At 54.7% G+C, this 121,896-nt stretch overlaps 5 protein-coding genes, 3 long non-coding RNA genes and 1 other non-coding gene across 13 annotated transcripts; 5 read left to right on the forward strand and 4 right to left on the reverse strand.

Annotated features, from left to right (window-relative positions):
* Positions 1 to 4,230: 4,230 nt before the first annotated feature.
* ST6GALNAC1 (ST6 N-acetylgalactosaminide alpha-2,6-sialyltransferase 1) lies at positions 4,231 to 15,492 on the forward strand. The gene is made up of 9 exons (XM_064675749.1): positions 4,231 to 4,898; positions 9,039 to 9,675; positions 10,478 to 10,646; positions 10,825 to 10,996; positions 11,376 to 11,514; positions 11,907 to 12,010; positions 12,570 to 12,659; positions 13,864 to 13,963; positions 14,330 to 15,492. Exons 1-9 carry the CDS (start codon positions 4,777 to 4,779, stop codon positions 14,498 to 14,500), a joined length of 1,704 nt encoding a protein of 567 aa, XP_064531819.1. The 5' UTR covers positions 4,231 to 4,776; the 3' UTR covers positions 14,501 to 15,492.
* A 7,479-nt stretch (positions 15,493 to 22,971) lies between these two features.
* Positions 22,972 to 33,711, forward strand: ST6GALNAC2 (ST6 N-acetylgalactosaminide alpha-2,6-sialyltransferase 2). The gene is made up of 10 exons (XM_064675765.1): positions 22,972 to 23,526; positions 28,890 to 28,970; positions 29,083 to 29,140; positions 29,756 to 29,930; positions 30,686 to 30,851; positions 30,937 to 31,075; positions 31,242 to 31,345; positions 31,499 to 31,582; positions 32,178 to 32,277; positions 32,477 to 33,711. Exons 1-10 carry the CDS (start codon positions 23,402 to 23,404, stop codon positions 32,642 to 32,644), a joined length of 1,200 nt encoding a protein of 399 aa, XP_064531835.1. The 5' UTR covers positions 22,972 to 23,401; the 3' UTR covers positions 32,645 to 33,711.
* A 1,167-nt stretch (positions 33,712 to 34,878) lies between these two features.
* On the reverse strand, positions 34,879 to 38,177 carry LOC135424493 (uncharacterized). 4 transcript variants are annotated; one of them, XR_010435250.1, is made up of 5 exons: positions 38,113 to 38,177; positions 37,433 to 37,521; positions 36,295 to 36,381; positions 35,136 to 35,256; positions 34,879 to 34,962 (listed from the first exon to the last, which is right to left on the reverse strand). It is a non-coding gene; the product is annotated as an uncharacterized LOC135424493 (long non-coding RNA). The 4 variants fall into 4 exon arrangements; XR_010435252.1 differs by having other exon boundaries at positions 38,120 to 38,138; XR_010435251.1 differs by lacking the exon at positions 38,113 to 38,177 and adding an exon at positions 37,765 to 37,783.
* On the reverse strand, positions 37,589 to 37,665 carry LOC135424834 (small nucleolar RNA R38). The gene has a single exon (XR_010435379.1). It is a non-coding gene; the product is annotated as a small nucleolar RNA R38 (small nucleolar RNA).
* Positions 38,178 to 39,432: 1,255 nt separating the features above from the next.
* LOC135424495 (uncharacterized) lies at positions 39,433 to 55,012 on the forward strand. The gene is made up of 3 exons (XR_010435255.1): positions 39,433 to 39,483; positions 43,734 to 43,871; positions 52,827 to 55,012. It is a non-coding gene; the product is annotated as an uncharacterized LOC135424495 (long non-coding RNA).
* A 231-nt stretch (positions 55,013 to 55,243) lies between these two features.
* LOC135424494 (uncharacterized) lies at positions 55,244 to 62,477 on the reverse strand. Its single transcript, XR_010435254.1, has 4 exons — positions 61,702 to 62,477; positions 56,144 to 56,227; positions 55,875 to 56,024; positions 55,244 to 55,351 (listed from the first exon to the last, which is right to left on the reverse strand). It is a non-coding gene; the product is annotated as an uncharacterized LOC135424494 (long non-coding RNA).
* A 6,975-nt stretch (positions 62,478 to 69,452) lies between these two features.
* CYGB (cytoglobin) lies at positions 69,453 to 88,989 on the forward strand. 2 transcript variants are annotated; one of them, XM_064675767.1, is made up of 4 exons: positions 69,453 to 70,011; positions 79,739 to 79,970; positions 80,513 to 80,641; positions 88,558 to 88,989. In XM_064675767.1, the coding sequence occupies exons 1-4, from the start codon at positions 69,869 to 69,871 to the stop codon at positions 88,618 to 88,620; spliced, it is 567 nt and encodes a 188-aa protein (XP_064531837.1). In that variant the 5' UTR covers positions 69,453 to 69,868; the 3' UTR covers positions 88,621 to 88,989. The 2 variants fall into 2 exon arrangements, with proteins under 2 accessions (XP_064531837.1, XP_064531838.1); XM_064675768.1 differs by lacking the exon at positions 88,558 to 88,989 and having other exon boundaries at positions 69,458 to 70,011; positions 80,513 to 85,448.
* Positions 88,990 to 94,423: 5,434 nt separating this feature from the next.
* On the forward strand, positions 94,424 to 113,790 carry RHBDF2 (rhomboid 5 homolog 2). The gene is made up of 19 exons (XM_064675769.1): positions 94,424 to 94,523; positions 103,835 to 103,952; positions 105,171 to 105,320; positions 105,427 to 105,533; positions 105,826 to 106,018; positions 106,092 to 106,304; positions 106,865 to 106,993; positions 107,338 to 107,471; positions 107,686 to 107,898; positions 108,059 to 108,170; positions 108,503 to 108,577; positions 108,940 to 109,101; positions 109,256 to 109,356; positions 109,810 to 109,873; positions 109,999 to 110,093; positions 110,323 to 110,398; positions 110,864 to 110,964; positions 111,190 to 111,343; positions 111,983 to 113,790. Exons 3-19 carry the CDS (start codon positions 105,195 to 105,197, stop codon positions 112,400 to 112,402), a joined length of 2,475 nt encoding a protein of 824 aa, XP_064531839.1. The 5' UTR covers positions 94,424 to 94,523; positions 103,835 to 103,952; positions 105,171 to 105,194; the 3' UTR covers positions 112,403 to 113,790.
* A 965-nt stretch (positions 113,791 to 114,755) lies between these two features.
* Positions 114,756 to 116,691, reverse strand: AANAT (aralkylamine N-acetyltransferase). Its single transcript, XM_064676439.1, has 3 exons — positions 116,430 to 116,691; positions 115,554 to 115,708; positions 114,756 to 115,193 (listed from the first exon to the last, which is right to left on the reverse strand). Exons 1-3 carry the CDS (start codon positions 116,584 to 116,586, stop codon positions 114,888 to 114,890), a joined length of 618 nt encoding a protein of 205 aa, XP_064532509.1. The 5' UTR covers positions 116,587 to 116,691; the 3' UTR covers positions 114,756 to 114,887.
* Between the last annotated feature and the right edge of the window lie 5,205 nt (positions 116,692 to 121,896).

Consider the following 121,896-nt stretch of genomic DNA (forward strand, 5'->3'; position numbering starts at 1 on the left):
GTAACTCCAGCTGACGTTTCCAGCCATTGTTGCTGGGAGCGTATTTTTCTGTGGCTTTTTAAATTCTCTCGAACGAGGTGGCTCATTAGTCTTCTCAGTGTTGTGTGTGTGAGGAAGGGATGCTGAAACCAGAGCATTTCAGGGTTGCAGCTTAAGCAGGGTGAGGTGAATGGCAAAGAGCTCAAGAAGCAGAAAGGCTGTGAGGTGACAGACTTGGTCTGCTCCACTCTGCACAGAGAGGTTAATTATCACCCAGAGCTGTGGCCATGGGGAACAGCTCAAAAGCTGAGTCCTCACTGTGTTTACAGAAAGAACTAAAACAAGTTCCAGCAACCAGAGGCTGTAATATGGTCAAATTAAGAGCACTTACACTCCATCTCCCAGTGATTGCTCCAGGCAAGGACATTCCATGGTGTGTAGGAGCTGGCTGGAGGAGCCTGCCCATGGTCCCATTACTGTGTGGGAGAGGGAGAAATATTCTAAGTTGGACCCATGTCATCTGCTGTCACAACACAGATTCAAAGCAGTTTTTTTACAAGGGCATTAGCTGGGTGGGGCTGGATGCCAAGCCCACAAATCAGCACTAATGAAAACCCAACAAGTTTTGCTTTGCTGTGTGGACACTGAGGAGCTGCTTTCAAGTGTTCCACCATCAAATCCATTGTCTCTTTCCCTCCTGGGGCATTTTAGCCCTTGGAGAACACAGGCAAGTTGGCTCTCTAAGCCATTCCCCTGCTCCTGGCACAGTTTTCTGGGGCTTTGCTCTGTGACAAAACTGTGGGTATTCTTGAAAGTGCCACAGTGGAAGATATGGGGGCTTTGCCTCGACAAATGCTGTTGTCTCTGGGTGCTTGTTCAGTGTTTTTGAGGGAAAGTTTGGTGCAGAAGGGAAGGGACTAGCTGGAAAATGACAAGTGAATGTGGAATTATGGGAAGCTTGGGATTTTTTGGGCTATGGGTTTTATTTGGTGAAAGCAAGACAAATAGTTGTGCAGAGTTTGCTCTTGTAATTTCTTCCTCCCCAGATTCCCAGCCTGAAAGCTTTGGCTTCTGGAGATGACTGCTGAACAGGGAGAGGAGAACAAGAAACTAAGCTTGCCAAGCTAAGCCTTTGCTAGCCCACAGGCATGACCATTGAGCAGTCACATGCTGAAGGCAATGTCATTCTTTTTCTCTCCCACTTACAACTCACTCAGTTCTTCTATCAAGTAATACTGTGAACAGGTCCAAACACCCCCAGCTTCTTTAGTAGCTCTTTATTCCACTGGCTTCCAGTCAAGTACTGGTTATGGTACTGTGTAGCCATCACTGAAAGACAAGTTTACCCTGCAGCAAAGGCTGGATCAATTTGTAGAACAGCTCTGTTCTTAAAATACATCTCGTGATGTTCTGTTCCATAACCCAGAGACATGGGAAAATGGAAAGCACACAGGGCACAGGCAAGTCAACAAGATTTGACACACAGCCCTCTGGAAAACATGCCCACAGATAAATTTATGGCACAGTTCAAATGGCAGCTGACACCCACAACACACACAGTTTAAGATCTAATAGCAATGAAGTTTGTTTATGAACAAAAAAAAAAAATATCCAAACCAGGCAAATCTGCCTTTTATATGTCCAGGATGTAACAAGGATGTAGTTAAGTGGATGTGCAATTAAATGGACTGTTGGAGATAAAAAAGGGCTGACAGATAACCACCTTCACTTGCTGATCCCAGGTGCAGTTTGCTTTAAAACAAAGTCATCTTGTTTTTACAGCATTGAAGAATAGAAGAGCTTCTGTTGTGCTCACTGATGTTGGTAACTGGGCAACTGAACATGGAGCAGCAGTGCTGGGTTTAGAGTCTCTACACCACAAGAGAAGTAGCATCTCCTGGGATTGCAGGTAGGAATGCCAGAGAAATGTGTTTGGAAAAGGAGGCTGGCATAGCCTGTGGCCCTTGAGAGGACAGTCCCTGTGTTAGGTGCAGTCTTTGCTTATTATCTTCCTGTCTGTGGGCTGGGAGCCCTGTGTACCCCAAGCATCTTACTTCTTATAGAGCTTTATAAGGGACCAGCTTTGCTCTTGGCCTCACTTTTCACCAGGTCACTCTGGAGAGTTCCAATATAACCCCATTTCCCAACCTGACCTCATGTTTGAGCTAACCAGCCTGGCTGCCTCACCTGTGACAGATTTCAACAGTGGAGGTGGAGGATGATGAAATGATACTCCAAGGAAGTAGAAGTCAGTACTCTGAGAGGGGTTTTTAGGTTTTCTTTTCTTACAACAAGAAGGTGGAAAGCTGTGTGTTTTGCATAGCAAGCCTGCTTTTGGCTAATGTGCTTGCCAGAGATTTGGATATTCCCCCAAGCACAAGCTTTCCTGAACACAGAGTGCTACAGGCATGTTCTCCACAATCACCAGAGCAGTTCCTTAAAAGCAAAGAAATCCATCTGTTTCTGGTTGTAGGAGTCTTGCTATCCCTTGTGGCTCTTGGTTTTGCAGTAATGGTACATGAAGAAGGTTGAAGGGAAGTGTTTGCTGCCTCCAGAATTTCTCTTTGAGATCCTATTAACAGAAAAAGTTTTGTAGTTGCACACAAGCAGCTTCTTCCATGCCAAATACCTGAAGGTGCATAGGACTTGAGAGAGGAAGGCTAAAATGAAGCCAGTGCTGTTTGTGCTGCATATGAGTGCAGGACTGATGCTTATTCCTGTAAGAATGTCCTATTGGAGATTTTGTGGGTACAGAATTGCTACTTGCCTGCTGCACCTTGCAGCCCACCTCTGTAGAAAGTGCCTGGAGCTCATGAGCAGTGCCCAGGAATATGGCAATACCTTGGCTGAGCCCTTTCTCTGTGCCTGTAGTTGTTCAACACATCTCTCCTTCAATCCTGGGCTCAGTTTGAGCAACAGTGAAATGCTTTGTTGTAGATGGAGCCAGGGCTGTGCCTTGAGCTAACAACCTCCCTTGTATTTCTTCAAAAGCTTTTCAAACCAATGTTATTGTTTCATTTTTTCTCTCCTAGGCCCTCTGATAACCAATCCTTTGCACATAAATCCAGAGAGAGTAACTTGTCGGCAAGTATGGACAATAAAGGAAGTCAGCTACTGCTGAGCTTTGTACAGGGAGTCCTTGCAGCTCTTTGCTGTGCTGTGTGGAGGGGTACAAGGTAGCTGTGAAACCTATTGACTGGCTTTCCTGTGACATAAAACAGGCCCCTTCTGTTCTCTGTGTATTCAGTATCATGCTTCTGAGATTTTGTTGATACCATCAACAAAAGCTTTTTTTATATCCGAGCTTGACTTTTTTATAAGAGCTGTGCAAAAGCAGCCTATGCATAAGGAGCACTAAGGCCACCTCCCTGTGAACAGTCAGGGCTAATATTTAACAATTTAGAAATTAAAAATAGCCCTTTGCTGTAAAACTACCTGATAAAGATAAGCATTTATCTGACTGTGGCATTCATCTCTGTAGATCTTTCCCTCTGCTGCTGGGGTGATGTACTCTGGACTGCCCAAATTGATTCCACACACACCAGGGATTTTCATAACACAAACTTCTCTGTTCTGCATTTGCAACGACTCTGATTTATTTCAAAGCAATCACAAGGTAAAATGGATGGGTACCTATCCATCAGCTTTTGGGGGGAAGGGATTGCTTCTGGATTGGAGCTGCAAGCAATTACTGCATGAAGAATATATGTTTATGGTTATATCTAAAATCTTGGGCAAGCTTCTTTGATTGTAACGATGGCTACTTCCATAATTCACACATGTTCCCAGTGGTGCTTCTCCCAGATCAGAGATGAAGGGTTTCCTTCTTACCAGACCAATCTCATTAAGGAAAACAGAGGAAACTTCCACTGTTTGCAGTAAAAGGTCTTTTCCCACTATTTGTTAAAAGATTTGGGAAGGGCTCTACCCACATTTGTTACAAGCACGCTGGTGGCTAAAAAGGCCAATATGAGATAGACACGTCTGGTTGCAAAAAGCAGAGCAGAAAGACTCCTTAGGTGGTAAATTCTGCAAGACACGATTCTTTCTGCATTGTCTTTTCTCCTCAAGGGTGATCCTGCTGCGTTCTCAAAAGCATCAGCAGTGTTATAGATGGTGTGTCTCCAGACCTCCCGATTGGAGGCCAGAGTAGACCAGTTATGATGATCAATATGGCCAAGGCTGAGATGTTGTTTCAGGGAGTCCTTCTATCTTCTCTTTGGGGCTCCTCTCTCGCAGCAGCCAGTGGCAAGTTCACCATAAAGCAGGATCTTAGGGAGGGAGTGGTTGGTCCTTCATCCTGGAGACGTGCCCTGCCCATCACAGCTGTGTTCTCTGCAACATAGCCTCAATATTTGTGATTGCTGCTTGTTCTAGAACAGATGTATTAGTCACATAATCTGATCAGTAGATGTTTAGGATTGTTGATGGAAACGTTCTAGGAGACACAGGTGGTGATGGTAGATGACCCATGATTCAGATCCACGTAAAAGACTAGACAGCACAGTGGCTCTGTAAACACTGATCTTTGTACTTTTCTTCACGTGTTTATTTCACCAAACCCTTTTATGGTTTTATGGTGATACACAGGAATAGTAAAAAGCTGATATCTGGCCTGAGAAATTGGATCTATGTGCAACGTGTGTGGGAATCTCGTGAGACAGGGTGTGCACGCTCCTGTAGGCAAATCCAGGGAGAAGACCAGCCCAGTCATTGAACACACCTTGATAAAGCAGTGCCTGGCAGGCACCTTTGGGCAGTGGCAGCAGAGCCTCTGACGCTCCCGGGCATCTCACCATGCGGTTTTCCAGGATAAGGATACTTAAAATTGCCAAACCCGTGATTTGCCTCATTGTTGTAACATACTTTTGCATATTCATTGCTAGTTTCATCTCCTTGGAGAAGACAAGGATTTTCAGGTAGGAGACCTGCTTCCTCCTGATGTCCACTGTCTGGGCAGAGTACTTGTGCTCGCTTACTTTCTCTGCCTCTCTCTTTTTCACCCTAAAACTTGCCCTGCTGATCTGAGTTAGGTGACCACTTTACTTTAGCAGACCACGTTCAGGCAGAGCACGGTGTTGGAAGATCCACAGATCAAAAACCTACTTCTGCTGGCTCCCTAGTTTCTCAGGTTTGCTTGTGTAGCTGTTTAAAGCACCCTTTGCTTTACTAATACTACCTGCTTTCACACTTTGGCACTGCACAGTATTTGCTTTTGCAGTGGCTCCCCGAATGACTTTATTCAGCCCTAATCTAGATTGTATTGCTGGACAGGGAATTGGGTTGGATGCCTTCCAATTTCTAGCGAGTCCAGCAGCTGATTCCTAACACAAATATGCTGCATACTGGGAGACCAGTGTCATGCAGATGTGATCCATATATATATATATTTTAAATAAATAGTCAAGCAAATCCTACAAGAAGGGATGTGGAGGGAATTGCAGTGTAGACTGCAGTGAAGTGTCTGCAGCATCATTGGCAGGAAGCACTGTTCCTTGGATTAGCCCTGCAGACACTTGAGCCTTTCCTAGAAGGAGCATGGCTCATGGATGTTTTGGTTTAGGTTGGACTTGATGATCTCAGAGGTCTTTTCCAATCTAGTTGATTCTGTGATTCTGTGGTGCAGTGTGCTGTGTACAGGAAGCACCACTCCCCAGCCTCCCCACCACCCTCATCTGGTCCCAGCTCTCCCAGTGAGCTCATCTGGCTCAGCTTGATGGAGTTTGTTTTCAGCTGGATGTCCCAGGGCTGATGCTGGGGGGGCAGGCAGGAAGAGTGAAGCTGGGAACATCTGCATCTCTTCTGGAGGTGACTTGAGCTTAGCTCAGCTCTAGCAACTTGAGACCACACCTTGAGGGCAGCTATCAATTTGTAGAGGTTGGAATCTGCACCAGGGAGGCAGTGGGGGCAAAAAGGAGAGAAGGAGGAGGCGTAGAGAAGTGAAGTGAGTTGTCCTCAATCCCAGAGCCCATCAGTGGCAGAGCTGGGACAAGAACTGGTTCTCCATGCCCAGCTGCTTGAAGCTGTTTAATTCTGCCATAGTTTCAGGTAATGGAAATGCCTGAAAAGAATTTACTTCATTTTTGCAACTGAAATAAAACACAAGGTATGAGCTGCCTGTGGTTATCTGTGTGGTAGTTCTATTTCTGTACCTTTATATGTAACATAAAATACACAAAGCAACATTTTCGTGGCTTTATCCTCTATTTGTCCTTGGGCTTTGTAAAAGGAGGAAATGACAGTAAGTGTCATTGAGCTTCTGCAGTTGTTTGCCAGCTGGACTCTAGAGCCTGAAATTGGATGAACTGCTTTGACAATTTGTCTGAATTTAAAATGCTGGGCAGGAGAGCAGAGTCCTGTGTAGGCACGAGTGTCTGGCCATGTGGGCAAATGTAATAGAGCTGGGGTGGAATCGGCCTTGTGAGACAGCACATGGGGAAATGGAGTGGGGAGTGGTTTGTCATACTGCCCTGTTTCATTTGTCATACCACCCTGTTTTACTTGTTTTCTGCCCTTTAATTTCAAAGTTTTAAACGTCATCTTAAAAATACAACAGACATTCATCAAGGGATTTAAGATCTGCCTGAGCTACCTTACCCAATATCTCTTTACTTAGAGTGTACATATAAAATCTTTCCTCTTACTGGGCGGTAAACAGCAACACAAGTTTACATGTGAAGTGTGAGGATAGAAAGCTGTAGTGGGTTTCTGTGGCTGGGTTTTAGTAGCAGTGGGGCTACAGGGGTGGCTTCTGTTAAAAGCTGCTGGAAGCTTCCCCTGTCTGGTGGAGCCAATGCCAGCCTGCTCCAGGGTGGGCTTCCTGCTGCTGGGCAAGGCCGAGCCAATTAGGAATGATAGTAACGCCTCTGGGATAACGTATTTAAGAACAGAAGGTCGCAGCACAGAAAAAATTCCAGCCAGGGAAGAGCCAAGTGAAAACATGTGAATAACAATGTAGACACCAAGGTCAGTGCAGGAGGGGCAGGAGGTGCTCCAGGCAGCTCCTGCAGCCCGTGGTGCAGACCAGGGTGGGGCAGCTGTGCCCCTGCAGCCCATGGAGGAGCATCGGGGTGCAGAGACCCCCCTGCAGCCCATGGAGGAGCCCATGCTGGAGCAGGCCAAGGCAGGAAGGATGCTGTGACCCCATGGCAGGCCCAGGATGGAGCAGGGTCCTGGCAGGGACCTGCAGCCCATGGAGAGGGAAGCCCACGCTGGAGCAGGTTTTTCCCAGGTAGGACTCGTGGCCCCTGTGGGGGACCCACGTTGGTACAACTCATTCATGAAGCACTGCACCCCATGGAGGAGTGACCCACGGGACAGCAGTTTGGGAAGAACTGCTGCCTGAGGGATGGACTCACACTGGAGAGGTCCATCAGGGACTGTTCTCCCGTGGGAGGGACCCCACGGGAGCAGGGGCAGGACTCCAACTCCTCTCCCTGAGCAGCAGCAGGAACAACAACTCACCATGAGCCCCATTTCTGTCCCTCTGCACCGCTGGGGGGGAGGAGGGAGAACATGGAAGGAAGGAGGGGTAGGGAGAAGGTGTTTTTAAGATTATTTTACTTCCCACTCTTTTGCTCTAACCCTGTTAGTAATAAATCCAATTAATATCCCCGTTTTGAGTCTGTGTTGCCCGTGATGGTGATCAGTAAGTGCCTCTCCCAGCTCTTATCTCAACTCGTGAATCCTTTGCTTTTTTTCCTCTCCTCTATCTGATTGCAGAGGGAAGTGAGAGAACAGCTGTAGTGAGTACCTGTGAGAGAACAGCTGTAGTGAGTACCTGTCATCCAGCCAGGGTCAACCCACTACAAAAGCACATTCTACACTCTTGATTGTAACTGGCTAATGATTATGAGAGAAGTGGAGCTGACAGGCCATGTTTTACAAACTCTCTCTTTTCTCATTGCAAAGGTTCCTGTATTTATCTGATACAAAACAACTGTTAAAAGCCTCCTTACCTAATAATTTCCTGAACACTATCAGAGTGTTGTGGCATCCGTCAAATTCCAGCAGCAACTGAACTGTTATCTACAGCCTGTTATCTGAAGAAGTGCTTTTTTCCCATTTATTACCTTAGAAGCAAAGACTGAACATGAGTGTGAAATCAGACTGCCACAACCACGATGGGTTATCCTAAAAGGCTTTGCTGTACATAAAAGCTCAGCTGCAGGAATTTTTCACTTTCCTTTTTCCTGTTCCAGCCTCCAGCCATGTGCAGATAAGAAGGAATGTTTGGGACAAAACCCCACCACTTCTGCCCTGGTTTTTCTGCTGGGTTTCAGCCCAGTCTTGTTGCAGGTGGCTCTTCTGCTGTTGGCAGATGTGTCCTCCTGTGATAACCTTGTACCTGCCTGTGCCTCTGAACCAGGCAACAGGGCAGCTGCAATATTAGAGGCAAGTGCTAAAAATGTAGAGATTTTACATTTTAATGGTTCAGGGTGTCTGCCCTAAGACACGTGTACCTGGTGAGTGCTGTGTGATGCCATTGCATTAGCTGACTGAGGAGGAGGAGAGGAAGAAGTGCCTTGTGGCAGAGAATGCCCAAATGCTCAAGAAATGATGTAGGGTAAAGGAGGGAGTTTCACTTCTTCTTAGACTTCCCTTCCTGAGTTCTGGAAGATCTTCCTGCTCTGTTGCTGAAGCACAGAGCTCTGCTGGCAGAGGAAAGAGCCAGATGGCTGCCTTCATGGTGTGTGCCATGTCCTGAGCTCAGGATCTCCAAAACAACAGTGCTCTGGGGACTTTGCCAGGGGTCCTGCCCAGTGCAGGGCAAAGCTTTGCTGTACTGGTTGCTAGTGACTGCCAGTGTGAATGTTTCATGAGCCAAGTGCTGAGAAGAGGAGTCTGTACCTCTGGGATTTGCTTAGTGGGGAGATAAGCAGAATTCAGGCCAGAATGGTGTAGGAAGTTGAATAACACTTTGGCAAAGATCAAAATGAAATTGCTCTAAAGCACAGAGAGAGGCTCAGAGTCAAGAGCACTAAAAATGGGCTGGAGGGTGTTCGGTGTTAAGTGGAAAGTGTGTGTGATGTGTCTGCTTTTTCCTTGATTGCATTCAGGAAATTGAACATTTTTCAACGTGCCCCAGACACGCAACAAGTGGACAACCAAAAGCAACAGGGTTTAAACTGTTCTGATAATGGGAACTCCAGGAGGTTTTTAGAGGTGACTTTGGGGAGAGACATCACAAAGCTCAAAAAAGATGTGGTGGAGAAGACACCAAGGTGGAAAGGAAAGGAGGAGGAGAAGAAAATGATGGAACCGCTTACTGGGGTTAAGGAAGCCAAGGAGAACATGGTTGTGAAACCACCACCTCAGTTGGAGGGAATCAAGAAGACAACAGTAAAAACAGTCCCTGTGGTGCAGGGAAACAAGGAGAAAATGACAGTGAGACCAGCTCCAGGGATGGAAGAAACCAAGGAAAAGATGACAGTGAAACCCCTTCCCAGGGCACAGGAAGCCAAAGAGAAGGCAACAGTGAAACCATCCTCTGGGGTGAAGGGAGCTCATGAAAACAACACATCCAAAGACCAATCAAAACCCAAAGAGCCTCCTGCATCAGTGAAAACTGTAAGACCTGTTCCTCAGGCTGCTGCAGTGACAAAAAAGACAAAACTGAGCGCTGCTAACTACACATCTGAGCCACACTGGGATTTTGAGGACAAGTACCTGCTGGATAACTCCTCTCCAGCATCGGTAGGTGTGATGGCGTGTATGTTCACCAAGAAGGCCTCCCCACTGACCTCTTTGTCTGCTGTCCCCTGGGCATGTGTGCCCGTTGCAGCTGAGGATGATTTTTGAGCTGGTAGGTCAGCTCACTGCAGATGCTGGTGGGACCCAGACAGGAACACCTCCTATATGACTCAGCCTGGCCAGTCCTCTGCTGTGCTTTAGTATGGGAACTTACTGCAATTCATGTGTTTCCATAGGGTCATTTGGAGGTCAGCCTGTACTGGATTCCCTGTCCAGCAGTGCATTTCACAGTGATTAAATTATGACATTGAACTTGGTACCTTTAAAGGGAGTGGTAATGGTGATCTAATCCCCCATGTTCCAAGGTGCTTCCTGAGGACCTTGTGAGGTGGGTTGCCAATGGACACTGCTTATTATAGCATATTATTACTGCTTTTATAGCCTTATTTGCTAAGTTCAGGTTAGACCTATTACAGATATTAATTTGCATCAGTTAATGAGGCCCAAAGCCAGTAAAACATTTAAGCATCACAGGCCTCTTATTCTGAGGAGGAAAGTCTTGGAGACTTGGAGTCATTCTGGCTCCGTGGTAGGCGACTTCCTGCCAGGTAGTTATGGATGTAGTGCTGAAATTGTGCTTCATGTTCACGGTGATGGGGATGCTGAGTGGAGTGACTGATGTACCACTGGAGTTTCTGTGTTTCTCTCTGACCCTGTCACACACAGGCACACAAGCACTGGCACTCAGTCAGGTTGATCAGCTCTCTGCTCATCAGTCCTTGTTGTTTTCTTCTTGTTTTTCAAGACCTGCTCTGAATCAGTGAGGGCCAGAGCTGCCAAGTCTGACTGGCTGCGGGATCTCTTCCTGCCCAACATCACGATCTTCACAGACAAGAGACACTTCAGTGACAGTGAATGGAACCGCCTGGAGCATTTTATACCCCCATATGGCTTCATGGACCTGAATTATTCACGTGAGTCCCTCAGGGCTTGTCAGTATGGGACCATCAGACTCCCAACAGGAACATGGTGCTGGAGCTTTACAGCATCTCCCTGTTAAAGGCTAGGTGGACCTCCTGGTGGAAACTGTGGTGATTTCACTGTGTCCATCCCAAAGGCTCTTGATAACTCTCCACCATGTTTGCTTCACAGTGGTGAAGGAGGTCATGTCCCTGCTGCCCCCGAATCCCCACCAGCAGCTGCTCCTGGCCAACCGTAACAGCAGCATTCCAACATGCATCAGCTGTGCTGTCGTGGGGAATGGAGGAATACTGAATAACTCTGGGATGGGCCAGGAGATTGACTCCCATGACTATGTCTTCCGGTAAGGCAGGCTTCCTCCTCAGAAGATGCACAGCTACCCTAACCTAACAGCTACTTTCTGGGCTAGCAGGCAGTTGTGGCTGCATCACTTCACCTCTTCTACTATTGCACTGATTCCCAAGTGCCAAAATGACTCATGGCGGGAGGAGACAAGAAGTCAAAAAGTAATGGCGAAGTTCCTGAACACCCACAGCCTGTGTTCACAACTGAGCCACAAAGAGCCATCTGCAGAGCAGGGGCTCTCCTGCCCATCAGGGTGCCGCTCAGAACAGGCCTAGTCCTCCCTTCCTCCAGACTAACACTACCTTTTCCTGTTAGGAACATGGACGTGAGGGTTTGCAGCGGTCACCTAACTCTGCTCCTCTCATTTCTTTGCTCAGGGTGAGCGGGGCTGTAATCAAAGGTTACGAAAAAGATGTGGGAACAAAAACCTCCTTTTATGGATTCACAGCCTACTCCCTGGTTTCCTCTCTTCAGATCTTGGGACACAGAGGGTTCAGCAACATCCCACGGGAGAAAGTAAGTCAGGTCCATGCTGTATGAATGCACAGCTTTGATGGGATGCTGTTTGTCTGTGGCCTTCAGTTCTGTTCTTGCCATGTGTGAGGAGCGAAGGGGCTGAGCCAGCACTTCAGCATTTCCCTCAGTGAGGGAACCTGCACTGCCTTGGCTGGGAGTATTTGCAGTGGCAAGCTGTGTCAGTCCCACCCCAGCCTTTTGGCATGTAGAAGTAGCTGCACATCAGAGGTTATCTCCATTCTGCTTCTGTGGGCTAGTTGAAAGCTGCAGACTGAAGATGTGTGCCCAAGAAACTCAGTGAGCCTAGATGTCTGCTTGCATTTTGTTTTTAAAGATGTCTGCTTTAATTTTGTTTTAAAGTGCTGTTCGTTAATGCTCATTTGTTTTCTTAGCATGTCAAATACATTCACTTCCTGGAGGGTGCTAGAGACTATGAGTGGCTGAAGGCTCTTCTGTTCAACAAGGACATCAGAAAAGGATTCCTGAACCTCGGCGGGTAAAACAAACTAGCCCCCTCTACAGCCTGCAGTGAGGAGCTCTCTGTTTTGCCCTTTTCCTCTACACAGTGCTCAGCCCTGAGGAGGGGCAGGCCAGGGTAAAGCCAGGCTAAAGCCTCCCTCCCCTGGCATATCTGTTTGGAGAAATATCTCATTTCCTCCACAGCTCTGAGCACTGCTGTAACCAATACACCTCCTTCCCAGAGGTAGCTGATTTCAGTGGTGTGTGGCCAGAGCTTGGAGAAAGTTTTGTGGCCCTCTGGGATGAGCACATGCTGCTGTCTGGTTTGATGTTTGTACATGGTGTCCTGCTCATGGATGAAAGCTTGGTTTCACCAATTCTTGCCTATACAAACATGTGCTTTTTGGTATTCCTGTCTCCTGTTGTTGCCTCTCCTCCCTAATCTCTTCCTCTGCAACGCACACAGGCTATGGAGGCTTTGTCATAATCTGGGAAATGTTGCAGAATAATTTCACAATGCTTGTGGTTCTTTTCTTACCACCAAGTGCTGATCCTTTGTAGGATCTCATCCTGAGTCTCCCCATTCCTGTCTTTAGGGAGAAGCCCCGGCAGAAATTTGACAACGATTTCACAATGGACAGATACCTGGTGGTTCACCCTGATTTCCTCAGATACATGAAAAACAGGTGAGCTGGGGGTTATGTGCTCTAATGGGCTTGTTTTTTCTGGCTGGCACCATCTCTGTCTGTCTCTGGGCTCTCCTCCCAGCTCTCTGCTCCCTTGTAACTGCAGTTCAGCCACACCAGCAGCCTGGGGGTAAACTTCAGCAGTGTGCACTCAGCTGAAATTCTCTGTGGTGCTGCAGTGGGATGTTAGTGGTGGGTAGTCATCCAGAATTTGTGAGCTGGAGACAGTTTGGCTTTCTGCAGCCAAAAGAGATCCTGGGCAAATGGCAACTTTAAATGTGGGAAGAGTGTTGTTGAAGTGCCAGAATAGCTGATCTAGTTCAGGACCAACCTTTCATATTCCCCATTGCCAAGCACCTTGGAGAAAGGCTCTGTAACAAACCTTCTCTCCAGAGATTCCTTCTAGACTCCTGAGGTTGTTTGTCCCCTCAAACACCATAATAGGCCCTTCTTCAGAACCCCAATTGCCTGGTCTGGCTGCTCTTCTGTGCCTCTCCAATCCTGTCCACAAGCCTGCTGTCACTGAGATCCGCCCATCGTGGGCCGCACGTGACTGAGATGTAGGAACAGGAGCTCCTGTCGTGCCTGCTTTGGCTGCCTTTACCCTTCAGTCTCCTTGAGAGCTGCATTCTGCCTTCCCTGAGAGCCAGATGGCCAGCACTCCCTGCTTGTTCTGACGTCTCCCCTCTGACTTGGGTCCTTTCCAAGGCCATGAGGACTCAATGCTATTTTTTCCTGGTGTGGACTCCTGCTTTCCAAACAACTCCTGTCATAACACAGGTTATGCAGCTCCTGGCAGGTTTTGTGACCCTCCTCTGCACCTTCCCTATGTCTCGTTTTACTCTTAGGTGTGGATGGGGAGCAGGATATACCACAGAGCTTCAAAGCCACTTCAGCACTGCAAGGCAAAGGACAGACCTAAGAGTAGTGGGCTTTAACCTACTAGATCCTTTAATCCATCCCCTCTTTATCCCCACTGCCTCAATCCCCATTACCACTGCCCACAGCTGGGGCAGAGCTGTGCTTAGGTTGCAGTGCAGGTGATGGAGTTCTGGGCATACCCATGGCTTCTCTGAAAGGCCTCATACGGCCACAACCTGCTGCAAGGAAGGAAGATGTGACAGAGACTACAGAGGGAAAGGTGTGCCCTGCTTGAACCACCACACCCAGCAACCGCTCTGTGCTTTCTTTTCTCCTGCTGCAGGTTTTTAAAATCTAAAAATCTGGAAAAGCCCTACTGGAGGCTGTACAGACCCACAACAGGGGCCTTCCTGCTGCTGACTGCCCTCCACCTCTGTGACCGGGTAAGGGCCCTGTGATTCTTGCACCCAGCACTGTCTGGCAGGGGAGAGCAGGGGTGGCTACAACCCTGCCTGCTGTCTGCCTTGAGAGTATGTGGGCTGTTGTTAGCTGTGGAGGAGAGGATTGAAGACGAGAAACAGCCCTAAAATAGCTCACATAGAGGTTGTGAGGCCTGCTGTGACCTAGAGCATGTGAGCTCCCAGGGAGGCAGTGAGAGGAGCCAGCAGGAGCCAGTGCTCATAATCTGGTCCTTCTGGGCTCCCATGCGGGGTCACCAGAGGAGCCCCAGCTGGCATCTCTGTCCTGTGCTCCTTCCCTGTTTGGGAACTGTGTCCTGTATTTCACTGGGAGCTCTCCATCTTTCCCAGGTGAGTGCCTATGGCTACATCACAGAGGGGCACGAGAAGTACTCGGATCACTACTACGACAAGGAATGGAAGCGGCTGATTTTCTACATTAACCACGACTTCAGACTGGAGAAGGAGGTGTGGAAAAAGCTTCACGATGAGAATATCATAAAGCTTTACCAGAGATCCTGATTGTGAGGCAAGGGCCATTGCTTGGGAAATCTCAACACCTCACTGTGAACAGAAGAGGACCACCAGAGCCAAGGTTAGTTCTGGGCTGCCAGGCACATTTCATCCCCACAAAGACATTTCCCTCCTTCAGTGCCTCTGTTCTTTCACAACACTTCCACAAATGTGTGAATGCTGCAGACCCAGTGAAGAACAAGAAAATGCAGAGTGCCAACAAAATCCTTGTGGCTGTGCTGCAAGATTCCTGCTGGTTTTTGTAGGCACAGGTAGTGGGAGAACAGAATCCAGGATGGATCTGGACAGCATATGTGTCCTTTATTTAATCCAAGTTTTCTCTCTTTGCAAGGAGGTGTTCCTCAGGCTGGAGCTCCTTCTGTTCTGGTGGATCCTCTCCATTAGTGATGCCCACTGTGGAGTTGGGTATTGTCTAAATAAGCTCCCTCAGGAGCCAGTGGATGGAGATGCACACACAGGCCCTGTCTCAGGTTGACTTTAATTCTGGAGGTGCTGCTCTCACTCAGCTCCCTGCAGATAAAAAGAATGGACTGGACACTTCCAGGTGACTAACTCAAGAGAGAATGAGTCTCACTTCTGCTTCCCAGTGTGGCCTTGTGACACTTCCAAAGGAGCACTGCCATCAGCTCAGGGGCAGGTAACTGCTCTCCATGGTGCAGCAGACATGCAGTACCTGGTGCCTCTTGCTCCAGGGATCCCATGGCTGCACAAAATGTGAATTTTTTGGCATGGTCCTGGTGTGCCAAGTCCTTGCTTAGCTGGACTTTGTCATGCTTGGCTCCCAGCTGTGCCCAGAGCACTGTGTCTGTCCTGCCAGGGGAGGTGGGAGCTCTCCAAGCCTGGGGATGGATGCTACCCTTCCTTGCTGCTGGCTGGAGTGCCTGTCCCCCACGGTGCTGTGTGCAGGACACATGCAGCATGTTGGCCTTCTCAAAGGGGTTTTGTACATAAAATAAATGGCACTACTTTGGCCAAGCTGATCTCTCACTGTAGCCCTGTGGGTTGTGGTTATTTAGTTCATCCAGAGCTGATGCTTTAAAGGCTGAGACATAGCAGATAATGAAGGCAGGGAAAGGCAGGGCTGAAGGTTATTGAGATCACCTCCATCTCTAGAAGCTCTGCAGTTTGTGTGGACACACCTGAGCATCCCCCACTTGTTCACCTGGCTGTTGCAGGACAGGGATCAGCGCTGGCCAAACACCTCTCTGAGGAAGGTTTGTCCTCTCCAAGTGTATCAGATGCTCAAGGCAAATGTGTGAAGGGCTGGATGTTCCCCCCTGTGACACTATGCAGACAAAAAGCCACTTCCAGTGTCCAGGGCATCTCCCTGGAGTTAACCAGCTGCACACTGGCTGGTCTCTGGACCTGCTCTGTCTGTGAGTGTTTTCCCATTTCTGCAGCATTTCAGATGGGGAAGCAGCGTCTCCAGGGACTCCCTGGAGCCCAAGGGAAGCATTTCAGCTGGGATTGTCAGCAGGGTTTGTCAGGCTTGATTTCCTTTGTCCCTTTTTCCTTGTGCTGCCGAGAGGCCAGGCAGTTGATCATGTCTCATTGAGCTTGTTTGCAAAGGACAGCCCCCCCCCATTTTGAATCTAAATGCAGAATTCAGCTTCTCTGGGAGAGGATGTAGCCTGCGTTGAGCTGCTCTGCCCATACACACTCACAGTGTCCGTGGGAGCAGGGAGCTATCCAAAATGCACTGTGCCTCTGTTGGGAATGATGTAGCCCTGTGTGAACACCAGGCCCATGGGGAGCCACAGGAGCAGACCACAAATCCTTCCTGAGCAGCAAAGGGGAAGCCTAATGGATGCTGGTCACCCTGCAGAGCTGACCAAGGAGGAACCCCTACACCAGGAGCTCTGGACCCTCATGGAGGCTGTGCACCTCTCGTGTCCCCTGTCCCCAGGCCCTGCAGGCTCTCCCTGCCGAGGCTCTGGGTGGGCAGTGAGACACTTTTGTTCCTTGCCTGTCCCTCAGGCCCTACCACATTGCTGCGGGTTGCTTAGTGACCGGCTCCACACGGGTATTCTTCCTGCCTGAATAGGGCTTTTCTCTTCCCAACAAGTTGGAAGAAGTTTCTCTTAGACCCTTCCCTTCCCCCTCCTCCTCTTTTGTTTCCCTCTCCTGTGGGAAGCAGGATGGGGCTGAGTCCCACTGAACAAGGATCCCCCCGTGGGTGAGGAGGCTTTGGGGATGGGCTGGCAGCCCCCAGCCCACACTTTTCCCCAGTGCTGAGGCTTCCCAGAGTCAAGGGAAGGAAACTTCCCAGGAGGCTTTCCCCACCAGCAGAATCTGTTCCCTCCAGGCCTTCCTCTCAACACAGTCATCACAGTTTGATGTTATCAGGGATAACTTTGGCTGGGGAAGGGCCTTTGCTGTGCTCTGGAGTTTCCCAGCAAGCTCAAAGTCACATCATCTCTGATCCCAGGAAAGCTGCTCTGACCTGGTGGTCCCCTTCACCTCCTTGCTCTGCCTCTGTCCCCCCTGGCAACAAGACCTCCTGTCCCACTGTGGGCTGGTTGAGGTGTGGCACACACCAGGACACGTGCCCTGCAGCACAAGTCCAGCTGTGCCTCACCAGGGCCACCTGATCTTGTGGCATCAGATCCAGAGCAGCCACAGGAAGCTGAGGGGGCTCAGAGGTGGCATTTCCCAGCCAGCTTCTGTCCAGGCACAAACTAATGGAGCAAAACCTGTGGAGGGCAGATACAGCTGGAGCACCCTTGGCAAGAGCCAGGATCTGGGGCTTGGGCGAGATCCCAGCTGGGTGAGTGTCCCAGGGGAAAATCAGGACTGTGCCGGAGTAGCCCCAGCCTGCTCCGTGCAGCTCAACAGAGCCAGTGCCAGGGCGCAGGGCCACCCCAAATGTCCCCACCCTTGTGGCTGGCAGGGCAGCAGGATTGTCCCTATGCCACCAGGTGGCAGCTGCTGTTCAGGGACCTGCCGGCACGGTGCCGAGGCTGGCACATCCAGGTTTGGCACCGTGTCCCAGTGCCACGCACGGCCCTGCAGCTGCCCACGCTGCACCACGCCAGTGTCCCCCACTGTCCTCTGCTTTGTAACACTCGCCTGCCCGCGGGATTTGTGGCCCGGGGGCTCCCTGGGGTATGTAGGGTCACATGGAGCAGAGATTTGGTACCTGTGAGTGCCACTCACAAAATGTGTAAAGGTGTGGCCTCGGCTCCTGCAACACGACACGGAGCTGAAGGCAGCGCGGGCAGAGGGACAGACGGCGGGATTGGGTCTGACATCCCCCGGGGTGCTCAGACACAGCGACTCCTCACCCAGTGCCAGCGACCAGCAGGGGATTCCCCGCTGACAGCCAGGAGCTCCGGGGGCTGCAGGATTTAAACAGAGACGTTTGATTTGGGTAATGGATACACAACTGTGTCTCAGCATGTCCAGAAGCTGCTCTTGTGTCAGCCCTGCTTTTTTCAGAAGCTATTGGTGAGTACCGTGAGTTGTTATTAGAGCCGTGCCTGACTCCTCCTGGCGTTCCCCAGGAGTTAACAGCCTCTAAATATTCCCTGCCAGGTTGCAGGAACCAAAGCCACTTGTCACCCAGGAGCTCTCACACTGTCACCTTCCTGGCAGGGAAGGAATCTTTTCCTTCCTTTCCACCTCTTCCTTCTTCCAGTGTGACTGCTCACCTGTCTAGCAGGAGCAGGCACCACCACGTCCTGCTGCGTGTTCACAGACACAAACCTTGGGGTTTGAGGTACCTGCCAGTGCTGGCAGCCAGGACCAAACCCAAGCAGGTGCTAGAGGGAGCCACTGTGTGTGCCACACACAGCTCCAAGGCAACCTTGTGCCATGATCCAGACTATCACTCCTGTCTCTCTTCTTCCCAGGCAAGCAACTGAGGCACAGAGCACCCAGAGCATCCCGGCATGAAGCAGATGTTCCCTCCAGATTCATTGCTCTGGAGCTGCTGTGGCTGATTGGATGCTGTGGGAGTGTAGCAGAGGCATGTGCCTGCTCCAGGTCAGCACAAAAGGCCTTGTGCTGGTGTCTTATCAGATGCTATTTATGTTCCCCAACTGCAGAGAGGTTTGGGGCAGGCCTTGGGTGTGCAGGGGTGGGGGGTTCACCCTCCTCACCTCCCGCTGTGTGGACCTTCTCCCTTTCTTGGGGATGTGGTAGCAGGTAAATCCAGTTGGACCAGAAAAACTATTGATAATAGGGGAGGGAGAACAAGATAAAGGAGCAGCCCATGGCTTTGTTGTGCAAAAAGCACCAGCTGACCTGCCAGTCAGCCCTCCAGGTGCTGGGGCAGGGCCCTGCAGGTAAACAGCTCCCGGGGGGTGCAGCAGCCCCTGCTTCCCATGCCAAGGGGCTGTGGTAGTCCAGGCTCCTCTACCAGACTGAGCTTGGGTGCTGCAGGGCTTTCCCAGCTTGGGCTGACCCAGCCCTTGGGGTGGTAAATCCTGGAAAAACACTCCTGGGGACATCCCAACGCCCCCTCCATTCCTCCCATGGCAGCCATTCAGTGTCAGATGGGACCACACAGGTGGGTGGATAAGGGGCTGGTGCCCATCCACACTCAGATATGGTGTCCCCTCTCCCCAGCTGTGTGCTCTGGGTTGGAGCCTGGCCTGTCCCCATGGCCACATGGCTTTAGGAAGCCCTCAGGGACTGATTGCCCTGCTAAGAACAGGGCAGGATCAGACGACATCTTCTCTGCCTGGCCCAGAGCTGGCAAGAAGGGGGAAGGCAGCAGTTTGCATTGTCACCCTAATTTTCCAGCTCTGCACCCCTCCAGGGCATAGCCCAGAGCCTCACAGGTCGCCTCATGCCAGCAGAGAGGGGATGGCCTTTGAACTGTGTGTTTGGCTTATCTCGGCCCCGGTCAGCGGTCCAGGGCTGGCCAAGGGCTCTGCCATGCACAGACACTGTGATAAGAGCTGGGCTGGGCCCAGCAGCACCAAGAGGAGCCAACGTGAGCCAACCTAAGCCAAGTCCTGCCACCACTCGCCAGGTCCTGACCTGGCACCTCAGCCCAGGGCTCATCCCCACAAGGGGAGGAGCAGGAGGGGACTAAAGGTTGTGTTTCCCTGATGGGCCACATCCTGCCACACTGGCACAAAGATCAGCATCTGAGATCATCGAGTTCAACCTGTGACCCAACAATACCATGTCAACTAGTCTTTCCTGAAACACCCCCAGGGACGGTGCCTCCACCACCTCGCTGGGCAGCCCATTCCAATGTCTGATCAGCCTTTATGTGAAGAAATTCCTCCTCATGTCCAACCTAAACCTCCCCTGGCACAGCTTGAGGTTATGTCCTCTCATCCTGCTGCTTGTTGCCTGGGAGCAGAGCCTGACCCCCACCTGGCTACAACCTATTTTCAGGGAATTGTAGCGAGTGATAAGAACCCCCCTGAGCCTCCTCTTCTCCAGGCTAAACAACCCCAGCTCCCTCAGCTGCCCCTCACAAGACTTGTGCTCCAGCCCCTTCTCCAGCTTTGTTGCCCTTCTCTGAACAAGGGCACCCCAGCTCAGTTCAGCTGCATAGCTGCACCCCCAGCCCCTTTCCCCACCCACAGCGTGGGGTTGTGCACAGGGCAGAAGGGCAGAGCCTGTTGCTTGGAGCTGCAGGTGCCGTGGGGTGATGCTGAGCACAACCCTGAGCATCTCTGGTCCCACAGCCCAGCGCTGCCACCGCCCTGCCCTCAACCCCACGTCCAGGCATCCTCCCTGTGGTCACTTCCCCGCTCGTCTCCTGACTTTGGTTGCAGTAGCACCAACAAATCCAAGCAAGGAGAGTGTCAGGGAGCATCCACAGTGTCTTCTCAGTGCTGTGTGTGACCCTGTGTGCTCCAGGCAGGGAGCCTGGCGAGGGGAGGTCTGGCCGAGGTGCTCCCGCTGCCCTCCCCGCCCCGCCGGGAAGGGGCCGTGCGTCAGCCTCCCGGGACATCTGCTGATGAATTTTTCATGATGTGATGGCCGTGCCTCCTCAGGCAGCCATATGGCCCCACGTTCTCCGGCAGGGCTGACACAGCAACCTGCTCCCGGCGTCCAGACTTTGAATTTTCAGGGACGTGTTTTATGAGCAGATTTTTGGCACCTTCTTAAGTGCACCTCTGACCCGCGCTAAACAAATTTGGATATGCAAATCCTCCAGGAGATTTTTGGAGATCTCTTTCTCCCAGCTGGACAGTTCACCGTGGCAAAGACCACAAGACTTTTCTCCACCAAGCTGTGGCCGACAGCCAGCTGGTGCAAAATGTGTTTATTCTCCTCTCACACTCTCAAGCCATGTGGAGGGATTGGGTTCTGTTTCCAAGAAGTAATCACTGGAATAAAAAACCCAGGCTAAAAATGATACTTGCTGGTTTTCATTGTGATTTCTTTTATGTTCTTTTCCTAATCTTTATTTGGCAACTATCATCCTAAAAGGTTTTTTCACACTTATTTAACTTCTAAATTAAGCACCACTTAATTTTGGGGCATAGTCCAAAATGCATTGTAGCACAAAACAAGTAGAGCAGATGAAGAACTGTGCATCTCATTTTCACCCCGCTGAAAATAAAACCAACAGTAGAAACCCATATATCATGGAAACAGAGGGATGGGAGCGATGTGAAGAAACCAGTTCCTGCAGCCCTTGAAGCTGCCACTCCACCAGCATTTTACATGAATGGGCCATAAATGTTTCCGAACGGCAAATTCCTGACTTTCCGCAGGTCACTTCCTCTGGGCCATTGGTCATCCATCTCCAGCCAGGAATTGCTATGTCCCCTGTGACTTATGAGAGCAGTTGGTAATAATTAGCTGGAGTTAATGAAGGGCCAGAGTCAAGAGCATGTGAGCCACAGCTCCGGCTCGCAGGGAGCGAATCCAGTGGGTGAGAGTGAACAAGGCAGACCCTGAGTCACACCAGGTGAGGACAGATTCCAGGTGGGGTGACCTCTGAGCAGGATCCCAGACTCCTGACCCCACTCTGCTGGCCCTGAGTCCTCTAGATGATGCCAGTACTCCCGAGGGCTGGGAGCAACCTTTAGTGATAGAGGCAAAACGCATCCAATCCTTCCACTGGTGCACCCCATGTCTCTGAGCTGCCCTTTGCTACCAGGGCACGTGTAAACCCCTCTTCCCACCCATCTTTTTGGAGTTTTAGCTCCAGCTGAGCTTCAGGCTCGATTTCATCCCTGTGTGTCCAAGTGGTGATGGTCTGTTCTGTCCTTCCAGCTTCCTGCCTGCTCTCTCCTTCCCCAAGACACCCTGTGCCCAGCCAACCTTCCTGCCATGGCTCCCCCAGTCCCTGCATGACAGCAGGGATGGATCCCTGCAAGTTTTCCTTAAAGTAGCCTGGCCACCATCCCCTCGTGGTGTCCCAGGTCCAGTGCCCACTCTCCCAGTGCCACCACTGCCAGCCATGGGCACAGACCTGCTCCCTGCATTGCCACTGATGCATGCTGGGCACTTCATGGATGTCAGCACGGTGCATTCCCATACAGCCAAAATTCCCAGAGGACCAGGGCTGGCAATGGGGAGACCTGCAATAATGGAAGCAAGTGGAGACTGAAACAAGCTCTTATTAAAATTATTCTTGTGTTTATTCTTCCTTTGAACAAGCAGCATCATTGGAAACGTGTCTGGGCAGGCAGGAATGGGAGTGGGGGGTGGTTGGATCTGGGGGGATAAAGGGGTGTTGGGGAAAATGCAGCCGTGAGTACACCAGCCTGGGGGTGTGCAGTGGGACTCGGGAGCAGGGACGGGGTTTAGTCCTGGGTTTTGGGGCTGAATAATGAAAACAGGTATTTGTGGAGAGGCTGGAGGTGTGTGACGACCTGGAGCAACATGTGGGTGCTCAGGGAGCCGCGGACACAATGGGACTCCCCATCCTGCTGTTCCCCGAGTCTGGTCACTTCCTAAAAACCCAACCCCCCCCCAAATCCCTGCAGTTCAATGGAAAACGCTTGTTTTCCTGCTGAGTCCCTTCCCCCCGCTGCAACAAACATTTGGTATGCATATCCTTGAGTTCTCAGGGCTGGTTCTTTCAGAGTTTAACTATAAAAACCATCGAAATATTCTTTCAAAAAAGAAACTGAAGCACATCCTTTCCGTAAACGCCAAAATAATTAATGCAAATTTCCTCCCAATCCCTCCAAACACGTTTCGCCTTTCCCTCAGCCCAAACTCTTTGTCGAACTTGCCACAGAGCTCCGAACGGTTTTGTTTGCTGCAAACACACAGTGTGGGTGAGCGATGCGTTCAGCCCGAGCGGGTCCGGGGGCAGCACCCCAGAACTGTTCCCCCTTCTCCCCTTTCCCCCCACATTTTCTCCCTCGTGGCGGATTAACCAGCGAGCGGCCGGGCGCGTCCCAGGGTGGGAGCCCGGATTGACTTCAGAGCTTGGAGCTTCTGATAAGCATAAAATAACCCGCGGACTCGCTCGGGGGTGGCACCGTGGGGTGTGGGTGCTGCCGCTTGGGAAGCAGCCGGCGGTGAACGCACGTGTTTTCAGTCGCACAGGAAAGTTACAGAAAGGAGAACCGTGTTTGGGAGCTGTGGGTGGGTGGCATGAAAAAGAGGCAAAAAAAAAAAAAAAATCGCATTTCCCTGCTGGTCTGGGTGAATGTTTAATCCCCCAGCGCGGAGAAAAAGCAGCTCAAAAGTGCTTTTTTTCTCAGCAAGTCTGAACCAGTCAGCCTGGTGCCTCCTCCCTCCGGCTCACACCCTTCCTCCCACCGCTCCGGAGGAATATCCCAGCCTGCTCCGAGGTGCAGCTGGGCACCCAGGGCAGGACGGAGCCAGGACCTAGCGGTGTCCGCGCCCACCGGGCTGGGAGGGGAGGGGAGAGGAGAGGGGCTGGGAAGTTTTGTGCCCGGGACGGCTCCCACGCTGCCGCTCGCCTGCGCGACTCCAGCGGTCGAAGTGCTCGGGATGGGGTCCCCACACTGGAAAAGGCTCTGCCTTTTGCTCCTGGCAGGTTTAACATCCTCTCTGCTCCTCTACACTCACTACTACACTACGGTGGAGTCGCCCACCAGCCAGAGGATCATAGCCAGGTACGGGGGGACGGGGAACGGGGGGGGGGGTGGTGGGAGGCAGGGATGTGTAAATCCAGCAAGAGGTGCCATGCACTGGGATGGGGAATTGGGGTGCCAGTGTGGGCCCCTTAGGGCGGGTTCTTCCAGCTGTGCCCCCCGGTCGTTGGGTGTTTGGGAAAATGTGCTCGCGGCAGGCTCTGCCCCGCTCCGAGGAATCCTGAGCACCGGCTCCTGCCCACGGCCGCCAGCCGAGCCCAGGGGTGCCCAGAGCGGGACCCCGGGGCCGTGGGGGTCTGCAGGGGTCCCCACGTGGGTGCAGCCCATCACAGTGGGGTCCAGGGGCGGCTGAGGGTCCTGCGCACCCCGGGCAGGATCAAACCCCCTTCAGCTGCCCACCAAACCCAGGTGCAGGGCTGGGAGCTGGACCCGGTGATCCCTGTGGGTCCCTCCCAACTCAGCATATTCTGTGGTTCTGTGATTCTGTGAAACCCGCTGCGAGCCCCGCGTGTCCCCGCTGGGCTCATGGAAGATCCGAGCTGATTGTCCTGGGGGAGGTTTGGCCCCCATGGAGCTGCACTGACACCCCCCCCCCATAGCAGGGGGAGGGCACGGCTGCCCCCCAACCCTTTCGGATCCCCCGGGCTGCCCCCCTGGATCCCCGGACTGCGCCTCACGGCTCGCAAACTCTCAGGGTTGCAGCGTTTCCCAAACTCCAGCAATTTGCAATCCCTCTTCGTCTGCGTTCCCTGCGTCCTCCAACCTCCCCGAGCCCCTTCCTGAGCCTCCGCGGTGCCAAGGGATGGAGTGCTGGGGTTCCCCAGGGAGCCCCGGGGAGCGTGGGTGAGTGGGCCGGGGGTGAGGGAGCCTGCACAGCGCTTGGGCTGCGGGACCAGCCGCCCTCTGCCCTGCAGCACCGGGTGATGTGCCAGGAGAGCGCTGTGGGTGTCCCTCACCTCCTCCTGGGTGCTCTTGGGTGCCCTCGGTGTGACAGAGCCCAGCTGCCTGGGTGCTGCCCGGGAATGGGGGTTGCTGTGAGGACTGGAGCTGGTCCTGCACAAGGTGAGCTGAGGGCAGACAGATTTGCTCTGGGAGTTGCTGGGGATGGAGCTGGATGGGCTGCCCTGGGGTCCAGATGCTGCCTCTTCCCCAGCTGGTAGCTGGGGGCTCTCTTTGCCTGATCCCATCTTGCCCAAGGCAGAGATTCCCTCCCCTGCTGGGCTTGTGGAGCAGGAGTATCCCCAGCAGTTTGGGCAGAGGTTGGCTGTGTCCACCCTTGGCTGTGCAGTGTCAGCTGGAACCACACAGTGCTGGGGGCACGTCACAGCCGGGGTGCAGAGCAGCTCCCCACAAAGAGCTTGATGTCCATGAGAGGGGAAACTGAGGCCCATGAGGGCAGCAGAACGTGCCCAGACACCACTCTGGAGCCAGGAATGGAAACCAAGCTGTGCCTTGGCACAGGATCCATGGCTCAACCCCGAACCAGGATGTGGAGGAAAGCCATGAGATGGAAGACAGGAGTGGGTTCTCCCCGCCACATGTCAGGCTGCCACTTCCTAACCCTGCCTGGACCTGCTCCAGGTCACCTCCCCAGCAAAGCCAGCCTGGGCTCCAGCCCCGTGACTGATGGGACCAAGGGTCAGCTCATCCAGCCCCAGAGAGGAGCCCAGGGTGAGGTAACACAGAGCTGACCTGCTCTCTAAATCTCTCCTGGACTCTCCTCTTGGCTTCAATCCAACCTCTAAAGCTAAACCCAAATGAGTGGGTCCTGTTGGCTCCGATTCCCTGTGTTTATAAACATGATGCCCTATGACTGCTGCTCGTCCAGGCTGAACTGTGCACTGGAGGAATCAGCTCTGCCAACGGATGTGGGGCCGAGGCCGGAGGTGGAACCGGGATGGCCAGCGTTCCACAGGCTGAGGTGCCACCACAGAGCACTCACTTCCCGCTCTGCCTGTCAGCACAGGAGGGTCAGGGTGCTCACGTGTGGGTGCAGGTGACCACGTTTTGTGGGGAGGTTTGTGTGAGCAGTGCCCCCATGCAGATGGACAGGAGGACGAAGAGGGGTAGAGGGAAGCTGATCCCCTGATGGGTGGTGGTTGCTGCCAGCACCAGATCACCCCAGGACCAGATACCCACAGCAGTGCCAAGTCCCCTTCCAGCTCAGCACAGAGCTGTCGTCCCCCCAGAGCCAGCCACGCAAGGATGAAGGGAGCTGAATCCCTGGAGCCCCCAGGATTTGGCTGGGCACAGCCCTATCCCACTCCCAATCCCTGCCTGTCCATCTCTCCCAAACCTCACTGGTGAGCTGCCAGCTCTGCCTGTGGCTTTATTGTTAGGGCTAACAGGAAGAGCACTGAGCTCTGCCCAGCCTTTCCGTGCTGCTCCAGCTCTACACCAGGGAAAGATGCTTCCTGGAGCTCAGCCCTTCCCAGCAGGATGGAGCAAATGCCTCCAAGAGCAGGTTCTTGCTGTTACTTTGGCTCCCTCAGATGTGGGGCCCTGGGAGTGTTTTCTGAAGATAAGGCCAGTGTGTGTGTGCTCACAACACTCGCACACAGTGTTATCTTCCGGAATTGAAGGATGGCCTTGGACCAAAAATGTCACGTTTGTGAATAGCCAGATGGCGAGGGAGTGCACCCAGCCTGGCTGGCTCTGCTGCCACTGCCAGTGCTGGGGCAGCCAGAGCCACTCCTTCCCAGAGCCCCATTGTGCATCTGTTGGTCCTGGGGAGCGTTGTCATCTTCTGAGTCAACCAAGCATCACGAGGTGCTTCACCACATCCTGGCGCGTGACGTCAAAGCGCTTGGCTCCCCTTCATGCCACTGATCTGCTTTCTGGTGGGGGGCCAGCTGCCCCACGCCCTTCCTGGCAGGGTTTGGGCAGTGGCTTTGCTGGGGAGCTGGCTCCAGCACCCACAGCTGGGATTTGAGTGCAGGGAGGTGCTGGCACTGGTTTATCAGTTCAGCGCAAGTCCTGCAAGAAATGAGGAGCAAGTGCCACCCACTGTTTCTGGCCATGGGTGGAGGTGGGTCCCAGCTTCCATGGAACATCATCATAAGCCAACCTGCCAGGCTGGCTGTGCCCACCTGGGTACACGTGGACTGAGCCCCTCAGAGCTCCCACAGCATCCTTGGAACCTCAGAAAGTAGCACAGCACCCTCCCACTGCCAGTGTCCAGGGCTTTGCCTTGTCCTGCAGGCACTGGGGTGAGCCACAGAGGGGTCTGTCTGTACCAAGAAACAAGAGTGGGAGAACTTGGAGGGCTGGGGAGGGTCTGGGTGGGCAGAGATGTGCAGCTGAGCCTTGTGAGTATGATAGGAAGGGATAGGGAGGTGGTGGGGTTGGGAGAGGCTGTTTGGCTGCAGCTCAAGCCTGGATGTGTGAGTGAGGGTAACAACTTTGGGATTTGCTGGGGAGCTGCACTTCTGCAGCCAGGAAATGGCTGTGTGGTCAACCCAGGGGCTTTGCATGCAGGGAGTTCAGTGCAAACCTGTTCTGGGTTTGGAGCAGAGAGGTTTTTGTTGGTCTGTTGGTTGGGTGGTGGTAGTGTTGATAAGCTCCAGCTGGTGAGGCACCTGGGCTGGGGATTGTCTGCATCATGAGATGGAGGCAGCAAGCAGGGTTGGGGTGAGCTCCCTGGATCCCAGGGCACTTTGCCTTGGCTGAGCTGACTCTGCATCCATGGATCTCCTGGTAGCTCCTGTGAGACACTTGTGTGGGTGAGCTTTGCTGTGATGGGTGTGCTGTTGGTACCTGGAATGAAAGAGCAGCCTTCAGTGTAGCCACCAGGTCTGGTACAGTTTTTGACCTTGCTGTGCACAGACCCTGTGCTCCCCTTTGCAAGCCAAGGGAACAGGCAACAGGCTGGGGTTAGTTGGATCCTTGTAGGGATACCCCAGAAAGGCTCTGCAGAAAGCTGCAGCTCCAGCATCTCCCTGGGATGGCTCAGTCTCACCTTGATGGACCCCTCTTGGGGATTTTCCTTCCCTCCTCTCTGTCAGCTCAGGTGATCCCAGGATGAGCCTCAGGAATGAGCTGGTTGTCTGCAAGGAGAGGTGGGGGTCACACTCTGCTGACCCCTGGGCTGTAGCATTGTGTTTGGAGTGGTGGGGGCTTTACAGGGCTCTGCTCCTGCTGGGGACCTGCTTTTCCATGGGACACCAAGGCAAGATGCCCTGGCTTGATCTAAAAAGCTGCCCTGCCCTGCTGGCAGGGCTCAGCCTCCAGCACAGGGACACACCTTCCCCGTCAGCATCCCCTGCCTGGAGCTGGCCATGCTGGGATGGTGCAAGGAAGGAGCTTGGACTAAAGCCTGCTGGGCACTGCCTCCCCATCCACACCTGGGGAGACGCTCCAGCCCCCAGTGCCAGACCCCCATGTCATGCTGTACCCCCAGGGTGGCTCAGAGCAGGGTTTGGGTGGCAAACAGGTCTGGATCCGCTCCTGGGCAGGGCTGTGGGCACTGTTGGTGTTGACAGGGGCCGTGGCAGGGACAGAAACCCAATGCCTGCCCTGCCCAGCAGTGTCGCGCCGGCGGGGGCCGGGGGGGAGGCAGAGCTCCGCTCCCCACCTGCCTCTACCTGTCCCCAGGCTCCCAGGCAGAGATCCCGTAACAAGGGGCCCTTGTCTCCTCCACAATACCTCCCTTCTGGGCTGAGCACCTGCTGGCTGGGCTGGCGGCAGCGCCGGGGGGCTCTGAAGGGCCTTTCTGTGCGGGGATGAATGGGAGCCTGTTCCCCTCCGGTGGGCTCCCACCTCCTGCTTGCCAGGCTGCCCCCAGCCCCAGTTCCCCCTGGGGGCTGGGTCAGCTCTTCCTGGCCCCTTGGGGCTCAGAGTATCCCGGATTGCTCGGGGTGGGCTGTTCTTGCCTTTGTCTCCCAGTGCTAAATGAAGGATGAGGGCGTGCTCCAGCTGCCCCCATGGCAGATGAGGTCCCATATACCCCAAGAGCCTGCAGACCCTGGCTGCTGATTGCTTCTCCAAGTGTAACAACTAAAAGTGTCCTGCTGGCCTGTCCAGCTTTCCCCAGCCTTGTCTAACTTGGACTCGGGAATGGTGAGACGGTGGGAAGAGACAGGGTGGTCTCAGCAGGATTCCCCCAAGGCTGCAGGCTGGGCTGGGTGTGATTTTTGGTGTGTGGGGCTCCTGGAGGTGGGACCCACGAGGAGACAGCAGCTGCTTTTTGCAAAAGCCCCGTATTTTGCACGTCCGTGGTTCTCCCCTTGCAGAGGGACACACAGACAGGGATGGGTGGGCACAGGCAGTGGTGGAGGGGAGACAAGTGGAGGGGACGTGGTCCTGCCCTATGGCTGTCACAGGTGTGGGGGTGTTGGGGTGCTCAGTGTCACCTCCTCAGCTGAGCCCTCACTGTCTCGTCCCAGCCTGCTGCAGCCGGAGCCGCTGGTCCTGGCCCCGTCGGGGACCCCACACCGCAGATGGGCCCTTGGAGGCAGCTCGGAGAGGTAAGGAGGGAAAGGTGTCCAGCAATCCTGGCATGAGCTGGGAGCCCCATGCCCACTGTGGGGTGCCCAAGTGATGGATTTTTAACTCTGCCATATATTTCCCCCACTCCAGTGGGAATTCCTTCAAGCCTTCTGCAGAGCTGGAGGAGCCCAAGCCCAGCAGGCAGCAGGTAATCATTAGCACTGCACAGTTATGTCTGTGGTGCCCCTCTGTGCTGGGTTTTGTTGGTAGAAGGGCTGTGTGGGGAAGCTGAAGGATGAGCAGCATCCTCTGGAAGGGGTTTGCAGGGGAGCAACCTTTTCCATCCACACAAATGGGTCTCCCCAGGCCTCCCTACTGCCATTCCCTAATGTGAAAGTTGGAGCCAGCATCACCCACTCCCTCCAATCCTGTGACTCCCGGTCCACCAGACCAGGCTGGAGACTCATGAGGATGGACCCAGGCTCTGGGGGGGACCATTCTTGGGCGCTGGGACTGTTCTCATACAGCAGAGCCCTTCAATGGGGTACCCACACCTGAAGGTGCTGAATCTTTCACACTCTCAACTGACCCTGTAACCTCTGCTGCCCCCAGCCCCACTGAGCTGGGTGCCACAGGGTGTTTTGCAGCAGCAAACCAAGGCAGGGGGCAGTGCCCTGCCTGGGTGACCCAGCAGAACCTGTGATGGACAAGGAGCGGTTCTGTCCCTGGGTTTGTCCTCTCCTTGGTGCCTGCTGAGGGGTGGAGGTGTCGCAGGGAAGGCAGACCCAGGCTGGAGGCTGAGCTGCATCCTCCTCTCTCCCAGCCCAGCACCTGCCTGCACTCAGCGATGGCCAGAGCCAAGGCAGACCCCAAGTTTGGGGAGATCTTCCGCTTCGACACCCCTGTGCTGATGTGGGACCAGCACTTCACCCTGGCGACCTGGAACAGGCTGAGGACACGACATGTCCCCTACGGCTGGCAAGGCTTGTCCCTTGCAGGTACAGACCCAGCTGGGATGGGGGCCGCAGCTGATGGGGTGATTTGGGGATGTGGGGCAGCTCAAGGGGCTCGGGGACCCAGCAGAAGGGACTGGTGACATGAGACAGGCAGAGAAGGCAGCAGAGGAGCCAGGGACCTTGATCTCTCCCCACCCCACCTCCTGGGGCACGAGGTGGAGGGCATGGCTTTGCAAAGGCCTCTTGCTGCATCTTGTGACATTTTCCCTGAATAAAAGCTCCAGTGTGTGCATGATTATTAACTGGGGCCAGAGGAGCTTGGACAACCCGCTCCATTGTTGTGGATGGAGATTGTTTCCCTTCCCACCCCAAACCCACGCTCTGCTCTCCCTGTCAGCCGCCGGCTTCAATCCCTGGGCTGGGAAGTGCTGGGGACAGCAGAGGGGGGTGAACTGGTGGCCATTGCAAAGAGATATTGTGAGGAGGGGATATGGCCAGCACAGGCAGCAGCATCAGCAAGGCTGGGGCTGGAGATGTCTGGATGTGACCCTGTGCCTTGCACGGCCTTGAGTGCTGCTGTTTGGAGCAGGGTTAGAACCATGGTGGGGGGAGCTGAGAGTGGGTGACACAAAACCTGGGAGAGCAGGGACTGCCCGGGGTCCCCATATCCCACCTTTAGGCCCCTCTCCTGCACAGGGATGGTGTGAGTTTAGTGTGCTGCTCCTGCATGTGCTCTGTGCTCACGTGGGCTGACACACCTTTTCCTCACTGACCGCTCCCATCCTGCTCCGTTCCAGTGGTGGGCAGCACCCTCCGGCTCCTCAACGCCTCCGCCAACAGGCACCTCTTCGACAGGGCCGCCCTCCCCGGGGGCTGTGTCCGCTGTGCCGTGGTGGGAAACGGTGGAATCCTCAACGGCTCGCGGCAGGGCCAGGCCATCGACGCACACGACCTGGTCTTCAGGTGCGCGCGGGTCCCGGGCACGATTGGGGCTGTGGGTGCTGGGGAGGGCCCAGCCCTGGACACGTGTCCTGCGCTTTTCCCGCAGGATCAACGGTGCCGTGATCAAAGGCTTCGAGGAGGATGTGGGCACCAAGGTCTCCTTCTACGGCTTCACGGTGAACACCATGAAGAACTCCCTCATCGCCTACGAGGAGTACGGCTTCACCCGGATCCCCCAGGCCAAGGTGACACCCTGAGGGCTTGTTGGGCACGTGGTCCCCAATTGTCCCTTGAGGCTGGGCTTGCCCGCCAAACCTTCTCCCTGTCTCGGGAGCCCTCAGTCCTTGCCAGCCTGCATGGGCACTGCCCTGTTAAGCCCCCCCAAGAGCCACATCTGTGCCCCCACTGCAGGACCTGAAGTACATCTTCATCCCCTCGGATGTGCGGGACTACGTCATGCTGAGATCGGCCATCCAGGGCAGCCCAGTGCCCGAGGGCTCGGACAAGGGGGATGAGTGAGTAGCCCCCCAAAAAACCCCCCAGCACCTTCAGTGATGCAGGCATGACTTGCCTGCCCTCACCCCAACATCTGTCCCTGCTGGGACAAACCCCAAGTAGCTCCAGGACTCCTGTGACACAGTTTTGCCCTTCTCCTTGCCCTGCTGCAGGCCACAGAAGTATTTTGGACCGGAGGCATCTGCAGAGAAGTTCAAGTTGCTGCATCCTGATTTCCTGCAGTACCTGACAGCAAGGTGAGGATGGTGAGGATGATGAGGATGGTGGCTGCTGTTCAGCTCTGCTCCAGGCTGGACTCAGACCGCTTGCCTCTGCTCTCTCCAGTATGGACCAGTGGCTGCTCAGCATCAAAGTGCGTTCCCAGTCCTCCCCAGACAATGGAACCACCTCTGCCCTGCTGTTTGCAGACAAGGCTGAGGCACCTCTCCCCTGCCGCTCCTGCTCACTGCAGCACAGTTGACATCCCCTCCTACACCTCTCTGTGCTCACCTCGCTCCCATCCCCCAAAATAAATTACATTTTGTCCCAGTCTAACAGGAGCAGAGGTAGGGTCCAACGGGAGTGTCTTTTCCTGCCTCTCATGAAAGCAGGCATCTGGGTTAGGGTGATTCCAAACAGCAGAGAGGTGCCTTTTACCAACCTGCAGCAAATGAACTCAGCCTTAGTAGCAGTCACCAGAGAATCCACCCCAGTCCTGTGTTTCACTCGGTGCTCCTGCCTTACCAGGGCCTGGCATCACCCAGTGCGTGGTGGGGGCTGGATGGGTGCAGGTCTGGGGGCTGTGGTGCCATGCCAGCTGTGACCCCCCACCCCTGCCATGTCCACTGCCAGGTTCCTGCGATCAGAGATCCTGAACACCCAGTACAGCTCCCTCTACATGCCCAGCACGGGTGCCCTCATGCTCCTCACCGCGCTCCACACCTGCGACCAGGTAAGAGGCCACGGGATCACCTTCCTGCTGGAGACAAGGGGATTCCCCCTGCTTTGGCTGCTGTGGGGCTTCTGGTGGGGACCAGCCTGTCCTGGTGGCTGTCCTACATGCCCCCTGGAAGGTGGTGGTGGGGGGCAGTGGTGAATAGACCACCTGAAGTAGAGCCCTGACCCCATCCTTTGTCTGTCCCTCCCCACAGGTCAGTGCCTACGGGTTCATCACTGCCAACTACGAGCAGTTTTCAGATCATTATTACGAGGTGGAGAAGAAACCTCTGGTGTTTTATGCCAACCATGACATGATGCTGGAGGCAGCGCTGTGGAGGAGCCTGCACCGGGCCGGGATCATCACCCTCTACCAGCGGTGAGGCCAGGAGGTTGCCCACAGGGGCAAGTCCGAGGACTCCTGTGGCTCTTCTCTTTCCCAAGGGCCACCTTCTCTCTCCCGAGGGCTCTCCCCAGCTGGTCGGCCAGCCCGTGGAGCAGACCTGCCACACTGCAGCTGGCAGTGGTGTGAGGGTAAGGGGGAAGCTGAAGCTGGTAGAGAAATGTTGCCTTTCCTCAGGGATCTCCTGAAATGTTTCAAGGCTCAGTGTGATTGAACATGGCCTTTGGGGCATCAAGAAGCACCACAGCACATGGCTGTGACCTGCCAGCCCCATGAACGTGGCTGCGGGGCAGCAGTGGCCCCTGTGGAGACCAGGAGGGGCAGGATGATGCTGGAGTTGCTGGAAAACACCTCGCCATCGTGCTCCAGCTCAAATGCTCATCACCGTGGTGGCACAATGGGCAGGATGAATCTGTGGACTAGAGACCAGATCGTCCAGCTGATAAGAAGGTGGTGTGTTTGGAGAGCACCTCTCCCAGACTGCAGAAAGGCCCAGCTGCAGCCAGCTCTGTTGGTGTGTGCTGCCTTCTAGAAGGATCTGTTTGTCTCCGTGATCAGTGGCACAGACAGGGGTGTGGCTGCCCTCTCCTGTGACAGACACACAGCGTGCCCCGTCACTGACCCCTTCTCTAGGTCTGGTGTTTTCAGACAAGGAAGGGTTTTAAAAGCCATCAGCTAAGAGTAGGGTCACAGCAGCTCAGCTCAGCTGGGACACCAGGAATGTGTCCAGCCCCTGAGCAGCCCGGAGGTGACACTGGGCTGAAGCCACATGTGTGGCACTGAGTTTGTTGGGCCTTTCTTGCACAGGGACCCAGGGTTGTGGTGCCCTTTGAGAGGCAGTCCCATGCCAGGTGAGTCACAAGTGATCATCACTCTTTTTAATTTCCTCCCTAAAGCCCCAGGGAGGTGAAGGTCCTGAACCAGCTCTGCTCAGGGAGACCCACGGGGGACACTCCTCCAGCTGGAGGGTGGATACAGAGCAGTGTAACCCAAGACACTTCCCCACTTTGTGTAATCACATAAATGTTGAATGGTTGTTTTCTTTAATGCCTGTTTCTGTTGTTTCGATGAAGTGGGTGGGGGTGAGACCCCCCTCCCTCCCTCCTGCAGCAGAGCAGTAGCAGGTAGTAGAGTGAACCCTTGACTGGGGAACAGCCCCAGAGGCTGATGGGGATGGGGGCAGGTTTAATCATGAAGACCTGGGCTGGCAGGGAGGCCCTGGTAGCTCAGAGCATGGCCCTTTTCCACTTGGAATGCTATTTGCTGTATGAGGTTGCCATACAGAGATGGCAAAAGATACCCTGGCCATGAGCCAGGGAACCTCCAAACCCCCTCAAGCTCCCAAGCAGGCTGTTTCCAGCTGGTTCAGCTACAGAAGGTTAGGCTCCAAGCCTGCTTCAGATGTAATCTCTAGCTTGGGGCCCACCTTGTGTTCCCACGTCTCAAATTAACCTTTGTTCCCATCAGAGCCACCTCACGCTGGTACCACTGGCAGCCTGTTAGGCCTGTTTTGTGTTCACAAGCACTCAGCAAAAACCTCTTTCATGACAAGAATGAGCCTGATCCTCACATCACCTGCCCAGGACGCTCCAAAACCTCCTCAAACCAGCTCTGGCCAAACCTCAGGTGACATCAGCAGCACCTTGAGACACAGGGCAGGAAGAGCAGGGTTTAGAGGGAAGTGCTGTCCCAGGGCAGCATCCTGCCTGGAATCATCCAGCTCATGGGCAGAGCTGTTTGTGCACATCAGAACCACACCATGCATCTTCCTCTCCCTTCTCAAAAAAGGGAGGTTTCCCAGCCCAGGGTGAAGCCTAACACTGGAGTTTTAAGGACTTACCATCAGATGAACCTAATGACTCTACTACTGCCTCTCACCCCCTTATCTCTGAGCTCCCAAGCAGACCACAAGAACCGTTTCTGTCAGCAGACCTGGCTTAGCCATAAGTAGTTTTGTCCCCAGGAATTGCTTTTCTTCAACTTTCAGCATGTGCACACAATGAAGTCTTTGGGTATCAGGTTTGCTAGGAAGGGTAAGCTCACAACTGCTTGAATTTCAGGAAATGTTTCAATCTGAAATCCTTTCTATCTGCACGAAACCATTTATGTCCAAGTAGAATCACAGAATCGCTAAGGTTGGAAAAGACCTCTTAAGAGCATTGGGTCCAACCTTCACAAAAATAACTAAACAAAAACCAACTTCAACTCACAAGGTTTCCCATAATTTAAATTTATTTTATTCTGGAACAGAAGAAGCCAGGGAATCACTTTTTCATCCAGCCACCTGTAGGTCAGATCCTAGCAGAAAAAAAAAAAAAAAAGACAGTGTCAGAACAAAGCAACTATCAGCTGTGAAGTTCCTGATTTGCACTATTTAATCTAGAGTACACATCTCAGGAGAGAACAACTTGCTCCCACCCAAGCCAATGGCAGCAGCACCCAAATCCTCTTTGGCTTTAGTGGTAACTTACCTATGGTGTGGTTGCAGCAACCCCTGAGCAGCGAGGAGGAGCCTGTGGTTACACAAGTCACTTATCAGTGGCCATCTGTGACACTCAGTCCAAAACAATCTTTATTCTGTTGCTTCTAGAGCTGGAAGACACCACAGAGCAAGGCTGTAAATGTTTCCTTAAAGAAGTCTGCTCTGAAACAATTCCTGGCCCTCTAATCTCAAAGCACTGAGTAGCTTTTACTCTTCCCATTTATCATCAGGCTGCCTCTTCACCTTTTCTCCCCTTACTCCTTGGAAACCAAAAGCCCCATGTGCTTTTCCCAGGGGCTGATCCTGCTTGGAACACAGCTGTATTGCCAGAGCACCCAGTGTGACTGGTGGTTTGTGGGGCCATTCCTTCCCTCCCATTTTACACATCAACCTTGATTTCTTAAGACATTCCCTGTCATCAACTTTGCCGGCTCAGCCCGTCGGAAATTGTTATTGACCTTCTGCAGCAAAGGAATTCTGTTAAATAAAGCGTAAAACCATTTAGCAGAATGCAGCTGTCAGCTGCCTGGAGACAAAGTGCTGTTACAGCCTGTGTATTCAATGACTGTACATCAAGCAAAGATAAAAAATGCATCTATTATTTGCCCTTCAACCTGTCACTGTTTGCTTAAAAGGAACTTAAAAGCTCTTTGCAGCTCTAAACTGTGCTATGACAACAGCAGCTCATGCTCAGCTCCAGAGCCATGCCTGGGCTGCGGGGAGCTGGGTCTGGGACAGCACCTGTGCTGGTGCCACTTGTCACAGGGTGGGAGGACAGGGCACAGTGCCCCACCAGTGCCACTTGTGTTTGTGGAGTCTTTGCAAGGAGACCCCACCAAGGGAAGCACATGAGCCTCAGTGGAGTTTTTTCCTCACAGCAGTGTCAGACAGGGATAACAGCACATCACAGGCTCAGTTTCTCTCCTTGCCCTTGGCTACACGACCCCTTCAAGTCCCACAGAGCCACGCACAGCACAGACACCCAGGTGCCACTGTGCTGATGGCCAGTGCTCTTCCTGGTACTGCTCCTGGTAAAGCCTCCAAAGATTAGGTACTCTGATCAGCACATGAGTCATGCTACCTACACTTCTGGCATATAATTAATGAATTTAAAACAAGCAACACACAATACTGAAAAATTCTCTTACCAGCTTAAGCCCAGCTTAGCAGCTGCCCTCTTGCCAAAGCTGTGTTTGGGCAACAGCAGCCCCAGGACTCTGCAGGACCATTTCCTCCTAAATACAAGTTACAGTGAGAACTGTCAACAAAAGTACTTTAAATAAAGTTTGTCCTCCGCTCATTTCCTTTCCACCCCTTCCAAAAAAAAAACCAGCCCTGGGTCACTGAGCGAGAATTAGAGACAGAAATTCTCCACTCAGAGACAGCAATTTTTGCCTCACAAACTCAGCACAGCAGAATCCTGTCCCTCAGACACAGAGGAGCATGATTGCCAGTGGGCTGTCTCACTCTCAGACAAGAAACTTTGGGAGGTGGATGTTATTTAAATCCCTGCTTAGGAAAAGAAAACCACCAGCTCTCAGACATTGGTAGTTTGGACCCTTTTAAGCTGTTTCAAGCTGACATCCTCCTCCTCATCCTCCTCCACAAACATCTTAATCCAACCCCCTCCTTGCACACAAGAATAATCCATCCATCCAGCGTGTAATCTGTCTGTGAGTTTACCCTGAGAAATGCATTCATCAGACCTAAGACAGACACATCCCCTCAGGGGAAGGATTCTTCAGATCGTGTCCTTTCTAGGATGACCCTTTGGGGCACGTCCCCACCCCCAGCAACCTGATGCAAGCCTGAAACTCTCCCAGGGCACCTCCAGGAAGGCAAACAGAGCAATTATTCTTTCACTGCTGTCTATTTCTGTGACAGACACAGTTATGAGATGAGCTGTGTCAAGTGTCTCCATAATGGGCTGACATCCAATCCCTCCTACCTCTAATCCCTTCTGCTCTGGCTCATCTTTGATCATGATGACAAGCAGGTGCTCTGCTGGGCACCAACACCAGTAAAATTCCCATTCATTCCGTGCTGCCTTTCAGCTTATGCTCCATGGCAGCAAAGGGCAGCACACTCGAGTGGCAGCTGCAACAAAGCTACAGCCTTGATTGGCTTAATTACATTAATCAAGCCACTGGACTTTGATATCCCCTCCCAGGAGCCCCAGAGACACAAGGATATCATCTGACACTGAAAAATGAGTCTTATTTCCGTAGTCCAGCAAAAGGAGTAGAAAATTAAGACTATGGCAAGAGAAATGCTGATGTTTCTCACCACTGTGCAGCTGTGCTGTCAGTCCAGTAGATAAATCAGGTCCCCAGCCAGATGAGTGTTTTAATCCTTTCCTGACATCGTGCCAGGCTCTGAAAGAGAGGAACAGGACAGTTAGTTCATGTAGCAAACCATTCCTTTACCTTTGCGTCTTTAACGCCGAGCCTCAGAGTGATACTTCCACAGAGGAAAAGATCAGTTTCAGACAGGGATAACCTTTATCATCACTAGCTCAGCTCCCAGAACAGACAAACCTCGGGCCTGTTCTTGCCCTCGTGGCTCCTCAGCCGGGGCAGCACCGACCCCCGCGGGCAGGCGTGGCTGCCCTGACCCACCGCTCCGGGGAGCTCGGACACACCCCCGGCGGCAGCGTTCAGGCTGAGCTACACCCGCTGGATATAAAATACTCTCCCACAGGCGCTGTGGGGAAGAGCCGGCACAAGTGGAGCCGAACCCCGCGAGTTGAGGATCCCGCAGCGCGCCCGGCCTTGCTCCCTCCATCCACCACGCCCGGGGGGGGGGCACCATTACGCGCCCCCCCCGCAGCCATCGAGGCCTCGCAGCAGCCCTACAAGGGGTCCCGGCGGTGCACGGGAGTCCCCCGCACAGCCTCCCGCCGTCCCCGCGCCCTTCGGGGCCGCCGTGCCCGCGGATGGCGCCGGATGGCGACCGATCCCGCTCACCACACACAGCTGTGCCGCCATGCTGTTCCCGTGCGCCGCGGGGAGGGCGGGGTCGCGCGCGGGGGCTCATGGGAGGTGTAGTCCAGCCCCCCTCTCGGGGCGCGAGGGCTGATGGGAAATGTAGTCCCGCTCCCCCGATATCCATTTTTTAGTTATTTATTAATTCTTCACGTCCCCGGCACGCTAAGGAGATGTGCGTGATTGTGCTTAGCGTGCTAAATGCTTCAAAAGGCTGAACAAGCATTAGCTGGTGGAGGAAGGGGCTAATTAGCCAGAGATTGGGGATTAGTCAGAGATTAGTTAGTAAATGTATGTGCCGTGCTTTGAATAAGCGACGCTTCCAGGATGTGCTGTGATTGTCCTTCTCTGTGAAAACCTGTCATGAAATCCACAGGATCCTGTCTGGCTTACATATGAAACTATAAATGAAATTATAACTTCCATATGAAACTATATATGATCCTATTTACATTATATATGAACAATAACACAGTGTGAACAGAACCAAGGGGAGGAAAAATAAGAACTGCCAATATCACTTTCTTGCCACAGAGGTACATCCACCCCTGTGGAGAAAAGCTCCAGTGATTGGGAATGGAAAGCAGTCAAACTGGAGTCTGAAAGCAGCAAAATCTGAGTACAGGTGACAAGCCCAGAGTCACCTCTGAAATGTCTGAGAGCTGAGGGGTCGTCTCTCTGCTCCTGGATCCCCTCTGACAGCAGGGAGATCACTTAATCAGAGAGTGGTTTGGGTTAGAAGGGACCTCAAAGATCCATTGCCCCTGCCACGGGCAGGGACACCTTCCACTAGCCCAGGTTGCTCCAATCTTCATCCGACCTGGCCTTGGACACTTCCAGGAATGGGGCAGCCACAGCTTCTCTGGACAACCTGTGGCAGGACCTCCCCACCCTCACAGAGATGGTTCCATGCTGCTGCCTGCTCTGGGAGCCCCTTCTCCAGGCAAGGCAAACGAGTTCCCAGGAAAAGACAGCGTGACTTCAAGTTTATTTTTAGTGCCTGGATCCTCCTGGCCTTGCTCCTATTTTAGCACCTGATTTTTTTTTTTTTTAATTTATTCCAGAGCACAGATTTAACCCAACTCACAAGTCCTTTACTCTCCAGAATGGCCCATTTTGTTTCTTCAATCTCTCTTAAAAAGCCAACGGGCTGCAAAAGGAACTTTTTTTTTTTTAAGTGGTCCAAGCAAGAAGGCTGTAAACAGATACCAAGGTGGTGCTAAAAATAAGCTGCTTCCAAATTAAGCAGCTGACTGTGAGGTGTTCCCCAGCCCTCTGTGCCCTCTGATAGCTGCAGAAAGCCTCACAGGCTGCCCTGGTCGGATGGGCAGGACCTGGGGGAAGCAGCTTTTGGTGAGTCCTATGCTCTGGCTTGAGGACAAAAGAGATTCCGTGCCTTCCTGCCCCACAGGAGCCTGTGGCACGAGTGTTTGGCCTGGTAGGAAGGCAGATGATGATACAGAACAGCAATAATTAGCACAGCCCTTGTTGCAGCGGCCTTTGCTCTGTGAAGACGGGGCTGGCAATCTGCCTGGCTGCTTTTAGCTTCCCAAATAAGCAAATATGACCCATCACAAATAGAATTAGCCATTTAAGTCCCCAAGGCACGTAAGTTTTTAAAAACAAAACAACTAAAATCCCCCCTTGTGCAGAGTTCAGATCCCGGGAGAGAAGACGTAGACTTGGATGCGCTGAGGGATTTGCCACCGTCTTGATTTTCGGGTGAAAGCTCCTCAGCCCACAGTCTGTGTGTGCCTATAAATGGATAAGCTCTGCCAGGTACCAAGTAACTAATGGACTCAACAATTAAAAGCTCAGGAGAACGGCATGAGCTAAGTGTGGAGTTGATTGGCTGCAATTACTCATGGCTGTAGTGCACGGATAATGTTTCCAAGGATATGTTGGAGTCGGAACAAAGACTCTGGATGAAGAGAGACCGTCATTGCCTTGCCCATGCCAATGCTCTTCTAATTCTCTACAGCTTCGTCTGTGTGGGAATTAATCACGTTTTCTCAGCTTTTCCCTTTAGAGGGCGATCATGTCCCACAGATCTCCGGCACGGAACCTTCACCAGCGGGAGCTGCAGGACAAGGCAGAGCCTCCCCGAGGTCAGCGGGCCATGGTGGTTCTTCTGAGGGTCTGTGAACCTTCCTAGAGATGTGAAGGAAGTTAGTCTGGTCTGGACAGTTCTGTTTGAACATATTCTCCTTCCTCAGGCAGCTGCAATGCTGCTCCCAAGGGCAATTTGGACATAATTTAGATAGATTTCCTGTGGCCAATCTCCATCAGTTATGGTATTTTGTTATTCCAGTCTTTGAAAGGTTGAGCAAGCAAGGAAAGCTGTGAAAAGGGCATGGAGATCTACATGTGAGCTTTTGGGGGCTGCTCTCAACTTCCTCACAGAGGATGAGAGGGGCATTGCTTCCTCCAGCAAATCATGAGAGACATTAAGCCCCATCTCTCTGATTTCTCGAGGTGCTTCAGTATCTGTCCTTCAAAGCTACAGCATTGCCCTCTCTAAAGAAGTCTGGGCTTTGCTCTGAGGTGTTTGGTTACCCCTAGAGCAGATAATAGGAGAATGGGCAGAATATGTGATAGGGGAAGGAAGGATGGAAAGAAAAATGGAAATCAATGACAGAACTGCTCCAACTTCAACTGGGCTTTGATCCCATGCTCGAATTGAAGGACAAGATCTTCTTTCAGTTTTCCACCCATTTCCCTTCTTAGTTGCCTGTAAATCCCTCAAGGGTTTAGAAACTCTTCATGCTTACTGACACCAGTTTGATTTCCTCTTGATCTCCCCCTCTGCCTGTCCAGGTCCCACCCATCTGTGCTTTCAGGGGTGCCCTGCTGTGATTATCTTTGACACATGGCTGGGGGGAAGCAGACAGGGTATTTGAACCCATTACAAAGCCAGTTTCCCCATTACCAACTCCATCTGGCTGGTGCAGGGGGTAGCTGCATTGATGTTTGTCTCTGTTAGAAATGGTGGGTGCACAGCAGTGCACAAAGAACAGTCCCTTGGGCTAAGGCTGGAGATTCCTTGCTGGTATTTCAGGTACCAGACTTCTGAGAGAAAAGATCTGCACTGTTAAGAAAAGGCAGCCACGAGGTCTCAGATCCTGGTGTCTGCTGCTTCAAATCAGTCCCAAGAAATGGCAGACAGGCTCTTTGGAGCCTCAGCAGCAGACAAGCAACATCTTCCCACATAGGACAAGGCACACTGCAAACAAAACATCCTTCCCTGCTCCCAGCAGCAAAGCTCTTAAGCCTTCATTTAATGTTAAATACACGTTTAAACCTAAACCCATTCCTCCTCAGCATGTCTTGCATGCTTATGTAGAAATTTAGCAGACTCAGGAATGCTCTGCTGTAACTGGGGCCTATCTGAAAGCCTGTGCACTGAATAATAAAGAGCTTTTTCCTTACAGAATATCTGTGCAACGAAGGGATGGCTTTTCTGGGAGCATGGTAGGATCTACAGGCAGGGCTAAGACATGGATTCTGCAGGCAGAGAACAGAAAAGATTGCCCTTTCTCCTAATAATGCAAAAGAAATGGCAGCTTCAGCCACTCAACTCTTGCTCCTGCTTCTGCCCCTTTTTCTCAACTGAATTTTGGGTACAGTGCAACAAAAAGCAGTCCTAGGGTACTGTCTTCAACTGCAACACAGGAAGCAGCTTGAGGAGACCATGGAATGGAGTCAAGTTGATCAATGACTTGACACCTTCAGGTCTGTGTCCCAGCTGGGCAAAGTGACCATCTTTGTGTGAGTGAGCCAGAATGCATTCCCAGCTCCATTCCTTGAAGGAGCCCATCGGAACAGAGAGCCCACCACAAAATGTTCCAGTGGCAGGGAGTGCACAGATAAATCCTGGGGCCAGACAGATGCACTGGTGCAATAGTAGCAGCAGGAATCCAGTTTCTTCATGGATGAGCATGTTTAATTAAAATATATACCCTCAGAGCATACCTGGAGATAGAAGGTGTGTACAGCTACAAAAATGCCCTCAGAGCTAGAAGGAAAACCTTAACACTGTAAAGTTAGTGAGACAGGAGAAAGATTTCCTTTTAGGCCATGTTAGATGAGGCAAGGAAAGGAGAGATGTCCTTGCTTTGGGCAAAGAGATGGATCCTCTCTATTTTCTGTGTCAGCCTGAGAGATTACAGCACGGTAAGCAGAAAGGGAGTGAGCTGGTATAAAAATATCTGGGCAATATTAATGAGAGACTTCTCAGGTCCTCTTTTATCACAAACAGTGTTTCTGTTTGCTTGGATTACTTGGCCACCCAGCACTTGGTTCAGCCAACCCAGCCTGCACTGTCCTGTAAGCAATATTTCATCTATCAGGCTCAGATACAAGAAATATGCTGGGCACGCACGGAGCAAACAAGCATATTCTTGCAAGTAATTAGCATAAACTGCACTGAGGTCAAGCGGTTGTGTCGGGAGCACAATGCAAATCAACATTTCCTCCTCCTGCAGATGGAAAATGGAGAATTGCAAATGCCATATCTCCGGCTCACCCCTTGCTTCCCATCGTTTATTCCAGAGGAAGGAGATAATTGTTTCGAGGTGCTTTTGAGAACAGCATCTCTGCTGCTTTCGTTGCTTAATGGGAAAGAACATGTTTAAATGATGGAAGGTCACGTTATTTCAGGACCTTTCAGGGCATTTTTCTTGCCCTTGTGGAGGGAAAGCAGGCCAAGTGCCTAATTTGACCAAATCTGAAGTGGTAAACTAAGGCCTCACAAAGTGACAGAGGGCAGCTGGTTAAAGGCCACTGGTTATTCCTTCTGCTATCTCTAAAATGGTTTGTTGAGGACAGTCTCCCAGTGACATCTGCTTGAAGGAGCCCTGCTGCAGGGCATCAGATCAAGGGTCACCAAGACTAATGTAATTTTTTCCAAGAGATGTCCAAAATGAATGCCTAGGGAATGAAGGAGCAGCACTATTACATATGGTACATCTCCCAGAAACTTCCCTGCCACCAACCATTTGAGGGGTGTGACACTTGAGAGCCAGAGGTCATTTCACTCACTCTGCTAATGGGTTTTCTCTGGAATGGAGATTTCAGTAACTTTCTTTTCCATGAACTTGCCCAGTCCCCTTTTGAACCTGTAACAGCCATTCCCTCCTGTGGAGAAGAGAGGGACCAGCTTCCTTTCTTTCGTTTGTTCTGTGTCTGGCTCCTGCTTGTTTTGCTTGGTGGCCCCAAGTTCTTGTACAGGAAGAGACCATAAATGGAGAATTCCTCCCCACTCTCTCACTGTGCAGGCAGAACTTATGGTTCTACTTATCCTCCCCTTCTCTTCGGGCTCACAGGTGTGATGTCTTCAGAACAGATCAAAGAGTGAGCATAGTGTTGTTTTAAACCACTGTTTTCCTCTAGAATGTGATCTATCCACTTGCAGATGGCTTTTATGGTCTCTAAAGCCTCCCGTGGATTACCCTGTGCTTGACTGTATAAACATTTTCTCTATCCCACATCCTGCTTCCACAGCATGGCTCGTACTCACTTCTCTGTCCTTTCCCTCAGTCCAAACATCCTGCAGAAAGCCTCCAGCTTTCCCTGACAGCCTTCCTCACTCCCTTTCCCCACAGGTTGCAAATAAAACTCAATCAAGCCCAACGCAATCCCCCCAGATTCCTGGAGACCTGCCTGCAGGGGAGAGACTCACGTGCCTTTCCCTTCTGATCGAACTACCAACACACGTCCTGCTGCGCTGCTGCTGCAGAAAGGTCGGTCTGTCTCCAGCCATCTCTCCCCTGCACGTCTCGAGTGCTCTCCTCTCTTCCCTCAGCTGTCATCTCCTCGCTGCTGAGGGAGGTGGGCGGGAGAACACGCACCGCGGGAGATGGCTAATCCTCCGTAGCGCTTGTGCTCAGGGATGGGAGAACTCAGCTGCTCTGGCATCCTCCTCCAGCTCCCCTCCCTCCCGGTGCCAGGGGGAGAAACCCCCGCCGTGGCTGCCCGGCACACGCGTGTGTGCACCAGCGAGCGAGCTCTGCGACCTGGGGAGTGCTGCTGGGGGCTTGGGGGGCTGTGTGCTGGGAGCTGGACGTGCACCCCTTTATGTACCAAACCAGGGGTTCCGCTTGCCCCACACACTGCAGAGGGGAGGGAACTGCTCCCCGAGACAGCAGGTCTCAGGGTAACCCCCACCCCCAGCAGCTGGAGGGGGGGCACGACTGAGGATGAAGTGGGCAGGCAAGGTGAGGCAGGGGGAACCAGGACAGCGTGGGTGGTACTGCAACAAACAGCACCTGGTTTACCACGAAGTTGCATGTGAAGCGCTGCTGACTTGGAGCAGCTGGCAAAAAAACTGGAAGCAAACCCCCCTCCTCCCCAGTCATTATTTAAACAGTATAAAGGTCTCTGTAAATGTTTAAAACAACGTGGTTGGGAGGGGAAGGAGGAAAGACAAACAAGTTTGCTGTTTCAGCTTTGCAGAAACAGATCTTGTTTTTTGGCAGGGTTTTATTCATCCAGAGGATCTAGCTCCTAGCATGCTTTGGGAGGCTCCAGATTCATAATCACTTCCCAAACATCTTCCTCCAAGAGGCTGCACTTTGGCACAGGCACCACCCTTGGTGTCTGTGTTTGGCCAGTGCCCTGTGCTGTAGCATCCCAGTTCGTGGCCAGGGCACCTATGCCAGGAGTCAGTGGCTCTGAGTGCTCGCTCCCAAAGATGTTTTTCTTTCCCAGACCTAAGTCTCATGATAGTCAAAGCTCAGCAGGAGCCAGGGAGCTCAAAGGAGCAAGATTCTGTGGGCTGGCTGACTGCTGGGGTACCTTTCCTACACGTGAGCAAGGCAGGAATCAGGAGCCCCTCTCTTCCCTGAGCACCTCTCCCGGTTCTCAGCTTGCTGCCTTTCCTTCCTCATCTGTCTCAGTACAACTGCCAGCACCTGCTGCATTACCAGAGCAGAAACCCTATGTAATTCCTGTTCAAATACACAGCTGGCAGCATGACTTCAACTAATTCAGCTTTTTGCTGTTGAAGAGCTGGAGCTGTATCCTGGTTTGGCTCCAGGCTGAGAGGGAATTGATCTGAAGCCCTGGGCATTGCAGGCTGCTGGAGACCGGTGGCTGCTCTCCAGCCTCCATCCAGATCTGATGCTCCGTGTCCAAGATCCCAAACCGTGGAGCATCAGTCCTGGAGGAGAACCAGCAATTATTTGGGCTCTCATGGGTGAGGGGGGGCATCCTGCTCAGCATAAGGGAGACTTTGGGCTGGGAAAATGAGGGATCATCCACGAGGAACACATGAGAACCAGGTCCCTGGGGACCAGAGGATTGTACTCCCCACCAACTTGCCAGGGGTCTCACCCATTCCCCAGTTCCCAGTCAGGGCTAATTTCTGCCCAGTCCTGCCTGCTCTGCTCCTGCCCAACCAGGGAAGGGTTAGCTCTTGAGCAGGGCTACTCCTGTTGCCTGGGGCTCTGTGTAGTTTAGAGGGGGGGAGGGGGAAAACTCTGATACTATTTTCAACCAAAGCCTGAAGAGTGATGTGAGGGACCAGCTGCCTGTGTGCTGTCCTGCCTCTCTGGAGTCCTGTTCTACTCAAATCAATAACTGCCCACAGATAGCACCAGCAAAAGCTGTCGCTGGGGTCTCCTCTGCTTTTCTAACTTCAGCCAGATCCTATGCAGAACCTACACTGAGATAAAAGAGACTGACACAGTGTGAAACCTTCCTCCTCTTCAGCAGATGGTGTTTGTGACAATGGACTTTGCTTGTGTGGTTATAGCAGAACGGCCTGGGCTGGCCGAGAAACAGAAAGAGAAGCTGCAGGCTGGGCTTGCTGGGACCGGCTTGCTGTGTAAACCCGGCCTGAAAGACTGCATCACAAAGGAGCTCTTGTTTTTTCAAGGATCAGGCTTTTCTGCCATCTCCAACTTCCCAGCTAAAGCACTGTCATGACTTGCCTGCAGTCAGTAGCTCCAGCCCCTCTGCAGCATTCCTGGCACTCTCCCGGGACCTGCGGTGAGCGAGGAGGTGATGCGTGTCACAATGTGAACTTCATGTTACCTTCACAGAAAACCTAAATGCATCTTAACTGGGGTTAACCTGGTGTCACTGCCTTAGGCTTTAGCACATTGGTGCTGCATCTGTCCTAGCTGTGAACTCTACATGCTTCATGCCTGAAAACCCTCACGGTTGGAGGAACAGTGCCCTGACTTGAGTGAACCACTGAGATGGTGTGAGTTATGGCTGGTACTGCTGCTGACTGAGCCTGTTCCTGCATATCCTGCTAAAGTGATCATGAGGAAGGTGAAGCTGAACCTCCATCAGGCCCATTGCTGTCAGACCGAGACTGCTGAGCACGAACTGCAGTGGATGTTTTCAAGATAAACCTCAATCTCAATCAGGGTGAACAAGAAAAAGCATATTGCCTTGATATTGTCTGGAGGCTGCCTTCTGCACCATGACTGAGGGTGGAATCTGGTTACCATCAAGAACCAGGTGTCAGCTGGCATAAGCCCTCCAAGAAACTGGGTTACCAATATTTCTGACCTGATTCTATCACATTCAAGACGTGAGTGAATACAGAGCAAGTGTTGCTCCTTCCAGCAGGAGAGGCCAAGAAGCCATGTGCTCTGATGCTGTTTGCATGTCTCAGCTAGTCCCAAGCCTCCAGAAACTCTTTTCCCAGTTCCATTTTGGCTGTCTGAGCATCTCCCTGTTCCCGAGCAGCCTGCCATGCAAACCCTACCAAACCACAGCAATCTGTGAAGAAGCTGATGAGTGTGGCAGGGAGACTATTGCAGGCTCAGTCCCACATTTGGTTAATACCCAGAGGAGATGTTTACCTTCACGAGGAGAGGGGCTACGTACATCTGTCAGCTCTGCTATTCAAGCATGCAGCAATCCCATGGACACACACACCACCTGAAATCCGAGAGCCAGCTCAGCCCTGTGTACATATCTCCTCACCAGCCTGACTCTGATAGGACCAGGCTTTCTCACAGCGCTTGGAAACAAACCTCACTTAGCCCTGACAAGCCTCAGAAGCTCTTTCACAGCAAGCCATGTGTGAACTTAATGTGTTCCGTACCAGCACCATCTACCTGCCTCTACCCTCCTCAGTTACAATAGGCACAACAGGCCTGGGCAGGTAGGAGGACACTGGGCACAGCTGGACTTGGACGCTGGAGGGTTCAGCCAGAGTCCACTCTTCCCCACAGCACTGCCTTCAGCTAAAGATCAGATCTCTCTTTACCTCTTCTTTCACTCAAAGCTCTCAAAGCAGTGCCGTATGGATGCAATCATGATGTTCATTAGTCTCTGTCTGAGCCCTCTTATGTTGCAAAATCCCTGGAGGGGACAGGCTGGAGTGGGATGGGGTTTGCTGCAGCTGAGCTCTGGTGGTTTTCCCCCTGGGGTTTCAAGAAGTTTTGTTCCACCCATGAGAAGTGCCAGGCATCAGGGGAAGATTTGTTTTTTGGCAGCTGTTTCCGTTTTGCTCTAGAAAACTGATGCTGTGCTAGGAATGCACTCTGACTAAAACTCCTCTGGGCTGCTCAGGTCAAATAGCAAATTGCAGCAATAGGGGAAATGGGGGACAGGAGAACACTTCTGATCCGTAGAGCAAACAGAAGGGCCGAGCCCTTTCATTTCCCTTTCATCCTTCCCTGAGCCAAAAGCAGGAGGTGAGCAGTTTGAGGGAGAGGCAGAAGCTGGGGGTTGGCAGGCTGCTTCCTCCCACCTCTGGCAGCCACAGAGCACAGACATGCACACTTGGCTCTGCCTGTGCCTGCTCTGGAGAGCTCTGACACTGTCAGTCTAGTTGCTTTTGAGGTGGTGTCTGATCCCTTTGGAGAACAGACCTCTCTCTTTCCGCTTGTTTTGCACAAGGCTCAGGAAAGCTTTCGGGATCAGAGGATTAAACAAGGGGTGTGACGAGCAGTGACAGTTTGGGAAAAACACAAGCAGCAAAAGGTTTTGATACTGTCAGAGAACATGACAGGCAGGTTCACAGCCCCTGCAGGCCTTGGCTTCCTGTTTTCTTGTGCCAAACGGGGAAAACAGTCCTGCGCGGTGACAGAGTCGCAGGTGGTGACCTTGTGGCAGGCAGGGCAGAGCTGGAGATGTTGAGAGCAAAGCAGAAAGCCCAGGCAGGGGCTGGGAGGGGGGGAGATGCTCTGCAGGGACTAGGGAAGCTGGGCACAGCTTTCTTTGGGAGGATGCTGTGAAGCATCTGGAAACTCATCTCTGATGTGCTCAGCTCTGTCCACTGCACCCTGGATGCTGAAGTTGCTCTCAGGGCATCTCTTCCTCCTGCTCAGGGACTGCCAGGGCTGATAAGGAACCTCTGGGGCTGGAGGGTGGGGGTGAGAGATGCAGGAACCCAAAACTTGTCTCCTTGCCCTCCACTGGCTGAAGGTGCCAGGATTGAGGATGGGGCCATCCCTGCCCAGCGGGGTGTCCCCTGGGTGAGCACAGAGTGGGCACAGCCCCAATGCTCCAGCCCCTCGATGCTGCTGCAAAATGGGTCACCCCATCAAAACAGACCTTGCCTTGTTCCCAGACTAAAAGAAGGGGCTGTGTGATAAAAAGCTGCAGCTGGTCTATCTAATCTCCCACCAGTGTCTGCATTAACTGTCAAGACAGTGATTTCCTTGATGCTGAGCAATTTTTTTCTGTGCACGCATCCAGCTAATCAATTAAGTTTCTCAGCAGCTTCCTCCAGCATTCAGGCTTGGAGGGTGGAAGGAATTTGTTATTCTAGGCACTGTTGGAGAGGCATGAACTGTACTAAAAGCAAATTGGTTGCGCTTTCCAAGCACTGACACTCTTCACTCACAGTTTGTCTTGCTGATTCTCCTCCCCCTCCCTCCTCCCTGCTCTCCTGAGCACCCCTGGTCAAACCAGCTCACACAGAGCTGGCCTAAGGCACATCTGCTCAGCACCACACTGTGCCCAGCTGTGCTGGAGCTGGGTGTTTGGGACACTCTGTGTCCCCTGTGTCCCATGCAGAGGCATGGATGTTTTCCTTGGGACAGGGTCTTCCTTCAGCAGGTCAGTTTGGCTGTGCAAGGGCTGAATGCTGCTGGATTATCTCACCTGCTTTCCCAGCTGCAGCTGGTACAAGCTGGCGAGGCTGGGTACCACACCACTGTCATGGGGATGTGCCTCTGCTGAAAAACTATTCTCTCTTGATGCCTTTATTCCTTTTCCCATCTTGTTTTCCTCCTTCTTTGTTGTTCCTTGCCCTGCCTAGGTGTGGTCCTCCCCATATGGGAGGCAGACACTCTGGGATGCATTCACATCCGCCCCAGTAACCCTGGGCTTTGCAGAGCTGAGCACTGGGCTGAGAAAGGGAAGTGGAAGGATCCAGCAGGGTGGGTGGAGGCACTAAGAAATATGGGGAGTTTGGGGTGATCCTGGGAAGATTTATGGATGGTTGGAAAGAATCGTGTCTCCTGCCAGATCGGATACACCCTGGCTCTCTTCTGGTGGGAATGGGGATGTTTTTTGTGAGTATTTAGCAATGCAATGGCTGAAATATGGGAGTGGCAGGGTTGCCAGAGTCAGGAAGGCCGTAGAGGTTTTTTAGGAGGTCAGGCAGTTGTGTAAGACTCCTCACTCCCCACACTTTGGCCTGTCAGGATATGTGCACACATCCTCCCGGGCCAAGGAAAATTTGGCCCCAGCAGGACTGCTGTTGGCTGGGTGGCTGGTGGGTAGGGATGACCACAGCTTGAGTCCAGCTTGGCCTGGAGGTGAGCAATGTCTTTTCCATCAAGTGCTGCCTGGCAGCCTCAGGGGTGCCTGCTCAAAGCCTTCCCTGCGGGTTTGTTGCTCAATGTGTCATCCTGCTTGGAAGTCTCAACACAGAAGATGAGGAGAAACTGAGTGAAGAAAATGAGCCATGCCTTCAGAGGGTAATCTTTATCAGCAAGAGGATTTCAGCCACCTCTGGTTGTGTTCTCTACAGCAAAATAACCTGCTGCTAATAGTATTCCTCTTTTTAAGCTAAATCCCACAGATGTTCTGCTCGGGAAGTGATTTGGTGAACCAGGAAAGAGAACCCAGGATGCCTGCTGCCAGTCTTCTTTCCAAGCCATTACACAACACTGTTCTGGGGTTAAAAAACCAGAAACATCTGGGAATAATCAAAGCTATTTATGCTCTGGGAAAGCATGGCTGGAGAAAGTTTGAAGGAAGCAACTTGAAAGCTCAGCATTGTTAAAAGCAGTCTGGAAGCCCTGAAAATTAAAACTAGGGTAACATCTACAAAGAGTGAGGAAGTATCAAGAGAAGGATCTAATATCCTCTGTGGAGCAGAGAGAGATGGAATGAATTGTAATGCTTGAGCCTTTACTAAGCTACAGGGCATTAAAAATTGCTTTGGAACAAACAAATCTGCCATTCCTGCGGTTTCTGCTGGCAGGAGAGCAGAGGGAAAGACCAGGGGTCTGGCTTAAAAGCAGCCTGGGGATTGGAAGTGTGATTTAGAGGCAGATAACTACAATCCTCCAAATGCCTGGTACTGGTGATGCAGAGCCCACAGTAAGCAGTACCTGCCAGGGCTGGCTCAGGGGGGATGCAGGCTGTGCAGGGGAGGTGTGGGGCTCAATGCCATCCCTGTCAGGGTGTCACCAGCCAGAGTACAGCTGGGGCAGGGAGGAATGTAACCTGCAGGCTCTGCTTTCCAAGTGTCAGGATGTGTGCTTGGGCTGGCCAATGGCACTGCCATGGGAAGGGGAACAAGACAGGCCCTGGTTCCTGGGGGATGTTCCTCCTGGAGGGTGACAGTGCCTTGCTGCCCATCACTGTGGGGAATGTGCTCAGATCTCCTCTGGCGTGGGAGTTCAAATGATCCTGGGATCATCCTCTGAGCCTGGTGGATAACCCAGGGCTGGCAGCTGGAAACACTGTTCGTGGGGTGTCCAGCTGGCAGCAGGGACTGTGGTGCTCCTTGTGCTTGCTGAGCTACCTGCAGCACTGACCCTGCTCCTTCCTCAGCAACCTGGGGGCAGCTTCCCTGGAATTACTTAGGGAGCCAGCCTTCATTGATGAAAATCCTGTCTTTTAGCATCACTGGGAGGCAAGTCTGCTGCTGGAAAATCTCATTTGTGCTGATTTGTAGAAGCTTTAATCGTAGAGGGCCTCTCTCAGTGCTTTCCATTCCCTCTTGTACCACTTTACATCTTCCCCTACTCCTGCCTCTGGCTAGGTCTGGAATAAAAGCTCCTATCATCTCCAAGAGATGGAAAAGTAGCCTGGGTGTGGGGAGGGTGAGCACACTGGAGGAAGGACAATGGGACAAGCAACCACCACAGGAGCCATGGAAATGGTTAAAGATTTGGGGAATCCAGATCTGCTGCATCTTCTGTGACAATCTGGCCTCCCCAGCATCCTTGTAAATGAGAAGCCGCATAAGCCTCACACTCTATTATTGCTACAGAGCATTAGAGTCTCTCATTTAGGATAAACATTCTCATCTCCAGCAGAGCATGAATAACATTAAATGAGATAGTTAAAATGTTTCAGGCCAATTATAGCCCCGGTGTAACTTCGGCAGAGTTACACCAGGGATTAATTTGATCCGGAGAGCTCTGCCTCCTGTTCCGAACTGGGATTCCAGCACGGGTAATTACATCCTGCCTCTCTGCACTTCCTCTGGAGTTTTAATTGGGTTGAATGGACTCAAATTCTGCTTTTTTCTTCAGAAAGCCACCAAATTTCCAAACTGCTACACGAGCTGAGGGAGCTCTGCCCCTGCCTCTCTGCCGTGCTAGTGAGGGTCAGGTCTGCTCGGGGATGCTGACAGCCCAGCACGGGTGCACAGCAGCCTGCACCTCTCTGTGCCTTCTGCTGCTAAACCCACCACCCCGGTCTCCTGTTGGGGGTCCAGCCCTCACCTCCCAGCCTGGATTCCAGACCAGGCTCCTTGTGCACTGAGACAGGCAGCTGGACTGTCTCCCTCTTCCACTTCCCAGCCTTCTCAGTAAATCAGTGTTAATGAGGGACATTTGACCCTCTCTTTCCCTGAACAGCCTTATGAAGCATTTTTGTTCCATGAGATAGTTAAGAAACTTGAAGCAATTTCCTCTCCTTGCTTCTACTCTAGTTTTTTGGTGGATTTTTTTTTTTCTTTCTTTGAGAAAAGGAAAAGTTGTAGGCCACACACAGCTTTTAGGATGCCTCAGAAGTGGGAGCAGAGGAGAGACAGCAGGGTCTGATGTGAAGGGGATGGAGCAGCCAGGCCAGTCACAATGAGGTGACCCCAGCCCTGGTCTACTTGGTCTGTCAGAGAGGCCACGTGTGCAACTGAGACAGGAGGGCCAGAGCTGGAAAAGTGCACTGGCTGGCTGTGATTAGGAATTTAATTGTGAAGGAATCGAATTCCGAATTATCTCACTGAGTTGGAGCAATACACAGCCATGCATCCTCCATAGCCAACTGTATGCAGGGGCGAGGGCAGAGGGAAGGGTGCTGGGAACGGTCTCCCTCGCAGATTTCCAGGACTTTCTGCTGCTGTGTGGTCCATTTCCCTTCTCACAGGGCAATGACGAAAACAGACAGTCAGATAAACCCCGGGGAGCTGGGCCCAGCCCCCCAGCCTCGCCCCCTCCTCCAAGGCTGTGTGGGACTGTGGGTCCCGCTCCACCTCCACCCCTTCAGCTGGGGGTAGCCCACTCGCCTTTCATTTCCCTTTTTGTTTTTCCTACACTGTATTTTAGTGGGGACAGAGATGGAAAGAAGAGCAGAGATGTCACAATCCTTCCTTCCTCCTCAAACAAACGGCATCTCCTCAGTGGGATAACAACAATGTGACCACAGTGGTGTGACCGTGTCCATCAGCCTCCTGACCTGCAGGAGACCTTCAGCATCCTTTGGAGAAGTGCTGGTGACACCCTGCCTGCCCCGTGGAGGCTGCCACGACCCCTTCTGTGTTTCCTGTAAAGTGGAGAGTGGTTTTGGCCGGCAGAGAGAACACGACGAACGAGGTTAAGCAAATTCCCACTCCCACCCATCCGGGGCCTTCCGGGACCATCCCAAATCTCCATGCAGAGCACAAACACCTCGTCATGGCCAGCAAGCCTTGCGCAGCCGCTGGCTACAGGCAGGCTCGCCCGCTCTGAGCTCAGCTGCTGGCTGCGGCTGACCGAGTAAATAAAGAACATTTCTCACGAAATCCACCCTCTTGGAGGTCCCCAGGCGGAGAGCTGGCCTTTCCATGGCTCAGGAAACCTTTATCCCCCAGATCTACAGCAGCCCCGTGCTGCAGTTGATTTAGCAAGCGATGTTTGCACACCCAGGTTTGCAGTGCACTGACCCTGTTCCCGGCAGCACCGTGACATTTGCAGGCACCGTTTCCATCTGGCCCCCTTGTACTTTCTGGGAGTTTTTGTGTGCTTGTCCAAATGGGGGGAAAGGTCAGAGTTATTGATGGAAGGTCCAGACTAAAATCTGGACTTCCCTAAGCCCAGGATGACTGTGCCTGGGCTAACCCTGCAGATTAGGGCTCCAGTGGCCTCCCCTCAGTGAGGCTCTGCTCCTAATCTTTGGGGCTCTCATAGCTCTAGCACATACCCATATTTTTGGGGGCTCTTCTGCATCCTGTTTCTGACCTTGCAGATCCTCCTTGTTGCTCCTCTCTACCCACCCAGAGCTGAACAGCCTCCACCCTGATGCCTCCTCTGCAGCTAAGGCCTTGACCTTTATTTTCCCTTAAATCAATACCTAAAAGCCATGCTGCAGCAATACCAGCATGTCAGGGGAATCCAGGTGATTTGTATCATCTGAAGAGCTGATTCTGCTTTTGAGGCTCAATCCTGGCAAGCTTTTGTCTTTTCAGCTCCCAATCTCTTCTGCGCTGCCTTCAGCACAGTATTGTATTCATCCCCTGACCTCCCTCCCTGGCATTATTGACTCTGTATCTTGGTTTTAATCTTCTATAAAATGAAGGCAGCTCCAGGTAAAAGAAGTTCTATTCTTCCTGATCATAATATTTCTTTTGCCAAAAAGAAGAAAAAAAATTATTTAACGTGAGTTGAAGTTGAAAAGGCTTAATTAAAAGACTTAACAGAGAAAAAAACTACAGGGAAAACTCTACAGACTTTTGTGAAATTCTCACTGTGGAGAATCAAGCTTCTGGGAGCTCTTGTTGATATCTATAGCCTTACCTCCATGGCAGGGAGGTGACCCTACAGCCCCAGGATGGGGAGAGGGTGCTGCCATCAGCCAGGAGCATCCTGGAGAGGAGCTGCATCCAAGGCTTCTTCCCCACCATCACTGCTCAGCCACTCTCCTTCCTCCAATGCTGTGTCCTGCTGTGGCTGTCTGCAGTGGTTGGCTCTCAGAAGGAGCAAACAGCCTGTTTTGGGTGCAAACAGGGTGTATTTACCAGTGAAAATTCATGCCAGCCCTGTTGGTGAGGCTGGCACAATTGTGCCCACAGAAAGGATTCAGTTTGTAACTACTCCACTCATAAAAAAACCCAACAACCAAGACCTATCTCCTTCTGTCTAATATCTACTGGCAAAAGCTTCGGGAACTGCTTTTGCAGTTAGTTGAAGCTGATGTTTGCGAGCCCACCATTCCCAATGACTGATCAGATAGACTTTTCCCATCAGAGCATTTATTTTTCCAACAGGACACCGAGTCCTGAAACAAATGAAGGCTTGCACAAGAAATCCTCTGCCTCAGTTTGGCAGCAAACAGAAAACAAGAATATTTTTCTTTATTCTAATACCAAATTTTTGTGGCTAAATAGAGCCAAAAATATATCTCACCCCCACCCTCCCCCCACTTCTCCCAGACACGAGACATCTCCGAACGCCGAAAGCAACTTTTCCCTGCCACAAATGGACCAGATAAACCCAGCAGGAGACTGGTGCTTAGGAGAAACAGATGTGCCTCTAATGCTGTCATCTACAGCAAGCTGTGTCTGCAAACTGATCTTTTATTAATGTTTTTATAGCGATGGGAAAGCTGCGGGGCAGGGCCCCCGATCACCCCGTGCCCACAGGCTACTCTACGGCTGGGGCTGCTGGACACAACCCAAGCCAGGGCTCAGCCTTAGACAGGCAAAGTTCCCTCCTGCACCAGTGTTTAAGCCAGAGCCTGGCTCTCCCTGAGCCATGGGAGGGCAGCTGGGTGATGTGGGTTCATCAGTGTTCAGTGTCCTGGGTTGGTCTGCGGAGGGTTTCGGTGTGTGCCAAGGCTGGAATGGGCTGGGTGCTGCCTGCAGGGCATGGAGGAGCTGCAGGAGGAGAAGGAATCATCATTAGTTGTATGCTCAGAGCTGGGACAGACAAGGCTAGAAGACTGGGGGGATCTGCCAAAGGAGAGGCAGGGCAAGATGAGTCCCTGAGCTGCTCCGGGCATTCAGCACCCCCGGGGGGATTAGGAATGAGCCCTGGCCTCAATTTGCCCCCAGAACCCCACACATGTGCCCCCTCACCCTCAACACCAAAGGTTCCCTTCCCAGGGCCAAGGCCTGTGAGTTGCTCTACCTTTTCTGGGAGCCACAGATGGACACCCCAGAGCCAGCCCTCACTCTCTGGGGTCAATGAACAGGACACAAAGCCACATCAGTCACAAATTCAACACAGAACTACAGAATTGTTTGGTTTGGAAGAGCATCCACAGCTTCTCTGGGAAACCTGCACTCCATCCCAGATGGATTACCACTGGCTCTGCTGCCTTTTCTGTCCCTACAAGATGCTCCTGGCATCCAGACAGTGGGTGGGAGGCCACAGAGAAAGAACTGGATGTGCCCTCACCTGGGAACTGAGCTCCTATTGAAAGTAATTGGAAAAATGGGGTTTTTCCTTCCAATCTGGCAGCTCCAGGCTCTACTTTCCTTTCCCTAGAGCAAGACACTTTTCTTGAGACTTCACAGGCTCACCAGTAGGCAGGAAGACCTAGAAATCCTGGGTGAAACAAGAGAAAAACATCATTAAAATGTGACCAGGCTTTTTACCCCAAGCTAGCACTTCCTTTCCATAGTTTCCCCAAATCTGCATCATCCCAGGTAACTGCTACATCCCACCTGGCTTTTACTCCCAAGTGGTGTCACGTGGTGTTTGAGTCAGAGTTGGCCTCAGTCCTGGTCTCTTCCTCTCCCTCGGAGTGCCTGGGGACAGAGGACATGGGATGAGCTGTGGGCAGCAGTGCCAATTGCAGCCCCTTTCGAAAGGAAAGTGGTAAGTCTGTAACAGCAAACCCCCCCTTTCCCCATGTCCCCACAGCTCTCCAAAGCAGTGTGCAGCAGCAGGGTAAATGTCCCTTGCAGGGGGACCAGGCTCCTCAGCTCAAGTCCCACAAGGAATTTCTGCAGCACAGTTTAGCCTGGAATGTGCTAATTTTCTCCAACAATGCTTTTTTTCTTTTCTTTTTTTCTTTTCTTTTTTTTTCTTTTTTTTTTTTTTTTTTTGCTAGGAAATAAATAAATCATGAAAGTTCTCCATCATTCTCTCCAACCAGCTGTCCCTGTATCACGGCCCATCCTTCCCCTGGGCTTTGGAACTGGGTCAGTGAGCAACATCCAGCAGTGGTTGCTTCCCACTGAAATTCATAGAAAGCAGATATGGCCCCTGGTGCTTTGGAGTGACTTTGCCTTTCCAGCACGAATCTCAGCCAGCCCAGAGTGGGGTGGCTGGAGGAGAAGATGATGCCCAAGCAAACCCTCAAAGGGACCAGGGGCTCTGCCAGCAGTGCTTCCCTGCATCCCACTGCCATGTTGGGGGTCATAGCTTTGCATCTTCACTACCTGGTGGGGACTGGATGTCTTTGAACTTCCATCCCCTGCCAAACTTGGCTGAAATAAGCCAGCAGGCTTGAAAGCTATCTGGGGGAGCAGACACACGTGTGTGCATGGACACACACAGAGAGCAATCACACAGCACTTACTGCTGGGGAAACCAGGTAAAAGGGGGAGCAGCTTTGTCCTGTAATTTTGGCCTTGCTCTGCCTGGTTACATCCCATGGTAAAAGGGAATTTGTGCTCTATGGGTTGGGGACCAGGTCTTGGGACAGAGCATGTCTCATCGTAGGTAATGTGACTGAAACAAGTCCAGGGACCTCCTTGGGCTGCCAAAGGAGCCCTGCAGAGCCCAGAGAGGTGGGTAAAACCCATCCCCACCTCCAGATACCCAGCTGGCTTTTCCACTTGTGAAGCACAGCTCCTTTGCAGTGCTAGAATTTGGGGTCACTTTCAATACCTCACTCCAAAATCAGAGGAAAAACCAGAGATGCTCTCTGAGTCACTGGCATGTTGTTACCAAGGACACTAAGGTTCCTGATTTTGAAGAAGAGATTAATTACATTCTACAAATAGACATTTTATCTGCACTGAAGAGCAGCAAGAACGAGTTCTTTTAGCGTAGCTCATTATGTATCAGCAGGTAGTATTGTGACAGATGTAGGAATCCAGTCGCATTGTCACTTGGGTTTAATCATCAGAAAGCTTGTCTTCCCCGGGTCAGCTCCTAGTGAGGATTTGTAATATTTACATAGCACTTGGGGCTGGCTTCTTTATTGCTGGAGTCTGTATTCACTCGTCAGTCTCTCATTATGCATATGCCAGTATTAATTGCATTTAGAAATGAGATTCTAAAGGAGAAGTGAGAGCTATTTAGACCTCCATTCAGCTTGAAAGACAGCAGCCTTCTGTGTGACAGCTCTCGAGATGTTCTTGCGCTCAGCTCTCTCCCCAGCTGAAAAGCAGGTGTTGGAGAGAGTTGGTGTCGGAGCCACTGTATCAGCACTGCCTTTTGTGCATGCCCAGACATTTATATAACCGACAGGATAATGACTCCGCAGAAGTGGCACAGAATTGACCCTTCTGGTACTGGATTGAACACAGCAAGGGAGGGAGCAGATCTGCTCCACTGCTGTGCAGACGTGAGGGGGGAAAGCGATGCTGAGCCTTGTCTCCCACGGAAAGAGGAGGGGTGTGTTTTCTTGCCGGTGGGTTTGGGGGTTATTTGTCGGCTCGGCTGTGCCTGCAGCACTTCGGAGCGGTGTTTGTGGCCTTGCTAATGTATTTAAAGTCTCACAGAAATTCAGCTGACACTTGTCTGTGCCCGCCTGCTGCGCGCCGATTGCTCCAGCCTGGAGATGCAGAGCCGCGTGCCACCGCTGCCGGCTGCCAGCCGTGCCTGGGCGGTGGAAACGAGGAGGTCACGTCCTGCTTTCCAGAGGGAAATAAGCTGGAAGGTTAATCTAGATGATGCCAAACTGCTGGCTCTGTTTTCTCCAGCCTGGGGTGCAGAGGATCTGTTCTTGCCTTGCAGCACCGTGTGTGGGGTGTGACAAAGGTGTTCTCATGGGGGGAGAGATCGCCACAGGCACTTAATGCTTCCTCTCTCCATGGCCCTGACTCCCAGTCCTAGGAAAATAACCCCTCTGGGGCGTGGGGAATTCATGTCCAGCCTGTTGGGATGGGCTAAGAAAACAGCAGCAAGGCAAATACATGTTTCACTTCTCCAAAGAGCCTCCTTTGCTTTGCCATAGTCCAGCACTGCCCCACCAAGCCTGATCCATCTCCAAGAGCTCTCCGTGGAGCACATCTCCCCTCACAGATGTGACCCTTCCCAGTAGGCTCCTGTGGGTGCTCCTGTGCTCCTTTGAGTGTCCTGTACTCCCTCGGGTGCTTAGTGCCCTGCATCCTCCAGCCTGGATTGGTACCAAACCCCAACCCTGGGTTCCATGCCAGCATCATTTCTACCTCCCCAAAACCAGGAGCAGCTCCAGCCAGGAAGGGACAGGAGGGGAGGAACATGAGAAAGGCAAACAGAACAGACATCCATAACCAGCCCTGGCCCCTGGCCAGGACCTCCTCATTAAATATCACATACAACAAAGGATAAATCACTGCTCGTTGAGGTAATCCAAGCACCAGAGCCCAAGGAGTCCCTCTTGACCTTCCTGTCCCTTGATGGGATGTTAGTCCAGGGTAGTGTTCCAGTTTGCTTTTCAACTCCAGCGAGGTGGGGGATAACAGAACCCATGGCTGGGATGGTAGGAGGAAACTCTTCAAACCTCTCCACTGGAGATGATGGCAGCCAGCTCCAGGGGCCAACCTTAACCCCACAGACCCCTGGCCGAGCCCCCCAGCCCTGTGAGTGTGGGCCAAGGACAACCTGCACCATCCCTGGCAGCCCCAAGGTATATAAATAGAAGACAGGGACGTGAAGGAGGTCAAGTGAGCAGAGGATTTCACATAATCTGATCTTGCCTGTGTTGTTCATTTGTGTCCTTTGCCCAGGACGCACGCCCTGCTTCGCGCACGGGGACGTCAGAGACAGAGGGTTGATCCTGCACCGAGCCAGGTTTATCCCATGGAACATGTGGGCTCCTGACTTTTTCTTCATTGTGTGCTGTTTTGTCAGGGATGTCTTTAATTCAGCTGTCATCCACAGCAGTGCACACATGGAAAATGCTGGTCTTCGTTACTGTGTGGGGTCCTGGTGCCCGACCAGACTGAGCCTGGTCCTCTAGCTCACCAAAACTCAGTTGGATCAAAACTGTACTGGGGCTCTGGTGCCACAGGTCTGTTCCCGGTCCTGAGAATGCTGCCTGCCCTCCATCATCTCCATCTGAAGCCTTGGTCCACTCTGCCTTGGTCTCCTGTACCACTTCTCCCCAGTCCCTGGGGGACTTTTCTCTTGCTTTTGCTACTTCTCTTTTCCAGGATATGAAAAGCTGGAGACAGAATTTTTCCTGGTATAGACTGGAATGGCTCTGACTGATGCCAGCACAGAGCAAGGCAAGTAGATGAATGTCCAAAATAGAGCAAGTAGAAAATCTCTTAATAGGCACTGGTAGTTAATGGTGAGAGCAATTAATCACCGAAAGAACTAATCCAGAGGCATGTGGCTTCTCTGTGGGCTGTGTTGCTGTCTCGCTGGCCATGCATTGATGATGATGATGGTGGTCATGGTGAAACCAGATGGGTGCTAGGACTGACCAGGCTGCAGGGCCCCAGTTTAGACGTGGTGGAGGGAGCGATGATCCTGCCATGAGCAGGAAGGGCAGCACCAGTGTCCCTCCCAACCTCAGCTTTTTCAGCTCCAGGCTCCTTCCTGGCTCCTCCTGCACGGATTTGTGCTTTCCCACTGCTTGCTGCTTACAAGCTGCCCTCTCACACTGCTCCCATGGGCAGGGCTTGTGCTGCAGTTGGATCTGCCTTCCAGGACCAGGGCACTGCACTGTCCGCACACTGTGCCTTCATGCCATCGCTCCAGGTGACCTGTCCCCCCAGCTATGTACCTGCCCCATGTGTGGGCAGCGCTGCCCAATTGTCCTGCAGCTTCCAAAGGGAGGGACCTGCAGGCTGCCAGCCTTGCCAACCACCCTAATACCCCCTGCCCAGAGACAGCCCCCACCTCTGCTCAGGCACTTAATGAATGTTGAATTCCTCCGGGGCTGTGCTGCAGGTAGCACGGGGAGGGCTGGGGGCATGCAGGACAGGAGATGCCTTCCCTGCTTTGAGTCTTGTTTCTCCCTGCCCTGACTTAATTGGCTCATTAAGTGCCAATTTGACCTCCACACTTTCAGATGTCTCCAGTCTCCAGCGGTAAATAGATTTGTGCGTCTCCAGCGGAAACCTCCCCGGGCTGAGCCTGGTGTTGGAGCAGGCGGCTGCACAGCAAGCGAGGGCGATGCTCGGCCTCGCCGAGAGCACGGCCCTGCTGCCACCGAGCTGAAGCCAAGCGAGAGCTGAACGGGAACAAAACTCCCTCCCAAAAGGCACGGGGGAGCTGCAGGTAGTGGAAGCCGCAGCCGCCGGCACCGTGCCCGTGGCGCAGCGGGGAGGCACCGAGCAGGAGGTGACCCTGCCCTCCTGTCGCAGCTTTGTCATTGCCTCGGTGTGGGACTGCAGCAAGTCCCTTCCCATCTGCTCCCTGCCATTGCCTCAGAGCCAGGAGGAGTGTGAGCGTGTGTGTGAACACGGAGCACAGCGCAACAGGGCCATGGCTGCAGGGTGGTGGCTGCTGACTCTGCCGAGAGCCAACGTTCAGCCGATGCTCTCAAGCATCTTATGTACCCAGACACTCATCCAACCTCCTGGCACCCCGAGGATGGAGCAGGATCTCCCTGGGGCTGTTTTACACCAGCTGAGTGCTGCTGAGTGTCACTGGTAGCCTGGTGATGTCCCCACAGCTGAGATTACTGCTCAATCTCCTCCCAGGCTGAGGCATGAGCACACACAGGCATCCAGGCTGCTTGCCAGGATGGATGGCAGGGACTGGACTGCTCCATTTGGGAAATGCACCTTGATCGGTGAATGTAAAAGCATCCCAGGAGTTCAGCCCTGGCCCTTTGCACCAGAAAGGCAGGAGGACCAATCTTGCATTTCCTCCTTGCTCTCACTGGTGCATTGGAGAGGAGGTGACAGCACATCACAGAGGGCTCCCCTCTGCCCAGCTCGAGGGAATGTCTCCTGGTGTCACCCAGAGAACTGAAACCAGAAGGAACCCAAATACTTCCAAGAATAGATCATTGGCTGAGTTTAGACACCCTCCACCCCAAGGCCACCCCTCACCCTCCTGTCCCCAACCCCAGGGCCCCGAGGGGACAGGAAAGGGATGGGAGAGGACTTACGGTTCGACTTTGTTGCAGAAGCGGCGCCGCAGCAAGAGGAGCAGTGGACCGAGGACCAGGATTGTGGTGCACATGGCGCTTCCTCCATCACCACGCAGTGCCAACAGCCCCTCACATCCCTCCCGGAGCCACCGCTCAGCCCAGGGCTGCCACCCGTGCCTGGATGGCCTGTCACCCCTGGCTCATGGGCACCTTTCCCCAGCAGCCACCTGAAAGCTCTCAGGGAAGGTTTTAGGAGGATTTAAGGCAGGATCAGATGTAATTAAGAGGCAGCAAATGAGGACGCTCTCCCCTGACCTCGGACGGGAGGGACCCCAGCAGTTGGTCTGTGACCCACTGAGCACTTAATTGGTTTTGGCATGTGCAGCTGCCCTGGCTGGTCCTGGCCCCACACCTTGGCCAGGTGGGTGCTGGGGGTGACGTGTCATGGACCAAGCCCGTTCCCACCCCATCCACCCTATGGCACCCCCAGTCTGTCTTCCTGCCCCCACCAGCCCCACACCACCAGGGCTGGGTGCCCCCCTCTGCTCACCCCTTTCCCATGTGCCTCCCTCCCCTCTTTGCCCACCTTCCCCCTGTTCCTCTCTTTTCCTCCAGCTCCTCTATCCCTCTGCCTGCCAGACCTGCCTCAACCCGCTCCCCCCTTCCTGGCTCCAGTAATCTGACAGGCTCAGACCTGCCTGTAATTCCCTGTGGACACGTCTCAGCCAGCTGATCCCAAGACCTTGTCTGCATCCTTCCCTCTCCCGGGCTGGGTTTGCCTCCTCCTCCCCACTCTCCCATCACTCAGCAGCACACACACTTTTCTCCACAGAATGGCACTGGCCCTACAATCTCCTCCAGATCTCCGTGCCCATTCCATTGTCTTGCCAGGGAAGCCTTTCCCTCCACTATCACTTCCACAGGCAGTGAAATGCCTTCGCACAGCCCTTTGCAATGCAGAACACGTCTTCTGGAGTGACTTTGTGGGTTTAGGTTAAAGAGGACAACTGGGAAAACACCTCTGGAAGAGAGAGGGTGAGGGTAGACAGCCGTGTGTGCACATGCAAACCTGTGGACACACATACATATAAGGCTTAATGGTGGTCATGGCCCTGACCTGGAGAAGAGCCCTGGAGCAAAGCAGGGAGCTGCAGGCAGTGGCTTCCTGGGCACATGTAGGGTTTTGACCCCAGGTGAGGTTTTTCCATGAGGTTCCTCTGGTAAATGCTCTCTGCCTACACCCCCAGCACTGCCTGCCCCACGTGGACACTGGGCAGTGGGCTCTGAGCTGTGGAGACACACAAGGGTCTAACTCTGGTGCTCACCAAAGTTGGGACGTGTCTCCCTTTGGGGCTGTGCACACAACCCTGCAGCTTCTCCCAATGCCCCTGCTCCGTTTTGGCCCCGGGGCTGTGACATGGGATGGGTGTTGGCTGCAGCAGGACAGCTGAGAAAAGCCCCAGGCTGGGCACTCAGATGGAAAACAGCTTCCCCCTGTAAAAGGGGTTTTGAAACTAGAACTGAATCCAAGCAACCTACATGGGTCCAGGTTCAGTGAGTGGTTGGGTCTGAATGAAATCAAAATGGAGCTTTCCAGGAAGCCTGGTTTTCCATCCCCATCCATCCAGGGCCAAAGATTCCCCCTCCCAAGTCCAGCCATGGCAGGGGCCTGGGACAGCTGTGGTTAATCCCCTCCTGGCGGACGTGTCCTCCCAAATTCTCCAAGCCCTGAAAACAACAGTCTCAAGCAGCACTTGAAATGTCAAGTAAAACCAAATTCCTCTAAGGCCATCCAGTCTCTGTTCCTGAACTCGGGGGTCAGCCGGGAGCAAAGGGGATGGATCTGGCCTTGTTACTGGCACCGGCAGGATGGGAAGCCTTTGTGAGAGTAGTGGAAGAAACATCCCAAGTGTGTCCTGCAGCCAGATGGAGGCAAGAGTGAATAATTTCTTCCTGAGTGTAAGTCAGGCCGGACGGAGGGTGCGGAGCTGCCTTATGCAAGGCACCGGGGAGCGCGTGGGGTGGCCAAGCCCCATGTCCTGTCCAGCCTCTCTGGAGCACGCTGGGCCCCCAGGAGCATGTTTCGGTATGCTGTGAACTCATCGAAGCCAAATAAACAGCGGCTTCTGGCTGAGCTGAAGCCCAAGAGGCTGGAAGGACCTTCTTTTCCCTGGCAATAGGCAGCCTGGCTTTCGTAATCCCTGGGAGGACATCCTGCTTGTAAACCCTTCTCCCCTTGCCGAGGACCCAGCCAAGCTGTCACCAGCAGAGTCCCCATTCTTGCATCCCAGGTGCTGCCTGAGGCCATGAGCTTGCTGCTTTGGAGACTTGTTATATCCATACAGCCTCCATAACCAAACAGGGCACCTGGGTTGCCCCAGCATCCCTCTGTGGGCACGTGAACCCTGGGTGCAGAAGGGAACCCAGTGCAGGGGGCAGTGCCTAAGTGCTGGTCCCTCCACTCACTTGGGTGACCTTTGCAATGCAAACCACATCTTCTGGAATTGAATGACTTTGGCACTGAGGTAATTGGTGACCTTGGCAGCCAAAACTCACCCCGAGTGGCAGCGTATCGCTTCCAAACACCCTTGATTGATGCCGAGAGGTGCTCGGTTCAAAGGCAAGGTAATGTGAGCAGATTAGTTAATGCTGCTTGCCCTGGCCCTTGAGAGCAGGGCTGGAATGGCAGGGCAGACTTAATGGGTTTTGAAGGCTTTTCTTTTTAAGATATGAATCAATGAAGCTGTACAAGGACCATGGATAATGTGACCGGAATAAGAATCAGGGCTTGTCTTTGAATCAGAGCGAGGTCCCTGATGGTGTTTACTTCATGTCCTGCCACCAAATGTGAGATGACATGAATATATTACCTTACTGGCTTTCCTGAGCAATCCCTGCCAAGCTCAGATCAGCTTCAGGAAGGAAAAGAACAGCAAAGAGAATCTGTTTGGAAGTGTCAACTTGTTTCCCTGTCATCCCCAGTTACCACTGAAGGGTCTGGCTGTGACAGGGGCCACACTCCTGCAGGGAGAGCTGGGCACAGAGGGTGAAGGGGAAGGTGGTGACACTAGAGGCTGTTCAGGGTCTGAGGAAGTTTAGCAGCTGGCTGATGCCTTGTCCATGAAGCCCTGTGGTGCTGGATCTGTCATCTGCTTCCTGAGTGTCTCTTGCTCCATCTCTCCCAGTTGCATCACAAGGTTTCAGTTTCCTCAAATCCCAGTGTGGGACTGTGGGTTTTTGCAACATTCCCAGATGAGGAACAGGTTGGTCTGGGTTTGAAGTGTTCTCCAGAACTGCCTTGGCAGCTTCTCTCCACGCCCTGCCCTGCCTATGAGCACTGAGTAGCATTCAGCCCCACTCCCAAGGCTCCTCTGCTTCCTATTCCCCTGGATGTTGTAATCCTTGGGGATTTTTAGATTGTGTGGGTTGGTAGGGATTTTTTGGGGAAGGAGGTGGAAAGCTGACATAAGGATTACGGTCATGGGGAGGTTTTGCTGTCCCCATTGCACCCACTACCTCTCCTCTGTCTGCTGCTGCCAAGAGTCTCCATCCCATGCTCCCTTTCCAGGCATCACCCCAGTGCTGCTGCTGTGCCAGTCCCCAGGTCAGCATCCCCAGCATCCCACACCATCCTCCTCCAACATGTGGGGGTGGTGAGCTGCAGGTCAGAGTGGCTGCAGGGGTTGAGGTCTCCTCCGGGAGCTGGGGGCTCAGGGCAGGGACCCACTGGGGGGTTTCCATCAGTGACACCTCAGTCTCTGCATAAGCTGCATTGTTGGACTTGGACCCCAGAGCAGACAAACCCTATTTCCATGTTAGAAGGACAGTCTGGGCTGGTTTGGTTTAAGCATATTCCCCACAGTTCTGGCAGTGCTGCCTGCAGTCTGGATTCCATCAGCAGAGGAATGTCTGCTCCCAGCTTTGCCCAGCACCAGCAGCTTGGGTATCACTTCCCAGGGCTGCCTGGGGCTGGGAGGGGACAGCAGCTCCCTACATCATCACTTCCCTGTCTCAGCTCTTCCCAGCTGAGTTGAGGACATAGAACTGGGGGAATCCCAATTTCTCGACACCACCAATCTTTACAAGTAAACTGGTGACCAAGCGTTCCAGCAACATGGACAAAGACTGCCTGATTAAACTGGGATCCCATGTGGGCTCACCATGGGATGGAGATTCAGACAGCAATGCAACCCCAGCTGGACCTGGGGGGTCCTGCTGGCTGTAGCCCCTTTTAACCCCCTGGTTAGGGGGGCATGTTGTGCCCCAACCTGATCCCACAGTGGCTCGCAGACCACCGGCACTGCCGGCACAGCGCTGGAGCATTAGGATTGCACACAGGTCTCATGGGATCAGAGAAGCTGGGGGAAGGAAACCTGCAATAAGCACAGAGTATTTGTACAGGCTTTAGGCTAAATCCTTCACTCCCTGGGTAGCAACACTGCAAAGCTGTTTCCTAAAGTCTTGTTATTCCTTTTCAGGCCAGGACTTTGCAGTCGGCAGCAGGGCTGGATTAGGAAGAGGGAGAGAGAGGCACGGCACGCTGAGGGCATTGCTGGGTGAGCCAGGCTGGCAAACAGGGGCTTTGCTTCAGCAAAGTTCAGGGTGACAAGTCCAATGTCACCACGTCAGGTATCAAAGCAGCCCAGAGTGCCTCTGGGAGGAGGATGACGGTGCAACACCCAACGTGGCATGCACCACACTCTTGCCTTCAGCCTTATTTCACTTAAAATCCCAGAACTGCTCCTGTTCTGGCCTGGAGAAGGGATCCTTGCTGAATCCCTGCAATAAGGGCTTGGGGCAGCTCCTGCAGCTCTTTCCCAAAGCGCTCCCTGAGGGAGTTCACAGGGTGTCTTCCCAGGGCCACCCCAATGAGTGGTGTGGTCCAAAGGTCCCAGGGAGCTGACATTGCAGGGGACACAAGAAGTCACCCACTTTTCTCCAGGAACCAAATCTTGAGGCTGAACCCAGGCATGAGAGAAGGTGGGCTCAGCCCCGAGGGTCTGGATTTCGGGTGCTTGCCTTCACCCCAGAGACAGTGGAGGAGTCAAGGGTGGGGATCTGCCATCATCCACATCCCACACGCTGTGGAGCTGAAGTCTTGGGATTTTTTGCCTTCACCTCCCACTCGAGGATCGGGAGCCAAGTACATTTCTCATTGCACCCAGCACACGGGAGGAGGAGAGGCAATGTGGGAGGGCACAGGGGGAGTGGGAGAAGCCGTGGGCAGGCAGGTACAGACCCCGCAGGAACATGATACACCACAAGCAGAGGCTTGGAGGGCCTGGAAATCCATCCCCACCCTCTGCAGCCAGGGTGGAGGATGGCTTTGATCTCTCCCTGTTGTGCAGAAGCTCTGGGAGACGCAGACTCAGGCTCAGGAGGGACAGGGCACCACAGTGTCACCTTATCGTGGGGACAGGTCCATATGAGTTGGAGGTGGAAAGCAGGAGGGCTGCAATGCTCAGCTGGTGAGGCAAGAGGGATCAGGGTGTTGAAATGAATTGGGATCTGAGAGAGATGGAGCGATTTCTTCAATACAGAGCACCCAGGCTGACCCAACCTCCCTGCTGGCCATGGGGACCAGGTTCTCTGTCCCCCACCCTGAACCCCATGGCCCCAGACTTCCCTGCCTTGGTAGCAGACACTGTGCTGAGATCCCTTCTGGGACAGCAGGCTGCAATGGTATCAAGGCAGCATCTTTCTCCTTCTGGAGCAAGTGACCTCCTAACCCCAAGCCCTTGAGAGCAACACTCGCGGGAAACCATGGAAACGGGCAGCAGGCACGTGACAGAGTGTGCCTGCACTCCTCCCCTGATTTATGTCCCATGTCTGGGACAAGACACAGAAGTGAAGGGCTGTTGGGATCGTTTGGGATTTTGAGGCAGCAGAGCATCACCACCACTTTACTCTCCCTCTCCTCTTTGCGGAGCGGGATGGCACATGGGAACAGGGCTCCTGCCAGGGCCAGAAGTGATGACCCCAGAGAGGGAGGCAGAAATCTGGAAGAGGCTGGGGGACTTCTCACTTACTTTTCTAATTTTTCTAATATTTTAATATTTCTAAATGGAGACTCTTGAGCAGAGATCCTTCAACTCCTGGTGCCAGGGAGCAAAGCAATGCACCCACTGTGCCCAGGCTCACCATGGAACCAGGTGCCAGTGTGGATGAGGACACCAGGTACAAAAGCTTCAAAGAGTCCTTTTCTTTAAACACACAGTGAGAAGCAGTGCTCCACTTAGATTATTGCCCCACTGTTCATATTGGTCAGAATTTGGTCGTTTCCCCTTTTTGAAAGTGCTTGCCCTGCATTGCTGTTTTGCTCTGGTTTTAAGCTGGGTCTCTCTGTGTTTAAGCTAAGTCTAAAGCACCTCTTCCCCTGCACTTCAAGGGCAGGCAATAAGCTTGGCCATGCCATCCTTGGACCAGAGGGGTTTCTCTGCTGCATGGTGACCACCTGGGGACACTGCAGTTAATGTTTGAGCAGAGGTTCATGGACACTAATCCCAGTGGCCAATGGGCAGAAGGCAAATCCAAAAACTTGGTGAAAATCTGATGATTCAGCAGCTGGTTATGGTGTTATTGAAAAATTCCCGACCTCTGGCCGGGTCAGATTGGCCACACTGCTGTGTTGTCACACCGGTGGTTTTGGCAGCTCCCAGCTGAGCTTTGTACTTGAGCCGAGGGATTCACGGGTGCCTGGGGCTCCTGGTCTGTCCCAGCATATATTCATGGGGGGATCCACAGTGGGGGATCTGCGGGCGGCGTGTTCTCCACCAGCTCTCATTAGCTCTGCAAGAGCGAATTTGCTGACACCGGCAGTCTGGCGGCTGCTAACGGGGAGGTGGCAGGGATGGTTTGGAGGAGAAATACAAGGCAAAAAGCCTCGACAGATCTGCAATAACAAAGCTCCAGATCCCCAAGGGGCTCAGCCACCCCCCAGCCTGCCTGCTCGGGTGTCAGAGCACACCCGCAGCCCGTCTGTCCGTCCGTCTGCCTGTCTGCCCTGCGAGGGTGCGCAGCGGGTGCGGGAGGCGGCTGCGCTCACCCGCTGCTTCCCTTGTCTCTGATCCCCCTCTGGGGGACTGCCGGTTATTACAAGCCTCCGTAGGATTTTCCTGCTCGCTGTGCAAATGGACTGTGCTGCGGGTTTAATATGCCGGATTGCCGAGGAGCTGGAGATGGCATTTGGGTAAAAAGCAGCCCAAAAGCACACCCACGAAGGCGGCGGGAAGCCTGGAGTGGAGGTGTTCCCTGACAAGGCACTGCCAGGAGCAGTGCAATCGCAGAACGACAGTAATACCTTCATTTCACAAGTGTCTTAACTCCAGATCCCTTTCAGTTGGGTCCTGCCACGAAAAGGGAGACCAAATTCTCGGCATTGAAGAAGTCCCTGTGGGACCGATCACAATCTCTTTTGGGGGGCAAAGAGATGCTCACAGTGGGGGTGCCTTGTGTTCCCCTCTCGCCCCAAGAATCAGAGGGGAGCGTGGGTCTGTCCTTCCAAACATCACCTCCTGCAAAATCAGAGAGGGCAAAGAGGAGAACCGAGGCAGAACTTGGAGCAGCCAGAGGTTGGGCTAACTTTAACTCAGCACTTTGGATTCTGAATTTCCTCTGAGCTGTTTACAAAGGGTTGGAAAAAAAACTTCCAGCCCTACCTCCCCCCGCCAGCACCGTCCTGATGTTGCCCAGAACATCGCTCTCATCCCTCCCTTTCGTGGAGAGAAAAAAAAAAAAAAAGAGAAGGAGGGAGGAGTGGGAGAGAGGAGGAGAGAGGGAGAAAGTGAGCTCACGTTCACACATTGGTGAAGAGGCTGGTCTTGCAATGCCTTTGAATATTTTACTTTTAGGCAGTTCCTCATCAGTCAGCCACACACATCCGAGGCGAGCTGAAGCTAACTACAGCCATGGACAGCACTGGGAGATCTGAGATCTGACTGCACGCATCATACCTCCAGGATATTTTTTAAATTACATATATAAACACGCCGACAGGCAGCCGAGCTCACACACACACACACACACACACACACACACTCTCATACACATCCACACATCGCAGAGCCGCCAGCACCCGCACGGCCGCCGAGCAAACACCTTGTCTCCTCTCGCAGGATATACCCGCTCACACACATCTCTCTTTATCTCCTCCTGGCTTCCCGGAGGATCCTGCCGGCTGTTTTTCATGGAGAAAGTCCAGGGAGAAATGGAGATTGAGAGATGGGAAAGAAGTGAAGAGATCTCAGACGCAGAAAAAAAGGTTATTCAAGAGATATGGAGCAGAGTATATGCAAACTGCGAGGACGTTGGGGTCTCCATACTCATCAGGTATTTAAAAAACAAACCGAAAAAAAGGAAGCAGCAAATCCAACTAAATCTCTTTATAGCTGAGGAAGAGGCAGAACAATATATAGAACTGAGCAGAGATGAATGACAGTGAGTGGGGAGCTGGCTGGGTGTATTCACTGCCTGGGAGAGCAGGGAGGGTTTCACAGCGCTCCTCGGATTCCCACACCTTTGAGCTGGGTGGCGGCGGCGGGGGGAGAGGGGGCAGCCTTGCCGGGGACTTTGGGGGAAGCTGCTTCCATGCAAAGGTCACCTTACCCTGTGGACAGGGCTGGGGGGGCGGCGGAGGCGGGGGGAGCTCAGCGCCGGGTTTGGGTGGGTTGGGGGTCTGGGTTTGTACACCCCCCCAGTGAGCTGCGTGCGGATGGCACGGGGACGTAGCAGGCTGGCGGGTGAAATAATGCAAGTTGGGAGCCAAGATAAAACCCAAGCAGGTGTGTCTCCGAGGGCACCATCTGTCCCTCCGGCGGCAGCGTCGGCGGGAAGGAGGGCACTGAAGTTGGCCGTGGAAGGGGGGCGTGGGGGGCACAGGCAGGAGATGGGGGCTGTGGGGGGACAGGGACCCTGCAGTCCCGGGATCGGGGTGCAGAGCATCGCCCGATGGCGTGGGGCTGTGCAGCACAGACGGGCAGCTCCGAGTCTCAGGTCTGTACCTGAAACCAGAACAAGGGAGATGCTCTTGAGGTGGGGAGCAGAGGCAGGTGGGGGTTCCTGTGTTGTCTGCAGGTGCAACCATGTCCTGGTACCCCAGGAAAGCATCAAGCAGGAATCCCACAGGGTCACATGGACTCTGTGACTTTGGGGTGTCAGTGGGGTGCAGCACCAGCAGGCTGTTTCCCTTATTTAAGAGGGGAAAAGAGGATAGGCAGGATGAGGAGAGGGGCAGACAAGATGCCTACATTGACCTCTTGCTAAACAGCAAAGACACTGTCCAGAAAACCAAAGCTCCCACCATTCATCCCAGGGATCAGTAATGCTGGGATGTCCCTGGTCAGGCTCCCACCTTGACCCAACACCAGGCACCCCTATTTGGAAATGGGAGATTGGGTTGTGTCCTTCCCATTTCAGTCCTGCAGTAGGGGACTCTGGGTGCTTGGAGAACTCCTTGGATGGATTTGCTGTTTACTAATAATCATTCCAAAGTTTTCCAATAGCCTGTGAGCTGATGCCCCAAGCCTGTAGGGTCTGCAGGGAGTGGAGCCTCCCTGGTCATGCTGGTAAGCAGAGTTGATTTCCCTTCAGGCTTGCTGCCAGCACTGCAATGGGATTTTCCTACCAAGACCCCTTTGCAGATTCCAAAATGACATAGGGCATGAGGGGCATCGAGGTGTGGCAGCAGGGACCATGTGGCCAAGCTCTGGCCCTGACTCAAACTTTCCCAGTAGAAGTTTTTCGTCCAGTTTGTTGTTCTTTTATTCCGGGCATAGTTGTGGCACTGAGGTGAAGGTTTTTCCCCTGCTGTGACAACAGGGCAGGACAGAGCTGCCTCCTAAGGTGAACCCCAGCTCCTTGGGAGCCTTTACATCCTTAGTCATGGCACGTGCCCTGGCACATCCCAGCTAAACCTGCCACCTGCTCCCTCAGCCAGAGCTTCCCTTGGATGCTGTAAGTGAGGTCTGGACTTTCAGTGCATGTCCCCGGGGACAGTGATGTAATTTGGAAGCGGTGCCGTCCTCTCCAGCAGCACTGGTTGGAGCAGCACACCTGCCTGCATCCCTGTGCCACAGCCACTGTGGCTGAGCTGTCCCCCTGGTCACACACCCTGTCCCCAACGAGGGTTTCGTGCTGCTGCCCTGAGCTCCACTCCCCCGTGAGCTCCGACAGGCTCCACCTGAGCTGCCTGGGGAAGCACGTGCCGGGCAAAAGCAGGGCAGCCCTGGACAGGGCTGGAGCACCGGCGGCTGCTGCTCTCCCGGCTGCCTTTCCCAGATGGCATCAGCTGCCGGGAGAAGTGGGTCATGCGTGGAGGCCGCCGGGAGCACGGGCGGCGCGGGCCGGCGGCAGCCACTTCCCAAGACATGATTCAGCAGCTCCAGAGGTCGGGGCTGGGGAGGGGGCAGTGGGCAGACACTGGTGGGGGTTGGCGGGAGGTGACCTGGCCGGCAGACTTTGGGTGGGCACCCACACGACGTGCTGGGGGCTGAGCGCTGCCCAGTCAGCCTCCCTGCTTCACCAGTGCTGGGCCGGTGTTCCTCCCCATCTTGCTGGGGAAACTGAGGCAGAAAGGGATGTGCACAGGTGTGGTCAGGGAGAGGGGAGGGGGATGCACGGCTGTGGTGCCCCATTTGGTGCAACCCCCACGTGCAGAGCAGTGAAAGCATGTAAATCTATCAGCACTCCTGTTCTTGGTGTTGTGACCAGGGAATTGACTGTATCTGGTGGCAGAGGGTCTCTCCATGTTTTCCTGCTCCATCCCCTCTCCATCCCTTCAGAGCTGCTTAGGGCAAGGAATTACTTTTCTGGACATAAAAAGTTGACGTTAATCTGGGGTCTGATCCTGTGCCCCAAGAGTGGAGGCAGGGAGGCAGCAATGCCCCTGCAAAAGGCAGGGCTGCAGTGCTGGCATCCTGCAGAAACCTAGCCCAGCTCCCTCTGCCTCGACCAGCATCCCACCCCTCCACCCCCAGCCCTTCCATGCTTTGCCAATGGGGAAACTGAGGCTCAGAGCTGGGCATCGTGTTCCCATCCCCCATGGCTGCTGTTAGTGCTTGAAGCCACAGCAAAACCCTGGGGTCCTGCCCCCAGCATGGTGGGTCCCTGATCTCACAGGGCTCTGGGGTCCTGGGGGACACAAACACAAATAATGGGGAATACGGCTGAGCAGCCACCGGATCCTGGGAATCTGCGCTCTGTGGTTAAAACTATGTCGCTAATTGACAATTTCCTCAGTGGGGAGCCTCCAGCCGGAGGAAGCACAGTCTCCTTGCCTCGCTCATCTTCCTCCCTGGGAGCTCAGGGGCCTCTGCAGCTTCTTCTCACAGCTGCCTTAACCCTTGCTGGAGCTGGAGCTGGCTCTGGAGCTGCAGCTGGAGCCTGGAGCTGCTCATCCAGTGCCATGTGTACTGGCTGGGTCACTCCCAAGTGGGCATGCTGGCTGGCACAGATGGGAGCCCTTGGCTGCAGCTCGCCCATAGCCTCCCCATGTCCCCAGGCTCGTTGCTGTACCTCAGTTTCCCCATCTGTAATTTAGGAATCAGTCCTTCTTGAACCCCCCTCACTCCAGAGCTCACAGTGGGGAGCCCAAGTGTGCCAGGGGAGCAGGGCAGCCCTCAACCCCTCTGGCACCTGCATTAGCCCTCGCTGTGCAGTGCAGGAGCCCCCCCAGCACGTGGCCATCACCCCCCAAGGTCGCCCTTTTCCCTCCCAATGATTGATTGCCAGTAACCCCACATTCTGAGACTGGGCTGGGGGATGCACACACCCAGGTGGCTCAGCCCTCCGTGGCACATAGAGGCTGGGAGCACCCGTGGGGGAGCATCAATGAGGGATTGGCTCCCTCAGTCCTTTGCAGACCCTGACTAAGCCCAGGACTCCAGGGCTAAAACCACAGCCTGTCCCGACCAGCACACGCACATTCGCTCCCACACCCACACACACGTACCACAGCCACAGATGTGGGACCACAAAACTTTATGGATCCCATCGGGGGATAAAACCCAGGAATAGTTTCTATTAGATCCCAGGAAAATCTGTACCAAATGTTAACGCTGCACCAAGAGCAGGCGACGCAACCTGCCACAGCCACCGCAGGCTGTGCCACCTCCACAGGGCTTCTCTGTCACTGTTCCCTGCATTTCCACTCCAGACCCATCAGCTTTCTGAATTTCCAACGTTGTTACCTTCTCCATCACTTCTGACGTGCTCTTTCCCCCTCAGGAGGTATAGGAGGGAAAGCAAAAGGTTTGTCAGTGCAGGATCAGGCCCCCGGATTTCGACAGTCTGGGTCTGCTTAGCCTGAGCAAACACACCTGGATTCAGACAGTTTGCAAAGAGCTTTGAAATATGAAAGCAGTCCTTGGATGCCAGACATTATTGGAAGTTTTAGGTTAAAATAGGAAAAAGTCTGAGTAATGGGTCTGGCAATGCAGAAAACTTTTTTTTTTTTTTTAGCTGAATCTAAAAAATATGGGTTGAATCCACGCAAAAATGGCATTTAAAGAAATGATTTTGCAGCTACCCCCAAAGCCAACATGTGTTTTGTGGAGGCGTCTATAGGGCTCCATTCCTGGCGGTTGAAGGGCACATTTCAGAGCAGAGCAGCTCAGAGAGATGCAATATCTCGCTTTGAAAAGGGCCCAGTGAAAGGACCAGCAGCAATGTCCCTGTCCCATGGCTTGTCCCATGCTCACAAGTCATTGTGGTCAAGCTGGGGAGATGTTTTTCCAGAGACAGGGAGAGCCACAAAGCAGCAGGACACTGCTCTGCTGACAAGGACATGCACGAGGAACATTTCCCAACCCAACAGCCTTTCCATGAGTGGTGAAGGGGTGAGTGTGGGTTTAATAAGGTCAGTCTTGGAACAGCCCCTTTTCCCATGACTGTGTCATCTCTCTGATCGCAGCCCTTTCACCTGCCTCACAGCCAAGGTGGCTTGGGGAGATCCCTGTGGCACATCCTGCCCCAGACACAGCCTGAAGGCTGTCAGCAGCTCTCAGGGTGACCCAAGAAGAGCCTTTCCCATGTCCCCTGTCCCAGGGCTGCCCTTGCATTGCTTGTGAACCACACGGGGGTAGAGAGATCCCACTTGACCCGCCGAGAGCTGCAAGGATGTCCCTGTCCAAGGGAAGCAAAGGCACGGGGGATGAGCGGTTTCCCCGGACGGTTTCCCTGCCTGTGACTAAGGACATGCTGGATGCGTTGGTACCAGCCCTGACAATCCCTCCTCCGGAGCAGGCGGCGAGGGCCAAGTCTCCTCTCTGCCAACCCGCTCCGGTAATGAGGCTGCAGCAGCAGCGGAGCGGGGCTGCACCCGGACGCGGCTGGGCGAGCGCCCGCCTGCGGAGTTTCAGGGCTCATTAAAGGCAGGGAAATGTCAGGACAGCCCTCGGCAGGCTGGCAGGCGCTGAGCGCGGCTGGGGAACGCAGAGTACCGGCTGGCTGGCGATCCTGCTGGAGCACGGCGCCGGGGGCGAGCGCTGAGCCGGGGCTGCTGGAAATCCCCGTGGGAGCATCGGATTGTAGACGTGTGGTGGTGGACACCGGCAAAACACAGGTTCCCGATTTTGCTGGACGGATGGTGGGGCCCAGCACACAAACCACATCCTTGTGAGTTTTTGTCACTCCCTCTCTACCTGGCCAGGGGGTTTCTTCCAGCTCCAAACCCCTCCGCAGTCCCTGGGGGTCAGGGACTTGCAGCCCAGCTCCAGAAAGCTCCATCCTCACTGTGTGTTTGCCTGGGAGGCAAGAATCTTTTTTTCACATCGTTTCCTGACACCCATAGACCCTGCTGGGCCTCGTAGGGCTGTAGGAAGGATGCTGGGTGCAGGGGGAGGTGCTGGTGGTGGGGTAGAGGAGCCTGATGTGTTCCATCCTTGTGTGTTGCTTGCATCCAGTGGGCAGGGACAGTGGTTTAGCAGTGGAGAGGGACAGGGACACAAATGTAGAGGGGCTGAGGAGGATGCTGTGCGTGAAAGCACTGAGCAATAGGGATTGCAAGGGAAGTAGGAAGGCAGAGGTGTGTGGGAAAGCCACTCTGGAGCTATTAATTCATTTACTGATGAAAGCTGTCCTTACCCCTGCCCTAAAGGTTCATCCATGCAGCCAAGAAGCTTTGGGCTGAATCTACATAAGTGGTAGGGGAAGACAGCAGCCATGAGGACTTGGAGGTGTGAGTTGTGCACACAAGTGAGCAGGACATGCCCCTGGGGGTTGATAGCTCATGCCCAAATATATTTGATGACATCTTTGCTGCTGGGTCCACTCCCAGCCTCCCGGTGTCCTGGTCCCTCTGCCCTTGGGCAGGGGGGCATTACAGCCTCTGAGCACAGCTCAGTGTTGTGCTGGATTCTGCTCCCAAGGCTGTGCAGCGGGATGTGGGCTTCACCTGGAGGAAGGCCAGCTACAGCTCTTCTCCCTCAGCCGCAGAAGAAGTTGAATTTAGCATCAGTGTGTGGATGGGGGGCTTGGCCCTTTTCCCTCCAGCCCTCCTGTGCCAGAGCTGGAGACGTTGCCCACCACCACCTCCACCTGTCTATGAGCTTTCAGAGAGAGGACACAGGAGCAAGCAGGCACCATCCCGTTCTCACTCCTATTTGCTTCCCCTTTTTCTGTCTTGCCGGGCTGTGGCATTGACACGTCTGAGACCTTTCTCACCTCAGGCTGGGAGCTGTAAACGCTGGGAGCACCCTTGCCCCAGCCTGAAGATGGATGATAGACTACAGGTGGCTGGGAGGAGCAGGGGGAACGTGCAGGCGAAGCGGTGAGACAGCCCTCGGCATAATAAATAGCAGCATCACACACCACCTGCCTACCCATTATCAGCTGCTTTGTAGGCACCCGAGCAGAGGGAGAGGTTTGAAAAGGGACGGGGAGAGGCTCCAGGCTGCCTTAGAGCTTCTCCCACGTAGAGGGACGAGGCGAGAGAAAACATGAAAGCATCGATAGGTTGAGTCACCAACCCTGGAGGGATTCAAAAGATATGTGGTTGTGGCACTTGGGGACGTGTTTTGGTGGTGGGCTCGGCAGTGCTGGGTTGAGAGTTGGGCTGGGTGATCTTAAAGGCCTCTTCCAACCTAAATGATTCTATGGAAATCTAGAAAAAAACAGTCTCCAAGTGCTGGCTGGGGGTTCAGCTGAAGCCTCTCAGCAGCTCTGAGGGCTCAGTAGCATTTTCCCTCTCAGTTTACAAACAGGGTAAGTGAAGCATTAAGGGTTTAGGTGCTTGGGGGGACTGAGTGAATAGCACCTGTGTATCCTCTGTCTAGCTGGGGAGGGAAAGAGGTGGCTGGGCTTGGAGATTTCCTCTGTGCAGGGTTTGTTCTTCATGGTCTGGGGAGAGGGAGGAAGATGGGGGAGATGGGAGGAGAAGTGGCATCTTCTCCCTAACAGAAAACAGGTTTCCAGTAACTGCAGTGGGTTTGCACCTTAATTATTTCCTTTGGCTCTGCTACTGGGAATGATTGTGTCCTTAAAGTTGTTAAAAGGGCAAAAGAGAGAGGAAAAGCAATCCTGACATCCTGTCCACTGGGTCCAGATGTAGCTCACAGAGTACAAATTAGCGGGTGCAGAATGGAATCGCTTAAAAAGAAATTTAATGAGATCGGTATGCAGGCATCTGGTTCCTATCAATCATCATTTTGTGTGATATGCAATGGTAAATATCATCTTTTTAATGACTCTGATGAAGAAAAAGAGCCCAAACCACACACACACATGCATAATGATCCAACAAAATTGCAGAGCCTGCGATGTTTGAACTCTCAAAATGTTCTGTAGATGGAAAAACCCCAACTGACACCTCTTCTAACTCTCCATTGTTTGAGTTATTTTATTTCTTACTTTTTTTTCCCCTTCCTTTCCTCTAGTTATATTTAACCTTTGTGTTAAATTAATCTTCTCTGTTTATTAACGACTAACCCTGACTGAGCCTCCCTCCCTCTTCTTCGTGCTTCGACAGCTCAAACATTTGCCCGAGGCCAGAGGTTCTTGCCTCAGGCGCCTGCTCCTCTCCAAGGAGAGGTGGCTGCAGGTCTGGCTGGCCATGGATTTGCTTTTCAGCTTGAAGGAAAGGTGGCTTGGGCTCCTCTGTTTCATTTCTCCACCAAAGACAGCCAGCAGACCCAGGATGGAGCACACGAGCTGAGGGTTTGCTGGTTTTACATCCTCCAGCACCAGTGCCCTCCTGATGGCAGGTCCCTTGGGAAAGCTGCTGGGCTCAGCTCCCATGGGGGCATCACCTTGAGGTCTGTGAAGTGGGGAAAGGTTGGAAACCAAATATTTGCATCCTTCACTGGCCTGGTCTCACCCAGGTTGGGGACTTTTGGGGGTTTAATCAATCTTTGCCTCTGGCATTTCTGGCCAAAAGTGGGGAGAGGTGGGGGTGATGATCCCAGTGGCTCCTTTTGGTCCTTCTCTTGGCAGGGACATGCTGAGATTCCTGGTAATGCAGGGGTCAGTCCCCCCCTTGCTGTTCCCCTTCTGCTGAAAGAGCCTGGCTGAGCATCTCTGTGGTGACAGGAGCTGGAGACAGCCAGGCCTGGGAATGATTTTTCCCAGCAGGAACCAGATGTGTCAGGAGGAGCTTTGCTAGGGGCAGGAGGCTGCACAATAACAAGGGGAGTTTTGTCATGGGTCCCTTCTGAGTTTTAAAAGCAACACCTTGTCTCCCCCTTCCTTCCACCTTCCTTCCTCCCCCCCTCCTTTCCACCACACACTCTTCACACCTCCAATACCTATTTTGGGCCATCTGATGAATCCCAGATGCCTTGGGAAGCAACAGAAGTGGTGGTGCACTCCAGGCACTGCTTCACTCTGCTTCCTTGGCAATGCCCCCAAGCTTTCACAAGCCAAGGGAGCGGGGGAAGGCAGGGAGGGGGGGAAAAAGGATGATAGCAGAGTGGTAAGGAGCCTGGTACTCAATATTGCGATTATTCATGGAGTGGTGAGTGGGGAAGAGGATCCCACCTGGTTCTGGAGGGAAGTAGTGATGGTTGGAAAAAGCGGTGGGATGGGTTCAGGTTCACATGGTTTGGGATGGTGCTTAGGAAGGGGGCTAGAGAGGGAGTCTGTCTGGACCCAGGCATGATGGGGGACAGCTTGGGAGCCCTCTGCCACTTTCTGAGCATCCTCCTCTGGTCCAGGAGGCAGGGAGAGCCCAGTAGGAGGGAGAGAGCTGGGTGAAAGCAGGAAGCAAACACTGACGTGGTTTTCTTTTGCATAAATTGGGTGGAAGGGGGTGGTTAATGTGACTCAAGTGTCAGCCCCAGCTGTCGAGAGCGACCAGCTGCACTGCTGGCATGGGTGGTGTTGGCATCCCTGCACCCTGTCACCTTGTCCCTTTCAGCCTCCAGCCCCCTCCAGCCCTCCACCTCCCAGGGGAGCACATCAGCTGCAACCACACCTTAACTTCTTTCAACTGCATTTGGGTGGGGTTGATTTAATCTTGCAGAAAAGAGAGTCCCCAGTCCCCCTCAGAGGGGCTGGTTTGGGGTGTCCTTGTGCTGGGGGAAATGTCTCCTGGCACAGATAAGCAACGATGTGAGCTCAGGGCTGAGATGCAGCAGGAGACTGATCTGTGAAAGCTGAGGATAACCTGGGTAGGGGAAAACTATTTGGGGTGGCAGTACAGGAATAAAGCCCATGGGGCCAGGAAGCTGCTGTGAGACTGAGGAAGAGGGGCAGGGAGAGGCTGGCTGAGATAAAGAGAGGTTTTCATACTCATCTGCAGTTCTCTGAGGCATGTTTTGATGTATGTGGGCATGAATACAGCATCTGGCACCTGGGTGGAATCTCTGGGCATCAAGAACTCAGTCTTGCCTCTGCTTTGTAGATGAATACCCAGCTGCGATGCCCATGTAGCAGATGGGGAAGGTTTGGGAGAAAGGCATCAACCTGCTGGTTTTCAGGCAGCTGAATTCTGGGGAATTCAGCAGGAAAACCAGCCCTGGCTGTGTCAGATGCAGGAGGTGGCTCCACCGCTCCGTGCTTTGCTTTAACCCCTCAGCCTGCTCCTGCCCTCCTGATGGCATTTCGTGTCGATTCTTTCTCGAAGGTTTTTTGTGAACTTCCCCTCGGCCAAGCAGTACTTCAGCCAGTTCAAGCACATGGAGGACCCCCTGGAGATGGAGAGGAGCTTGCAGCTGCGTAAGCACGCCCGGCGGGTCATGGGGGCCATCAACACTGTGGTGGAGAACCTCAATGACTCCGAAAAGGTCTCCTCCGTCCTGGCCCTGGTGGGCAAAGCCCATGCCCTCAAGCACAAAGTGGAGCCCATCTACTTTAAGGTAAAGGGTTGGACCAAAGTAATCTTTGGGGTGCTTTAGAAATTAGGAAGAGGGCAGGAGAGAGGGAGCTGTGGGGAGTTGGTGCTGCCTGTCCTTGCCCAGAGGAGCTTGGCTGGATGTGGGGGTTGCTCCTCACATAGCTGTGACACTGTCCCATGCAGACCACCCTTCCCACACACAGTCACTGGAGCATCCAATACCTTCCCCTGCCCAGGGAATCTGCCTACCTGTGTCCTGCTTGCAGCCCTACCAGCGTGTTCGTGGCTGTATGTCCCTTCTTTTAGAAATCAAGCATTATAGTCAGGAGTAAGTAATCTGAGGTGCCCAAACTGGGGCACCCCACCATGCCTTGGTCTCTGGTTACCTGCCCTGTCTGTTCCCAGGAGTGTCAACAGACCTTCAGGACATCTGTCTGTCCCACAGAAGGTCTCATTCCCAGAAATCATCAGGAGGATTCAATGGCTTTCCCTAGGAAAAAGCAAAATGTGCTGTTAGCTTCTCCCTACAGAGTTATTAACCCCTTGCTGTCCTCCTCCTTCCAGAAACTCACTGGTGTCCTGCTGGAGGTCATTGCTGAGGAATATCCCAACGACTTCACCCCAGAGGCTCACGGGGCCTGGACCAAGATGAAGACCCTCATCTACACCCACGTGACGGCGGCGTACAAGGAGGTGGGCTGGGCTCAGTACCCCACTGCCACCCTGTGAGCGGCCAGCGGGGCCAGGCGAGGGGCAGGGAGGGCTTCACTCACCCCAGGACTTCACTCTGGTCTCTTCTCAAGATCTTTGCTCAGTCTGGGGAGCCTGGTAGGGCCAGCTCTGTCAGCTGCCAAGTCACAATTTGATCTCCATGGGGTTTAAAAACAAAAGAAATAAGCCAAAAAAACCTATAGAACCACGAAGGGTGTGGGTGGGTCGGGGTGAAGCAGTTGCAGGGGACGCTGGAAGGGGATGCAGAGGGTGAGGGGAGAGCACTGGTTGTTGACTCCATCTTACTGTCCTGGCCTGTCCACCACCACCTCCCAAATCCTGCACCTCACTTGCGCCATCTCAAAGTCCCTTGCACAAGCGCTGCTGCCCCGTTCGATGATGAACAACACAACCCTCATTTTCCATGCAAAGCCCCTGGGTTAGGCCCGGCTTTGGGGGGCACAGTGCTTATGGAGACGTCCAGCTGCCCAGCTGGCACCGAAAACACTTTGCTTTGCACTTTGTGTGTCCCCTGGCAGGGTGGCAGAGCTGACAGCTGTGCCCACAGCGCTCTCGGTGCCCATCGCCCTGCACTCTGGGCTGGCTGCAGTCACCCTGCACTCTGGGCTGGCTGCAGCTGTCACCTCTCCCATCACCCACAGTCCCTCTCCTTGGCTGGCTGCTGCAAACCCTCCTGGGGCTGGAGGGAGTGAGGGGGAGGGAGAGATGTGCTCCTGCAGCGTGAGAGAGTGGGGAAGGAGGGGGATGCCTTTGGGCTGCCTCCCCTCGTGGCTCGGAGCATGGTGTGTAGGTGGGATCCCTGTGTCATATGTAGGGAGCTGGTGAGTCCACCCACTGCCCTTCAGCTCCCTGAGGATGAGCTTGGGTGGCACATGTCGTGCCATTGCCCTGGGAGCTGTATGTGTAGGTCTGTCTGTCCAGCTCTGCCCTGCACGGTGAGAAGGGGGGTTTGGGCTGTGACCAGGAGGGGAAAGATGGTATGGGCACAGCAGGAGGGATTTCTAGGTGTGAAGAAAGGTCCCTTCTCTGTTAAAATTAATAAATAACTTGTTGTATATTTACATATTCCTGCCCTCGTGGTGAAACTGGGTTCCTTCAAATAAAGTGCCTGGTAGAAATCAGCCCATGCAGGAGCTGTGTCCCCTACCCGGGGACGGCAGTGCTCCTGTCTGTGCCTGACAAAGGCTTCTCCCCCACCCCCCAAAAAGTGGTTGCAGGGCTAGCAGCACTCGTCCTGCCTCCAACACCAACTCCTGCTGGGCCTCCGGGTGAGTCTGCTTGGTTTGTGCCTCAGTTTCCCCTGCAGTTACAGGAAAAGGGAGGAGGAGCAGCCCTGTTGCCTCCTGCCCACGAGTGGTTGGATTTATAGGATTTCTGGGAACTGATTGGCAAAGGGTTGAGGATGTGTCAGATGTGCTGGGAAGCTTTGGAATCCTTGTCATCCAGACCTAAAGGTCTCTTATTTTTAGAGCTCTAGCACTAAGGACAATGTTATCTGTTGAAGTGGAAGGGGGTTCCCTTCCAAGATTTCCTCTGGCCTCACTCCACTACTTGTCCTGGAGAGCTGGCAGCTTCCTGAGAGAGACCAGCTCCTCTCCTGGATGCCAGCTGGATAGGCAGAGAGCCCATGGTTCCTACTGGGATCCCCAAGGCCACCCTGGGGACATCCCCCTGCCGTGGGAACACAGACCCCAGCCCTGCCCTTTCCATTGTGCCAAGGTGTCAGCACTGCCCGTGGCTGGGGAGCAACCCCAGGACTGCTGCTCAGAGCAGCAGGGTAGGTGTGTCTGGGTGAATGTGCCCCTCCTTGGAGGGCTCTGTTGGATGCAGCCAGGAATTTGTGCCATCACCCAGTGCCCCAACTCTGGGCAAAGTGGATTTGGAGAAGGCTCTAAACCTCTTGGCTGCATTCCCCAGTGTTCCCTTGCCTTCCTGCAGAGCCACAGGAGCAGAGTTAATCCCAGAATAGCTCCAGGGCTTCAATAATGTCATTACAGCCAATCTGGCCTTGCAGTTCTTTCCTTCCTACATCCCACAGTAAAACTCATGGAGCAATGGCACCTGGAGTGATGGCACATGGGTGTCCATTGGGTGGAAGTAATGGCTCGGGGCACAGCAGTCTGTGGCATGGCAGGGTGTGAGGTCAAGGGGGTTGAAAAAGGAAGGCATGGGGTGACAGGTGGTGCTGCCTTTGCTCATGAGGTGGGCTGTCATTTAGAGCCAACACCCCCAAAATTCAGCCCACCAACCTGCACTGGTGAAGGTGCCAGCAGCTGCTGCCTCTGGCTCCCATCAGTGTCAAAGCAGCTGCTCATCCCTCATATCAGTGAAGGCATCCTTCAAGCAGCTGCTGCTGCCCAGGTCAGGAATGGATGGGAAAAGCCCGTTCAGCATTGACTTTGCTCCAGTGCAGGACTGGAGAGCAATTGCTTGGACAAGACTGTTAGATTATATTTGTGTGTGTGCACATCAGAGGACTCTCACGAGCACAGCTTCCCTGGTTCCTGCCAAAACCTCGAGGCCAGCAGCACATGTTTTCGATGAGTTCATGTACTCCCTGTGCTCTGCAGATGCTGGGCCAGGGGTGTTTCTGTAGAGGGATGTTTCATCTTCAGACAAAATTTGCACATTAACCTTCAAGGTTAATATCGTCCAGGTGGGAATTTTATTTTTGCAGTGCAAGCCCTTCACTTCCCACGACCAAAACTGGGCTCCCAGTCCACAGGGAAGCCACTTTGGGGTGGCTGGAAAGTCCCCATGTTTGTACCTGACCCACCCGAGTGCCTTGGTTTTGGGGGAGCAGCAGGGAGGTCCTCCCACTTGGTTTCTCCTTTCTTTTTTTACATCTCCAGAAAAAAACCTGACCCACGGCCTCGTGTGCCCACGCATGTGTGTGCTGGGCTTGAGGTTTTTTTCCAGGAACGTTTTCCTAAAGCAAATCCAGATGTGTGCAGCTGCTGTCCCTCGAGGAGCACCCTCCCCCCCGCCCCCCATCAGCCAAATTGCAGGCCAGTCCAATAGATGCAAACAAAAACATGTTTATTTTTACCAGTTTCGTAGGAAGTAACATGAAGCAGGAGGGCAGCCAGGGCAAAGCTCCGGGGGGGAGGAGATGGAGATAAAGCGAACGCCCCCTCTTTGCCGCCCACAGCAGAGGAGGTATTGCTTAAACCGGGGAAAATTCTCATCTGGGGAGAGATGAAAATGAACAGAAAAAGGAAAAAAAATAAAAAATACCATTCCAGAGTGACAGGGCTGATAAATGCCGAGTGGAAGAGCAGAAAGGGAGGCCGGGTCCTGGCTCTGTGCGTGGCTCTCCAGTACACGCACACACAGTCGTTCCCTGTTACTGCCAGCCCCATCCACCCCCCATCCCTGAACCCTCCACAGCTGACTGGGGACCCCCTTATCCCCCCTTTCCTTCAGGTCTTACTCTCTGGGGCTTGATGTTTCACCTCCTGGCACTCTTAGGCTGAGCTTAGGGCACTTCAGGTTCAGTTTTGCTCTCCTTGGTGGTGGCAGGTAGGGACCAACTTGCAAAGTCCTTCCCCCAAAATTCACAGGTAAGAAGTTGGGGCTCAGGGCACGATGCCAGCACATGCTGCTCTCTCTCCTGCACTGGGGAGGATCTCTGTGTCCCCCCCAGCCCTGTCCAACCCCTGGCTCAGCCAGCACATTGGCATTGGCATTGTCATCAGGGCTGGGCTTGGACCTGTGATTGGGATGGGAAAACCTTTGTGCCCCCTGCCAGAGGCAGATGGATGCTGAGTGAGGGGAGATTTGGTGTCCCTGGGGCAGGTTCTCCCCCACAAGCACCTTGTCCTGGCTCTCTTTGGGGGCACCCACTCATATCAACCAACTTTTGTCACCCCACCCCAAGTTCAATGTTTGGTCAGAGGGAGTTGAGTGCTGGAGGGAATAGGAAGTGTTGGGTTGGAATGGGGCATAGATCCTGTCCACCCTATCCACTCCCTCCCCGTGGCCAACATTCATGGCAGGTTTAGCTCCACAGGCACCTGAACAGCTGGAGAGACACCCCAGCACCACCACAACCCTTAGGGACCTTGTGCCACCACCCTCATCTTCTCTTGTGGTGAGACAAATCCCCGAGGCAGCTGAGCCACGGGAGTCCTCTTGCATCCCTGCCACTTCGCTCCACTTTGTCCCAGTAAAGGGGATCCCAGTGTCTCCCCACTCTGTGGGGGGTGCCCAGTGACTTCAGTGGGGACCAGATTTTGTCTGGCTGGACTCTGGTGCCAGAGCTCAGCCTTCCCCTGCCCCTTGCCGTGGGGAAGCTGCCCTGGTGCAGAGATGTCGGTGCGAGGGCTGCTTGGGTCCAGCACCAGCGAAACCAGACAGATGGATGGGAGGGAAACCCATGTGCTAACCTTGGACCAACTTAGGGAAAGGGAGGGATAAAACTACCCGCCTGGGTCTGACCTCTCCGACAGGCTGCGGCGCTAATTATTTTCCATAGCTGAAGTTGTCTCTAATTGTTAGTATGTCTTAACCAGTCCCAGCGTGACCCACAGACATGAGCTGGCGTGGTCTGATGTAACTCCGTGTCTTTCCTGTTCCTGCTGCAGATACTGTTCATGTTCGTGTTTCTCGGCGCTTCCGTGCTGGTTTTATACTTGGCCGTTCCGTGTACGATGGGTGTAACTTGTTTTTCTTTTTGTAGGTTTTTAGTATGTTTGTAACCGGACAAAATGGTGTTATTAAACTGAAACTTGTATCTTCAGTGGATAAATCAATCAAACCCCCTCCAGCTCTGCTTGGTTTCTTTCTGGTGGGGTGGCTGCAAGGTGAGGGGTTGTCGGGGGGCTGCCCCTTGGCCAGACAGGCCTGGGGGTTCCTGCTAACTCTGAGGGAATGGTGAGGGAGCTTTGTGGCTGGAAAGCAGCAGCAAAGGGAGGGGATGTGTTCTTCCCTGTCCTCTGCAATGAGGGTGGGGGGAGATGGCTGGAGGCATCTTACCAGCGCAGGTGAGAAGGGGAAGGTCTGCTCCTCCTCTGGGCTCTTCACTTGGCTTCCAGGTACGTTGTGCAAACCTCCAGGGTCTCTCCCTGAATCAGGAGCTGCTCCTGTGCCTTTGCCAGCCCAGCCAGGCCAAAATGTGTGCTGATGGCCACGAGATGCAATGACCACAACCACTGAGGGCTATGAGATAGTTCTCAGCCTGTAAAAATAACAAACAGCTCCCTGAGCAGCAGGAGCCCCATTTTCCACGTCTCTATCCCTTGCGGCTCCTCCGGTGCCTCTCGCTGTGGTTGGGTCACGTTGCAGTGGGATGGATCCCAGCACGGTTGGGTCACGTTGTGGTTTCCCCCCATGGGTCTTTGCAGCTCCCTCGTTTGCAAAACAGGCCCATGACGTATATGAGACCTCTGTCAAATTCAGTTGACACTGGCCAACCTTTCCAAAGTTGTTGGCAGAGGACGGATGGATGGACAGACAGACAGACGCGTGCTATGATCCCATAAGCCTGATTTCCCTGGAACACAAGGCTTGGAAAAGAAATTCAAGCAATCCTGTTTATCGTGCTCCTCTTTACTCCAAGAACAGAACAGGCTTTCAGGGAAGGGAAAACCCACCCCACCAGGGTGGCAGAAAGCACCAGCACCTGGCCACAGGCAATTTTAAGGGGAGCAATCCCAGTTTAGGACTGAGACTGAGGGGGGAATCAGTGAGTTCTGAGAGGGAGGAGAGCAGAGATTGGTGTCTTGGAGGCTGCCCAGGGTCATGGGGAGCCTGATGGTGACTTGTCTCCTGTTGGGCTGAGGGCAATGGGGATGCTCTCCAACCCTGCATGTGGTGGAGTAGATTTTGCATGGGCAGGCACTTGAGCTGGGGTCCCCATGCTACAGCAACTGGGGTGTCCATGCAAGGGGAACCTATTTCTTTCCCTACAGCTTCACCAACCATGGCCATGGAGGAGGAAACCAGAGGCCAACCCACATGGGGAGAGGAATAACTGCCTGGTTCAATCTGTCTTCTCCCGCTGTGCCTTCTTTTTGTGGGGGGGAAAAACCACTTGGTGTTGTTCATGTGATTAATAAGCCATCCTTGGAGTCTCTGCCACATCCTGTATACACTTCCAGGTGGAAGAAAACAGTCAGCAAAGCCTGCACGCTGCTGTGCTCCAGATGGGAAACATCGGCTTGGAAACCACGGGCAAAAGGACTGGCCTGCTCTGGAGTGGGGAGGCTGCAGTGGGGACCTGAAGCTCTTAGACCTTTGCATGCTGAGCTGACACTAGCCAGGACCAGCAGTGGCCTGGAGGGCGCTGACACGGGGCTGGTTTTTCCAACAGCTTGTTGAAAAGGAGCCGGGAATTTCAGCATTACCTTGCAGGGAAAAAATATGTACACAGCCCTTTGCTTCATACTAATATTTACCCCCAGATCCCATCACGTCAGGGTGGCTGTGACGATCATGCCGTGACCTGGACCCTGTGGCCATGCCAGTGCTCTGCAAGTGCTGGTGGAAAAGGAGACAGGGTGGCAGGCTGAGGCTCACAGCCCTCTGGAAAATTGGCCCAGGCACCAGGGTGATGGGCTCACACCCTCTGGCTGCCCTGTGCCCATGGAGTGCTAAAACAACCTTGTTTCCAAGCGTCCTAGCCTGGAGGGAGGGATCCCTTGCCCAAGGGAGCTGGTGGAGGTCCAGCTCTGAGAAATCACCTTCGTGGCCCCAGTGATGTTTTATGGGCTGGGAGATGGAGGGAGAGAGGAATTTGATAGGGAAGGCATAGCGAGGGATGTGCTCCCAGCCTGTCTCTCATGCTCCAGCCCTGGGATAGACCCTGCACCCCACACCACTGGCCACAGGGTCCAGTGCTCCCTGCCCAGTGCCTGCCACAAGCTGGAGGAACGATGGCTCTACCAGCCTGGTGCCAATGTGGGATCAGAGGTGGCACATCTGCACCCTGTGTCCGTGTTCTGCTGGCCCCCCATGACAGCAGAGGGGAGAGCCAGGAGGTCACTGTGAGGAACAGGCAGAAATATGACTGCAAGGAGGGATTAGAAAAGAGCACATACAAAAACTGCACTACAGTTATTAATATATCTATTTAAAAACCTATTAAACCCCGTCCCACAGGAGCTGGTAGTGAGAAGTGCTCCTGTGTGTGCTGGGTGGCACAGGGTGAGAAGCCTCAAGAGACAGAGCTTGCAGGCTCCCACCAGCTTGAAGGACATGTCCCTTTTTCCTCTCCTTTATCTGCACCAAGATAAGAGCCAGGAGCTTCAGGCTTCTCTGTATGACACACACACACACACACACACCCCATGGCCAGCCTCACCAGTGCGGTGGTTTTGGTGGCTCCTTGCTCAGAGGAGAGAAGAGGGGAAGGGAGAAGAAAAAAAAAGGCAGGAAAATATTCTCCCAGCCTGGTGGGGCTGACACTGAGCAGGAGCCAGCCCTTCCTTCCGCGCCCGGCTCCTCTTCAGCTGCGCCGGCTGATATGGTTTATCTGAGCAGCGCCGAATGTAAACGCTGTCAGCGCCGGCCGGGATTAATTCCCGGGAGTTTGGCAGCCGAGAGATGAAATAACAGCGCTGCGGGAGGGGGGAGCGGGAGGGGGAGAAGTGCACATCTCAGACTGAAAAATCCTCCCGGTTAATTTACAGCCAGGTTTCTCTTCTCCCAGGCACTCTTGAGAGAAAGAGCAAAGCCGGGGGCAGAGGGAGGGTGGGGGAGAGGAACGGGAGGAGGAGGAGGAGGACTCCTGGAGCGGAAGGCTGGGACCCAAGGGAGGGGGGATGACTGGCAAACCACGCTTGCCCCGCGTGCCCCACGGTGACAGGGACACTGCGGCTGGTGGGGCCCATGGCCCGCAGCCCCCGGCCCAGCCCAATCACCCTCTGGTTTTGCAGGATCCCTCGGGCGCTGGTGGAGGAAGCAGCGCCGAAGGCACCGAGGTGCTCCCGGACACCTGAGCCCCGACAGCCGGCACCATGCAGGGAGAGGAACCCCCTCTGCTCTCCACTTGCACTGGCCTGGGGGGACACTCCCATCCCCCCACTGCCCTCTCCTTGGGGAGCAAACCACCAAAAAGCACATTCCCATTGAATATTCCCGTATTCGCACTAAACACCGTGAGATCACCCAAGGACTTTGCTGCTGGGAGGACTCCCAGCCCAAAAAAGGTGGGACATCTACTGCTGTTTATTACAAACCCCTTTTCATTAATTGACAAGTATATTTGCATTAAGGGAAGGCTTTAGAAAACTGCCCCGCAGATGCTGTTTTTTCAAGGCTGATGTTTCAAACAGCTCCTAAAATAAAATAATCATCAGGCTCTGCCACATTGCTTTGGTTTATGTTTATATAGCAGAGGGATTTGGTTTGAGGGTACTTTTCTAAGCAGTAGGGTGGTTTTCATTTACTTTCTTTAGGTATTTCAGTAAATAACCACAAATACTTTCACTTATTTTTATTGATTTCTTGGTAGAGGATTGGCTGGACAAAAAGCCCAGCAGTGCATGGGAAGGTAAATTGGTTTATTTTAAACTTAGGAAAGCCCATCTCTCTGCCAAGAGCTGTGCATCACTAACAGCAGATTATGGTTTTACTCAGGATTTAATAATCTATTTTATATCTACCTACATCTAATGGCCTGTGCCTGCCAGAGCACTGAGTGACATCTGCACTGGCTCTGGAGGTGATGAGAGAGTGCAAAAGGCAGGAAGCAGGTCCTGGAAATGGTACTGTCAGCTTTGGGAACCTGATTTAAAAATAATCCTGATAATGATGGCTGGGTAGGGGGTCCGTGAGACAGTGGTTGTCCTCCACTCTGTGAAAACCCACCCATGTCACGGTTCACTTTGGGACCAGAGGCTGGCAGAGGGTTTGGGGTGATGACAGAGATGCCTGAAGGGTTGGTGTGTCTGCAGAGGTGTTGTGCCTGCAGGCACTGGGGTGCCTATGGAGAGATGGGGTGCCAGCAGAGAGGTGGGTGCTGGTGACGGTGTGCTGGGGGAGCGCCTGTTTTGGCAGTCCAGCCTTGCTCTCCACCAAGCCCCCACCTGCCCTGGGATGCTGCATCAAGAGGTGCTGAAGCATCCTTGGCCCCAGCTCTTCCCCAGCCAAGAGAGACCAGGGCTGATGGAGCTCTGTTTCCCACACCAGACCAGCTGCTGGATACAGCTTGGCTCGGCACTGGTGGCAGGCAGGGAACCTCTGTAAAGCTGAAAGCTGGTAAACACCACACTGCAGCATCTGCTCAGCCAGGCATGGATCCGCTGAGCCCAGCACAGGGTCAGGCTCGGCAGAAGGAGCCACTGGGAATGCTGGATAAATAGCAGTGGGCAAGGAACATTGCTTCTCAAAGGTCACCATTTCCTCTGAACTGCTGTGAATTCGCCCACTTAGGTCCGTCCTCCCCTCCACAGCAGCATCCTCTGTCCCAGCCCTGTCCCAGCAGCTCCTGCTGACCCCAGCCCCAGTGCTGGGGGGTGAAGCAGGTCCCCATCAAGTCAAGCTCTTCCCAGCCTTATCATCTGACCGGGCAGAAAATCCCCAAGGCTGGACCATCAAAGGGAGCAGGCAGCTCTCAGCCTCCTGCCCTTTCCTGCTCCACTAAATCACTCTAGAGTCCTCCCAAATGCTTATTCTTTGAGAAAGCAATAAAAGAAGAGGAAACTTCAGAAGACAAACTCCCACCAGCCTGCCTTTGATTACATTTGATATTGTTTTATTCCTTAATGCTTTCCCACTGCAGGCTGGCTGAGGAGGGAGGGAGGGCGGGAGAGCAGGAGGAAACAGTGCTTGAAAGGGGTAAAAATACAAATTTCCCCATTAATATCTGTGTCTGGAGGGGTCTGTGTGCTGAGAGGGGCTCAGTCAGGCTCTGAGGATGACAGTGCCTTTGAGGACAGGTATCGGGGTCCCCCAGCTCCCCAGGCTGTGGACTCGGGGATGAGCAGGAGCATCCCTGTGTCTGCAAAGGTGACCAAGCTCAGGGCAGCTGCAGAGCACCGTACTGGTGGGTGATGGATGCTGGTCCCCACCTCCCAGCCCCTCGATGGCTGGGGCAGAGGAGCAGCAGGGACAGGCAGGTGAGAATGACATGACCAGCTCCATCTGCCACACAGCTGCCCACTGTGATGCCAGTGGGAAAGGCTTGGGGGGGCTTTTCCACGTACTCTGCCCTCACAGAACCAGACCTGAGTTCCCAGTTTGCGTGACAGGAAAAAATTCTCCCGTCTTTGCGTGAAGCACCAAGAACCAGATGGTCCCAGGGTGTCCCGTGTCCCCCGGGGGCTGGGCGGGGGTGACAGCTGTGACACCAGTGGGGATGGGGCAGCAGACACTGGTGGGATGGAGGTGAAAGAGAAGGGAGTGCTGAGCGATGGCAGAGGCTGAGCATACTCTGCTGCTGCTGGAACAGCTTCCATCCCGCTCGGAGCGCGGCCACGGCCTGGCCTCTGCCGTTCACACCGGGAACGGCAGCACAGCAGGATCCAGCTGCAGCACCCGGCGCTGGCACAGCCTGCCAGGGGCTCTGCTGGCTCCTAGCGGGCCTGGGGGATGGTGGCAGCGGGGACGGGCATTTTGTACCCTGAGGGAGGTAAGACAGCGTGAGAGTGGGACACGGAGAGGGCCAAACCTGTGGCGAGGGCTGGGGCAAGATGCGTCCACTCCACGCAGGTTTTTTTCCCCCAGGTTGTGTCCTGAGAGACCAGGGGATGAGGGGATGTGGGGACACAAATCAAACCCATCTGTCTGTGTGTGGGAGCAACTGGGGGGATTTCACACCCGGATGTGGGACTCGTAAAGAGCCAACAGTGGGGAAAAATCCTGGAGAACCTGGACATTCTAGGAAGCAGTTGGAAAAACAAGGAAACTTTGGACTGCAGCCTTGGGATGGCAGTGTGGGGTTTTCACAGCACCAGAACTCCGAAGTTGTGAAAATCAGGATCTTTTGTCCCCTTGTGTCACTGGAGCTGATGCCAGGCTCCTGGAGCCCCTCCACAGGCAGGGGCCCACATCCCATAACACTGTTCACCTGTGTCCCCCAGCCGGGGCTGGAGGTGCCTGGTGAGAGGGAAGGTCAGACTCATGGGATGCAGGGCTCCTTTTCCCCAGGGAGCAGGGAGCAGCCTCCCGGCTCTGCCAGTTCTCCCAAAGCAGGACAACTGGGCTGTCACATGTCACAGCCCCACTGGCATCCAGGTTTGTGTACCAGCATCTTTGGCAGGAAAAACTGCAGCTGCCATGGGAGCAAATGCCTTCCTTCAACATCCCTGAATTATCACAGAATCATGGAATGGTTTGGATTGGAAGGGACTGTAAGGCTCTGCTGCTACAGGATACCAAGGCTGAGGGGAGCAGGGCTGAGCTGGCCCCTGAAAATCCTCTTTAAAATCCCCTGAAACCTTCTCAGCTGTGGTTTCTGGTGAAACCTGATGTTGCTCAGATCTCCTGCAATGTGCCCCCATACCCAAGGACAGGACCTGCCCTGGCAGCAGCCCCCTGCCTTGAGCCTTGGGTGGGCAGTGAGCAGCAGGACCTTGCCTGGCCCCAGGCTGCTGGGGACGGATCCCACCCTGGGGGGTTTCATGGCATAAGGAGGAGGAAACTCTCTTGCTGAGATGTCCCAGCCCTGGGCCTGGCACATCAATACCAGGGCTCCCAACATCCTGCACAGGATGGTCTCCCAACGCCAGGGTGCACAGCACTGTGTCCCCTCCCTGCTTTCCTTTGGAGACAAGCCAGCCAGAACATTCCTGGCCAGGCTGTGGGTGGTTTGCTCCACAGAGGGAAGGGCTCTGCTGAGCATCTCCCCAGCAGTGACGCAACACCCTCTCGTTGCTCCCTTGGGGTTTTTTCAGCCATTTCTTTTGCTTCCTTATTGCCCAATGCTCGGTAGGGCTGGCACAGGTGGCAGACACCCTCCTCTCTTTCCCTCTGGAAAGACACATCCATGGAAAGACACATCCCGCAGGACACCAGCCTTGGAGCAGGATGCAGGCAGGGCCACGGCAGTGATGGTTTTTTGTCAGCCTTTGTTTGTCTCACCCAAAGGTTGTTCTGTCCCTTCCCAAACACAGGGAGAAGTCCATGCCTGGCATCTTGGCACAGGTCCCCACTTGCCACCGCCACCTCACCCTTCCCTCACCCCTGAGTCACGGATGGGGAGCACTCACCCACCCCGTGGCACAGCCCATGTTGGGGTGTCCATGCCCAGACACCCATCCTGGCACCTGCTGGGCTCTCCCTTTCTCCACCCGCTTCAAATCACAACTTCAAAGGAACTGACAGGAACCAAAAGCTTTCCCCACCCTTTTTTCTGCCAGGAACCGGGAGCAGATTTGCTGAGCCATGGAAGTGGAAGGTGGAGTGGTGCTGGGAGCACAAGCTCAATGCCCTACTAGGCATCAGAGATTCCAAGCTGGACCTGAGGACACTTTTAGCACAGTGGGTTTGCGGGTCAGAGAAATATAAAGGAAAATTGCAATTTTTGATAGCAAGGCATAAAATTCCTGGTCGTGGTTGTAAACTCAGTCAGTGCTCACCTGAGACCTGCTGCAACTTGTGAATCAAGAGTTTATTGTGTGGCAAAATCCAGGGCATATTGTCCTGTATAGAGGCCTCAGCAATACCTTGGAACTGCAAAGGCCTCTCCTCAGCCTCCCACCCTCCCGGGCACCCAACCTCCTCCCGGGATGGGAGGAAGCTGAATGTGAGACTGTTATGGGAGGCTGAATGTGAGGCTGTTGTGGAAGGCTGAATGTGAGGCTGTCGTGGAAGAAGAGTGACCCAACGCCGATGGTGGTGGAGCAGTGGCAGCCTCTGGGGGGCTCAGCTCTGCCAGCCCCTGGATGAGTCACTGTAAAAGCCAACACAACTGGCCCTGTGGCCGCTGCTCACTGCCCCAGCCCCGCCTGCGTCACCAGCACCTGGCCTGGGCACCGGGATGTGCCTGGGCCTGCGGAGCCCTCGGGGCTGTGCCAGCCTGCACCGTGCCCGCCACGCTGCCCAGCACCCCGGGTGCCCAGTGCTTGGAACTGGGGCCAGGGGGCCGTGCCTGTGGGTCCGAATGGTGACCAATCCTAAGAGTGACCAGTCCTAATGGTGACCAGTCCTAACACTGACTGGTTCTAATGTTTACTGGTTCTAATGGTAACCAGTCCTAATACTGACCAGTCCTGAGTGATGGGTCCTAATGGTGACCAGTCCTAATGGTGACTGATCCTATTACTGACTGGTCTTAATACTGAATGGTCCTGATATTGACCAGTCTTGATGTTGACTGGTCCTAATAGTGGCCGGTCCTGATGGTGACCAGCCCTAATACTGACCGGTTCTGATTGTGACTGGTCCTAATGCTAACCCGTCCTAATGGTGACCAGCCCTAATACTGACCAATCCTAATACTGACCGGTCCTGATTGTGAGTGGTCCTACTGGTGATCAGTCCTTATAGTGGCCGGTCCTGATAGTGCCCAGTCCCGATAGCGACCGGTCCTAACAGACCCTGATCCTAACAGTGGCCAGTCCTGATAGCCCCCGGTCCCAGCTGCGCCCGGCCCTGGCAGCGCCGGTCCCCCGGAGGCGGTGCCCAGCTCCACGTGCCCGGTTCCGCGGGGCAGGGGCCCGGGGGAGGCGGCAGGGGCTGAGCCCCCCGTGGCGGATCCCGCTGGGATGGGGCCGGTGAGGGCGGGCGGGACCGAGCGCCCACGGGAGCCCCACGCGTGGGGCCGAGACCCCGCCCCGTGACCCGCCCAGGCCCCGCCCCCGGCCCCGCCCCCAGCCCCGCCCGGCCCAGGTGGAGGCGGCGGCGGGACCGGGGCCGGGATTGGGATTGGGACCGGACTCAGCAGCGGCACCGGGCCGAGGTGAGCGGGGTCGAGGAGCGGAGCAGGGCAGGGCAGGGCGGGGCGGGGGGTCCCGGTGCCTCGTTTCGGTTGTTGCCGCTTTGTGACCGCCGCGTCCCGACAGCTTCCTCCTCCGCCCCGCGCGTCCCGCCCGGCCCGGCGCGGCCCCGGCCCCGGCCCCCGGCACTGCAGGGTGGGCGCTGCCCCGGCCCTTCGCCGCGGCCGGGGGTCCCCCTGCCCGGGCTGCGGCCGTGCCCCGCTCCCTGCCCGCTGCCTCCGGACGGATGGCGGGGGCCGGGCTCTTCCTCCTCCTCTTCATCGCGGGGGGAAGTGGGTGCGTGTCCCGGCGGAGTGACCCAGCCGGAGGGAAAAACCCTGCCCAATCCCCGGCCAAAGCAAGGGAGGAAAGCCCTAACCTACTTTCTGGCGCCGATGGCCCGATAACCAGGCGGGCGTGTGGTTTTGTTTGTGTTTGCTGGTTTTCCCCCTCCCCGGGCGAGCAGCCTCGACGCCGCGGGCAAGGGCAGGTGGGCAGGGGAGGGGGCCGGGTCCCTGCCCCCCGAGCATCCTCCGGTGCCGGCGGGGCTTTGTTGTTGTAGCTGGTTCGAGGTTTGGTTAAAGACTCGCACGTGCTGCCTGGAGTGGCGAGTGCTGCCACCAGCCCTTCGCAGGCAGACAAAACCCTCCCAGAGCAGAAGGACGCGGTTATCCTCCATCCATAGGTGTATCCCGCCGGGAGCAGAGGGATGCTGTGTGCGGATGTTTTAGCTAGTTGGATTTCTGCTGTTGGCCCTCCAGGTTTGGGACAGAGGGGTGAGACTGAGCGCTACCCCATCCTGCCCTGCCTTGCTGCCAGGCCATCAGGACGGGGCAGAGGCCGTTCTTCCAGGCTTGCCCACAGTCGGATGGAGGTGCCCACCGTGGTCTGGGACTCTGCAGCTCTCACTCAGCTCCCCATGCCCATGTTCCACAGGGGGAAAGGGACCTGAGAGGCTACATGGCTACTGCTGGGTCCCTGTGGCAAGAGGAAGTGTCCGCCTTCTTCCCCAGCGTGGCGTCATCCCTCTCACCACGGGGAGCTGGGACCTTCTCCTGCCTGCATGTTCCCAATCCCTGCATGGTCACTCCCATCATATCACTGAGTATGTGGAATAAGTATGTCCACTGTCCTGGACTCTCAGCCTCCAGCCCAGCTGGAGGGTTGGGAAATGCACCCCACCACAGTCCTGTGGATGTCCTGAGCAGGGAAATGCTGCCCACTTGGCTCCCTCCTTCCTGCCCTCTGAAGGAGCATCCTTTGGCTCCTTCCCTTTTCCCAGGTGGGAAATAACCAGCTTGGAATTGTCCCACCTCCAAAACGAACTGAAAGGTTCAGTTGCAGCTGTGTCTGGGGCAAACCAAAGCTGCCTCTGCCTGTGCTGCCCCAGTCACCACTGGCTTCACACGTGGCTCCCCGGGCTCCCAGCTGCTGCGCCCAGGCTCTGCCTCTCCCAGCTCCTTCGCATTTAATGGAGTGATAGACACCTTTTGCTGCTTGCTCATTTGGAGGGCAGCTTCTGCCTGCCCTGCTCCTGTTTGCTGGAAAGCAGGTGACCAGCTACTGCTTCCCCCAGTGGGGGGTTCTCTGGCACCGCTGCAGCTGCACTGGTGCACCTGGAGGTGCTGCAAGTGAGAAAGGGTAAACCACAGAGTGGTGTTTGACACCGAAACAGAGCCCTGGTTTAAGATGGAGCTGAGCCTGGTGTTGCTCTCAGGGGCATGTGTGAGCGCTCTGCGTGTGTTGCTGGAGCAGGGATGCCAGCAGCAGGAACAATAGATGCCTGTGGATGCTGGGAGAGCAGCTCGGGGGGTTGGGGATGCAAAGCACAGGGGCGTGAATCCAGTGGGGAAGGGCCCGGCTGCATTGTTTCTCTTGGGTGGGCTGCATTCCTTGGGGTGTGCTGTGGGACCTGGGGAAATTGGGCTGTGTTAGGCTGGGCTGGGCTGAAAGACAAGCACGTGGCTGTCCTCTGGGTCTGTGTTTTGTTCCTGGATACTGCTCCTGTTCAAGTCTTGCAGTGAAGCCGAGGGATCCCCCAAGCACATCCTTATTCCTTCCCTTAGGTTGTTCTCGACCTGAAAACAGCCCCTGGGATGAGCCGAGAGTCAGAAGATTGTTTATTGCCAAAGAAAGTAGGGGACAGGTGATGAGAACTAGATGGCTGGGGGGGTTGCAGAGCTGCCCAGGCTGACACAGGGCTCCCGAGGCATTTCCACATTTCCCATGGGCACTGGGAGCCCTGAGGCTGAGGAGTGAGTGTGGGCTTGGTACCGAAGGAGTCAACTGGTGAAAGCTGAAAATTAATTACTTAAATCTCTATGAGCCCACAAGTGATGGGATCATGAACTCTCCTCCTCTTGAGGAGCTTTTTATCTAATGACTTCTGGTTTCCACTGTCCTGCTGGGCTGTGAGTTGACTGGTAATGTGACAAGCCTCCAGTGGGCACGGTCCCTTTTAATTACAAGGATCCAGGAGTTGTGGTCATTTGGGAGCATGTGGTGCTCTGAGTTTTATGGTCATTTCCTGGCCTCTAAGTGAGCATAGAAAGCTGTGTGTGTGCTGGCGGGTACGGAATAAACCCTTGGCACTGGTACCCCTTTTTCTCACTTAATCCCCATTTCTTAAGAAAAAAAAAGGCAACAAAAAGGCAGTTGTTTGGTGGTTGCTCTCTTAATGAGGCATTTAGGGTGGAGAATGAACTGAGGGAGGGTGCCTTGGGAATGGCCATGTGCTGGGTGGCCCCAAACCAACCCTGCCCTCTGCTTGCCCACCACACAGGATCCCTGTGTCCCCCTCATCCTTGGGGACCTGCACCCTGAGGGCTAGTATCGTGGGGTGCTGGTCTTGTTAGCTGAGCATGGGGCAGGGGCAACCCCCAAATATCTGCTCTGGGAGGGCAGGGGAGCAGCCTGCACCATTTATGGAAATTGAGTATTTATGGGGTTTCCATGTGAGGGCTTCCCCCTCCACCCTTGTCCTCCAGGAACTGAAATCTGGGGGAGCTGTGTGGACTTTGATGGAGAAGGGACCAGCTACGTGCCTGTGGTGCAGTGGGGGGGTGAGAAGGCAGGGGAGTCTTATTGTGTTGTGGTGCCTCAGTTTCCCCACTTCTGAAATGCCACAAATGAGTCATAAAGCACAAAGGTGTCCTGTGAAACCGCTGCTTGTCACCTCTGGGGGGGGGGGGGGTTGTGCAGCCACCAGAGCAAGGTTGGTGCTGTGGCCATACCCCAAGAGGGGAGAGCGCGGGTGCAAACCGACTCACTCGATGTGGTGCTGGAGGCTGCAGTGGGACATGGGCAGGGAGGGAGCAGGGCAGTGCCCAGGGATGCTCCTTGGCCTTTCCCAGGCTGCTACTACCATTGGATGGGAGGAAGAAATCCACCAGTGTGGAGGGCACATGGTCTCTGTGCTGCATGTCCAGCCCTGCAGAGACCCGCTCGGATGGGTGGTGTGTGGTCACTCCTCAGTGGGATACTCACACACCCAGCCATCCCACAGGACCATCCCTCCCATCCACAGCCTCCTTTTTGGGCTCCTGCAGCTCCCAGGACAATAGGGGCCCTCCTTCTAGCAGTCTCTGTCAGCTTGTGTTTTATTTATTTATTGCTTAAGAATAATAATTCCTGATGTATTCCTCTGGTCTCATGGACCCGTTCAGGGTAGGGGAGATGTGGCTGGTGCCTCTGAGATGCCCAGTGTGCCCCCTCCCATGCCATGGGGATGCCTTCACTCCCTGAGTGTCATGCTGCAGCTTGTGCTGAGGGTTTGACAGAGTTATCCCTGTAATTTGCCGGCCTACAGGAACGCCAGGGCAGGGCTGGGAGTGACCTCCCGCTACGTGTGAGCCCGAAGGCTGCACGGTGGCTCACTGGGTGAATCCCTGACACTCAGCATTGGTGTGTCCTGCCCGTCCCTCAGCTCCTCCGTGGCATAAGCAGGCAAGTCTTGCTGGGGCCAACACTGTGTTGCTGGCATAAGGTTTTTCCAAAGGTGATGCCATAAGCAGGGTGAAGTGAGCTCATGCACTCGGTGGCACCCAGTCCAAGTGCTCCTGGGGAGGACACGGAGGTGGCTCCTTAAAAATCAGCATTTCCAGCCCCTGCACTGAAACTGTGTGGCTTCCCTGTGGGTGTACCATCCTAGGGATGGGATAGGATGGCAGGCAGGAAGAGCATGAGGATGGTGGGGGAGACCCCATCACCAGCTCTTGGCAGCCGAGAAGCTGCAAAGTGCGTTGCTGGCACAGGTCCATGGTGATGCTGCAGTGGGGAGAGCATCACATTCCATAGGTACTGGTGAGTGTAGGATTCCCCGTGCCAGGCTTGCACCGTGTGGGATGGGGATGAGCTGTTCCCAGCTGGGCTCTCCATTGCAGGGTGGAGACCTGGGTGCTTCTGGCCTGGTGGTAATCAGGAGTGAAAGGAAGGAAGCTGAGGAGTGACCCACCCACGTTCTGCTGCTGGTGGTTGGGAGGAGGGAGTGATGGGTGGGAGGGGTTGTCGGGGAAGGGGGGAGGCCAAGGGAACTGCTGGCCCTGGAAGGGGAACGAAGGAAGCTGCAGGTGTCCACCCAGGGCTCCCCCTTTGCATGGGGGCAGGCAGGGCGAGCAGCACATTGTACGAGCCTTGAAATGGCTGTGTTGAGATAAGGAGTCTGTTCCCAGAGATAGGGAGCTGCAGCCAAGGGGGCTCGTCCTGCCGCCAGCCCAGGGATCATCTTGTCCCTGGGATGAGCTGAATTCCTGTGCAGGGCTAAGCACCACCTCCCACTGCTGCATCCCACATGGCATGGGGATGCTCAGAGCTCGCAGCGAGGGGACACTGCAAGTAAGGGGCGTTTTTGTGAGTCCAGTGCTGCTTTGTGTGGCTCAGTGTGCTCCAAGATAGGAGTGGGGAAGTCTGCAAGCCCAGGCTGAGCCCTGGCACCAAGAGCTGCTGACAAAATTAGTGTTTTGCAGTGGAACCAGAGGGAGAAGCATCCCCCCCCATCCCCATTGTCCTTTCACACCAAGAATTTTGCTTTAAGAAGGGAAGTGAAAATGAACTCAGTAATGACCTGCAGTGTGGGGGTGGCAGGCAGAGGCCTGTAGGCACCCCTTCCCCTGGGTAAATACCAACCTGTGACCCCTCAGCCCCTTCCAGAAGGTGCAGCCAGGCCTCAAGCACTTGCACCATCATGTCTGCGCGCTCTGTGCTTAAGCCAAGCTAATGAGGAATCAGAGTAGTTCTGAGTAATTAATCAGTTCTTAGATAAAACCAAGTTAAATCAATCCTGGTAGGGTTGATCTGTGCAGATCCTGGAAAAGAGCTTTCCTTGGGTCTGGAGGGTGCTGTGGGCCTGCCCACAGTGCTGCTGAGGAGCAGCCGACCCCTCTGCACGTTCCCTGGTGGAGCCACCGCGCTTCCCTCGCTGCTGGTGGAGACTTTCGCCCTTTGCTCTTCCCGAAGCCGTTGGGGTGACTCAAAGCCTCCACGTGCTCATTCCTCACTTGGCTTGGGCTCCTGCCTGAAGAAAGGACTAGCAGGCTGAGGGTCCCCCTGTACAGCCAAGGCCCCTCCAGCATCATCCACCGCCCCAACGGTGCGTCTGCACCGCGGGAAGCAGAGGGTGGGTTTGTGCAGGGCCGCCTGTTTTGGGTTGTTCTGCTGTGAGGGTGTGTGGTCACCCTGGGAATGGGAGTGGGGAGGTGTGGGGTGGGTGGCCAGTGGCACAGAGGGACCCCAGCTCACCTGAGGCTGTGGGCTGGGAAGCCTTTGGGTGCCGGCACTCGCTCTGCTGGGGTGGGTGGGGGTCGTTGCACTGGTAAAAATTAACGAGGGTGGACACGGGCTGTGGCCAGGACGTGGGAAATCCTCCACATGGCTCTTTCCAGACTTCCCAGGCAAATCCTTCCCTCTCCATGCCAGTACGATGGCGTCACCCGGGTCTGCCAGAGAGTCCGGGACCGCACTCCCAGCATTCCAGCCCTCCCGGCAGGGCAGCCCGGGGGATGGCTGCCGTGTGCAGTGGTGAGAGCAGCTGAGCTGCCCCCGGCCCCCGCTCCCCTGCCCGCGGGCAGGGCTCTGCCCTTATCAGCGGGTCCAGCACAGCCCCCCCGCTGCCACGCTCTATCTCCCCGCCGCTTTCCTTCCTCCCGGGGCGTGCCGTGCTCCCAGCCCGCCCGGGCTCAGCAAACCTGCTGCCGTTGCCCAATGTCCTGCCCGACGCAGAATAATGGGAGAGGATGTTCTAATGGCAGCGTGGGCGAGGTGTGTGCTGGCTGCCTGCACACCTCAGGGACTGGAAGGGATCCCAGCACCCACTGGGAACTGGTACTCCCCATCTTCCCACCCCAGCCATCACAGAGATGGGGACTTAAGCCCCTGTGGGTGTCCATGCTGACCATGTGGCTCAGGGATGAGGGAGAAGGCAGCTTAAAATACCCCCTGAAGCACAGAGGGCCTCTCTGGAGACTCAGAGTGAAACCCTGCGTGTTTTGCTGACTGAGTCCATTGCAACAGGGCTGGAACACGTGGGGAGAAGATGGAATATTTTTCCTTTTTACTTCCCCCAGTAATATTTTTTCATTTCAAGAGCTGTTTGTGCTGGGCTGCTTCTCTCCAGATCTGAAACTTGAGACTGGAAAATGGTCTAAAGCTCTTCAAAAGGGAGCAGGATTGGGGGAAGGTTCTGGGCAGCCCCTACTCCGGTGTGAGTCCACAGGGGCTCAATGCTCAGAGCAATTACACCAGTCGAGTTTCCTATCCAGAGCTCTTAATAACTGTAGGAGCACCTTTTAACGCAGCTCCAGCCTTGAGAGAGGTCTTTAACGTGCTTGTGAATCATTTATGGGCAGCAGCAGCAGCTCTGCCTGATGGGCTCTTGGGTGTGAGTGGCAGTGCAGGTTGTGGGGGCGTTTGGGGGCTTTGTGGTATTGCTGACCCCTTTCTCACTCCCCTATGGAGATGGAGAGGGAAGAGCAAGGGCTCCCCATGCTCTGAGTGATGGGTGTGATGGGTGCTTGTGGGGGTCCCACTCCTGTCCCTGCACCCTTGGGTGGCTCAGAGCTGCTTTCTCCTCGAGCTTAATTGCACCAGCCTGATGCACTGTTATTCCAGCACCGGTAATCTTGCTTCCCCCCACACCAACAGGCTCAGGGAGAGAGACCCTAATCATTCTCCAAGCATCTATGAACCCTGTGCTGCATACACTCCCCTCTGACCAGGGCTGCTCTGCAGAGTTGTCTCCAGTGTCTCATACAACAATTGTGCTTGAATGTCCCAGTTCTGCTCACCTGGCCTTGCTCATGGTCCCTTTGTGTTGCTCAGACCATCCCATCGTGTCCTGTGGTGACGCCTTGTACGAGCCACATCATGTTTTCCATCACTTTCTTCCTTGGGTCAGCATTTGCTGTGATTCACCCCGGGGCTGGGAGCCAGTCCTGGTCACCTTCCTTGTGCCTTGCCTGGTTGAAGACTAAAACCTCATCCCAGTTGCTCCCCAATGACCCCAACACACCTGCCCTCTTGAGAAGGCATGAGGGCTTCACCCCCTGCTGCTGCTGGAGCACAGGCTCTGTGCGTCATGGCTGGATGTCAGGCTTTGGTGAGCTTCAGTGGGCAAGAGCTCTGGGAGGGAAGGTGGTGATGGTGGGGGATTTCTTCTTATTGACCAGACTAGGTGACCCCCCTCCACCCCCTGCCCATTTATCACTTCCCACGGGTAATGGCAGCATCCCCAGGGCATGGATATCTTTTCCAGCCTGAAGTGGCATCGTGCTGCCCTAGGACCCTTCTTCTAGCACAAAGCACAGCTCCTACCAAGCTCAGGACATGTTGGTGGGTGCTGAGTCCCATGTCTGTCACCCCCCACTGCTGTCACCCGCCTTGTCCCTGCGCTAGGGTGTTTGCTCAGCCATCCCCCCGTGTCAGCTCAGCACGTCACCTCTCACTTCCCTTTTCTGTCCCCAGGACAGAGCCACCACGTCCACCCTGAGCACCCAGGGACTGGACTGAGGCTCCCTGGGGACCCACAGCCGGGCTGTGCCCTTCAGTGGCACTGCTGCTGCCAGGTCTGCCAGGCAGGGAGCCGTGTTCCTGGTGGCATAGCCTTCCATCCTGGGGCTGGGAGGGTGACGGGCCCAGGACCATAAGGATCCAGACAGCCAAGCTTATGGCAGGCTGGCTCTGGATGGAGGCATGGCTGGCCTGTTCTCCTGCTGAGCATGCCAGCTCTGGAGGGTTGGGTGCCAGCACCAAACACGTGGGGAGCTGGAAAACACCTGCCCACCACCATCCCCGAGGGATTTCTCTGCCTGGCACAGGGTGAGACTTCTTGTGGCTCAGAGCCTGTGCTTTGGGGGGGTGGCTGCTGCCCACAGCTCATGTGGAAAAGGAGACTTGAGCCCTTGTGGGCTGCTGCCCTCCTCCCCCCTCTTGCCCAGTGCCAAATGTTGCCCTAATGCCCCGAGCCGTGAAAGCCGCTCCGGCCGCGCCGCGTGACCGGACAGCAGGTGCCCGCCGGGCTGTGCCAGCTCCCCCGGGAGCTGCGTCACCTCGGGGAGGCCAGGACTGCCCCTGCATCCCCCCTGCCTGGGGAGCTGCTGGGCAGTGAGACCAGGATTTTAAACGTGCTACAAACCTGCTCTGCTGGGAAGCCTGGCCAAGGGCTGTCTGGGGTGTGATGGGGGCAATTGGGGGTGGGGTTTTGGGGTAGGGGTGTAAGAGTGGGGCTGTGTAAGAATCTGGCTCTGGTTTCGGTGCTTCTGGCTCTCACCACTGAGAGCCATTCCTCGGAGCTGGAGGAGGATAAGGGTGTCCCAAGGATTGCTGTGATGGCAGCATGTTCCCATTCCCAGCTCTCCGGAGCAGCTGGCATCCCAGACTCATTGCTGGCTGCCCTGGGAGGAAAACAAACAGTGTCTCCAGCTCACCAGCAGGACGGAAAGTTTTGTTTGCTGGCGTTCTCCCAGTTCAGCAGCTATGAAACAGTGAGCACGGCACTTGTGTTTCATGCCCGCTCTTCCTGGGTGTCTTGCTTCCCAAGAGCTTTGCGTGGCAGCAGCAGGGGAAAGCTCCCTGCCTGCCCAATGCTGTTCCCTACCACAGAGCATTGCTGTAAATGGGGGCTTTTCATCTTCCTGCCGCTCTGTGCCAGAGGCTGATCCGTGTTCGGGGTGTCCAGCCACCTGCAGCCCTGTCCCCAGGGTCCAGGGAGCACTGAGCTCAGCTCTCCCTCTCCCAGGATGCTCCTGCAGCCCTCTCCTGCTTTCCCATGCATGGCTTTTCATTGCAGCCTCTCTCCCCACAGGCGAGGGGGGAGGAATTCAGCCGTGTCCCAGGGCTCCTGTGCGTGAAGGGCGAAGGAAGAGCAAGGCTGCCGTGGGCGTTTGCCATCAGGACACACTGCACAGGATCCCTCTTATGAGGTAAGGAAACCCTGGCGGGAACCAGCCCTGGCTGAGTCCCCAGGGGAAATTTGGGAGTTGGTTGCTCCCAGCTTTGGTGCTGGAGAAGGAGCCCAGCACCCTTTTTAATGCAGGGACAACAGGCCACCACCTGGCCCAGGAGGGCAGCAATTCCCAGTGGTGCCACCAGCTCCAGGCTTCTCCATCCCCAGGGAGCTGGTTCTGGATTTCCACATCCTCATGGACCTGATTCCATGGGCACCCCACAGTCTTAAAGCCAGGCTTTGCTTGTGGTGGAGTTTAAAGGGGAGGGTTGTGTTCAGGAGTCCAAGTGCTGGGGGAGCTGCAAACGTGTCCCTGTGCCTGACTCTTGCTTTGGGAATGGGCTGCCAATGGGATCCAGTTGCAGAGGGGGCTGGTGGGATCCCAGTCACTCAGCTGGTTGCTCAAGCGACATTTCCTAAGGAGAGTGGAGCCATGGGAGGCTGATTGTTGGGATCCTGTGCAGGTAGAGGAGCCAGGTTTGTGGATTGAGCTGGCATTTGGCAGCCAGTGGCACTGGGCAAGCACAGCAGGTGACACCATCCCCATGGCCATGGCTGTCCTATGGGGACAAGGGATGCTTCTGAGACCTGTGTGAGTCCCCTGTGCACTGGCACATGGTCAGGGGGGACAGGAAGAGGTCAAAGGGGGCTGTGCCTCCCTTTGATTACCCCCATAGCCCCTAATAGGATCTGGGACTCGCTCTCTTGTGCTTGAATGGAATTACTTTTCCTGCAAAGTCCTGCCTGATAGAGCCAACTGCAGGGACCCTTGGGAGGAGATTGCTTGAGGAATTAACCACCTCTTGGCTGTTAAGCTTCCCCCTCCTTGCATGTGGTGCCAGGGAGGATTCAGTCTCCCAGCCTGGCACGTGTGTGCACATGCCAGAGGGGAATGTCCTGCATCTCCCCTCCCGTGGGGCACCCAAACACGTGGTGGGTCCATGTGGGAGCTGTGGTGCGTCTGGGGATGTGGATTGAGTATTTTCAGGCGTTGTCTGTCCCCTGGGTTTTGGGGATGCAGCAGCTGGACTGATGGTGGCAAGGTCTCACCAGCACAGCCAGTGGCACAGGGGGCTGAGTCTGGTGACATCCCACTGGTGAGGCTCCAACTCCCACTGGGACCCAGCTTTTACCCCCACATGAGCTCCTGGGGAGGTATTTCTTCCCCTCTCACTGCCTCCCTGCACCCTCCCAGCCTGCCGACCGCCGCCGGCCCGAGATGTCAGCCGGTGACAAGAATGGGGGCAGCCGCTCCAGCAGCAGCCGCCTGCAGAGCAAGAAGCCCCCCAACCTCTCCATCGTCATCCCGCCCCGGGAGGCAGAGGAGGATGGTGCCCCCAAGGAGGTGAGTGATGGAGCTGCATCCGTCCCGTGCTGAGTTTGAGGGGCTGCTGTCCCTGGGGGACCCCCCCCGTGCCCCCCTGTCCCTAACACCCTGCTCTGCCTTCCAGCCCTCCAAGGTCCCCATCTACCGAAAGAGCAAGAGCCTGCAGGAGCCCCGCCTGGAACGCCAGCACGGATTCCGCCGGCAGACTTCCCTGTCCCAGAGCATCCGCAAGTGAGGGCAGGGTGGGCTCCAGCAGTGGCTGGGTCACTTGGAGGGGCCCCTGTCAGGTTGTTGTGGGTACCAGCAGAGGGCTTGGGATGGGAATGGAGAGTCGTGTCTCAGAAGGGAATGTGAGAAGGACTTCCCCCCACTTCCCTTCATCTCCCTGCCAGGTCAAAACTGCCCTGCTGCAGGGCAGAGACACCCCGACCCAGACCACCTGCTAGAGGGGATGCCCGGGTGGAATGGTGGTGTTGGAGTGAGGGAACCAACTGTGTGACAGGTGTGCCCACCTTGTGTCCAGGGGCACAGCGGAATGGTTTGGTGTCAGCAGCGACTGGGAGGGGAAGCGCCAGCAGTGGCAACGCAAGAGCCTGCTGCACTGCAGCATGAGGTATGGCAAGCTGAAGCCTGCCTATCGTGACATGGAGCTGCCCAGCCAGGAGGTGCCCTCCTTCCAAGGCACTGAGTCGCCCAAGCCTGCCAAAATGCCCAAGGTAGAGCTCGGGAGAGGGGGGTCCTGCTCCCAAGCCTTGCTCTCCCAGCACTGACACCTCTTCCCTCCTGCAGATCGTGGACCCTCTGGCCAGGGGCCGTCCCTTCCGCCACCCCGACGAGACCGACCGTCCCCACACGCCCCACCACGTCCTGCCCCCGCTCACCCCCGGCGTTGTCTCCTTGGCATCCTTCAACAGCATCCGCTCCGGCCACGCCCGCCTGCCCCGCAGGAAGAGGGAGTCTGTCGCCCACATGAGCTTCAAGGCGGCCGCAGCCCTTCTCCGCGTGAGTTTTGGGAGCCTGGGGGGGCATCATCTTCTTCCTGAGCCAAGTTTCAGCTCTGTCCCTTGCCCATCACCTTTGCTTCCTGGCTGTTGGCTTTACGTGGACACCGCTGTCTCTCCAGGGTGGGTTTGAGAGGCGAGATTGGTGGTTTTTAACCTGAGCTCCACTTAAAAAGGGTTTTGGCAAAAATTGGACAATCTTAGAAAAAAGCAGCTTCTGGGTTCCATCGCTGAGGAGCCAGGAAGCTTCTCCAGCAACCTTCTTGCTCCTGATGAGCCCTGGGCAAGCCTTGGGTTTGTGGGACTGAGACAAGACAGATTCAGAGGTCACTTGTCATGCTGACTAACATGGCCATGGCCCAATGCTGGCTCCGACAAGCGAAAGGCAGCACCTGCTGCCAGCTCCTGCTGCCAGCCCTTCCCACACAGGGGAATATGGTGGCTGACTGGGATTTAATCCTTGCCCCTTGGCTTTGGGGAGGGAAGCTATGAGAAACCCTTGGTGCTGCGAAACCTGAGGGCCTTCTGGCTTCTTACCCTTATTTGCTTCCCCTGCCAAAGGGACGCTCTGTCCTGGAGCCACTGGCTCCCAAGCGGAGGAGCAACAAGAGGAGCTTTGTGTACCCCAGCTTCATGGATGAGGACATGGTGGATGCTGCTGATACCCTGGACTCGTCCTTCTTCAGTAAGGCAAGCGACATTCCATGCCGGCCACCGGGGTGGGGGGCTGTCCCAGTGCCCCTGAACAGGGGCTGGATGTGGAGCAGGGCTCTCACAAGGACCCCTGTGTCAATGCCTCACCCTGCCCCATGAGCAGGGGCATCAGTGGCTGCTGTGCCCCAGTCTTGGCGATACTCCTTGGGGGTGCCAGGGAGTGCTGTCACCATCGCAGGAACATTTCACGCCCTGTGATGTGCAGTTAATGAGATGTCAGTGGGGATCACCCCCTCCCCCTGACCTGGGGGATGCTCAGTCAGGGGGAGGCTTCTGACCCATGGCACGCATCCAAGAACACATGTCCCTTCTCCTTCCAGATGGACATGCACGACGAGACGTACTCCATGCCCGATGATGTCTTCGAGTCACCACCTCTGTCAGCCACGTACTTGCGCATGCACCATGTGGGGGAGGATGCCAGGGTGTCCCCCGAGGTGGAGCAGCCCACCTCGTGAGTACCAGCTCTCAGCAGGCGCTGCCCTGCTGCAGGCAGGCCAATGTCCCCAGCCATCCCTGCCACAGGGCACTGGGCACTTCAGTGTGCTCCTAGGAGGGTGAAGCCAGGAGGTGCTCCCAGCCGTTATCCCAGGGTATCCCTGCGGCCACGGGGTATTTCTCAGCTGGTCCCTTTTGGCAGCTGTGGTGGGTTTCTCCTCTCTCCGCAGGCGGGAGGGTGCCCGGCTCGCCTCGGTGTCCGGCGGCGCGGGCGCGGCCCCCCGGCGAGGCAGGCGCATCGCCTCCAAGGTGAAACACTTTGCCTTCGACCGCAAGAAACGCTACTACGGGCTGGGGGTGGTGGGCAAGTGGCTGAACAGGACGTATCGCCGCAGCCTGAGCAGCATGGTGCAGTCACAGCTGGAGATCACCGACAGCCACCGGTGAGGGGGACTGAGGGCACGGGGATGGGCGCGGGACACTCTGGCTGTAACCCAGATGTGTGTCCCCCTCAATGCGTGGGGACCAGGGCTTGGGGGGCTGCAGTGTCGCTTTGCCCAGCCGTCCTTGAGCTGCTCAGATGTTGGGTCCTGTCCCCTGCAGGCCGTATTTCACGTACTGGATCACCTTTGTGCACATCCTCATCACCTTGCTGGTCATCGGCACCTACGGCATCGCCCCCATCGGCTTCGCCCAGCACGTGACGACAGACTTGGTAAGTTTAAGAGCCATCTTCCAGGGGAGACTGTGACCACCAGTGTCCCAGGGTGTCATGTTCCCTGCAAGAGGCGGGAGCATCCTGGGGGGCTCCTGCTGTTTGAGAGGCGCCAGGAAATAGCCAGGGCAGGAGGACGAGCAGCAGCATGTTGCAGCAGCATGTGTGGTGGGAGCAGAGCTGTTCTCCCTCCAGCCTTGCTGGTGGGACCCAGCAGCCCTTCCCCTTGGATGAAGGAGGCTGCTCAGCCTCTCAGGAGTGGAGGGAGAGGGGGATGCACCCCCATACCTCCTGTTTCCCCACTGGGAGCTGATCCTGGCCTCTCTTGACAGGTACTGAGGAACAAGGGGGTCTATGAGAGTGTCAAGTACATCCAGCAGGAAAACTTCTGGATTGGGCCCAGCTCGGTAAAGACACTGCCAGACCCTTGTCCCTTGGTTCCAGGCTCTGCCCTCTGCTCCTCTTGCCCTGAGCTGAGGGGATTCTCTGAAGTGCTCCTCTCCCTGGGGGGGAGAGCTTGACCACATCATTCCAACCTGCTGCTCTGGTCCCTCAGTGTCCCCATCCCTCTGGGACCTGCAGCATCACAGTGGGGTGGTCAGAAGAGACCCCATCCCCTTCCCACCTGCCTTCCCCCCATTGGGGTAGCAGAGACCTGTGTCTACTGCCTGTGGAGACCCCCTGCCCCTGCTGAGCTCTCCCTAGGGGCAGCTGGAGGGAAGGGAGGTGTGCAGACAGAGCATCCGCTAGACCGGCATCTCCTTCCCAGATTGACCTGATCCACCTAGGAGCCAAGTTCTCCCCCTGCATCCGGAAGGATCGGCAGGTGGAGCGGCTCATCCAGCGCGAGCGGGACCGGGAGCGCGGCTCCGGCTGCTGCGTCCAGAACGACAACTCGGGCTGCATCCAGACCCTGCCGCAGGACTGTTCGGTGCGTGCCGCTGCCGTGGGCACTGGGAACTGCTGGAGATCCCTGGGGAAAAGGGGGAAAACATCTCTGCCCTGCACAGCACCGGGGCACGGTACATGTGGGGTCAGAGTGTGCATTCCCTGTCGCATCCTCAGTCTCTCCATCCTTCCCACAGGAGACACTGGCGACGTTCATCAAGTGGCCGGGCAGCAACGCACCGGCCATGGGCTCGGGGGAGAAGAGGACATCAGGAGCTGTGTGTCACCAGGACCCCAGGTAGAAGTGACAGCTGGGTGGAAGTGGCACAATCACCTGGCTGTGTGCAGGACATGGCAGAGGGGCTGCCCAGGGCTGCCTTTCCAGTTTGGATGCCTTGAATCCTCCTGTCCAAGGGGCTCTTACCGTAGGAGAGTGAGAAGGAAGAGGGAATCAGTAGGGTCTGTCCTAAATGCAGGCAGCAATGGGTGACACTGTTGTGTTGGCTGGTCCCTGTTCTGCTGGGATGGGTGATGCTGGGGAGGGCGTCAGTGGGGGTGAGTGCTGTGGGGTTCACCTGTGGAAGGAGCTGCTGTGGGGTGTTGTAGGACACCCCTTGGTGGGCAGGATCCCTCCTGAGCCAGGGAAAGGGGCAGGTCCCAGGGCTGCGTGTGTGTGTCTGAGGGCATTACTAGTCTGCAGGGAGGGATATCTTGGGGGAACTCACCTGACTCACCCACCTGCTTCCACCAGGACGTGCGAGGAGCCAGCATCCAACCCACCCCACGTGTGGCCAGATGACATCACCAAGTGGCCGGTAAGAGCCCAGTGCCACCGTGAGCTGGTGACTCCATGGTGGCAGCAGGCAATGAGCAGGCAGGGGGCTGCAGGCAGAGCCTGGGGCTGGACCCTGACCAGAGCTCCTCCCCCTCCTGCTTCTAGATCTGCACCTACGAGACCAAAACCAACCACACAGGCTTTGCCCACCTGGACTGTGAGATCAAGGGCAGGCCCTGCTGCATCGGCACCAAGGGCAGGTGGGTCACAGCGATGGGGGCACCCGGCCTGGCTCCCTCCTCTGCCCTCCTGCCTCTTGTTGTCCCATCAGTGTCCAGAGCTGTGGCAGGGTGGGGAGGGAGATTATGGAGCCTTGCGGGGTGGGAAGCATGGAGGCAGCAGGACCAGCTGCTGGGAGCAGAGGGGGATGCTCAGGGGAGCAGGGAGTGTGCCCTGCCCCGAGCGAGCCCCCTGCCTGCCCTCTGCCAGCTGCGAGATCACGACGCGGGAGTACTGCGAGTTCATGCACGGCTACTTCCACGAGGAGGCAACGCTCTGCTCGCAGGTGAGCAGGGCCAGGGAGACACGGCCGTGGATGTGGGATGCGATGCCAGCAGCCATGCTGCTGCCAGAGTATCCTGTCAGGAATGGGACACGGTTGGGATGGGTGTGAGCAGGAGGGATGCAAAGTACAGGGGCTTGCCCCAGCTATTGGTTGGGCTCCTGCTGGTGTGGTGCAGGAGGAGATGTAGGGCTTGAGCCAACCTCACCTGGGCAGCGATGGTGTCCTTGGGAAAGGCACATCCTGGGCAAGAAAACAACCATTCAGCATCTCCTGGGGCACTGGGGATGCTCAGCTGCTCCTTTTCCAGCATCTGGGCAATGCGGGTGCCCCACACCACCCAGGGTCTCCCTGCAGCTGGCACACAGCATCACTGGCTGCACATCCCTGTGATCCATCCTTTGCTCCCTGTGGCTCTGGGGTCAGGGCCGAGCCCTCACCACCCCCCCCAACCCTCTCCCTTTGCAGGTGCACTGCCTGGATGAGGTCTGTGGGCTCCTGCCCTTCCTCAACCCAGAGGTCCCTGACCAGTTCTACCGCCTGTGGCTGTCCCTGTTCCTGCACGCCGGGTGAGCCACAGCCCCCTGCACCCACAGGGGTGGGGGAAATGGGGATGGGAGTGTCCATTGGGATGGTCTGGGACCCCTGGTAGGATGGGAGAAAAGAGGGAAGGGCACTCCCACACTGTGGTGACATGTGCTATCTGTGGAGGGTGCTTTGTAAGGTGTCTTGTGCCCTGGGGCAGTGGGTGGGAGGGCTGGGCAGGGGTCTCTAACACAGGATCTCTCCCTCAGAATCCTCCACTGCCTGGTGTCGGTGACCTTCCAGATGACAGTGCTGCGGGACCTGGAGAAGCTGGCGGGCTGGCATCGCATCTCCATCATTTTCATCCTCAGTGGCATCACGGGAAATCTGGCCAGTGCCATCTTCCTGCCCTACAGGGCGGAGGTGAGGCCTGGGGGGGCTCTGTCCACATCACCTTGAACCCAGCCAGCTCCCTGGGGACTAAAGGACATCCTTCCCCATCCCTGTCCTGGCAGGGATTTGGGGAGAGGGCTGGAGCACAGGGCTCTCATCTGCTGGCAGGTTTTGCTGCAGGGAGGGTGAGAGGCTGGCACTCTGGTGGCAGGGGGAGACGGTGTCTCTGCCCCACGTGTGGTGTTCGCACATGCCGTGTGTGCCACACGTCGCCACGTGTCCCTGTGTGTGCCGGGGCCCCGGGCAGGCAGATGGCTAATCTGCTGCCAGCCAAACCCTCTCAGGCTTTAAATGAGATCACACCAAGCACCCTAATCCTCCCGGGGGTGCGTCAGGATGGGGCTGGGGGGGTGCTGTGGTCTGGGAGGAGGTGATGCTTCCTGGTTGCTGAGTCACAGAAAATATCAGCTCTGCCAAAACGGCCCTGATGTGCTCCCTTCCTCTCCCTCTCATGCCAGGGCTCCCACCCCTGAGCCCCACACAGGAGCCTGCACAGGGATGCAGAAGCCAAATGACTTTTGCAAGGGGAGGAGATGATCCCTGGGGACATGGGGATGTGCCTAGGGTGACATGTGCAGGGTCTGGCCATGACTCCCCCCATCCCTGCAGGTGGGCCCTGCCGGGTCCCAGTTCGGCCTCCTGGCCTGCCTCTTCGTGGAGCTCTTCCAGAGCTGGCAAGTGCTGGAGAAACCCTGGAAAGCCTTCCTCAACCTCTCTGGCATCGTCCTCTTCCTCTTCATCTGCGGCCTCTTGCCCTGGATCGACAACATCGCCCACCTCTTCGGCTTCCTCAGTGGCCTCCTGCTCTCCTTCGCCTTCCTGCCCTACATCACCTTCGGCACGATGGACAAGTACCGCAAGAGGGCCATGATCATCGTGTCCCTGCTGGTCTTTGTGGGGCTCTTTGCCTCGCTGGTGGTCTGGCTCTACGCCTACCCAGTGAACTGGCGCTGGGTGGAGTATCTCACCTGCCTGCCCTTCACCAGCAAGTTCTGCGAGAAGTACGAGCTGGAGCAGGTCCTGCACTGACCCTGCCGGCGGGGACAGGGCTGGGAGAGGATGCTTTCCGTGGGGGAGACGGCAGCAGCTGCTCCAGGATGAGGCAGGCCCTGGGCACAGCTTCATCCTCAGGGATGGTGGGTTTAGGTTCCTGCTCAGTACTGGGGATGCAGTGGGGAGCAGGCCTGAGCCAGCCCTGCCTTGCACCCCTTTGGGCTGCCTCCTGGTGCTGAAAAGCCATAACTGATTTGGGGACCGACTCCTGCATGGGGAAAGGGCCGAAGGATGTGGAATTTTGGTGTATCCACAGCCAGGCTGGACTCCCAGCCCAGGGGTGAAGCTGCCGAGGTCTCCAGCCTGTGTCCCCGCCTGCCTGGGCCCTGTCCCACCTCAGTGCCTCTGGGCGCTGCAGCTCATACTGTGAACACGACCCCCTTTTTGCAGGGGCACTTCCTTTTATCCACAGCTCTTTAGGCCCAGGGTTTCCCCACTTCAGACTCCCTGGAGTCTCTGTCATTGCTCTGAGATGTTCAGAGCTGAGCTTCAAAGGTATTTTTCAGTCTTGTTCCCCCTGAGGTCCTGAAGGAGGCTTGTGCCTCCCCACCTGACTCCTCACTGGATGGAGAGGCAGGACTTGAGACAGGGGGCCTTGTCTTCCCCTTATTTCAGTGAAATTCCCTTTTTGGAAGGGGAGAAGCAGCACAGACCATGTTTGTAGTGCCGCTAGGTGTGAAGTAGGCAAGCACAGAGAAAAACACCCTGGGGGGGTTGTGCGGCTGCTCCTGAAGCCCACAGACCTCTCAAGAAGCTGTTGGTGCTTCCACTTTCTGCCTTGAGTCCCTGCTGTTACTCTTTTCCCTTCTTCAAAGCCTAGAGACCCAGGTAACTCTCCCTTCCTGAGACAGTGCTGGTCAGATGGAGAAGTGCAGGATGGGGCAGTTGCCTTCCCCCTTTCCTGCCTCCAGCCCTGAGCTGCTCTGCCAGCATCTCCTCTGCCTTCCCATCAGCCATGGCACGAAGGCAGGTCCTTCCTGGGGTCCAGGTGACCCCTCTGGGCTGGTTTGGACCCAGGCTGGTGCCAGGATGTCTCCCCTGTTATATGTTGCTTTGGTGCTGGAGGCCTCAGTGCTTTTAAATGGGGGCAGGTGGAAATCCCCCAGTTAGGATGTCCTGGGATGAGTATTGAAGGGCTGGGAGCTTGGCTCCCTTTCCACAACCACTGGCCAGGTGATCCCAGGAGCCTGTGGCATCTGCATCCCTCCCTCCACCCGGGGCCAGTTTTCAGCCCTACTCAGTCCCTCCAGTTGCTGCTCCAGCCAAAGACAGACACTTCACCTCATTTGTCTCTTTTTGATACTTTTTCTAAAAGCTGTGGGTTTTCCCCCCCCTTAATAAATTTCTACCTGTATTTAATGAGACGCACAAGGCTTCTTCTCCCTTCTTGGGCCTGGGGATGTGGCACTTTTGGGTGGTTCTGGTTGTTTTGGTGATGGTTGGTGTGGCAAGGAGGGAGGATGAGTGGGCACTGCTTGGGGCTTGTGCCCTGGTGTGCTCCTCAAACCCCTCCCTGGGAGGGGACAGGATTTAGAGGGTCTTGAGCAGAAGGAGAAGTCAAACACCCGCATCCATGGACCATCCTGACCCTGCCCATGGGCAGACCCACCCCTGCCTGTATCTCACCCTTTACTGAATGACCCGAGGCTGGATTTGCCCCTTCTCCCTTGAGGCTGAAGTGCCCCAAAGGATGCTGGATAGCTCCCCTTGGGCCAGCTGGTGCCCCCCCCTCCGACCTCGTGGCGGGGTAATTGTCAGAGAAGGACAGGAACACACATGGGCTGTATAGAAAATCACTGCCACATCTTTATTTGCTGCTTCCCAACAGCCTGAGGTGTTTGCAGAAGGCTTCTCCTGGACCAGTTGTGGGTCTGGGACAAGGAGGACCGAATGGTTTGGACTGGCTCCCTGGGGAGGCTCCTCAAGATGCAGCTGTTCCAAGAGGTCTGGAAAGATGTCTGGGGGGGCGGGGTGACTGTGAGGACCCTTGCCTGGTCTGGGGGTGTGCTCCAAGGGGTCTGGAAATACGTCTGTGATCGGAGGGGGCAGCTGCCTGGTCTGGGGGCTGCTCAGGAAGAGCTTGGACAGGGTGTGCTCCACTTGTGGTGGTGGGAGGGGGTGCAGGGCTGGGAGCACATGGATATAGGGGCTCTGCTGGGTGTGTCAGCAAACCAGGGCAAAGCTTTTCCATTCCGGGGAGCTCGTGGCCCAGCAGCCCACCCAGGCTCGCCAGCAGAGCCCAGAGAGCTGCTTCCAGCAGGATCAGGCACAGGAATTCCTGTGCCCAGCCCTGCAGGGATGTGATGGGGCCAGGCCGATGTGGCTGGAAGGCAGATGCGGCAGAGGGAGTAGCTGTAGCCAGGGCCAGCCGGGGAAGATGGATGTGGTGGGGATGGAGAGGGATTGCAGCCTCTTATCCCACCCCAGCCTCTCTCCCAAGCCGGGACGGAGCGGAGGGGGCTCAGCAGCCGCTGTTCCTGCGCACGAAGGCGTGTCCCCGCACCGAATGCTGCATCTCGATGAAGGCCAGGTCCCCCACCGTCACCTCGCAGGGACCCAGCGCCTCGAACCCGCACTTCTGGTAGAAGGGCACGAGGAAATCTTCGCACATGAGCAGGGCCCGGCGGGCGAAGGGCAGGCACCGCAGGTACTGCAGGTACCGCCACATCAGGATGGAGCCCTTGCCCTGCTGCCGGAAGGTGCGGTGCACGGCCAGCACGTGGATGTGCACGGCCGTGCCCTGCGCCCTGTGCAGGGTCAGCGCTGCCTGCCAGGGGGGAGGCACGGGTTAGCGGGACCATCCCGCTTCAGGCTGGTTCCCCACCCCCGTGACCCCAAAGGGAGAAGGGTCCCTGTGCCATCCCACTTCGCCTCCCTCCCGCCCATCGTCCTTGGAGGGTTTTTAATTTTAAAAGGAATGTTGAGGGGAATTACTTGGCAGATTTTTTTAACAGCATTGTTCAAGTTAATTAATGAGAAGGTTCATTTTCACCAGAGCAGCCCTGTAGCCAGTTAGTTCTGGGAGAAGACTTGGTGAGTAGCCTCAGGACACCGGGGAGCTTCTCTTGATCCCCAGGCTCTGGCAGTGCCTCTACCAGTGCACAAGGTGGGAAGAATAGGGTCTTACCTGGCTGAGCCTCTCCTGATCCCAGAGGGAGCCAATGATGAATGCCACGAGCCGCCCTTCCTCAAACCAGCCGAGGGACAGCTCTGGGCACAGGTTCAGAAAGTGGCGGATCTCATCCAGGTGGAGGGGACAGTCCCCAGAGACGGATATAAAGGCTGGAGGGGGACAATGGTGAGCTCAGTGAGGGGGACCAAGGACACCCAGACTCAGAAAACCTCCCAGCACCATTGTAGGGGAGGGAAAGCAGGATGTGATGGAGAGAGATGGCACGTGTCCTGCTGTCTGCTAGGTTTAAAGGAGTTCTAGGGGACATGGATGGTTCCAGGGAGCAACTCCTCCAGAGGCAGCCTCCACAGCCCAGTGACCAGCTCTTTGCTCTCACTGCTAATTCCAGAGCTAGAGCAGTGAGTGCTGAGTTGAACCCTCCCTCCTGGCACCTCTCCAGCTGCCCTTGGCCTTGGAGAGGAGGGAGAAATGGGCCAGGTGAGTCTGGGTGAGGGAAGCTGGGGTGCCTGGGGCAGAGGGAAGGTTGCAGGGAGTGCATCTCAAAGTGCCCCTATGCAATAGGAGAACACGATATCCTTCCTCCCACTTCCCCCTCTCCTATCCTGCCCTCTGGCTCTTACAGGACTGTTTTGGGAGAGGTGCTCCCCACTCACCTGGTCCTACTGAGCCCGGGGCATCACCTCCTACCATCCCCACCCCAGGCTGAGTTACGGCCGTGGTTCTCCAGCTCATTAACCAAAGCTCCCCCACCTCATTAGGGAGCCCGTGGTGGCCTGGCCACAAGTCACGGCTGCTGTATCCCTCCAACGAGGGGCTGGTGAAGGAAAGGGATGGGTCGTGTCCAGCGGACGGAGCCCCCCACCCCGTTACCTTCCCGCTCGATCTCGAACACGCTCACGGCGTCCTCGGGGCTGAGGCAGCGGAACTCGCTGGCTGGCAGCGTGTGCCGGCGCTGGCCCCCGGGCGACCTGCGGGGCGACCTCAGGTGAACGGGCTTCAGGAAAGGCAACGCGCTGAGCGCCGGCATCCTCCTCCTCCTCCTCCTCTTCCTCCTGCTGCTGCCTTGCTTCCCGCTGCTCTGCTCGGGGCAGCCTCTGCCGGCTCCCAGACCCGGCGGCACGGGCGCCCTTTATTCCAGCCAAGCTCCTCCAGCACTCTTAGATGCCAGAAATACCTGTGGATCACAGACAGGGTTAGACTGCTTGTCCCGCTTTTCCTACACATACATGTGTGTGTGTGTGTGTATACAGCAAATACACGCCCACAGTGACCCTGCCTGGCCTCGCTGTGAGCTGGGGAATGGGAGGCTGGCACCGGCTGTGGGCTGAGCAAACCCCAGGGACCAGGGGGACAAAAGCCCCGTGATCCAGATGGTGGGATAGAGCAGGGAGAGGGGCTAGGACTGTTAGAGCTGGAGCAGGTGTGGAGCTGAGCATCCTGCCCAGCATCTCCCAGTCCATGTCAGCATCAGATAGGAGGGTCCTGGGGCAAGTTCAGCTGCTGCCCTGGGGACAGGCAGAGTGGGATGGGGCTGCAGGAAGCTAAGATGGTCCAAAAATAAGCTCCCTGTGATGCTCTTGTGTTTGTGGAGCAGCACAGCTGTGCTTGAACAAGAGGTCAGGGCCAGGCCACTGAGTGTGCACTGAGGTGCCCTGGCATGGACACACGTGAGGCACCCAGAGCCACCTCCTCGAGACAGCATGACCTGACACTCTCCACCAGCTCACTCAGCAGATAAGTGACACAGCTTAACCTCTGTTGGGCTCTTAGGTCAGATCCACACTCACAGATATGGGTCCATGGCAGGACCAACCGCGTGCCTGAAGCTGAGAGCCTCGGGTGTCCCCCCTGGTGAGGTGCTCCCAGGCTTCCCCCCCTGCCCCAGGAGCTTTGTGTAGCATGATCCCATCAGACACAGCCCATGCTAGGACACTCCACCGGTGACACAGGACCCCAGACCACTGGGTTACCCCCAGAGGGTCACCAGCACCCGAGTTCATCCAGCAGCACCCATCCTGCACAGCACAGACAAATCCCTCAACCTGGATCAGAGTCTGGAGCTTCAATCTGCCTCTGCTTTCACATGTGAGTGAACCAAGTTAGTAAACTCAGAGAGAACCAAAAACTGAGTGAATAACTTTACTAAGCATATGCATCCCACTGGCAGAAATAGTGGGAATGTCTCCCAGACCCATCCATCCATCCATCCATCCCTGCTCAGCCCAATATTCAAGTAATTTGCAGCAAAGCCAGAGCAAAGCCAGGTCATTTTTGATTATTGTTTCAGAGGTGCCGGCTTTCCCTGCTAATTATAGGCTTGCCTCCAGCTAATAGGATTTATGGAAACAGAAGCATTACCAGCACAAACATTGCGCAGGGCAGAACTGGCGCAAGCTGGGAATTTTCCATCCTGAAATGCCGAGGGCTGGGTGCTTGAAATGCCAGTCTTATCCAGTCTGCGGTGAGACAGCGTGGTGTTGGGATTTATTTTCAGTGAATTGCTGTTTTGGCAGTGGATGTGTATCTAGGGGATCAGATCCATTAGGGAAAGGGGGTTTCCTTGGCATGAGAATTATTTAGCATTCCCAGTGCTCATTTTAGTAAACAAGGGCTGGCTGAACTGGTGCTGGAAATGAGTGATTCATACTCTTGCAGGAAGCAAGTAAAAGGGGTGAGCTGGAGGGGAGAGTAGGGTACTGGGGGGGGGGAGGGGTGTTGTAGTGTTTGTAGAGTTTATTATCATATCTTCTGGAACTCCTCATCCTGCTAATTGGATTAGGTGCTCATCTACATGGATAAATCCCAGAGCAGGCAAGAGGGTAGGCTTGGGGGACCTAGAAAATGCAACGGTAGTTTGATCCTGGGTGGTGCTGAGTGCCTGGGGCAAGTTCTGGGGATGCTGTTGGATCAGGCCTGGGATGGCTGTGCAGGGATGGCAGGGCAGAGAGGTCAGTTGAGTACAGCCTCAGGCAGGGCTGGCATTTCAGATGCCATGGGAATTATGGAGCTGGATTATGGAATCATAGAACGGTTTGTGTTGGAAGGGACCCTTAAAGGTCATTTAGTTAACCCCCCCTGCAATAAGAAGGGACACCATCCACTCGATCAGATTCCTCAAGGATGTTTGCTCACCAATAGCCACCATTCAATGCTCACTGTCCAAGAGCAAGACTTTATCCCAGAGCATATGAAGGGAACAACTGAATCATGGAAAGTCTCTACAGGGACATTCACAGAGCTGAGGGGTTCAAGACTTCTTGTGTAAGTGGCTGCTCCATTCCCATTAGAGATAACTGGGAAAGGGCAATCAGATCCCTCCAGCTAATTTTAGAAATTTCCTGAGACCCCAACCAGCAACAGCCTGGAGCAGTAGTTGGTGATGGGGAAAGGCTGCTCCTCGGCTTGTTTTTCTTGTATTTTTTCCCCTCTGGCACTTTATTCCCAGCAACCCAGGTTATACAGCTAGAGGGCTGATATAACTGTGTTTGTTTTTTTTGGAAATTAATTTCTTGCTCTGCTTCTCAGCTCCCTGCAGGTGCAAAGGTCCTCTGGGGAAGGGAGGTTACCCAGAGGAACCAGCCACGCTCCCCATCCCCAGAGACAACCCCAGGCCCTGCACTGCCATGGGAGCACCAGCACTGCTGGGACACCTGGGAGCATCCAACCTGCAGAGTGAAGGAAACTCATCCCAAGTCACAGAGTAAGTGAGAGCCAGAGTGATGAGGAAAATTTCTCTCCCTGGCTCAAGACATCTGTGTTCCAGTGCTCCAACACAGCCTCCTGTATTTGTTCAAGTCACTTATACCCCAGGCTGAACTTTGTGCTGTAACTTCTTGCCAGACCTGCCTGAGATGAGCCCACATTTGTGTGTCGTAGCAGCAAACCAAGATCTTGCTCTGTAAATTCCTCCCCCACCCCTTGTTTTTGTGCACCAGAGCTCGGGCCATCTGCATGGTCCAGAGAGATGCTCACGTGTAAATTAACAGGCAAGTCCACAGTGCCCCCCTGACAGCATCCTTTTATTAAGTTATGAATATCTGCCTGGGTTTGAAGCTGGATTTTCTAAGTTAGTTGATAGTAAGGAGTTATTCACCTAGTTCTGAAGTCAAATATTCTGTGCAAAAGAGCTTGAGTTCTTCCCACATCCCAAAACACAGAGGGTTTCAGTGAGAAGAGTCCCTACAGCTGAGTTTTGGTAGCATGTGTTGGAAGTGTAGAGATGGGACATGGGCTGGGATGAGAGTCACACCCTTCCCTACACCAAAATCACTCTCAGCAAGCTAAGCTCCATGCACCAACCTCCCTCCTCTCTGGGGCAATTCCCCCCATCCTGGGTTACAGAGGCAAGTGACAGTGGCCAGGGGACCAGCAGCTGTCCCCAAGGCTGTCAGTGCCACCAGGGATGTGACAGAAATGGGGGTGCTTACCCGACAGGGACCCCACGCTGCTCCTCTGCCCGCCTGGCTCTGGTAGTGCTGTCTCACCGCTGGCAGAAGAGGAGGATCTGGGGTTTTGCCTCCCCTCCTCTGGCTGCTGCATCCCCTGCATCCCCTGCTTATATATATTTGTTATTTATGGAGCACGTGATGACATCCTAAGGAGTTTATAACTCCGATGAAAGACATGGAGAGGTGAGAGGCTTTAAGGTGACAGGCCAGCACAAGGATCCCATTAGGCTTTTTTTTTTCCCCCTGGCGTGACTGGCTGCAGAGGGATAAAGCATTTAGCTGATTGATCTGCTCTGCAGGGAGAGCAGGGGACTTAGCCAGGAAAGAAGAGCAGTGTCCTGTGCCTGATCCAGACTTCTCCAACAGCACTGGCAGCCAGTAGGAAGCTAAAGGGAGCCCTGCCCAGAGTGGATGAGCTTTCTTTGTGGGGAGGATGGGGAGGCTGCTGGTTGTGCCAGGTGTGATCAGTGCTTGGGCTTGAGCGTCGGGGAGTTTCTCAGGGGAATCAGCTGTCTCCTTGTGGAATGGTGGAGTCAGATATAAGGCTTCTTCCCCAAGGAGCTTACTCCAAAAACCAAGCATCTCCCTCTCATGCAGCCCTCAGTCCCTGGGAGCTGTTACATAATAAACTGGACAGGCAGAACAGGCAGTATTTGTCCCCATCAGGACACATGTAATAAAAGGGGGATTATCCCAGGCGTGAGCATAATGTTGGAACCATCATTATCATCGTGAACCAGATGCAGCCCTGAAAGAAGCCTGGAGCAGGAAGCAGAGCTGGCTTTGCTCCACTGGGGACATTCCCAGAGCAGCTCAGGACCTGCTTTAGTTTCCAGCCATGGGCAAAGTGACCTGGGGCTATGCCCTTATCTCTCTCTTTAAGTTGTTTTCATGGAATCAAAACAGAAATATGACCCAGCAGCTCTCTGCTCTTCAGAAATGGCATTTCAGAGCAGCTCTCAGCCATTAAAAGAGCCTGGTAGAGCAGAGGCTGGCCCGTGGCTGGAATAGTCAAGCAGGGATGCTGCATTCCACAGTTTTAGTTGGGTCTGCCTCTTCCTGCTCCCACACAGCTGCGGAGGGTCAACAACTCCATTAAATGAGCGCCACAGCAGTGTGCCGAGATTTACATATTTAGCAGCTCTCTCAGCATCTTCAAAGAGCCCCGAGCTGTCACTGCGGCCCCGCAGCCGCAGCCGGGCTGGTCCCTCTGTTGGAGTACCCACTCAGGAAGACAGCAATTATCTCCGGGGAGGATTTGCAGCGAGGGGCGACGTGTGGGAGGCAGATGAATCACGACTCGCCCTCCCCTCCGCCAGGGCCTGGCAATGAAGCCACGCACACGCAGCTCAGAGGCTCCTCAGCTGTTCTGTGCCTCCATCCCGGCCGTGCCCCATTATCCCGGTGCTCAGCGGGATTAAGCTGCTTTTGGCGGCTGCAGCCCTGGCTTTCAGGGGCAGTGTCTGCCGTCTCAGGGGATACAGATGGCATCAGGATCCTCCCCTGTGTGACGCCATCAGAGAGGTCTCTCTCCCAGACTAACATAACTACATAATTCCCATGCTGGACACTGTTTACATCCCTGTTTAACACCTTCCCCTGGCTTAGCCACGGGGACCTACATTTCCAAGAGGGTGACGCTTTTCTCCTGGCAATGACCCAGCAGGGGTGGCAGCAGGGATCTGCAGTTTGGCATCACTACAAGGTCAGCTGTGGGCTCTGAATTCACTCTCCCTTGTCTCTTGCCTTTCCATCACTTGTGCTGGTGCTCGTCGTTGCTGTAACTTCCCAGCAGGATGTGGCTCTTTGGACATAGTCGGTATCCTCAGCACTTGCCAGGCTGCCTACCTGCTGCTTTTATCCCCCAGTGCTCCCTCTCATGCTGTCAA

Source organism: Pseudopipra pipra, chromosome 19 (assembly GCF_036250125.1).
Source record: "Pseudopipra pipra isolate bDixPip1 chromosome 19, bDixPip1.hap1, whole genome shotgun sequence".
Classification (NCBI taxonomy): domain Eukaryota; kingdom Metazoa; phylum Chordata; class Aves; order Passeriformes; family Pipridae; genus Pseudopipra; species Pseudopipra pipra.

What these genes read in the sequence shown, in the direction of transcription:
- ST6GALNAC1 (XM_064675749.1), top strand. Translation starts at nt 4,777, where the DNA reads ATGCGGTTTTCCAGGATAAGGATACTTAAAATTGCCAAACCCGTGATT. An exon ending in GAGAAGACAAGGATTTTCAG is followed by an intron (nt 4,899 to 9,038) that starts GTAGGAGACCTG and finishes GATTGCATTCAG; the next exon opens with GAAATTGAACATTTTTCAAC. An exon ending in CCCTCCACCTCTGTGACCGG is followed by an intron (nt 13,964 to 14,329) that starts GTAAGGGCCCTG and finishes CATCTTTCCCAG; the next exon opens with GTGAGTGCCTATGGCTACAT.
- ST6GALNAC2 (XM_064675765.1), top strand. Translation starts at nt 23,402, where the DNA reads ATGGGGTCCCCACACTGGAAAAGGCTCTGCCTTTTGCTCCTGGCAGGT. An exon ending in GGCTCGGACAAGGGGGATGA is followed by an intron (nt 31,346 to 31,498) that starts GTGAGTAGCCCC and finishes GCCCTGCTGCAG; the next exon opens with GCCACAGAAGTATTTTGGAC. An exon ending in CGCTCCACACCTGCGACCAG is followed by an intron (nt 32,278 to 32,476) that starts GTAAGAGGCCAC and finishes CCCTCCCCACAG; the next exon opens with GTCAGTGCCTACGGGTTCAT.
- CYGB (XM_064675767.1), top strand. Translation starts at nt 69,869, where the DNA reads ATGGAGAAAGTCCAGGGAGAAATGGAGATTGAGAGATGGGAAAGAAGT. An exon ending in GGGGTCTCCATACTCATCAG is followed by an intron (nt 70,012 to 79,738) that starts GTATTTAAAAAA and finishes TCTTTCTCGAAG; the next exon opens with GTTTTTTGTGAACTTCCCCT. An exon ending in TGGAGCCCATCTACTTTAAG is followed by an intron (nt 79,971 to 80,512) that starts GTAAAGGGTTGG and finishes TCCTCCTTCCAG; the next exon opens with AAACTCACTGGTGTCCTGCT.
- RHBDF2 (XM_064675769.1), top strand. Translation starts at nt 105,195, where the DNA reads ATGTCAGCCGGTGACAAGAATGGGGGCAGCCGCTCCAGCAGCAGCCGC. An exon ending in GAGATCACCGACAGCCACCG is followed by an intron (nt 107,899 to 108,058) that starts GTGAGGGGGACT and finishes TGTCCCCTGCAG; the next exon opens with GCCGTATTTCACGTACTGGA. An exon ending in AGCACGTGACGACAGACTTG is followed by an intron (nt 108,171 to 108,502) that starts GTAAGTTTAAGA and finishes CTCTCTTGACAG; the next exon opens with GTACTGAGGAACAAGGGGGT.
- AANAT (XM_064676439.1), bottom strand. Translation starts at nt 116,586, where the DNA reads ATGCCGGCGCTCAGCGCGTTGCCTTTCCTGAAGCCCGTTCACCTGAGG. An exon ending in GTTCGAGATCGAGCGGGAAG is followed by an intron (nt 115,709 to 116,429) that starts GTAACGGGGTGG and finishes GTCCCCCTCCAG; the next exon opens with CCTTTATATCCGTCTCTGGG. An exon ending in ATCAGGAGAGGCTCAGCCAG is followed by an intron (nt 115,194 to 115,553) that starts GTAAGACCCTAT and finishes CCCCCCTGGCAG; the next exon opens with GCAGCGCTGACCCTGCACAG.